Source organism: Dipodomys merriami, unplaced genomic scaffold (genome assembly GCF_024711535.1).
Source record: "Dipodomys merriami isolate MVZ:Mamm:240054 unplaced genomic scaffold, mDipMer1.0.p SCAF_1, whole genome shotgun sequence".
Classification (NCBI taxonomy): domain Eukaryota; kingdom Metazoa; phylum Chordata; class Mammalia; order Rodentia; family Heteromyidae; genus Dipodomys; species Dipodomys merriami.
This window is the reverse complement of record NW_027202270.1, coordinates 135,384,811-135,525,992: the sequence shown is the minus strand read 5'-3', so window position 1 is coordinate 135,525,992 and position 141,182 is coordinate 135,384,811. Positions and strand designations below refer to the sequence as shown.

At 48.5% G+C, this 141,182-nt stretch overlaps 2 protein-coding genes across 8 annotated transcripts; one reads left to right on the top strand and one right to left on the bottom strand.

Annotated features, from left to right (window-relative positions):
- Nucleotides 1–19,816: 19,816 nt before the first annotated feature.
- On the top strand, nucleotides 19,817–64,780 carry Plekhg3 (pleckstrin homology and RhoGEF domain containing G3). 7 transcript variants are annotated; one of them, XM_070031830.1, is made up of 19 exons: nucleotides 19,817–20,047; nucleotides 21,498–21,597; nucleotides 47,519–47,899; nucleotides 49,148–49,245; nucleotides 50,665–50,734; nucleotides 51,043–51,089; nucleotides 51,213–51,363; nucleotides 51,458–51,589; nucleotides 51,782–51,964; nucleotides 52,122–52,214; nucleotides 52,527–52,613; nucleotides 52,796–52,829; nucleotides 53,129–53,227; nucleotides 55,497–55,535; nucleotides 55,982–56,001; nucleotides 56,353–56,757; nucleotides 57,259–57,372; nucleotides 60,934–62,356; nucleotides 63,315–64,780. In XM_070031830.1, the coding sequence occupies exons 3-19, from the start codon at nucleotides 47,558–47,560 to the stop codon at nucleotides 64,040–64,042; spliced, it is 4,065 nt and encodes a 1,354-aa protein (XP_069887931.1). In that variant the 5' UTR covers nucleotides 19,817–20,047; nucleotides 21,498–21,597; nucleotides 47,519–47,557; the 3' UTR covers nucleotides 64,043–64,780. The 7 variants fall into 7 exon arrangements, with proteins under 7 accessions (XP_069887931.1, XP_069887925.1, XP_069887938.1 ...); XM_070031852.1 differs by lacking the exons at nucleotides 19,817–20,047; nucleotides 21,498–21,597 and adding exons at nucleotides 36,134–36,179; nucleotides 54,937–55,026 and having other exon boundaries at nucleotides 56,353–56,670; XM_070031824.1 differs by lacking the exon at nucleotides 21,498–21,597.
- Nucleotides 64,781–66,435: 1,655 nt separating this feature from the next.
- Nucleotides 66,436–138,858, bottom strand: Sptb (spectrin beta, erythrocytic). Its single transcript, XM_070031863.1, has 35 exons — nucleotides 138,698–138,858; nucleotides 121,728–121,879; nucleotides 120,421–120,594; nucleotides 118,305–118,396; nucleotides 117,291–117,371; nucleotides 116,869–116,984; nucleotides 116,336–116,448; nucleotides 115,105–115,292; nucleotides 113,291–113,408; nucleotides 112,499–112,657; nucleotides 111,155–111,457; nucleotides 110,458–110,608; nucleotides 108,513–109,383; nucleotides 107,331–107,468; nucleotides 101,137–101,893; nucleotides 100,572–100,774; nucleotides 100,110–100,200; nucleotides 98,671–98,817; nucleotides 97,333–97,596; nucleotides 96,792–96,998; nucleotides 96,210–96,299; nucleotides 92,276–92,554; nucleotides 91,177–91,307; nucleotides 90,101–90,305; nucleotides 89,496–89,870; nucleotides 88,065–88,309; nucleotides 86,197–86,335; nucleotides 85,763–85,847; nucleotides 85,080–85,276; nucleotides 84,765–84,814; nucleotides 84,346–84,421; nucleotides 72,795–73,057; nucleotides 70,229–70,402; nucleotides 69,481–69,523; nucleotides 66,436–69,315 (listed from the first exon to the last, which is right to left on the bottom strand). Exons 1-35 carry the CDS (start codon nucleotides 138,843–138,845, stop codon nucleotides 69,148–69,150), a joined length of 6,993 nt encoding a protein of 2,330 aa, XP_069887964.1. The 5' UTR covers nucleotides 138,846–138,858; the 3' UTR covers nucleotides 66,436–69,147.
- Nucleotides 138,859–141,182: the final 2,324 nt, after the last annotated feature.

Sequence of the window (141,182 nt, the reverse complement as noted above, 5' to 3'; positions counted from 1 at the left end):
GTGTGTGTGTGTGTTGCCTGTACTGGAGTTTAATATCAAGGCCTTGTTCCCTCACTTTCCACTCAAGGTTGGTGGTCTACCATTTGAGCTATATCTACACTTTTGGCTTTTTGGTGGTTAATTTAGAGATGAGTCTCTCAGCTTTGTCTGGCACGCTAACTTTGAACCATAATCCTCAGATCTCAGCCTCCTGAGTATAACTAGAATTACAGATGTGAGCCACCAGGACCCAGAATTGTCCTTAATCTTGACCCTGATTTTATTGTTTTAACTGTGAAGGATCTGTGAAAGTTAAGGATTTTCTGAATTGTGGTAGACTCTGAGCTTCTATATTCATCAATACCCTTAAAGGCCATGCGTACTGCAGCAGTGGCTCTATACAGAGGGAAATGTAGTATGATCACATGAAGAATAATGGTGACAAAGTCGCAGGTATATGAACATGTGTACTGGTTTTCAACTTCCAAAATCAATCTGTTGTAAAATAAAGTAGATTGAGTCAAGTGTTATCAGCTATAACAACATAAATGTTGAGATGCAACTGAAAAAAGTTTGAGGTGGACAGGCAGATAAGGGCTCAACTGAATTTCTTTTGCCTTTCAAGGAGTCTATTGAAAATGGGCCCAATCCAAGATCAAAGTGAACTGTAAGCACAGCATAACCAAACATTATAATTAGTAGACATAAGGGGATTGGGAACAAAAGTAGAAATGGGATCTAAATCTTCATTTTTCTTAGGCAGAATAGATATAGAGGCTCACAGATGCCTAACATTGGTAAATAAAGCTAACACCAAAACACAAAAACTGTCTGCAAAGAGGAAGACCCAAGTGGGGCAAAGAATTGCTGCTCCTTTCTATAATTCCTGTGGCATCATGTTTAAATTAAAGGCAGTTTTTATTTTCAGGAAACTTACAAGAAATACTTTCCCAATTTTTCATGTTCCTCTCCCTCTCTCTCTCTCTCTCTCTCTCTCTCTCTCTCTCTCTCTCTTTTGTCGGTTGTGAGGCTTGAACTCTGGGCCTGGACCCTGTTCCTGAGCTCTTCAGCTCAAGGCTAGCGCTCTACCACTTGAGCCACAGCACCACTTCCAGTTTTCTGTTGGTTTATTGGAGATGAGAGTCTCAGGGACATTCCTACCTGGGCTGGCTTTGAACTGTGATCCTCAGATCTCAGCCTCCTGAGTAGCTAGGATTACAAGTGTGAGCCACTGGCGCTCTGCAACTTGACTATTTTAACCATACTGAAATGTATAGCTCAATAGTGTCAAATTGTATAACAATCTAGAAATTTAAAAACTGAAACTCTGTACCCACTAAATGACAAATCCCAGTTCCCTCACCCCTTCTGCTCACCTCAGCTGTGGGAAACCACAACTCTATTTTCTGTACCTAAATGACGAAGTACGATACCTTCTATAGGTAAAATTTGTCTTTTGTGTCTGGTTTATTTCACATAACATAAACTTCCCAGGGCCCATCCATATTGTAGTAGTGACAGGCTTTTCTTCCTTTTAAAAGAAATAATATTCCATTGGATATATATGTATATATGTATGCATGTATACATAATATTCCTATTTGAAATCATATTATCTCTCATTGAAATGGAGAAAAGAATGGATGTTTGAACTGTTTCTACTTCTGGGCTATTGTGAATTATGTTGCAAGGCTTATGATCATGTAAGCTTTTTTTTTTTGGTGGTGATACTAGGATTTGAACTTAGTGCTTGTGAGGCCCTATTTGCTTTGGTTGTTTTTGAGATAGGGTCTTGCTTTTGGCCTAGGCTGACCTGAACTGTGATCCTCCTATTTATGCTTAGCTGAGGTATATGACGGGTGCATGCCACTGCACCTGTCTTTTAGTTGGTTGAAATGCAGATTATCCTCGAGCTGCAATCCTCTTGATCTGTGCCTCCCAAATGGCTAGGATTAGAGGCATGAACCATTGCACCAGGCTTAATTTACTTTTTAAAATGGACACTCAAGCTGGGCATGGTGATGCACACTTGTAATCTCAGCATTCAAGAGGATAAGGCAGGAAAATTGAGAGTTTAAGCCAGCCTGGGCAACATAGTGAGATTTTATTATTTTTTTAAATAATAAGAGATGAAAAGGATATCTTTCTCTTCCCTCAAAGATGTAGAAATAATACTCAGAGAATGTTCAGTGCTTATGCAACAAGTCCTTCTGGGGCTGGGACATGAATGCTAGGCCCTAACTCCTCCCTTCACTCTCCTCAAAGCATCTTGGGATGGTTGGCCCTCTAAGCTGAAGAAAACTTGAGACCCTAGCCATGGGATAGAGAGAAGGTACACAGAAAGGACCTAGGTTGGCATCACCCACTTTGTGACCTATGGGCTCCGCAGTATTTCTTACTGTCAGATTCTCTCAGCCCTGCGTGTAGCAACCCACACCTCCCAGTGTGGCTTCTGAAGACTGTGCGCATCTGGGATCCGAGTTTCATATAAATCATTATCGTACTTTCTTTCCCACAAGCTCATTTTTCTTCCCCGCCTTGGGACTCGGCTGTGACGCCGATTTGTAGGGCTCCTGCTGTGGTCTCTTCTGGCTGGTTCTTTGGATTCTCCTGCTAGAGCATATCACTTTGGAGGCTGGAGGCTATGGGTGGAGCCCAGCTTGACTCCTGCTGTCTGACTTGGATGATTTCCCACTGTGTAAGGTGACAGCTTGTTCTTGGACAGGAAATGATTCTAAGTTCCACTTTTCCTCTGATGATCTGGTAGGTATGAAGTCAACACATGTACAACTGACATCCTGTCGGGACCTGGCCATGAATGGACAGGTGAGCTGGGGTCTGCAAGCACAGCATGAGATACTTTCCATAGTATGGGAAATCTATGGGATCTGGAAGGGAGTATTCCCCATGGAGCTGTCGGAAGGCGTGGAAGTTATTTCCTTCCTTACTGGACTGTGGCTTTGTGGCCACCTGGTAGCCTCAGATGACTTTTGGAAAAGTCCTTTTTTTTTTTGTTACAGGCAGTGACTCTCAGAGTTGGGTGACAGCAGAATTCAGGCAGCTGGTGTCTATGGGTAGGAAGAAAGTTGACACAAGAGGCCTTCCTCGTTTCCATTCTGCGCCATCTGCCTTTCCTGAAGTGGACCACTGAATAGGATATACTGTTCCAGTTTATCCTCTTGTGTTTTTTTTCTTCCAAGCCCTGGAAGAATGTTCCTGGAGGCTCACTGTCTAATATCTAGTGTCTAATTGGATGCGGCTATTAACTTCAAGGAATTAAAATGAACAATTCAATCGTTAGTTGCACTGGTTATATTTTAGGTGCTCAGTAGCTACGTGTGTGTGGCTACTACCACAGAAATGCCTTTGGACATTGCTGTCCAGTGCCTCTCCCTTTTTCCTCTATGATTCTTGTCTAGAGTGACTGCAAGCTGCTACTCCCTCAGTCATGGGGTTCCAGAGCTCACTGCCAAATGGGAATTCAAAAGCAGAGAATAAACAGGTTGGAGGATGTTTTCAGTTCCCATTCAATAATTGAGTCCAGACTAGCCTTAGGCTCTGAAATCTTGTTCTTCCTGATTTTAGAGGTCACCCAATTCCCGTAAGCAAGTGCTAGCCACCAGCAGCAATCCTGCTCTGCCCATGAGCTCATTAGCAAACCCATTCTGTGAATCTTGCAGGGAGTGGGGGGGGGGGGGGGCGGGTAGGGGGTATGTGTGCCAGCCTAACCTGTATCTTAGCCTTTCCTGAGCACCATATCTCTTCAGATGCTGACCCAGGGGCCGCCTCTTCTAAAGTGCTCTGGGCAGGTAGGTGGGGTCTGGACATGGGCTCTTCTTGTAATTCAGTGTTTCCCTGATGAAAGTCTGGCCATTGGGGTTGGGAGGAAGCAGAGACCAGAGTCTATCTAGGAAGTCTATAATAGGATTAGGTTCCAGGATAATGAAGCAAAGCCTAGCCTTTATCCTCATCTTCATCCTTGAGGTTATGTTTTTCACCTGTTGGATACAGTGGATCCTTTTTGAATCCTTTGTGGCTCAAGTGATGGGATACCAATCTTGAGCAAAAAGGCCAAGGGACAGGGCCCAAGACCTGAGTTCAAGCCCCAGGACACGAGAGTAAGCTTGCCAGCAGCTGTCTTCCTTGTCTCTTATAAAAGCCAGTCTGTAAAGCAATCTCAGTAGAGTAGGAAGAGAAGAGAGAGCCCTGCAATATTCTTGGAGCCTCTCGTATTAGCTCTGCGCTAGTTCTTTGCAAACTAAGGTGACTCCAGTCATAACATACAATTGAGGTTCTTTCTGCTTCTGTTAGTTTGAGCTTACTCTCTGTCACTTGCAACCAAAAGGATTTTAGTACAAGTCATCTGGCCAAGAAACTTGGGGTCAGAGAGGAAGCCTCTGCTTGAAGACCAGTTAGCTTCTTGCCAAAACACCTGCAAAGAATGGCCAGACCGAGATAACAAGTGAACCAGACACCGATCTTTTCTTTTTTTCTTTCTGGAGATACTGGGATTTGAACTCAAAGTCTCATGCTTGCTGATAGGCTGGTGCACTAGCATAATAGTTATATCTTCAGTATTCTTGTGTGTGTGTGTGTGTGTGTGTGTGTGTGTGTGTGTGTGTGTGTGCGTGTGCGCGCGCGCATGTACATGTATGCCAGTCCTAGGGCTTGAACTCAGGGCTAGATATTGTTCCTGAGCTTTTGTACTCAAGGCTAGCATTCTACCACTTGAGCCACAGCTCCACTTCCAGCTCTTTGGTAGTTTATTGGATATAAGAGTCTCACAGGTTTTCCTGCCATGGTTGGCTTTGAACCATAATCCTCATATCTCAGCCTCCTGGGCAGTTAGCATTTTAGGTGTAAACCACTGGCACTCAGCTTTGGTTTTGCTAGTTATTTTATTTTATTTCTTGGCCGGTTGTGGGGCTTGATCACTGGGTTGGGGTGTTGTCCCTGAGTTCTTCAGCTCAAGGCAAGTGTTCTAGTACTTGAGCCACAGTGCCACTTCAGGTTTTTTGGTGGTTAATTGGAGATAAAAGCTTCCCTGACTTTCCTCCTCAGGCTGGCTTTGAACGGCGATCCTTAGATTTTAGCCTCCAGAATAGCTAGGATTACAGGTGTAAGCCACAGGTGCCCAGCTTTGCTGGCTATTTTAAAAATAAGGTTTTGTGAACTATTTCTTGATACTTGAAAAACTGGCATGGTACCTCTGAGCCATGCCTCTAGCCCTTTTCACTGGTTACTTTTTAGGATAGACTCTTGCTTCTCAACCCGGAGAACCTCAGCCACAGTCTGCCTACTTTCAGGCTTCCCAGCGTTGCTGGGATCACAGCCCTGTGCCACTGTATCAAGATTCCCAAGGATGGAAATGGGGTCGTGCTGGCTTTTCTTCCCCAAACTGGTCTGGTACCTACATCCTCCCAACTTAGCAATGAGTTGAAAAGGGACCTTATGAGATTTTCTGCCTGGGCTGCCCTCAATCTTTGATCCTCCCATTCTTAGATTATAGATGTGAGTCACTGGCACCTAAAACAATTTTTTTTTGAGACAGGCTTTCAGTACATAGCTGAGTCTGGCCTTGAGCTCACAATCTTCTTGCCTTAGACTTGTGAGTGCTAGGATTCCAGTGCTGGATGACTTCCAGTTCCAGAGACCAATCTTGATCACAGGTTTGCTTTCCTGACACTGTCTTCTGCTCTTGGTATTTCCTATCCTCTTCAGCTTCTCAGACCTTGCCCATCTCTTAAGACTGTTTAGAGCTCTCTGTCTCCTAAGCCTTCCCTGACCACCCCAGCAGTGAACTCTCCAACCTCTGCCTTCTAGTATCAGTTATAAAAAGACATCTGTCTAGAGTGTCTAGCATGTCTAGACAGCTGTCTAGAGTGGCCCTTTAAAGATTGTGCTGCTCACGGTAAAATCCACAGGGTCAATGTCAAAGACAGTGTGATGCTTTTGTGTCCCAGACAGGAATCAGTGCAATGCCTGGCATATAACACACCTTACTGAATGTTTGGGGATTAGAATCATGACGTTAAGGTAGAAAGTGGCTGGGTGTCACAGTGTACAAAAGTTTGTATGCAGCTCTCTTTAGATGAGAGACAAGCACTCCATTCAAGTGTCTGATGGCAAGGGCTGCACTCCTATAGTAAAGATGTCTGGCCTTTCACCAAAGGACTCTTTTATATCAGAAAGTGAGGATGGAGGAAGGGAAAGAACAGGAAGACAGGGAGTGGGAGGGTGGAGGGTATGTGTCTGACTCAGCTCTTTGGGGGTGGGGGCACAGGCTGGCTCTCCATGTTGGAGGAACAGGTGTCCTCAGTTCCACTCACCTTCTTCTTTCTGAATCTTTTTTTTTTTTTTTTTTTGTCAGTTGAAGGGCTTGGACTTGGGGTCTGGGCACTCTCCTTGAGCTCTTTTGCTCAAGGCTAGTGCTTTACCACTTTTAGCCACAGCGTCATTTCTGCTTTTCTGGTGGTTAATTGGAAATAAGAGTCTCATGGCCCTTGTCCATGTAATTGTAACCCCTCTGAACAGTATTTTCACAATTAAAAAAAAAAAAAAGAGTCTCATGGCCTTTTCAATTGTCCTGGGCTGGCTTTGAGCTGCAATTCTCAGATCTCAGCCTCTGAGTAGCTAGGATTACAGGCATGAGCCACCAGTGTCCAGCTTCTGGATCCATTTTAATACTACTGAAGGCATCATTTTTCACCAGACCTGAGTCTGCATGGCATCCAGCTATTCCCCAAACATCCTACCTTATCTTAAAAAAAACCCCACATTTAGCTAGGCGTTGGTGGCTCACACAGATAATCTTAGCTACTCAGGAGGCTGAAATCTGAGATCTGAAATTGTGGTTCAAAACCAGCCCGGGAGGAAACATCAGTGAGACTCTTATTTCCAGTTGAATACAAAAAAGCCAGACATAGAGCTGTGACTCAAGTGGTAGAGTGCTAGCCTGAGTGAAAAAGCTAAATGACAATGCCTAGGCTGTAAGTTCAAGCTCCAGGACCAACATATACACACACATATATACACACACACACACAGCCCAACATTTATAGGTATTAAAGCTATAATTCTAGGGGCTGGGAAAGTGGCTCAGTGATAGAATGCTTGACTTGCATGCATGAGGCCATGGGTTCCATTCCTCATTACCACATAAGCAGAAAAGGCTGGAAGTGGCACTGTGGCTCAAGTGGTAGAGCACTAGCCTTGAGCTGAAGAGCTCAGGGACAACACCCAGGCCCAGAATTCAGGCCCCCATGACAAAAAAAAAAAAAAAATCTATAATTCTAAAGCCTTTGAGTGATGAGAATGATGAGAAGACCTTTGAGATGAACACATCCCTGATGCTTTGAAAGGCAAAGCGCTATTTGAATAGATGCTTTCTGAGTCATTCAGATGGCAATAAATCTATTTCTTCTCTTCAGGCATGATAATAAATAATAGTTCAGACAATACTATTTGAAAATCCAGGTCCTCAAATGGTTCTCTCTCTCTTTGGTATTTCTTTTTTATTTTCTTTTTTTTTTTTGGGTCCAGTCATGGGGCCTGAACTCCGGGCCTGGGCGCTGTCCCTCAGCTCTTCAGCTCAAGGCTAGCGCTCTATGCTCTAACACTTGAGCCATAACGCCACTTCCGGCTTTTTTCTGCTTATGTGGTGCTGAGGAATCGAACCCAGGGCCTCATGCATGCAAGGCAAGTGCTCTACCACTGAGCCACCTTCCCAGCCCTCTTTTTGGTATTTCATTTCTCTTCCAGGACAATGCCATGACTTATCCTAAATGTACAATTCTCAGCAACCAGGAAACTCAGTAAGGGACTTCTGCATGCATGAGTAGATGGCTGTCTGGGTGGACAAATGTATAATTGCTCAATAAATAACTACCTAGATGAGCAAACAGCAACAGAAAATTATTATGCTTTTACTACAACCCAGGTACACATGAAACACTCTACTGATATGTTAGCTCATTCTTAGAGGTATATATTTCTGAAAATTACTCAAAGAAAGAATAATTCTATTAGCTGACATCTAGGGCTTCTTTTTTTTTTTTTTTTTTTTGTCAATCATGGGGCCTGAACTCTGGGCCTGGGCGCTATCCCTCAGCTCTTCAGCTCAAGGCTAGTGCTCTACCACTTGAGCTACATCACCACTTCCGGCTTTTTTTCTTTTTGTTTATGTGGTGCTGAGGAATAAAACCCAGGGCCTCATGCATGCAAGGTAAGCACTCTACCACTGAGCCACCTCCCCAGCCCTATCTAGGGCTTCTTGATGTGGATTAAAGGAGCTAGGATACTGAGGTGGGGCTTGGGACCTTCACTTAGGAGCTAAAATGAAAATAACATTATTTGCTAACTTTGAGAGCTAAGAACTGTGCTACATATCTTACAAATATTTTCTCATTTCAAACTGAGGAGCCCAGATGTTAAGAGGATTGCCTAAGAAACAGAGCTAGGTTGGGTGTGGTGGCTTGTGCCTGTAATCCCTTTTACTCTGGAGTGAGTCAGAGTCAGGAAGATTCCAGATTCAAGGCCAGCCCAAGAACTTGGTGAGATACTTGCTCAAAAATAAAATGACCTGGGTGCTGGTGGCTTATGCCTGTAATCCTAGAGACTCAAGAGACTGAGATCTGAGGTTCACAGTTTGAAGCCAGCCTTTGGCAGGAGAGCCCATTAGACTCTTACTCCATTAAACAACTAAAAGAGCTGCAAGTAAAGCTGAGGCTCAAGTGGTAGGGTACTAGCCTTGAGTCCAAAAGATCAGGGAGGCTGGGAATGTGGCTTAGTGGTAGAGTGCTTGCCTAGTATGCGTGAAGCCCTAGGTTTGATTCCTCAGTACCACATACACAGAAAAAGCCAGAAGTAGGGCTGTGGCTCAAGTGGTAGAGCTCTAGCCTTGAGCAAAAGAAGCTCAGGGACAGTGTCCAGGCCCAGAGTTCAAGCCCCAGGACTGACAAAAAAAAAAAAAAAGCTCAGGGATAGCACCCAGGCCCAGCATTCAAGCCCCAGGACCAGCAAAAAATAAAGTAAAATAAAATGATAGGGGGTTGTATCTAGCAGATATTGAATTCAACTTGAGCAACACACATATATATGTATTCATGTTTGCTGACGCCAAAGTCTGTGCTTTTTTTTTTTTTTTTTGGTCTGTCATAGGCTTGAACTCAGGGCCTGCACACTGTCCCTGAGGTTTTGTTTTGTTTTGTTTTGTCAGTCATAGGGCTTGAACTCTGGGCCTGGGTGCTGTTCCTCAGCTCTTCAGCTCAATGCTAGTACTCTATCAACTTGAGCCACAGCACCACTTCCGGTTTTCTGGTGGTTTATTGGAGATAAGAGTCTTACAGCCTTTCCTGCCTGGGTTGGCTTTGAACTGAATTCCTCAGATCTCAGCCTCTTGAGTAGCTAGGATTACAGGTGTGAGCCACCAGCGCCTGGCTAGCTTTTTTGTTCAATTCTAGTATTCTACCACTTGGAGCCACAGTGAAACCTCCAGTTTTCTGATGGTTAATTGGAGATAAGACTCTCAGGGATGGGACTGGGAAGGTAGCTCAGTGGTAGAGTGCTTGCCTTGCATGCATGAGGCCCTGGGTTCGATTCCTCAACACCACATAAGCAGAAAAAAGCTGGAAGTGGCGCTGTGGCTCAAGTGGTAGAGCACTAACCTTGAGCCGAAGAGCTGAGAGACGGCGCCCAGGCCCAGAGTTCAGGCCCCATGACCGAACCCAAAAAAAAAAAGACTCTCAGGGATTTTCCTGCCTGGGCTGGCTTTGACCCATAATCCTCAGATCTCAGCCTCCTGAGTAGCTAGGATTACAGGCAGGAGTCATAGGCACCTGGCCAAAGTCTGTGTTCTTAACCAACATACTTCCAAAGAGCTGGCTAAGCCCTGCATGCATTTCCACTGCGCCACAGAAAGGGTGGGGAGAAAAAAATGGGAAGCTGTTGTTGTCATAGGAACATCAAGGTCCTCTGTGTAGAGAAACTAGAGAAATGTCTTAGCCAAGGTGGCTGGGGCTGAGGAAGGGTCTGGAGACAATTTGGGGACCCCTGGCCCCTCCAAGTTTGTAGGAGTCTCAGCACTTGGCAGAGGGCCAAGTCCATTCAGCTTTCTTTGTAACCCTTAGCTTTACTCCCCAGAAGGGTAGCACAGAATGTTCTCTAGGTTTTAGCAACAGGACTACAAGGCAGCAGAGCTGTGATTAGGGTTTAAAAGCCTGGCTGCCAGGCACAGGCTCTTCTGCACCTTTTATAGCCATCTAGCACAAATATTTAGAGACTTTCTTGCTTTCCCCCCTCCCTCTAATCAGCTTTATGACCCAGAACACGTTCTTCCTTTTCTTTCTGTCACTCATTTACCAGTCCTTGGAACAAGCTTATTACTCACTGGCAAGTATGATAGACTTTTTGGTGATCTTTTTTTTTCAAATTTTTTAAATTTTTGTGCCAGTCCTAGGGCTGGAACTCAGGGCCTGGGAGCTGTGCCTTAGCTTCTTGGTGGTTAATTGGAGATCAGAGCTCATGGACTCTCCTGTCCTGGCTGACTTCAAACATTCATCCTCAGATCTTAGCTTCTAGAGTAGCTTAGGATTACGGGTGTGAGCCACAGGTGCCTGGCTCTTTCTGGTGAGTTTTAATGTAATGTAAACCCTATTGCTTGGGCAGAACAGAAGGAGGCATCTCTTCCCTTAGATTTAACTTGCTGTCATTGTTCTAGCTTCCTCTGCTCTGGACTGGCAGTGGGCTCTTTAGGAGTTGAGATGGGATATTTTGGTGGTAGGATGGTGTTGGTTAAGGGTAGGGGTTTAGCCTGCAGAGGAGTTTGGGTTTAGGTCTTGTCTCTATCCTTAAGGATCACATGGCTTAGGCCTGTGACTTGATATCCTGGGCCTTGATGGTTTCTTCTGTAAAGTAGGAAAGAATTATTACTTGCCTCAGAGGACTGTGGTGATGATGGAATGAGAATGCTTCTGAGGTGCTTAGTTCCTGATGCAGTATTATCCTTGAATCTCTTTAGCAGGCCTCTGACAGCTACAGGCCCAGGATTAGAGTATTTGGATCATAGAATGAAGGGTTATAAAGTCAGGATTTTCTCCCTACATAAGTTTGTAGGCAAAAGGTAATTGCTATAAGCCAGAAGAGAGATACAGGTGTTTTTTTTGTGTGTGTTAATACTGGGGCTTGAACTCAGGTAATCACACACTCTCCTTTAGTTTTTTTTTTTTTTTTTCCCCTCTATTCAATGTTGGCATTCTAGTATTTGAGCCACAAGCTCTACTTAGGGCTTTTTGCTGGTTAGTTGAAGATAAGAATCTTACGGACTTTTGTGCCAAGACTGGCTTTGAATGGAGATCCTCAGATCTCAGCATCCTGAATAGCTAGGAATAGACATGAGTCACTGGCTTAAAAAAACACTTTTTTTTTTTTTTGGTTGGCCGTGGGGCTTGGACTCTGGGCTGGGCACTGTCCCTGAGCTCTTCAGCTCAAGGTGAGCACTCTACTGCTTGAGCCACAGCACCACTTTTGGTTTCCTAGTGGTTTATTGGAGATAAGGTCTTATGGACTTTCCTGCCCTGGCTGGCTTTGAGCCACGATCCTCAGATCTCAGCCTCCTGAGTAGCTAGGATTACAGGCGTGAGCCACCAGCGCCTGGCCACATTTTTTTTTTTTTTTAAAGATGGTAGAATTCAAGAATGAGAGGAAAGAAGATTGAAGATCGAAGAAGAAAACAGCTGTTACGGAGGAGTGGCAAAGAGAGTGGTCCAAGGTGACTTTCACAAAGAACTGAGTGAAGGAATTGGAGTTTAGTTGTTGCTATTGTTTGTTTGTTTTGATATTTTTGAGACAGGGCTTTACTATGCAGCACAGTCTTTTCTTGAGCTTGAGATCTTCCTACCTCAGCCTTCAGAGTTTGCTGGGATTCCAGGAGAGCACTATCATACCCTGCTCAGAACTGGAGATTTTGATGAGAGTGCCTGGCAGGCAAGAACAGGATGGGAGCCTGTCACTGCTCAAGTGGAAGAATTAACCACTTCCATGTGCCAGTGCCTCATTTCTTCTGGAGAAGTTGTTGGTGACAGGAAACTATGGACTGGGTCCCAGATCCCCTTGACCAGCTAAAATCAATCCATATTTCCCATGCTGTCTGGCACTGAACCCAAGGAAAGGGTACGGGAGCAGCGGCTCTTGGTTCCTAGGTTCAGCTGCCCTGTCCTCTTTGGGAAGACAGAACCCAGGGCTGGGAACTCATAGGCCTTTGCCTGAGAGGAAAACAACAATTACAGTGAGGGAGACCAGCTCCATCTGCAAGCAACTGGGCAATTACCTGCTCATTAAGCTCTCATTAAATTTGTTTTCTAAGGGTTACAGTGTTGTACTTGGAAGATGTACCCTGCCCTGCTTGTCACCAAGGTGTTGAAGATGAAGCATTTCATATGAATTAAGGTGGAAGCTTCCATCTAATTAAACATAATAACCTAACTTATTCCAACATCCACAGACCTCACAGACAGAGCCCTTTTATCTTTGGAACCTGAGGGGTATTAGGAGGTTTTTTTTTGTTTTTTTGTTTTTGTTTTTTTTTGTTTTTTTGAGTCTTCTGTATTTCAGGAGAAGAAGAGGGAAAAGACAGGATGGGAAATGGATCCATCTTTTTGTTGTCGTTTCTGGTCATCGGGTTTGACTGGGTGATCTCTCTGAACTCTTTCACTCAAGGCTAGTGCTCTACCACTTTGAGCCACAGTTCCACTTCTGGTTTTAGAGATAAGAGTCTCATAAACTTTCCTGCCTGGGCTGGCTTCAAATAGTGATCCTCAAATTTGAGTCTCTTGAGTAGCTAGGATTATAGACATGAGCCACCAATGTCTGGCAGATCAATCTCTTTGTATCTGGATCACATGCTTATTAAGAAGGCAATTTTGGGGCTGGGAAGGTGGCTCAGTGGTAGAGTGCTTGCCTTGCATGCATGAGGCCCTGGGTTCAATTCCTCAGCATCACATAAGCAAAAAGAAAAAAGCCAGAAGTGGCGCTGTGGCTCAAGTGGTAGAGCGCTAGCCTTGAGCTGAAGAGCTGAGGGACAGCGCCCAGGCCCAGAGTTCAGGCCCCACGACCGGACCCCCCCCCCCCAAAAAAAAAAAGAAGGCAATTTCTAGCCTGGCACTTGTGGCTCACACTTTTAATCCTAACTATTAAGGATGCTGAGATCTGAGGATTGCAGTTTGAAGCCAGCCCAGGCAGTAAAGTCTGTGAGACCTTTTTTTTTTTTTTTTCCAATCCTGGGGCTTTAACTCAGAGCCTGGGCACTGTCCTTGAACTTCTGGCACTTGAGCCACAGTGCCACTTCTGGCTTTTTCTGTTTATGTGGTACTGAGGAATCGAACCCAGGGCTTCATGCATGCTAGGCAAGCACTCTACCACAATGCCACATTCCTAGCTCTCTGTGAAACTTTTATCTCCAATTAATCACAGAAGAAGCTGGAAGTGGTGCTGTGGTTCAAGTGGTGGAGAGCTAGCCTTGAGCAAAAGGAGCCCAGGGACAGTGCCCAGGCCCTGAGTTCAAGCCCCAGGACCATCAAAAAAGAATGTAAACTCTGGGCCAAGCATGCCAGCTATCTCGCACCTGTAATCCTCAGGAGGTAGAGATGGGAAGATCCAGGTCTGAGGCTAGCTCAGCAAAAGCTTGCTCAGCAGGCATGAGGCCCCGAGTTCAAACCTTAGGATACTCTTCACCTTCAGGGGGAATAAAATCAGCCCTGAGTCAGAAACTTCCCAGTGATTCTTATGAACACCCAGGTCAGGTCTGAAAACCTCAACCAGAGAAAGTCTGACCATAACAATACTGATCCATGAAGTTCCCAAAGAAACCAAGCCATCATTTCACCCAGTACTATCTATGCCTATCCAGTGAAATCTTTTACTTTAACACAAAGCAGATTAAAGATTGCCTGTATATATGGAGATGCAGGTAGAAAAACAGCCCAGGGCTAGCAGTCAGGGAAGGAAGGAGCAGCCAGCACGTGTATAAAGCAATCCCAGAGCACAAAAGGCTGAGGTTTTAGTGCCAACTCCCTTCTGAGCTGTTGTAAATGCTGGTGAGGCGCCTTTATCTACTGATAAGGAAGGTGAACATAAGTGATCTCCAGAAATGGTTCACACGGGGCTCCTGGGTTCTTGAAAAACCTCAAGTGATTGGCAAATGCTGTGTTGCAGACACAAACTCAAACAAATAGCTCATTTCCTCCAGGGGTGCTTTCCATGAAAGCAGCTCCAGCAGAATGTAAAGAGGGGAGAAGACCGCTTCTTCTCCACAGTGTATTCCTCTATTCTGATGTCAGATCTCTGACACTTAAGTCTGGAAAAAGCTATTAATAAACTTCGTCAAGAAGAGGACCTTCTTCCCTTAGAGGTCATGACTCTCTCAGAGTTAGTTACAAATATTCCTTTTTACTTGGGTCGTCTAGAAGCCTGGGGCTAGCTGCAAGGCTTTGTATCACTGAGCATTCATTCTAAGGCTGATTTACAGTGACTCTCTTAACTTCTTAGTATGCTCTGCTGAAATGTGAAGAATTGGGTCTAGCCCACAGAGAGTCATAAGATTCTGTCACATTCTGCTTATAGGTAACTCTGGCTTAGGTGAAAGGCTCATATGTAGTTTCTTTTCTTTTCTTCTTGGGGTTTTGGGGGTTTGAACTCAGGTTCTGGTATCTGCTAGGTAGAAAGGAAGAAAGAAAGAATAAAAGGGACAAATCAGCCAGGCATGGTGGGACACTCCTGTGGTTCTAATCCCTAACTAAGGAAGTAGAGGCAGGAGGATTACTTAAACTCAGGAATTTAGGGGGCTGGGAAGGTGGCTCAGTGGTAGAGCGCTTGCCTTGCATGCCTGAGGCCCTGGGTTCGATTCCTCAGCACCACATAAGCAAAAAGAAAAAAAGCTGGAAGTGGCGCTGTGGCTCAAGTGGTAGAGTGCTAGCCTTGAGCTGAAGAGCTGAGGGACAGCGCCCAGGCCCAGAGTTCAGGCCCCACGACCAGACCCAAAAAAAAAAAAAAAAAAAAAAAAACTCAGGAATTTAGGAACAGCCTAGGCAATGTAGTGAGATCTTGTCTCAAAAAAATGTAAATACATAAGTTAAAACTCAGAGTAACATTTATAATTTGGGCTGGCATGTAGCGTGATAAGAGTCCATGCTTAGGGAAGTGGCGCTGTAGCTCAAGTGGTAGAGCGCTCGCCTTGAGCTGAAGAGCTGAGGGACAGCGCCCAGGCCCAGAGTTCAAGCCCCATGACTGACAAAAAAAAAAAAAAAGAAAAGAGTCCATGCTTAGTATAGACTTAGCATTGCCTTGTGTAATCCTCAGTACCAGAAAAACCAATTCAATAGTTTTTAGCCCATTCAGAGTAGTGCAGCATCATAACACTTTAGAACCTTTGTATTAATGCTTTACTACAGTTCTGGACTTGTTCTCTGTTATTCCTCATTTTCTCCAACCTCCCTGAACCCTTCTCAGCTGTAAGACAATGCCAGTCTACTTTCCTTCTGTATGGAATAACTCTATACTCATGTACTCATATATTATTCTGTCCCTTATGACTGGCTTCTTTTATTTAGTACATGTTTTCAAGGTCAGCCAAGAATTGATCACTTTTTTGGGGGGCAGGGAATGTTGGTGCCAGCGTTTGTGCTCAAGGCTAGTGCTCTACCACTTGAGCCATTTCTGGTTTTGTTTTGTTTTGGTGATTAATTGGAGATGAGTCTTATGAACTTTCTTGCTTAGACTGGCTTCAAACCATAACCCTACCACCTCTTGTTTATTCATTTATCTGTTGATAGACATTTGGGTTGTTTCTTTGGGTTATTTAAATGAGTAATGCTGCTGTGAATATCAGAGTAGACAACTTTGTTGGATAAGTGGTTTCATTTTTCCTGGTGATATGAATTGTAGGGTCCTAAAACAAATCTGTTTAACTTTTTGAAAAAACTGTTCCAAAGCAGCTATCACATTTTACATTTCTAGCAGCACAAGGTTCTAACTTGTTCACATCCTTTCCAACATCATTATATGCTTTTTTTTGAAACAGAGAGTCTTACTACATAGCCCATGCTGGCTTTAAACTTGAATCCTTAGCCTCCACTTCCCCAGTAGTAGTATTATAGGTGTGCACCATCGGCCTGGCATGTTATATGTATTTGATCATAGTCACTCTACTGGAAACAATATTTCATTATGCTTCTTATTTGCATTTCCCTGATGGCTAATGAAGTTGGATATTTGTTCTTATGTTTATTGACCATATGTGTATCTTTTTAAGGGAAAATGTTAGAGCCATCACCTATTTTAATTCTAATTTGTCTTTATTATTGAGGTCTAGAAATTCTTCATCTTCATCTTCTTTACAGTAAGTTCCTCTCAGATATATCTTTTCCAGATTTATCTGTCTCCCTGCCTACCTCCATTTTTTGGATTGGCTTTTCACTCCCTCCTCTTCTCCCCCACCCCCCCATAACTGAGCCTTGAACTAAGGGCCTAGGTTCTTTTAGGTTTTTGCTCAAGGCTGCTGCTCTACCACTTGAGCCACAGAGTCACTTCCAGCTTTTTGCTGGTTAATTGGAGATGAGAATCTTATGGACTTTCTTGTCTGGGCTGGCTTTGAATAGAGATCCTCAGATCTCAGCCAACTGAATAGCTAGGATTACAGGCGTGAACCTGGTTCTTGATGTGTTTTGACACATAAAGTTTCAGTGTTTGATGGTGTCTAGATTTTTTTTTTTCTTTCTTTCTTGTTGGCTGTGGCTCATTCTCCTCCTCCCCTGCCTCCTCCCTCCCTCCCCCAGCTGTAATGCTGGGAATCAAATCCAGGGAATTGGGCATGCTATGCAAGTTCTCTACCATTGAACTACATTTCCAGCCACACTAGGAAACATTGCTAAAATTCAACTTGGAACTCTGGAGGCCATGAGACTTGAGAGATTAGGAGGGTTTTAGAGTCACTACTGAGGAGGATTTCTTCTATGTTTGGGATTTCATTCCTCCATCTCTGTCCGCCAAGCTCTGAGAGCCAGAGAACAGAGCTCCAGGAGCAAGGGCAGGGAGGGATCTTGCTGTGTTTACATCCCCTCCCTCTCCTGAGGTCTGCCACAATAGAGCAGCTGAAATGACAGTTTGGAAATGTCCTTTATTGTGAAAACTCAATGGCCTTTGTCTCTGGGATTTGAAATTTTCATGCAAGTGTTGGCAGTCAAGAGCCGAGGAGGAGGAGGGGGAGGGGAAGGGAGGAGAAGCTGCTGCTGAGCTCCACAGTGAGTCATCAGAACTTGGGGTTGTTTTGTTTTTCTCACCCATAAAATGGGGAGAACACCTTCATTTCTCCCCTCTCAGTGGGGGTGCTGTGAAGATGAATTAATCTGTATTTGTTAAGACACTTGGAGATCTTAGATTAAAGGCATCACCGAGATTCAAGGTATTATTATCATAATAAATGGTTTAATAGCAGGGTGAGGCTCCCTCAGCAAGCATTGAGAGGAAGGAGACGCAGAGCTGTGGGGTGGCTGAAGCTTGGCACCTCCATCCCAAACATCAGTTCTTATTCTTCTCTCTCTCTGTCTTGCTCTCTCTCTTTCTTTCCTTTGTCTTTCTTTGTCTCTTTGGTTTTCTTTTCTTTATTTCATCCCCCCTCTCTCTCCAACTGCAGTTTGGATTCAGGGGGACTCCACCTTTTTCAGCTGATGCTCCTCAAGCCTGCTTTTGGCTGGGTATTTTGGAGATGGAGTCTAGTGAACTCCTCTTCCTGATCTGGCCTCAAGCTGCAGTCCTCCAGTTCTCAGCCTCCCAAGTAGCTAGGATTACAGGCCTGAGCCACCAATGCCCAACCTTTACAAATAAGAATTTGTAGCTTGTCTTCAGTGTAGCTTTATTAAACACTTCCTTCAGTCTTCTGCTGTAGAAAGATTACAGTCTTATTGATATGAGATAGAAATTACAACCATTAGAAACAATCCCAGACATCATAATCAAGTACTGGATTGAATCGAAGTGTCAGAAAGAAAGCAAAGAAGGTAGTAGTTCAAAGTCCAGTTCTTCCTCTATTACGACTGCCAGGTTTACCACTCACTAGCTTTTATGACCCAGCCTCAGTTTCTACTGTTCTTGCAAAGCATTCTTGCAAAGCCCCAACACAGTAAGCACCTTAATCAATGTTAGACCCATCTAGACTTTTGTTGGTCTGTACTTTGGAAGATTATGTCATCTTCTGAGCTTCAGAATTCTCTCTGGAAAATGGGGAGGGGCTTAAAGCCTATCAGCCAGGCACTGTATGCATAAACTAAAGGACAGTTATTGTTACTGTCATTAACACCGTTAACCTGTTCTGGCCGGGGACTGGGGTGGGGGTTGGGGGGGAGCTGCATTCACAAGTTAGGCCAGGTGATTTCTGCCGGTCAGGCAAGGGTCTGTAAGATTCAGACGATCAGAGAAAAGGGCAAAACAAAGGAGGTGGAGGGGAAGCGAGAGGTTAGCATATCCCCAGGATGGCGGCCAAGGGCTGAGGCTTCTTTTTCCCCTCCAGCGGGGACATACGGTCCGGGGAGCCTTGGCGGAAGTTTATATGCGAGGAACCCTTCTGCAATCTCGGCTCTCTCGGGTGTGGCCCGGGAGCTGGAGCTCCGCTAGGCCCAGAACAGACCCTTCCTCCTTAAGGAATGCGGGTCCACACTGGGGCTGGCCAGGCCTCGAGCCTCCCCAAAGTCAGAAGCGCGGGGACAGCACCCTACCTTTCCCCAGGGTCGGGTTTCAAAGTCACCTGAAAGCCATTTCCTCTCGCCCGGCCCCGCCCCGCCACGCCCCCTTGCGTAAATCTCCGGGGACCCCCCTCCCCCCAGGGCACTGTGACCAGTGGGAGTCGTTCCTCTTGCGGGGTCCCACGCTGGGCTTTCCTCACTTTAGTGTCAGTGGGACTGGCATCCCCCCCCCATCTTTACCGCTGAATGATTATGCTTTTCTTTCTTAGATTGGTGCTTTTGCTCACAATCTGACGGCCGAGTGCATTGAATGTCCTCATTCCCCGCTCCCCCCCCCCCCCCGCCCTCCGATTCCCAGGTGTGTGCCTTTCCGCGCGTTCAAGATCACGGGCAGTGGGTGTATATGTGTGTGCGCGCGTTCTCTGCAGAACTGGGGTCCTCGATCACCACATTTCCGCGTCTTGTGTTCCCACCTACAGTTCCTCCCGGAGGCTACCCCATCCCCGCCCGCCAGGTGGTCACCTTCTCCTGTTTGGGTTTACCTCGGTAAAGGGGCCGCCCCGAGACCTGGTTTCAGGGAGGAATTCGAGACGTGCTTTTCTGACTCACGCGGGCAGAGGTGACCGGCTGCCGTGGGGGTGGATCGGGACCTCCGCCTCCAATCCCGACTCCGGACTCGCTTGACACAGCCCTCCCGCCATGGCTGGGCCTAACCCCCCTCCCACTCCAGCCCGTACCCTGGGGATGTTTGGGATGTCCACAGTCTCAGGGCCGTGACACTAGGGTGACCCCCACCACGTGTATCTAGGTAATCCGGGCAGGGCCGGCGGTCCTCCAGCCTCCCGCGCGGGTGGCAACGCTCTCCCCCGCAGGGGGCGTTAATCATTAGCCAAGGCCGAGCCTCGCTGCGCCCCCTTGGCCTTCGCAGCGCCCCGAAGGTTCGGTCCCCCACCCCACCCCCAGCCCCGCGGAGCTGCAGATCGCCGGATTCCAGCCGCCAGCGCCAGTCTCCACCCACTGGAAAAATTCCTGGTCCGCCCCTCCAGCGCTCCGGCCCTCCCTCTCTCCCTCGCCCGCTCCCTTCGGCCCGCCTCGGCTCTGGCACCGCTCGGCCCTGACTTCCCGCGGGGCGCCGGGAAGCGGCGCGCACACGGGGTCCCCGAGGACCGCGCTCGCAGCGGGCCGCGTCCCCCGCCGCCTCCCGGCCGGCAGTGGGCGGGCACAGCCGGCAGCCTCGGCCCCTTCCGAGAGCGACTTTCAAACTCGCGCCCGCGTCGCCGCGTCACCCGGCAGCTCCGCGCGCCGCGCCGGTCCGGAGTCAGCGGGGTGGCCGCCGATCGGTGAGTGACCCCCGCTTCTCCCCTCTCCCGGGACCCACGTGCGGTCGGCCAAGTGGCTGTGCCTGGAGGGACGCAGGGTCCCCGCCTTCTCGGGCCCTCCGGGGCAAGCCCCTAGGCGGGGACCGAGGACTGGGAGCCCCTGGGGAAGGCCCGTGCGGCGTCGGCTGCGGGCTGGGTGAGAGTGCGCGTCGGTCTCGGTGGAGATCTACACCGTCCCTATTGCCCCCACCCCGGAAACAGAAGGGGCGAGTGCCTGGGGTTGGTTCCGTGGAAGCTTGGTTTGAAGTCGGGGAGCCCGCTAGGCTGCGCTCCGGCGGGCGCACCGGTGCTCTGCTCCTTGCCTTCTGGCCGCGCACCGGCCTGGGGGAGCACTCCTCTTTCGTCCCGCGGCCCCGCCGCGCGCGGCCGGTTCCCGGTCAGTGCCGCACGGCGCTGGCTTCTGGGAATCTGGCTCCCCGCCTCTAGCGGCGTGGCTCGAGCGGGCGCTTGAAGCGGGGTGTCCCGGAGCTTTAGGCACCGAGCCGCTTGTTTGCCACGGACTGCCTCGACCTTGCCCGCTCCTGCCATCCACGGGATTGGTTATTTGCACCCGGTTCTCAGCCCTGTGGTGTGCGAAGCCGGGGTAAGGAGTTCAGGTTTGAGCTTTGCACCACGTTGTGTAGGTAGCTTTTACTTTTTGTGGGGGAGCAACTTTTCGGAAACAAAAGGAAAAAGGGAGACCTGTAATGGCTGGAGGCGGGTGTATGTGTGTGAGGGTTTTTGGGGGGGGTTAAGGGGGAGGTGGCAAAGGCATGGTAAGAGTTTCGTTCTGGAGGTCACTCCCTAAACTGTGGGCTGCATACTGGCCAGTCCGTTGCTCTGAGGCCCCCAGGAGGCGACCAGGACTGCATCAACTAACAGGGAACCCAGGCCTGGGGGTTCCTAGTCTCCCCAATCATGCTTTTGCACACAGCCCAGTCACATGGCGCTTGCTCAAGAAATAATAAGCAGGGAGAGTAATGACAGCCCAGAGAGGCTTGGCCTTCCCGAGGAAGAGGCTACCTTTCCAGCCTTAACATTGCGGCATTCGGGATCCCACGCCACTGAACCCCAGCTACCCAGAAAGCCTAGGGAATGAGACCCTAAAGAAAGTGAATCTTTCACGGTCATTCTTCACCTCTGGGCTCACTCTAGTTAGCTGGTGTGTCTTCCCTTTGTACACCTGCTATTAACGTGGTAGCTGCCTCTTCTGTCCCTTCCCTTCCTGAAAGGTTGGACAACAAATCCCTTGGGTTCCTGGGGATAGGGCTTGGAGCTGGTTAGCCCCAGGCCAAATCCCAGCTGCTCAGGGATTGGTTTGTTTAAGAACTGCTTTGTGGCATTTCTATTTCTTGTTATTAGAAGTGGCAGCAGGATGAATAGAAAGGGCAGTGGACTGGGAGTCCAGCCTGGATTGCTTTCTGACTTTTAGCCTGGACGTGCTACATACCATCAAAGGTGGATAGTCACCAGATTGGAAGGCTGCTCAGATTAGCCTGCTCCATTTACACTGGAAGGCAGAAGAGCCTGAGGTGAGATGATTCCAGCCTGGGTCCCTATTGGCCAAATAAGGACCAGAGCTCAGATTTCTTCACCATCTAGTCCCTGCTTTTTCCACTCTGATCTGCCTAGCCAATCTACTTACCTTTTCTGACTCTACATGAATTCCAAATGAATAAAGCAGGATTGCTTGCTTTTCTTTATAAGGTTTTTGGGAAAGTGCTCTGTAAACTTCTATACCAAGAAAACCAAATAAGTAAAGAAGAAGAAGAAGAAAAAAAGCAGCCCAGTGGGTGGAGGGGCTCTTTTCAAGAGCTTTACAACTGGATATGTCCCATGTGTGCCACTAGGAGATGGTAGACACCAGGAGCAAGGGTGGGAGTTTTCTCCTCTGGCCTGAGATATCTCAGCTCCAGAGTAAACACTGGCCTTACCAAATCCACTGCTATCCCAGAGTCAGTGTGTTTACACCAAAGCAGGCCAAAGGCCACTGCCTGAGAGATGGCCTGGACTGGAGGGGGAAAGGGTCTGTAGCAATAACATACATCTTACCTCCTCCATCCTATTCTCAGAACTTGGAGAAGAAGCTCTTGGCCCAGAGCTGGGAGGTAGCCACAAACACTGCCTCAGCCCTGGTGATAGAGAATTAATTGTGAAGCTGTTCTGTGTTGTGTTGGTGGTGGAGGGGACTCTGGTGAATGTGTGTGTGTGTGTGTGTGTGTGTGTGTGTGTGTGTGAGAGAGAGAGAGAGACCTTTGCAGCTGCAGAGCTGCCTTCAGCCCCTCCTCAGTGACTCCTCCCTCTTCCCTGTCTGCCCAGGCTGTCCCTCTGCCCATGCCACTGCCCTGCCCCGCCCCTCTGGCCAGCTGTATGTCCATAGGCCTTTGTTCCAAGGCTACAACCCTCTTTGCCCTGCTTGCCGCTCTTCTTCCCTTTTCTAGAGGCCTTAAAGCTGGGGCTGTGGCAACTGGAAATCACTACTGCCATCAACAAGGTTCTCTGGAGCCCCCTGGGGGGTGCCAGGCCCTCATTTCCTTTTGTCAGACTCGTCTCAGGGTCCAGATTCTGTCTTTTTTTTTTTTTCCCCGGTTGTGGGGCTTGAACTCTGGGCTTGGGCACTGTCGCTGCGCTCTTCAGCTCACGGCGAGTGCTCTACCGCTTGAGCCACAGTGCCACTTCTGGTTTTCTAGTGGTTTATTGGAGATAAAGAGTCTCACGGACTTTCCTGCCCAGGCTGGCTTTGAACTGTGATCCTCAGATCTCAGCCTCCTGAGTAGCTAGGATTACAGATGTGAGCTGCCAGCGCCTGGCTAGATTCTGTCTTTTTTCCTCTCCTTTGTTCTCTTTCACTTTTCTATTTCAGGACTCATTTATATATTCATTCATCCAGCAGTTATTAGCATTTTATATATGACTGCTGGGTTCTGGAGACCCAGCAGTGGACAAAATACAGCATTCCAATTATCATGTGTCTCATAGAGCAGACCTCTGATGGGGGAAGCTGATCATAAATAAGTTAGCTAATTGAAATGGTGGGCATATTAATGATAGTGGAAGACTACGGTAGGGAAAGTAGAAGCAACTTGTCTTGGAAGTGGGGGGCTGATAGTTTAGCCTGGGGTATCCAGTAAAGGTGTCCTTCAGGCAGGACTTTAGAACTGATTGTCTGCAGGGGGCTATTTTCCTTCAGCTCTGATTTGCTTTTCTTCAGCATCCCACCGTAATAACACTTAGGAACATGGTTTAGAATTGGACACAGTCAGGTTCAAATCTTTACTTGCCTTCTTACTAGCTCTTCAGCCTTGACATGTTGTTTTGAGCCTGTGTTTCATACCTGTGTAATGGAGTTAGTCACATAACTACAACATGTAGCATTGTGAACATGAACAATGAGATCATGCGTGTAGAGCTGTGCAATAAATGAGTTCTCCAACCAAATTTTGCAGGGGTTGTGTGGGTTATTTCAAACTTTTAAATTTTGAGCAGGAGCAGAAATAGGGCAATTCAAGGGCAATGAAAATAGAGAGCCGGACTGAAGCCTTTCTAGTAGTGACCCTTTTCTGTCCTACCCTGATTTATAGAAGTTTGAGGATGCGTGGGCCCAGATGGAGGCTGGCTCTTGCCGCTAGGATAGATAGCATAACCTGGGGCAGCCATGACCCTCCCTTGCTCTGGAATTCCCCCTGCTTACACTCTGCTGATGAATCACACCTTCTCCCTAGCCTCTCCTCTTGGCCTCACAACTGTGAAGGCTGTCCACTTCTCCTCAACCACTAGATCAGTTATACTGGAAAGGGAGGAGACAGAAAGGTGAGGGGAACATGAAGAGAGCCTGCAGAGTTGGCAAGAGGTTGAGGGAGGCCCAGGGGAAGCTCTGCAAAGATCCTTGATAAGGATCTTTAATAATAATAATAATAAATTGGGATTTATTATTATTATTAATATTTTATTATTTATTATTATTATTTTAATTATTATTTTGTGTCACTACTGAGCCTTGAACTCAGGAACTGGATGTTGCCCCTGAGCTATTTTGCTCAAGGCTAGTGCTCTACCATTTGAACCAGTTTCCCTTTTGGCTTTTTTTTTTTTTTTTTTTTTTTTTTTGTCGGTCGTGGGGCTTGAACTCTGGGCCTGGACGCTGTCCCTCAGCTCTTCAGCTCAAGGCGAGCGCTCTACCACTTGAGCTACAGCGCCACTTCCGGTTTTCTGGTGGTTTATTGGAGATAGGAGTCTCACAGTCTCTCCTGCCCGGGCTGGCTTTGAACCGCGATCCTCAGATCTCAGCCTCCTGAGTAGCTAGGATTACAGGCGTGAGCCACCGGCGCCCGGCTTGGCTTTTTTTTTTTTGCTGGTTAATTGGAGATAGTCTCAAGGACATTTCTGCCCCAGCCAGCTTTAAACTTCAATCCTCAGATCTCAGCTTCCTGAGTAGCAGCTAGGATTATAGGCATGAGCCACTGGTGCCTGGCAGAATTAATTTTTGAGATGGAGTCTTGCTAGCCTGCCCAGACTGGTCTCCTATTCTTGGCCTGAAGAGAGAGATAGCTCTGCCTCAGCTTTCCAAGTGCAGGTACCCACTACAGTGCCTGGCTGAGGATTTCAGCAACAGAACAACACAGTGAGAGCTCAGGGCCAGGCCTGTACGCTTCAAACTGCTTCCCATCAGCTCATCAGATGAGTCTCTTACCCTCTCTGCTGGGCCTCCAAAGGGTGTAATCTAAAATGCTGCTGTCAAAATTTGTGGTAAGTGGTTTCCTGGGGGCCCTGCCCTGGTTCAGGAAGTGAGGGATGGGCTGAAGGGGTGAGGCTCAGAGAAGTGGTCATCAGACAGGCCACTCCCCTTGGTGGCGGGCTGAACAGCCAGGCCCTCCTAGTTGATGAAGGAACTTTCTGAGCCTGCCAGTTGGGGCAAAGCTAGATAGAATCTGACCTCACAGGAAGTTGGAGAGAGAGCTCTGAACAGCCCAAGCATGTTTGTGATGTGACCTGAAGTCAGGAGAAAGAAAACTGGGCAATGTCCAACCTGTGATCAGCAAGAGGCCAGTCTGGAGATGCTGGCAGCTCCTCAGGATGTTGGCTGTCTGGAGATACAGGCTGGCCTAGCTGTGTTGGTTCTGTTGGCTTCATTTTGATTAGAAGTCTCTGAGGGCTGGCAGCCAGTGACTCACATACAATCCTAGCTACTTGGAAGGCTGAGATCTGAGGATCATGGTTTGAAGCCAGCCTGGGCAAGAACATTTGTGAAATTGTCATGTGTACAGTTGGAAAGCTTCACATATGTTGGAAAACTTCACACAACTTCCACTATACTCAACAAAGTTTTTCTGGGCACCAGTGGCTTACATCTGTAATCTAGCTACTCAGAATCTGAGGATCACAGTTTGAACCCTGGGCAAGAAAGTCTGTGAGACTCTTATCTCCAGTTAGCCAGCAAAATTCCACAAGTAGAGCTGTAGCTCAAGTGGAGTGAAAGGGCTCAGGGACAGTGTCCAGGTCCCGAGTTCAAGCCCCAGTAGCAGCACAAACATATAAAAGATGTGAGCAGAAATGGTGCTGTTTGTTCCCATACAGCATTGAGAATGATACAAAGCGTGATCTGCAGGGCATGGTGAGCCTCTGTGGGGACTCTACTCTGAGAGTAATCAGGGCTAGGTGGTCTCAGCTGCAGTGGTGGGCTCAAGTCCATCTGGGTGGGCTGTTCCCATGTGGGAGTGTGAAGAGGGAGAGAAGGCCTTGGTGCCATTCTCTTGGCTGGACTTCAGGAAGCTCAGATTTAAGCTTAGGGACCCACAGACCACTTCTCTATTTCATGCTGAGCAGATACAGCTAAACTCAGAACCTGAATAAGGTTCTAACATGGTATCTGTACATGCAGTGAGGGTCCTAGAAGTTGCTGTAATTATTGCTAGAATCTGAGTTGAGTTGGGAGGGATGTCGGAAGATTAAAGTCTTTACTGCGGTATTACAATCCCAAGAAAAGAGATGGCTTCTGCAGGCACTGGGTGCTCTGAAGAACTTATGTCCTTATTCGTGTGTGTGTGTGTGTGTGTGTGTGTGTGTGTGTGTGTGTGTGTGTGTGTGTGTGTGTGTGTGTGTGTGTGTGTGTGTGTGTGTGTGTGTGTGTGTGTGTGTGTGTGTGTGTGTGTGTGTGTGTGTGTGTGTGTGTGTGTGTACACAAGAGATTCTTGAGCACCAGGAGAAATATTATTTACTGAAAGGAGAAGGGACCAGTATTGATGCAGTCTCCATCCAACTCACTGCTGTGTCCCCAGTGCCTGTTTATCTATCTATGATAGAGAGAGGGGGAGAGAGAGTAGCAGGGAGAGAGTGTTCCAAGACTAGTTGTCAAATAAGTGAAAATGCAAATGTGTGATAAAACCTTAAAAATTAAAGAAATTTTCATACTTCTCACAAATGTTCTGTTCCTGTCTGGAAGTGGTCAGAATATAAGATTCTCATAGGTTGCCAGGGGAGTTGGTGACTCATGCCTGTAATCCTAACTACTCAGGAAGCTGAGATCTGAGGGTTGCACTTGGAAGTCAGCCTGGGCAGAAAAGTTCATGAGACTCTTATTTTCATTTAGCCAGAGAAATGCTGGAAGTCGCTCAAGTGGTATAGCTCTAGCCTTGAGCGAAAGAAGCCAAGTGAGAGCATAAGGCTCTGAGTTCAAGCCCCAGTAGGGGAGTGGGAGGATTCTCAGAGGTTAACCAGTGGCCAGCTGTACACACAGAGGGGCAGGCAGCCTTGTATTTCTTTATTTCTTTTTTTAACATGGTAGAGTTTACATTTATTTTCATTCATTCAACTATGGAATCATGAAGTCTCAATCCTTAAATCACCACAGGCGATGGTATCCTTTTTTTTTGTTCTTAATACATATTTTTTATTGTAAAGATACTGTACAGAGGGTTACAGTTACACGAGCAAGGTAATGAATCCATTTCCTATTGAGCATTGTTACCCCTCCTTTATTTTTCCCTTACCATCCCTTTCCTCCCTGCCTCCCCAACTCCCTCTCCTTCCCCTCCTCCCACCGGCAAAGTTGTAAAGTTCATTGGGTCATCCTGCATTCTGTATGTCTGTAGGCTTTAAAGTGTAAGGGAACCTGGAATCACTGGGAGCAGTCTTCCCAGGTTTGATGCAGAGTTTTCTACCCTGCAAGTTAGGCCCAGAGTGAGTGGACATGAAGATGTGCTTGTAGCTTTGGTTATATATATATCCCATAATATATACCATGATAGCCCATAACACCACTGCAGCCCTAACAGCTGAGCAGCTACCCAATAGCTTTCCTGACCTGCCTAAAGCCAAGAAGGTATCACACCAGCCAGGGACTTGGGTTCCTACGAAATTCATACCAGTGTCTTCAGATTCAGTAAACTTTTACCCATGAGCTATGCCATCCTGTTTGTGAGCGCAGTACAGATAAGAAACAGCAAATGAAAGAGAGCAAACCAAACTACAGAGAGGGAAAATGACCACAACACAGTAAGAGCTGGCAATAAGAAGAGCTTGCTGAGATTGTAGCACTAGGAAAAGCCTAGTCTTAGCAGAAGAATCAGGGCTGTTTGTTTAGGGGGAATGGCTTGGCACACCTTTGCCCTCTGGTGATCATCTTTGGAGTAATGGATGGTTAGTGGGTAATTGTAACTCTTGAGTTGTCAAGAAAAGATTAAGTTGTTTTCCCTTGGTTGTTCATAAAGTGAAGGAAGTGTCCATTTTGAAAAGATTCTCAGTCAGACTAGCTAAAAAATGTAAATTAGGTAATCATAATTCAGATCTTCTCAATAAGGCAAAAGAGATGATGCTAGCCCCCTCCACAGAGAAGGAATTGAGTCCCCACAAGTTTGGGGAACTTGCCCAGGATCACTTAGCTGTAATACTTGGCAGAGATAAGGCTTAAACTTTTCTTTCATGGTGCTGAGGATAGAACCCAGGGAATTATGCCTGTGGGGTAAACTCTCTAGCTCCGAGCTATGCCCATAGCCCTGGATTTGAACTGGAATGACTCCAAAGCATGTGCTGTTAGCTCTAGGCCAGACTGCAGTCTCTTAAAAACTGTGGCATTTTGGACAGTTCTCTGTCCACAGGGCGTGGGTCGGTTACAGTGAAGTTGAGGCCCACCTTAATTCAGTTCTACTCAAGCAGATTGCCAGTTAGCCCAAAGGATGCTTGCCTCAGTGAAGCAAGAATGCTTTCCATGCATTTCCATCATAAGTACCTACCTGAAGCCAGAAAATGACAGGGAAAGCTGCATTCTAAACTAACCCAAGCCTCTTTCCATCTGGACCTTTGTGTATGTCCTGGACAGGATGCTGCGCTGTGAAGTCTTGGTATTGGTTGGTCCCTGCTTATGGTCTCCTACCCCATCTCTCCACCATCCAGATCCAGTAAATGCTGTTTTCATACTTATTTCTCATTTATTATAGAAATAACATATTACAGATGTGATAGAAGCCTTGCTTTTATTCCTCAATCCTTCCTTCTTCCTTCTCTTCTCAGAAATAACACTTCCTGAATATGGTGTTGCTCATTTCTATGAACGTTTTTATTTTAACAACAACTTCTTCTTCTTCCTCTTCCTCTTCCTCTTCTTCTTCTTCTTCTTCTTCTTCTTCTTCTTCTTCTTCTTCTTCTTCTTCCTCTTCCTCTTCCTCTTCCTCTTCCTCTTCCTCTTCCTCTTCCTCTTCCTCTTCCTCTTCCTCTTCCTCTTCCTCTTCTTCTTCTTCTTCTTCTTCTTCTTCTTCTTCTTCTTCTTCTTCTTCTTGTTATTATTATGTAGTTGTACAAAGGGTTATAATTCCGTAAGTAAGGTTATGAGTACAATGATTCTTGGTCAGTGTTACCCATTCCTTCATTTTCCCCATTTTGTTTTGTTTATTTATTTATTTTCGTCCTGGTCCTAGGTCTTGAACTCAGGGCCTAGGTACTGTCCCTGAGCTTTTTCATCCAAGACTAGTGCTCTACCACTTGAGCCACAGCTCCACTTCTCTGTTTCTTGGTTAATGGAGATAATGGTCTCATAGACTTCCTTGTCTGGGCTGGGTTTGCTGCCATCCTCAGATCTCAGCCTCCTGAGTAGCTAGGATTACAGGCTTGAGCTACTGGCGCCTGCATCCCCCATTTTATTTTATTACTTCAAAGTAATTTATAAAACTGTTATTTTACTTTTGTCATAGATAATCATTGTGGTTGAAGATATTCTTGGATTGTGTGTGTGTCTGTGTGTTGTATCTGTGTGTGCTAGTCCCAGTCCCAGTCCCAGTCCCAGTCCCAGTCCTACTCCAGGGGCTTGAATGCAGGGTCTGGGTGCTGGCTCTGAGCTTTTGTGTTCAAGGATAGTGTTCTACCACTTGAACCTATACAGTTGCACTTCCAGCTTTTTTATGGTTAATTGAAGATAAGAGTTTTATGGACTTTACTGCTCCAGCTGGCTTCAAACCTGATCTCATGATCTCAGGCTCCTTGGGTAGCTGGGAAGGACTATAGGTGTGAGCTACTGACACCTGGCTCTTTTTTTTTTTTTTTTTTAAACACAACTCAGTGTTATTTTTCAGAATTATCCATGTTGATATATTTAAGTTTAGTCATTTTAACTGCTCTGTGGAATCTATTGTATAATTATGACATGGTTCCCTTATTGATGGGTGTGTTAGGTTGTTTCCATGTTCTCACCACTGAAGATAATGCTGTGCTGAATGGTCACATGTCAGTCTTAGTGTGTCAGCCCACAGGGGGATTATTGTATTATAAGGTGAGGTTTATCAAAATACTGCTAAACAGTGCTCTCAAATTATTTGTAACTCATTCTTACTAGAAACATGAACATGAACATATTTGGGTTTTTTTTTAATCTGGAGGATATGAAATGGTACATTAAAGTTGTTTGTAAAAATTAGCCCTTAATTTACAGATCAGGATGAGTCTTTTGCATGCCTCTTGGCTAATAATTTACTCTTGTGTTTTTGCCCTCTGTTAGGAAAAAAAAAGAGCCAGGTAACAACACCATATCCATATAGTTCAAACTATAAAAGGTAATACAGCAGCCTTCCACCTCTGTCCCCAAGCTACCAGTCCCTACTTTAACACATGTTATAAGCCTATGTACTTTTCCAGAGGCCATCCTGTGTGTGTGTGCGTGTGTGTATACCTGCACACATATGTGCATGCACCAGTCCTGGGCTTGAACTCAAGTCCTCATACTCTCAACTTTTTTTGCTCACAGTTGGTACTCTACTACCTGAGCTACACTTTCCAGTCCAGCATTTTGCTGGTTAATTGGAGTTAGTCAAATTGCACTCAGCTCTCAGTCTCCTGAGTGGCTAGGATTATAGGTGTGAACCACTGGCATCCACTTTCCAGAGGCAATTCTGTCCTTTATGCATCCTTAACTCTGGGTCATTCTTTTCTTACTCATTTCTAGGAGTTAATACATGCATACACACATACACATATATGCACATATATGTACATATATGCACATGCATATATATTTGCTAAGTAATTAACATTTACATTCCATACATTATATATCCGTGAGTTGTGTTAATTTATAAAAACTAATGTGATTTTCATAGGGAAGTTTTAATTGCTTTGTTTGATAGGATCTTGCTGTATAGTCCAGATTGGCCTCTGACTTTGATATTCCTGCCTTCCAAGTGCTAGGATTACAGGTGTGTGCTACTAGTGCCCCACTGGAAAGTTTTAATTTTAATGTTGTAGAATTACAAATTTTTTGTTTGTACTTTGTGTCTTGTTCAAGGAATCCTTTGTGGGCTAGAGATGTAGCTTAGTGGTAGAGCACTTGCCTATTATTCATGAGGCCTTGGGTTTGATCCCCCCCCCCCAGAACAATTTTTTTAAAAAGAGAGAGAAAGAAATCCTTTTCTACTCTGACATAATATACATATTGTTATAGTTTCCTTAAAATGTTATTGTATACATGTACTCTTTAAGTATATGGATATATACTATATATTTTTCTAAATATCAGTGTTTGCCTCTTACACTTAAGCCTAAATTCACCTGGAAAGTTTTTTTGTGTGTGTGCCAGTCCTGGAGCTTCAACTCTAGGCCTGGACTCTATCCCTGAGCTTTTGTTCTCAAGGCTACTACTTGAGCCACAGCCCCATTTCTAGCTTTTGGCTAGTTTACTGGAGCTAAGAGTCTCTAGGGCTTTCCTGCCTCCTGGGCTTTGAATCCTGATCTTCAGATCTCAGCTTCCTGAGTAGCTAAGATTACAGGTGTGAGCCACCAGTGCCCGGCTATTTTTTTTTCTTTTGTTCTTTATGCTTTTGGAATTATTTGCAAGAAACCATGGTTCATAGGATGATTCACTGGTTGTTTTTTTTTTTTTTCATTTTATTTTGTCAGTTGTGGGCCTTGAACTCTGGGCCTCGGCTCTGTCCGTCAGATCTTCAGCTCAAGGCAAGCGCTTTACTACTTGAGCACAGCTCCACTTCCGGTTTTCCGGTGGTTTATTGGAGATAAGAGTCTCATGGACTTTCTTGCCCGGGCTGGCTTTGAACCTCAATCGTCAGATCTCAGCCTCCTGAGTAGCTAGGATTACAGGCGTGAGCCATTGCCACCAAGTATTTCTCCACATTTTTTTTTTTTTTTTGTCAGTCATGGGGCCTGAACTCTAGGCCTGGGCCCTGTCCCTCAGCTCTTCAGCTCAAGGCTAGCGCTCTACCACTTGAGCCACAGTGCCACTTCCGGCTTTTTCTGCTTATGTGGTAGTGAGGAATGGAACCCAGGGCCTCATGCATGCAAGGCAAGCGCTCTACCACTGAGCCACCTTCCCAGCCCCTTCTCCAAGTTTTTTAGCGAAAGCCTTTTCATTTAGGTCTATTATCTATTTTGACTTTTTGTGTAAGATAAGCTAGATATCTGAATTCTTTCTTTTTCTTTTGCATGTGAATGTCCAGTTGTCACAATAACATTTGCTGAAAAGGTTATATTTTTTTCCCTAATGAATTGTCTTGGCCTCATGTTGAATGTCAGTTGACTCTAAATGCAAACTTGTATTTTTGTGCTTTCACTTCTGTTGATCTATATGTAAGTTCTTATGCTTAGTACAACACAGTCCTGATAACTGCAACTTTGTTTAAAGGTTTTGAAATTGGGGAGTGCAAGTCTTCCAACTTTGTTTTTCACTATTTTTTGGCTATTCTGTGTCTCTTCCATTCCAATTTGGAATTAACTTGTCAGTCTCTGCAAAAAGCGATCTGGGATTATGATACTAAATCTATAGAAATATGTGCCAAATATTGCCATAATTAACAATGCTAGATGTTCCAATATGGATAGAATGTGAATTGATTATCCATTTGTTTAATGTTTTAAAATTTCTTTCAACAGGGTTTTGTGGTTTCTAGTACACAAGGCTAATACTTATTTTGTTAATTATTTTAGTAGGTATTGTTTTTTTTTTCATAAAGTGGATTGTTTACTTTTGTTTCAATTGCATTTTCACATTGTTTCTTAATATATAGGAATAAAATTGATTTTGTATACTGGTCTTGTATCTTACCACATTGTTGCACTCTTATTGACTCTAATAGTGTGATAGAGGATTCTTTGGTTTTTGGTGCTGATTCTGGGGCTCAAGGCTAGCGCTTTACCACTTGAGCCACAGCTCCATTTCCTGTTTTCTGGTGGTTTATTGGAGATAAGAATCTCATGGACTTTCTTGCCTGGCTGGCTTTGAACCTTGATCCTTAGATCTCAGCCTCCTGAGTAGCTAGGATTACAGGCCTGAGCCACCAACGCCCAGCTAATCTTTTTTTTTTTGGTCATGGAGCTTGAACTCAGGGCCTGGGCACTGTCCCTAACCTTTTGTGCTTAAGGTTAGTGCTCTACCACTTCAGCCATACCTCTAGTCCCTGCTCTTGGTTAGTAATTATGAGTCTTTTGGTTTTGTCTGCCTAGATTGGCTTCAAACCTCCATCCAAAGATCTCAGCCTCTTAAGTACCTAAGATTTTATGCATGAGCCACAGGCAGTCAGCTTTTGTTGTTGTTGGTGCTGGTGGTGGCCGTGGGGCTTAGACTCAGGTGTGGGTACTATCCCTGAGCTTTTTTGCTCAAAGCGAGTGCTACCACTTTGAGCCATAGTGCTACTTCTGGTTTTCTGGTGGTTAATTGGAGATGCGGCTCACAGATTTTCCTGCCTGGGCTAACTGTAATCCTTAGATCTCAGTCTCCTGAGTAGCGAGGATTACAGGCATGAGTCACTGGAGCCTGACCAGTATTCACTTATTTTTTTTGTCGGTTGTGGGGCCTGAACTCTGGGCCTAGTGCCGGCCCTCAGCTCTTCAGCTCAAGGCTAGTGCTCTATCACTTGAGCCACAGCGCCACTTCTGGCTTTTTCTGCTTATGTGGTGCTGAGGAATGGAACCCAGGGCCTCATGCATGCAAGGCAAGCACTCTACCACTGAGCCACCTTCCCAGCCCCCAGTATTCACTTTTTAAAAGTCTTTTCAGATTTTTATTTTATTTTTATCTTTTTATTCATGCCAGTTTTTTACATCTTCTGGCCCATTGCGGTGGTTTACTCCCTCATGTGACTTTTAAACTTTATATTGAGCTCCTGACTGTTGGTTGCAAAGAGTAAGATACTTAAAAAGCAAGATGTTTTGGATGTCTTCTGCACTTACTAGTGAGGTGCCTGGGCTTAGTGTGAGTGGGTGAATGGGTAAGTGGGGTTCAGGGAAAAATTGAGTTTCCACCTGAGTTTTTGCTTGTCTGGCTGCTTTTTATCATACAGGTCTAGGATCAAAAGTCACCTCTCCAGAGACTTCCCTGGCTTTTCTTTCCAACCAAATCACACTATTTCCTTACTTTAGTTTTTCCATAACTCTTAGCACTGTGAAGAAATATACCAACATGTCAGCACTGTGAAGAAATATACCAACATGTCCACCATTTGTGGCCTTCTTTCTCTCTGTCATACAAGTTCTGAGAGAGTCAGAACTCTTGTTATTCCCTGCCATGTCTACAGCACCTGGCATATGGTTTACTCTGTCAATAAACACTAATGGGTTCACATAGTATACTTTTCAGACAGGAAGCCTCAGCCCTGAGTCTGCAGCTTTATATGGGCTGAGTACGGTTGGGCACCAAGAGGAGGTAGATAGCTTGACTTCATATCTCCAAACCTCTGCTATCCAACCTGTGTGCTTCAGCCTTCTTTGGCACCTATTTATTTACAATGATGATGATGATGATGATGATGATGATGATGATGATGATGATGATGATGATGATTACTAGTCCTGGGGCTTGAATTCAGGGTCTGGGTACTGTCCTTGAGCTTCTTTTTGCTCAAGGCTAACACTTTACCACTTGAGCCATAGTGCCACTTCTGGCTTTTTCTGTGTATGTGGTACTGAGGAATCAAACCCAGGGCTTCATGCATGCTAGGCAAGCACTCTACCACTAAGCCAGATTCCCAGCCCTATTTCTTTATTTACTTATTTATTGTCCATGTGGGGGCTTGAACTCAGAGCCTGGGCACTGTTCCTGATTTCTTTTGCTTAAGGCTAGCAATCTACCACTTTGAGCCCCAGTGCCACTTCTGGTTTTTGAGTGATTAATTGGAGATAAGAATCTCATGGGGACTTTTCTCCTTGGGCTGGCTTCAAAACACCATCCTCAGATCTCAGCCTCCTGAATAGAGCTAGGTTACAGGTGTGAGCCACTGGATGGAGCCTGGCTTTTGGCATCTATTTATACAGCTGTCAAAATTGCTAGTAGGGATTTGAATGCAAGATGACTTGGGGAGAAAAGGGCTTGAAATCCTGGATGATCTGGGCTGTAGATGGGTTCCAGTGACAGAGTTCAAGAAAAGTTCCTGGATGCTGGGTGTGCCTTTGTTCTAAGCAAAGCCTTAATTTGTAGAAGGGCAGAATGTGCCTGGTGTTGGTGGCTCATGCTTGTATTTCTACCTATTCAAGAGGCTGAGCTGAGAAGATCAAGGTTCAAAGCTAGCCCTGGCAGTTAAATCTATGAGATTGGCCAGCAAAAAGAGAAATAGAGGCATGGCTCAAGTGGTAGAGCACCAGCCTTGAGCAGAATAAGCAAGCGTGTGAGACCCTGAGTTTAAACTCTAGTGTGTATGTGTGCATGTATGTGCGTGTGTGTATGTGTGCACGCACACACATACACACACACACACACTCACATGAGTATGCATGCACACAGCAGAATGTGCCTCCCAGTGAGGGGGATTGTGGGATAGTTCCTTTCCATTCTTTCCTCGTTGGCTCCAGGTCTTGGGTTCCTTGTGGAGGTGCGTGTTGTTGCTAGTAGTAAAGAATACTTCCTGGTTTCCCACCTCCCTAGCTGGATGGACCTGGCTAAGTCAGTGTCGTGAGATTACCTAGACTGTGTCTGGTAAACCCTGACACACTTTACCTGAACTTTTTGTTGTTGTTGTTTGTTTTTGTTTTTAAATCCAGCATCCCAGGACCTTTATTTGCCTCAGTTTTTCTGATCTGTAAATTAGGGCTAATTCCAGCTGCCCATCGACCTATACCTCCCTTCCGCCTTGCTTCTGTAAAGACTGAAGGGTTAATATCACCCGGCTTTGAGGGCCTGGGTGGGGGAGGCGCCCCATAAATGGAGTATTGTTGTGCTGGTGAATGATCTAGCTTTGTTTGAGTCTTCAGTATTTGACTTCCTGCACTTAGTGTCCCAAGTACTTCTTTGCTGGAGATATTTGCAAATCAGCCATAGCTCAGCCGCATGGTGCTCACCTCCTGGGACTGTGGCCTGGGATCTCCCCTAGCAGGGACCTACCAAGCTGTGGTGGGAAGCTGTATTTCCGCGCTGGACCCCCCCAGCCATCAGGAATGAGAGAAATGCAGAAAGTATGACCCACACGCGGAACTGGTTCTGAATAGGACTTTATTGAAGAGGTTTCCCAGGAGGCGGGCACTTTAATTCCCGAGGCTGTTGGTGGCAGTTTGCTGCTCGCCCCAAGCCTGTTAACTACTGGGCTGCCGGATACATCCAGGGGAGAATGCAGCTCCCTGGCTGCTGGCTCCTCACCACCCTCTCGGTGCTCCTCTCGGTGCTCCTGTTCCCATGGGAGCCCTTTTGAGGAAAGCGGTAGGTACTCCTGGGGCCAGTGGGGTGTCCCTGGGAGTCTATCAATTTTAGGCCTCCGGAGTCTTGTCTGACAATCTCCAGAAAACTAGGCCTGCCAGGTTTGGGGTACAAAGCAGATTTCTCCCTCAGGGATTCAGAAACTGAGGGCCATACCTGGTACAGGTGTGGGAGGGTGGCTCCGTTTTACCTTGCTGACTCTTTGCAGTGGATTTGTCCATGTGGCTGTATTTTGAGATGACTACAAATGCTTTGCTAGGCAGCTGTAGAGGGTCTTCTCATGGCAAACATTCATAGTCGGTGGTTAGAGAAGGTTCTGGAGGGACTCGGAGCACAGTGTGCTTGTATGCTCAGGGTGTGTGAATGCACACATGCGCGCGCACACGCGCACACACACACCACACACCCCCCACACTACTGGAAAAAGCAGAGTTAATCTCTCCGTCCTTCCTGAAGCTTCCTTTTCCCAGAATCCACAGGGGGTGGTTGTTTTGGATCCAATCAAGTGGTGGCTGGTAGAGCAGGTGATGGATACTGGGTCACCATTTCCATAGCTCTGGGCAGCCGGTGCAAGAAACTGCGGGCAGATTGTTGCTCCCGTTTGGCTTTCTTCTTCTCCTGAATCCATGTTAGACTTTCCCAGGGTTAGTCTTTACAGTCCAGGCCGTGTCTCTTTATCTTATTTGCACCCCAGAATCTGGCATTTGGTGACAGCTGCTCAGCTGTCTAAATTCTGGTCTGTGTTCCCTTCAGCTGGGGGAGAAAGCTCTGTTCCACTGGAACTGGTTGGATGAGTTTCTTAGGCTTCCCTGGTTGGGGGATGGGCCAGGTTGGGGATGGAGGGGGCTTCTTGGCTTCTGATGGATGGGATTCCACGGGAGAAGCCCCGTGTCAAAGGCTGGCCCCCCACTGAGAACTCACACTTGTATATGAGTCTGTGAAATCTGCCTTGGATAATTTATCCCTAGCTTCTCTGTGTCGGTCCTCAGGCACTGGGTAAAAATCTAGGGGACAAGAAGGGGCTTTGTTGAAGAGGCCTGCTAGATGAAGAAAGTAGGGGTAGTTTGTCCCTTTGCCACAGTTCTCAATCACATGTACCTTCGTTTCTGGGAGTGAAGGCTCTTGCTTGAATTGGGACCGCAGCTGTGTTTTGGGGTAGCTGGTAGTTTTGCCCCAGTTCTGACATGCATGGAAAAACAAAGTGAGAGTTGGGAGAAGGCAAAATTCACTTAGGAACCCCACCCCCAGCCCAGGTAAAAGCTACTGGCCTGGGATCCCTGGAGGGAGCTAGTTCTCCTCTGGATGAAACCTAGAATCAGTTTTCTAGAGAGGTGGTCTCTTCCTGCCTTTCTTTTTTCTTTTTCTTTTTTTTTTTTATAGGCATCTCCTGTATGCATAGCTTCATGCTGTCACCTTGATTTTTCGGTCACATATTTCTCCCTTCCCTCTCTGGGTTGGAATGGGTCTCATTCTTTCTGGCTGATGTTTCCTTGAGCTTTCCCTTCCCTAGAAAATGCTCCTTCTGGGCCTCTGTATTCTTCAACATGGGCTTTATGAACACCTGAAGCCCCAGCCCCACACCTCACTTTTTTGTACTTTTTTTGGGTCAGTTGTGGGGCTTGAACTCTGGGCCTGAGCACTGTCCCTCAGCTCTTCAGCTCAAGGCTAGCACTCTACCACTTGAGCCACAGCGCCACTTCCGGCTTTTTTCTTTTTGCTTATGTGGTGCTGAGGAATCAAACCCAGGGCCTCATGCATGCAAGGCAAGTGCTCTACCACTGAGCCACCTTCCCAGCCATGTCCTTTTTTTTTTTTTTTTTAAAGGCACATTCTCACCTGGTCTCATGAACATATTTGAGTAGTTGTTCTTTCAGACCTACCTTGAATGTGTCTTAACCCAACAAGCCCTGCAGTTCCCTCCAGCCTGGCCTCTTGCTGCCTGGTGCACAGTGCTGGGTGATCAGATGTTTTGGGGATCCAGCTTTCCCAGGTGCATTTCCCTTGGCATCCAGTGCCCTCAACTGTCTTCCTCACCTGGTGGCTTTCTTGTCGCCTCCTCTTGGGTGCACATGCACTGCTGTTTGCACTATTTAGCACACTTCTATACTAGCATTTAAAGTATTATTTTGTGCCTTACAAAAATGTGTGGTGCCATACGTGTTTCTGCTTGGGCTTGCGGACCCCTATAGTTTTGTTCTTTCTGGCTCCTAGTACCGGCCATCTCACCCGGTAGAATGCTCAGGAATGTGCCTGCTTGCCATAGCAGTCAGACTGACTCATTTATACTTAGCTTTCTTATTTGACCTTCTGTTGGGTATGGGTATCAGACTGTTTTTCCCCACCAGACAAATAGCTCTGTATTTGCCTGTATAAGACCATGGTCTGACTTAGAGTCCTAGAGGATAGATTGGGTTGGGGGGAAGGGTTAGGCTGTGCTGGTCCACCAAGTTTAACTTTTTTTTTGTCCGTCCTGGGGCTTGAACTCTGGGCCTGAGCGCTGTCCCTCAGCTCTTCAGCTCAAGGCGAGCGCTCTACCATTGAGCAACAGCGCCACTTGCGGTTTTCTGGTGGTTTATGAGAGTTTCGTGGACTTTCCTGCCTGGGCTGGCTTTGAACCATGATCCTCATATCTCAGCCTCCTGAGTAGCTAGGATTACAAGTGTGAGCCACTGGTGCCAAGTTTAACTCTTTTTTTTTTTTTGTGAAATTAGTGTTTTTTAGTATTGATTTGATATGGGTTTAAAAAAGAATTGGGTACAAGTCAGAAAAATCTTTTGTCTTGGTGCTTAGGAACAAATAAGATTTATCTGTCGTCATTAACATCACACCACCATTTTTGGTGACCTTACGTACTATGTGTATTTGTTTTTTTTTTTTGGGGGGGGGGTCTGGTTGTGGGGCCTGAACTCTGGGCCTGGGCGCTGTCCCTCAGCTCTTCAGCTCAAGGCTAGCATTCTACCACTTGAGCCACAGCGCCACTTCTGGCTTTTTTCCTTTTTGCTTATGTGGTGCTGAGGAATCGAACCCAGGGCCTCATGCATGCAAGGCAAGCACTCTACCACTGAGCCACCTTCCCAGCCCCACCTACTATGTGTATTAGATGCACAAATTATGCACTGGTATTCTTTCAAGCCTGGAGATAGTTGATGGAGGTTGGCACTGTTGCTGTGGCCATTTTGCTGATGAGGAACTTGAAGCTTAGAATTTCAGGTAACATATTCAAGGCAACATATAGCCAGGAAAGCATAGGAGTTGGAATTCAGACCAGGCCTGCATGACTCAATGCCTGTATATGCATTTCATTCATTTAGCCTGCATGGATTTGCCTGGTGTGCTGGCTTGCTGGCATATTCTCTTCTTTGCTGAGAACTCAGGAGAGGCTCCTCTGTTCCCAGGTGGCTCCTACTAAGATTCTCCAATGCCTTTGTTGTATAATAAATAATACTATAGCTATGAGAGTGCGGCTCTGCCTTTCTTTTGCAGATTGGCTTCTAGCTTATAGGCCCAAAGTGGGAATGTACTCTCAAAGTGGGGATGGAGCCAATAAGAAGAGTAATTTGCAGGACTTAGTCCTAAATTTTGTACTAATCCTGTGAGCTTTGCTCCCCTCCCCCCCCCCCTGCTTATTTGTTTGTTTTCTTCCTAGTACTGGGGATAGGACTGTGGGTATTGCACATGTTAGGCAAGCACTGTACCACTGAGCCACATCCTAGCCTTCTGTGAACTTTTTGATCTAAAGATGGGAACTTTAGATCTGTTGATTATTATTATTATTATTTTTTTTTTGCAGGGGGAGGGTGTAATTTCAAGCACCATCTTTTACAGCTTTCTTTGGCTGCTTCATTTTCTGGGGACCTTGTGTCATTTCCCACCATGGTGATAAGTTTTGCTGGAAACTTTGCTGACCTACTCTGGCTCTGAGCAATGACAATTCCTAATCAGTACTGATTACTCTCATTTGGCTTTAGTATAAGTGTATATGAAACTGTGTGTGTGTGTGTGTGCGTGCGTGTGTGCGTGCGTGCGTGTGAATTGTAGGGCTTGAACTCAGGGCCTGGGTGCTATTCCTGAGTTGTTTTGCATTAGGCTTGTTGCTTGACCACTTTGAGCCACTTCTGTACAGGGTTCCACTTCTGGTTTTCTAGATGAGAGACTTATGGACTTTCCTGACAAAGATGGCTTTGAACCATGATCCTCAGATCTTAGCCAAGTAGCCAGGATTTACAGACCTGAGCTGCCAGCCCTGGGCTATGTGAAACTTCTCAGTAGACTGCTTTTCTTAGGATATTTGTAGGGAGACCTCATCATGGTACTCCCTTGTCCAGACCTGGCTACTTTCCCTTTTTTGCCCCAGTCTTTTGTGATTGATCACTTAGTATGTGGCCTGGCAAGGCAGTTGTACCCCTGCTGTAGCTCCTTTTTGGGGGCCAAGTAGGTCGGAAGTGCTGGGATAAATGATCAGTCATCGATCTTGAGTGCTCCTTGGCTCACTGGAAACTTGCTGGCAGTGACTAATATGGAGGAAGTGGCTTTGGTCTGTACTTGAATTACTATTTACCCTTCTGACTGGGAGAGTGGGGAGAGTAGTTCAAGGTATAATTCTGCAGTCTCCTCATCAGGCAGTTATTGAGCGCCTAGTGGTGACTTGCTCTCTGGGGATGAAGGCCCAGCCTGTGGGGTTTTACTGATGTCTAGAAGAAACGCTTGCATGTGTGAATGCCATGGACCATTGATGCCCAGAGGCACTGGGGTTCAAAGATGTGTATTCGTTTCCTTTTGCTGCTGTAACAAATTCCATACATTTAGAAACTTAACAGACATTCACTAAGTTCTGGAGGTCAGAAATTTGCCTGGATCAGCAGGCCTGCATTTCTTCTGGGAGTTCCAGGGTGAACTTTGTTCCCTTGCCCTGTCCAGATTCCTGAAGCCTCAGGCCCCCTTCCTCTCTCTTCAAAGGCTGATGATCTTCCCTTTTTCTTTGTTTCTTTCTGTCCCTCTATGTCAGTCATCACATCAACTTCTGACTCTGACTCCTGCTAGGTCCCTCTTAGGATTATGTTGGGAGATCCTTAATTTATCACATTCTTAAAGTCCCTTTTGGTGTCTAGGTGATGGGTTCTGAGACTCAGGACACAGATCTCCTTGTAGGGAGCATTATTAAGCTTACAATGGTTCCTATGTTGGGAGGAGTTTGAAATTGATCTAACTTTGAGCCAACTTTAGGAACATCCAAGGCCATTCCTGGTGTGAGACACAAGAGCACACAAGGTGGTCCTTCTGAACAAGGTGCCAGGGGCTTTCCTTCCTTTTTCAAGGCCAGACTGAAGGAGTTTTCTGGACTTCAGTCAGTAGGCCCAGACTTCCTCTGGAATTCAGGTGGGAGGTCTCCGTCGTCACGGCAACCACAATCCTGTTCCTTCTTGGCAGCCACAGGCCTGCCCCAGGGACCCAGCCAACTGTCCCTGGGGCCCTGCTGCGCTCAGGTGGTGGGAAAACCAATTCCCAAGGGAAAATGAGTTTGCGCCAGCTGGGCTGGGTTTGGGTGGCCCAGAAATCTTGGTCACACTGTTCACCCAGCCTCTGAGACAGAACATGTTGCTCATATTAAACACAAAGTTACTTCCCAGGGAACCTTCCCAGGTCCTGGGGCTCCCAATCTCCAGGAGAAATGGGAGGGAGTCAGAGTGAGGAATGTGTTGGGGGAAGGGACACAGAGTCAGACTGTATGTGTGTGGGGGGCGGGGTGTGAAGGGATGGAGGGGGGTGGTCCTTCCTCCCTTTCCCCTGAGACTCTCAAGGTGTGTGAAGAAAGCGTTATATGGACAGACATATGAACTGAGCTTCTGCTGGGACAATTAGGGGACAGTGGAGTGTGGGTGGGGGGTGCCAAGCCGAGGAGTTTCAGGATCTTGAGTGAGATCTCTTTCTTGGTGGTCACAGTTGCTTCTCTGTTGGTCTGGAGAAGTGGCTGCTCTGTGGCTTCCGTCTGAGGGGATTGTCAGAGTGGGCTTTGGGCCTCTGGAGACTGTCAAAGGCCTTTAGCCCCCCCTCCCCATCCCCCCATTTTGAAACTGTAGGGATGAGAGAGGCTGGAAGGCCAGTGGGAGAGAGAAGGCCACTGGAGGAGGATGGAGGATGGAGGCCGCACCACCGGCTTTGCCCCTGAGGTAAAGCCTGTGTGTACACAGTTGCTGGCTGGATTCTTCTCTCACCATAGCCCACAGTTGCCTTGAGGGGAGCCCTGTTACTTCACTTTGGGGGAACCCTGTTACTTCAAACAGGCGTGGCACTGTGGGGCTTCCACTCTTGGCTTTTGGGGTGAAGGGCAGTAGGTGGAAAGATGATGTCAGTCTTTTGGAACCAGATGTTTTCAGGGAGTCTCCAGTCTTCCCACCTACAAGAGGGCTCACCCCAAGCATGCCCCGTCCTCTCCTCTTTTCCACTCACTGTCCTAGGGGGACAACCAGAGGGAGTACGCCTGAATATTAGGGGTCCTCCAGGACCAAAGCAAGAGTTCTGGAAGGCTCCAGGTGGGTTTTCCTGTGGGATGACCTTTTCTGAAGGGAGGAGCAGGGTCCCATCGCCGGAGGGACATGAGGCTTGTGGACAAACCGGGGGCAAATGCATGTTTTGGGGGTGTCGCTTTTCTTCCCTGTGGGTCAGCTTGAGGGCGCTGTGCTGAGGCGGAGTTGGCAGAGGGGAGGGTGTGGGACTTGGCTGCGCTGGCTTCCCCGGGCCTGCTGCAGCCTGCCTGCCTCCGGCCCCTGCCCGTGGGAGGTGGGGCAGGTAACCTGGGGAGGTGTGGGGAGAGCAAGGGTGTGGATTACACTTGAATGTGGAGAAAGTTTAAAGAAGAAGAAAGAAACGGATTTTTCTTCCTTTTCCTGCCCTTGGCTCCTTAAAAAAGGTATATATCTTCACTTCTTAGACATATCAGAAAGAACGGTCTTTGGGGACATTGTCAGAGAGCTTCACAGTGTAGAACTTGAGATAGTGGTCTACCACCCTCCTCTCCCTCCACTCGTCCTTCCTTTCCTCCCTCCGTCCCTCCTTCCCTGCCTGCCTGCCTGCCTGCCTGCCTTCTTGCTATTTGTGATTCTGGGGATTAAGCACACACCAAGGAAGCTTCTCTGCCACTTGAGCATTCCTCTTAATTAATTAATTAATTTATTATTATTATTATTTTTTGTGAGACTGGGTATCACTGCTACCTTCTGCCAAGGCTGGTATCATAACTAGTGATCCTCTTGCTCCACCTGTCATGTAGCTGGGATTATAGGTATGCACCCCCTTGCCTGGGTAGAGGTATAAAGTTTTCTAGAACTCTGATTTATGGGTTCAAAACTGATTGGGTCATCGGAAGACAGAAGAGGTCTCATCTGGGGCTGTATAGGGGACCTGGAGATAAGATGGTGTAGGCTTGAGTGTTGGGCAGCTGTCCACACAATCCATTCCTTCCCTAGCAGCCTCATGCTCTTGTAGGGTATTTTTGTTCAAGGTTGCCTCTCTGCCACTTGAGGCATAATTCCACTTCCTGCTTTTTGCTGGTTAATAGCAAATAATGGCTGTTTGGAGGTAAATGTCTCATGTTTTCTGCCTGGACTGGCTTTGAATCATGATCTTCGGATCTCAGCTCCCTGAGTTGCTAGGATTACAGGTATGAGCCACCAGCGCCTGGCAGCAGCTAATATCTTCCAAGTTGAGTTTGAGCAATCAGATTGTCATCCTGGTTTGGGATTGAGTTTTGCAACATGTGTGATGCTCACTGGGTGGGAAGGAAAGCTTGTCCATGCCCAGGAAACATGTGGGTAGTATTGTGTTGTGAGAATGTGAGCTCTACACAGGGTAGGAGTTGAAATGAGTCTCTAGGAGCTGGAACACACTCAAATGGAGCAGGATGTTAGAATCTTCTCTGTCACCATCTGGTGGCCTTTTTGACAATCCACACTTGGAACCCTGCTTTGCAGTACTTGCTCCTTGTTCTTTTATCTCCCCCTGCCCTTTCCTTGGCCTCTCTTTTTTTGGGGGCCGGGAGTCCCCTTGCCCAGGAAAGAGGCTGTATGATAATGAGTGTTTCTTTTATTACCTGAGAAATTCAGTCTGATCCTGAGAATCCTTTCCTTTCTCCTTTCTGCCTCCCCATGCCTGTGACTCTTCACCTGGGATCTATGTTTTACCATGTTGTTCTGAAAGGAGAGTGAGTGGCCACAGGTCACACAGCAGGTATACAAACAGCCATCTCAGTCAGCCCTTTTCACGGTCTTGTTGGAGTCCCCAGTCTTTCAGGTCTTCCTATAACCTATGCCGAACCCAAGCCATTGAATTCAGGAGCTGTGACTAATCTTTGCTAGTGGCTCTGGCTGATGCAAAATCCATCAGGGAGGCAGTGGCCGGGAAACCATGATGTTGCCGTAGTAAGGCAGTTTTCTGTTCCAGCTCCCCACTTATTACTGCTGTGGCCCCCAGTTGTGCATCTGTAAAGTGGGGATTGTAGTAGTGTTAACAGGGTGGGTGATGTAAAGTGGGGATCGTAGTAGTGTTAACAGGGTGGGTGACTTGCCATGTATAGAGATAGCACTGAGAACCTTTGAGCAGGCAGCCAGTCTCTTTAGCCTCAGAAAGATTCAGCAGCAACTCTACTTGCAAACTGTGAGCAAGTGTTTGCAGGTGGGTAGCTGTGTTCAACCAGAGATAACGTCTCCAAGCAAAGAGGTACTTTAATTTTAGGCTTTTAATTTCTCTTTGGAGCCCCCATACAGTGGGGTCACCAAATCGTGGCTCTCAGAAGTGTAGTTTTAAGAGAATAATCTTGCTGATAGCATGCGTGGGCTAGGGTTAAGGCTGTGACGAATCCTTTGCTTTAAGGCGGTGACCTGGCTAGCTGGGAAAGCCATTTGGGATTTGGGCCTTTTCCATTTAGCCTCCCCACAGGAGCGGACTGACCTCAGGGCTAATCTGGGAAAGGTCTTAGGTCTAAGTGCCTGCCCCATTGTTCCAGCTGGGACTGTTGGGGCTGGGCTGGGGCCTGACTGTGCAACTGCTTTACAGGCCTGCAGGGCACCTCTGGAAGAGTATCACACGGGGAAGTTGGTCCAAGCTTGGGCCTTTGTGTCTTTGTGTGGGAATGCCATGGTGTCCTGCTGCTGGCATAGCTGATTCCTATAGAGGCTCTTTGGAACAGGGAGGTGGTGGCGGCCCCCACAAGCAGTGCTGCCTTTCCTGGGATCCCCTCTGAGATCCACCAACACCATCCTAAGGTACCTCTCTGAGCCCTCATCTGCCATGTGAGGGCTTATATAGACACCTTGGAGGTGACCCACGTGCCTCCCCCTCCCCCTTCCAACCAGCAGAGACAAGAGCTATCCCTGCTAGGTCAGTGGTAGCTGGCAAGTAGGTCTGGACAAAAGCATCGATTTGTTCACCATTGCTCTTCACTTGTCAAAGTCGGCCTTTATGGCCCCTGCCTGTAAGTGACTGGCAGCCCAGGGTGGATGGTCTTAAACTAGCGCAGTATCTCAGAGTGAGCACTCCAGAAGGGAAAACCTGGGAGGGTCAACTAGTGAACCATGTTCGGGAGGTTCCTAGAGGTCATGGCCAATCTGAGATTTGGCATGGAGTTGGTGGGGAGGAAATAATGCTGTGGTAGAGAGGACAATATTTGCAAAAGTCAGAGTCTAGAGAGGCTGTCTTCCAGGTGGGAGCAGAGACAAAAAAACCCCCAGGAGGCAGGTACCAAGAGCATTGGAATGATGACACTTTGAAGATAGCCTCTTCCTAGCTCAGGCCCCTGTCCCTTGGACTTGTCTGGTCAGGTAGCTTCTGAGCTATAGGCTGGGTTAGGAGACGTGGATCAGCAGAGGTGAGGGAGGTACTTTGGAGCTTTCTTTCCCCTGTGGAAATAACAGTCAAGTGAGCATTATGGAAAGTGGTGCTGGTGAGTTGTGGCTTCGGGTGTCCTGTCTTTCCCTCAAAACACAATCAGAAATTGGCTCTTGTCCACTGTCCCCTTTGAAGCTGCCCATGGGCCTACCTACGAGTTGTACTATCACTTTAGGGAATAAAGTTCACCTGAGGCTGTGTTTGCCTCACCTGGGTGCAGTTTCCTGTCCTCTGTGCTGCACTGACCCAGCCATGCTGAGGGGAGTTTGTGGAGCTCAGTGGTGGCTCAGCCCTGGGGAATTTCCTGGTTTGGTTGAGTCAGGTTCTTGCCTATACCAGGTGCTGGGTGTGAGTAGAGGAAAGGTGGTCACTCTCTCCCTCTTTCTCATCAGTATCCACAAAGTTTCAGTTGTATGCTAAAGCCACAGATGTCCTGAGAGTTTGCAGTCCTAGGCAGAAATACACCCATTCCTGTGTGTATTAACACTTTTGTCCTTATGTGTTGGCCCTGGAACAGGCCTGACAGCAGTCCTGGGCAGAGTATTATCCACTGGATTATGTGTTTCTTAATAGTGTCCCTATCTGGTGACCCTGAACAGGCCTGACAAGCAGGTACTTGGGATGTACTGCTGCCTCCTCCTCCTCCTCCTCCCCCTCCTCCTCCTCCTCCCCCTTCCCCTCCTCCCCCTCCTCCTCCTCCTCCCCCTTCCCCTCCTCCCCCTCCTCCCCCTCCTCCCCCTCCTCCCCCTCCTCCTCCTCCTCCTCCTCCTCCTCCTCCTCCCCCCTCCTCCTCCCCCTCCTCCCCCTCCTCCTCTTCTTGTTTCTTCTTGTTTCTTCCTTTTCTTCTTTTAGGGCTGTTACTGGGGTTTCAACTCAGGACTTCATGCTTGTTCAACTGGCACTTGAGCTCCATCTCCAGCCCAGCTTTTTGCTGGTTATTTTGGTGATGGTGTTTCATGGATTTTTCTATGCCAGGTAGTTTCAAACCATGATTCTCAGATCATGGTTTGATCCCGAGTAGCTAGGATTACAGGTATGAACTACTAGTTCCTGGTTTAGTTTTTTGTTTGTTTTTTTTTGGTCCGGTCGTGGGGCCTGAACTCTGAGCCTGGGCGCTGTCCCTCAGCTCTTCAGCTCAAGGCTAGCGCAATACCACTTGAGCCACAGCACCACTTCCGGCTGTTTTCTTTTTGCTTATGTGGTACTGAGGAATCGAACCCAGGGCTTCAGGCATGCAAGGCAAGTGCTCTACCACTGAGCCACCTTCCCAGCCCTAGTTTTTGTTTTTAAACTGTGGTAAAATACACCTAATGAAAAGCTTGCCATCCTGACCACGCTGAAATGTAATTCAGTGACAATAAACTGACCTCCCATGCCACCCTCCCCACTCCAGGCAACCTACTTTCTGCTTTCTGATTTCTGTGGGGACTCAAGTGGACACACGTTTATCTGTTTTGCTCCAGAATCTCCCTGAAGTGCCCCCACCAGGCAGCAATGCCAGGATGCCTGTCTCTGCCACCCTTCACCCAGACGGCAGCCAGGAGCGGCCATTGAGCCTGATGTCCACCACCTCCTCTGGCTCCTCCCGTGACAGCCACAGCACCATGGAGGAGCCCACCGGCCCCGAGGCTTCTGCCCAGAATGGGGTGGGCTCCCCATGTGGCCGTCATTCCCCCAACATCAACAACAACTCCAGCAGCTGGATGAACGGGAAGGGGTCCCTGTCCCCATTCAACAGCCGGGCAGCGGGACCTGTCCACAAGCTCAGCTATTTGGGCCGAGTGGTGCGGGAGATCGTGGAAACGGAGCGTATGTATGTGCAGGACCTGCGCAGCATCGTGGAGGTGCGTGCTGAGGCCAGGGAGGCAGTGTCATCTCCTTCTAGGGTGGTCTCCAGTGGTCCATCCCTGGGAGGAGCCCCATCGTATACTGGGATGGAAAATTTACTCCTCTAGAGCATCAGCTCTAGAGGAGGCCCCAGGCTTCTGCCGTGGGGAGACCATTCACTTCTGCTTCCTTTATGGTGTTGAGCTACAGGAGTAGCCTGCAGTGAGGGGAACTTCCTGTAAGTGCACAGGAAGTGGACACTGTGAGGGGGATCTGAGGGACCCCAGCCTAACTGGGAAGACCACTGTGGTCTGCAGAAACGGAATCTAGGCCGTCCCAGTGATCCTTGCTCTGCTGTTGCCTGGCTCTGGGGTCTGTCTTGGGCATCAAGTGATGACCTGAGCCCACCATTCTTCCTCTGCAAAGCCAAAGGCACACCTGACTCGCAGGTGTGGCATAGGGGAAGTGTTTCATACCAGTCAGGGCACAAGCACCGTTGGTGTTAATCTCTGTGGCTTCTCCTCTCGTGAGGAAATCAGTCATTGGACTTGAAGCTCTCCTAAAATGTTAACTGATAATTTTGTGGGGAGGTGTTACTAGGGTTTTGTATATGCTAGGCAAGCACTCTAACACTTGAGCCACATCACCAACCCTTTTGTCTTTATTTAATTTTTGAGACAGGGTCTTGATAGCTTTGTGTCTTACCTCCACAGACTAAACAGCTGGGATTATTAATTTGTACCACTATACCCAGCTTTTTTTTTTTTTTTTTTGAGTGCTGGTACTGGGGCTTGAACTCAGGGCCGCATACTCTTCCTTGGCTTTTTCATTCAAGTCTGGTGCTCTACCATTTGAGCCACAGCTATCCTTCTGGCTTTTTTTTGCCGGTTAATTGGAAATAACAGTCTCACAGATGTTTCTGTATAGCTGGCTTTAAACAGAAATTCTCAGCTCTCAGCCTCCTGAATAGTTAGGATCATTAGCTATGTGTGACCAATGCCTGGCATACCCACTTTTTAAAAATGCTGTGATCTTAAGAGTGTTAATTAGTGACATTTGTAAGGACCCTATTTCCAAATAAGATTACTTTTTGAGTGCCAAGTGGCCATGAATTTGGGGGTAGATATTATCCAGTCCCAGTGAGTGCTGTCTATGAAGTTGTTGATGGCTATAAAATCAGTGCAGAATTGAGGTGTGACTAAGGGAAGTAGTTGGGCAAGATGGAGCCAGAAGTGACCAGGTCCTGATTGCCTCTCTCCATGCAGGACTACCTCTTGAAGATCATTGACACCCCTGGGCTGTTGAAACCAGAGCAAGTCAGTGCCCTCTTCGGGAACATAGAGAGCATCTATGCGCTGAACAGGTATGTGAGTGGGGGTGACATCATGCTCTCAGGCAGCACCTCAGGGCCAGGGGAATGTCCCTGGACTCATGGGGCTATGACATGTGGGCCTGAGACCTGATCTCTGAGGATGGGGAATAGAGGTCCACCCCTGCACAAGGGCATAGTTAGCTCTGTGCTGCAGAGAGGATGCCAACTGGGAGAATGTGCCCTGGGCTGATGCACTTTCTAGAGATAATCTGAAGTCATGTGCTCTGGTATCCAGCAAGCTTGGACAACACCTGCTTCCACACTATTATTCTTCCTTTTGGGCGGCTATGTTGTCCTTTTCATCGCTGTTTTGCTGGTTCTGGGGCTTGGACTCAGGACCTGGGTACTGTCCCTGGCCTTCTTTGCACAAGGCTAGTTAGTGTTACACCACAGGAACCACAGCCCTGTTTCTGGCTTTTTTGGTGCTTCATTGGATATAAGAATCACACAAACTTTCTTGCCCAGGCTGGCTTTGAAATGTGAACCTCAGCTCTCAGCTTCTGAGTAACTAGGATTCTGAGTAACAGGCGTGAGCCACCAGTGCTTGGCCTGTTCTTCTCATCATCGTCCTCTACTTGCAAGTCTCATAATTCATCCTCTTTTTCCCACTGATCCCAAGGGAGATCAGGCTCCCTAGAGGTGATCTGACCTGTTAGTGGAATGCAGGACCTGGTGAGGCTGAATAAGGCCTGGTGAGGCTATCTTAGGACCAGCTAAGGGGGCTCTGTGAGGGCTTGAATCTGCTGCTGTAGGACCACAGACCCTCAGGGGAAGGGTCCTGTCACGTGCTGGGGAAATGGTGTTGATAGGCTGAGGCCCCCTTCCCCCTAGATGCCTTAAAGTGGGCGGAAGAAATTCTGCAGATGGAGAAGTCTAGGCGAGCAGGATCCAAGTATGACTTAGGAAGAGGGGTGGGGTCGGGGGGTAGGGCTGGGAAAAGCCAAGGAGCATAGGTAGAGGAGACGGGGGACTCTATTTCTGGGATTTCTTATGGTGTTTCATCTCAGATCAGGGTTCCAGGCTCACCCCTTCTCTCCATACTTCTTTCCCATCCAGAAGCCTGCTTTTTGCTAGTCCCCTCTCTCCTTCCCTCTTTAATCTCTGCTTTTATATGTTTGACTCCTTCTGCCCGCAGAGGAGCCGTGTCCCCTCCTGAGGTGCGTATTGCCGTGCCCTCTTGCTCCTTTGCTTGTTGAGCATGTGTGTATTCTGGGCTTCCTGTATGGTGGACTGGCTGTTTTCTGTGGTTAATGCCTGGGACAGGGCTTATTCAGAGGGTGGGAGCCCCAGCTGTTAGCATGACCTCAGGGCTAAATGTGAGTGTAGGTCTGAGGGGGTGGGCAGGGGGCATGTCACCGGTGAGGAGGCTGCCGAGATTGATCTCTGATGGCTGCTTTCCCTCTCACCCAGCCAACTACTAAGAGACCTGGACAGCTGCAATAGTGACCCAGTGGCTGTGGCCAGCTGCTTTGTGGAGAGGGTAAGAAGGGTTGGGTCATTACCCCTTGTCCTGCCTTGTTGGGCATTCAAAGGGATAAGCATGTCCAACCTGAGAAGAATTCTGAGTCCTGGGGGTCCCCCTTCAGAAGAAAGGCTGTGTGCTGTGCGTTGAGTAGGGTGGAGCTAGGGGCTGGGTGAATGAATTGCTCTAGACAAATGGGTACAAAGATGGCTTTGGGGGAAGGGAGGACAGAGCATATTCAGGGACCAGACACCTGTCTTTGGTCCTATCAGACTTTTATTCAAATGAGAAACTCCCTGAAGTCACTATTTTTGGTCTCTCTTTAGAGCCAAGAGTTTGATATCTACACTCAGTATTGCAACAACTACCCAAAGTGAGTAATTGGGGTGGAGAGGGGGAGGTTGAGCTACTTGATGAGTCTGGGCCCTGCCCCTTCCCCAGGCCTTCCCCAGGTGGTGACAACTTCATTACCCCACTCCCATCTCCCTATTCCCAGCTCCGTGGCCGCCCTGACGGAATGTATGCAGGACAAGCAGCAGGCCAAGTTCTTCCGGGACCGGCAGGAGCTGCTGCAGCACTCGCTGCCCTTGGGCTCCTACCTGCTGAAACCAGTCCAGCGCATCCTCAAGTATCACCTGCTGCTCCAGGTAGCCAGGGGGGGTCCTTCCCCAGGACTGGGGGATTGGGGATGTGGGGCAGAGCCCTTGAGCTGGTGTTGCCTAAATCCCGTTTCCTATATAGGAAATTGCCAAACATTTTGATGAGGAAGAGGATGGCTTTGAAGTGGTGGAAGATGCCATCGACACCATGACCTGCGTGGCGTGGTACATCAATGACATGAAGAGGAGACATGAGCATGCAGTCCGGCTCCAGGTACTCTGGGCTGGGAGGCTGGGGAGACGTAGATGGGTAGGCCCATGGGGCTTTTGGGAAAGGGACCGTGGACACTCTGCTGGGCTGAGCCAAGGAGGTGTTTGGGAGCTGTTGGAAACCTTTGGAGTCAGTCTGCATAGGCCTCCTGGATCCCACGAGGCCTAACCCTGGGCCTGGGGAACTCTATTGCAGGAGATTCAATCGCTGCTCATCAACTGGAAAGGGCCAGACCTAACCACCTATGGGGAGCTTGTCTTGGAGGGCACGTTCCGTGTGCACCGAGTGCGAAATGAGAGAACTTTCTTCCTGTTTGACAAAATACTGCTCATCACCAAGAAGCGGGGCGATCACTTTGTCTACAAGGGTCACATCCCGGTAACCAGGCCACTCCGCCTCCTTTGCTGCCTTCTCTCCTTCCTTAAAGACCTTGACCCCTCCACTTCTTGCCTGCTCATCTGGCTCCAGTGCTATCCTTCTGAGAGAGGCTTGGAGGCCCCCTTCTTCCCTGACCGCTTTGTCCTCTGCCCCACAGTGCTCCTCACTGATGCTGATCGAAAGCACCAGGGATTCCCTGTGCTTCACCGTCACCCACTACAAGCACAGCAAGCAGCAGTACAGTATCCAGGTGAGGGGCTGAGGTACAGGGGCTGGGGTCAGGGCAAGATTTCCAAGCACACCTGCATGTGATTCCTGATTCCCTAGCTGCCTTGAATCTTAGGATTTCTACCTGTAAAGCAGTGATCATCACAGGCACCTCTGAGGGTTGTAAAGAACCAAGGCAACCTTGTAGGCTCCAGCATAGCCCCTCTTTTCCATTTCTTCCTCTGGGTCCCAGTGCTAGTGACACCACACAGCTTCTGCCTATAATAATAACCCTGGGTTATTAATAATAACCTGTGATAATAACCTTGGGTCCCTTTCTCTTGGGTCTTCCCAGGCCAAGTCAGCAGAGGAGAAACGAAGCTGGACTCATCACATCAAGAGGCTCATCCTGGAGAATCACCATGCCACCATCCCTCAGAAGGTTGGTCCCCAAGGGTGCTCCTGGCTGGGGCTCTCTACCTTCTGGACACTGGCTGTGCTGGATAGTTTGTGTCAACATAAGAGATGCACAGGCCTGGGCACAGCACAGTGAGGTGTCTTGTTGAGCAGAGGAGGTGCAGCACAGAGAAAGGTGGTAACTAGGTGACTTTCTTTTCCTTCTAGGCCAAGGAAGCCATCTTGGAAATGGACTCCTATTGTAAGTTATCTCTTCCTTCCTGTTTGGTGCCTATTGATGTGAATAGCCAGGTTGGGCTGTGTCCCAGGAGAGATTTGCCTGATGCTTTCATTCCAGGAGCAGAGAGGGTAGGGGTGGGAGCCTCCTATCATACCTCCTATACACCTAGGGGCAAGGGGCAGGAACTAAGTGCCTGAAGCCCCTGGAGGGAAGAAGATGGAAGAGGCTCCTGAGGCATCTGGAGCTGGGGTGGGTGGGTGTCAGGTCTAGAATTGGGCTGATGTAGTGATAGCCCTTGATGGTCTCCTTCCTGCTTGCAGATCCCACTCGGTACCGCTGTAGCCCAGAGAGACTGAAGAAGGCTTGGTCCTCTCAGGATGAGGTGTCCACCCATGTGCGGCAGGGGCGCCGGCAATCTGGTAAAGGAAGGGTTCAGCATGGCAAAAAGGTCTTTTCACAGGATCCTGGACCGACCTGGAGACCCTCTGTAGCTTCTGGGGCTGCCACCCTCAACTCTGCAGAAACCTGGGGAAGGGCCAGTGAACATGCGCAGAGTATCCTTGCTCTGTGCGCCCCAAACTTCACCAGGCTCCCCTGGGCCTTCTTATCTGCCTTTGAAAAGGAGGGCAGTTCTCCTTTGGAGAGCTCTAAAAATGCTTGATCATTCAGGCCTTCGCGTCTCTTCTTTGCTATCTTTCCATAGAAACCTTCTTTCTCTGCTCTTTAGCCAGGAGTAAGACGTTAGGCACCGTGGATAGTCCCAGCCCAGTTCCAGAGTGATAGAACAGAAGCAGGACACAAGAAAAATGAGTTAGACCAAGTGGCACCAAATCCAGACAGGAAATATTTACTTTGGGTCTCTGGAAAAAGTTCCATTTTCCTCTCTTGGGTTTTCTTCCATTACAGGACTTGCTAATGGTCTCTTAGATTTATTGGAACAAATCGTCTCTTTAGAAAGAAAAAAACTTTGCTTTTATTTTTAGCTAACACACAGTGTATGTTTTCTGTGCTGATTTTATTCTGCTGTTCAGTCTGAGGCCTAGTGACAGATCTAGGATAAACCACAGGGACAGGGTTGCACAAGAACCATTTTAGAGTCACCTAGAGAGAAAGATTTTTTTTTTTTGGCCAGTCCTGGGCTTGAACTCTGGGCCTGGGCTCTGTCCCTGAGCTTCTTTTGCTCAAGGCTAACACTACCACTTGAGCCAAAGCACCACTTCTGGCTTTTTCTGTGGATGTGGTACTGAGGAATCGAACCCAGGGCTTCATGCATGCTAGGCAAGCACTCTACCACTAAGCCACATTCTCAGCCGAGAGAAAGATTTTTGATTAATGGTGAGTTGGGTCTTGGCTTGGATCCACAAGTGTACTGGGTTTTGATTGGCTTACAACTTACGGATGCCTTGAACCCCTGTGTGGATTGATATGTGGGTTTGATCTTCTAGAAGGCAGATCCAGGTTGTCTCTGGAAAGTTCTTGGTATTATTCTTGGGTGGATCTTGAACCTTGGGCCAAATTGGTTTGGCACCCCTCACCCCAGAACAAAAAAGCATTTAGATATTTACTTATGGATAAAGATAGAATGTATGCATGGGTGTATGTATGTATGTATGTATGTATGTATGTATGTGTGTATTTGTGTATGATGTTGGATATATCCACTGCTGAGGATCAGTTAATAAACCTTGGTAGATTTCCTATGGCACCAAGTTTATGGCCAGCCCCAAGCTGACTTAATGCTGGGCAGGCTGGAGGAAGGGGCTGTTGGGCTAAGGGACTTGGAGAGAGGACTCTTCAGCCAAGGTTCTCTTATCCCTGCCCTCAGGTCTGTCCCCATAAAGCCTAATGGTTATGTTATTTTTTTTTTTTGTCGGTCGTGGGGCTTGAACTCTGGGCCTGGGAGCTGTCCCTCAGCTCTTCAGCTCAAGGCGAGCGCTCTACCACTTGAGCTACAGCGCCACTTCCGGTTTTCTGGTGGTTTATTGGAGATAGGAGTCTCACGGTCTCTCCTGCCCGGGCAGGCTTTGAACCGCGATCCTCAGATCTCAGCCTCCTGAGTAGCTAGGACTACAGGCGTGAGCCACCAGCGCCCGGCTCCTAATGGTTATGTTTTGTGTCCCATCCCCAGAGCCTGGTCCTCGCCTGTCCAGCCGGGCAGCACTCCCCAGCAGGCAGCGAGGATTCATCCTGTCAGGCCTTAAGGGCCGTAGGAAGTCCGGTGCGACCTCTACTTCCCAGCCAGGGTGCTCAGGGGCTTGGCTGGGGCGTAGCTAATGTGCTTGTGCCTCCTTTATAAGGGAAACAGAAGGGCTTGAGGTGTGGAGACCTGGCTAGTTGGTCTGTCAGGGGAGGTGGGGGGAGGGCAGCATGGGGCCTGTCCCTTCCTGGTGGTGCCAGAACTAAAGGCCGTGGCTGAGTGCTAATACAAGGGTTGGGCAGTGTAGTGTGCTGGGTGCAGGGCTTTAAAGGAATAGGAATGGCCCAGGTCCTCTTGTGTGTTGGAAAGTGTTAAAGGGCTCAGGAACATGGGGGTGGGGGGAGCCCCCTGGAGGTCCTAGCCTTGCTGGGATCATCGCCAAGTGAACTTTGAGCTGGTGATGGGCTGGCAGTGCTGTGAGCTTGGGACCCAGCCAGGCATTGCTGTCTCTTGGCCTGTGGCTCACTCTGCCCATTTGTGTTTTTCCTCAGAACCAACCAGACACCTGCTGAGACAACTCAATGAGAAATGTAAGTATGTGAGGGGAGGGGGGGTTAGGATGGGGAGAGGGGTGTTGGGGGGATGGCAGCCATTCCCAGGGGGCTGTAGGTGGGATGGGCAGTGAAGCAGGTGACTACCCTGGTGGGTAGTTGTGAAGAGCGGTTAGATGGAACTCAGCCTCTGTTCCTCCCCATGAAGAGGGCCTCACCCCTGCTTTCTGCACAGGGGTTTGACTTGCTTACCCCGTGCCCTTACCTCGGTAACAGTGGGAGCCAGGTGATATGCACAGGCCCGTGCTGCTCTTAGTCTGGGCTACTCAGCTGTCAATCATATATTTGGAAGCCAGGATTGGGTGAGGGGGTCTGGGAGTGGGAGCCCTCAGGGCTCCCATTTCTCTAAATGAACTCTCTCCTGCTTATTGGTCTCTTTCCCTCCCCTCTCCGTCCCCTGTGTGGATTTGGTGGTGGATCAACAGCCAAAGCAGCAGGAATGAAGGTGAGGCCCAGGTGCTCATGGAAGCCAGGGAAGAGGCCCTGGTGAACGGAGGGTGGGTGGGACTGCCCGATCAGCTCATGGGGAATGCCCTCCTTCCATGTCCTGTTCTTGGAGCCCCTTTGATAGCCTGTCCAGCCTGGGATCTGCTCTCACATTTCCCTGTCTGGAGTGAGGAAAGCTTCTTCTGGGTTTGCCTTCCTGACAAAATGTCCACTTCGCACTGGACCCCCTTGGAGGCCCGTTTGGACATCTAGAGTGCTTTTCTGTGATGTCTCTGCTCCCCAGATGCCCAAAGGAGGCAGGGAGGTTACCCTCAAGGTGGGTAACCAGGGGTCCTTGTGTTCTGAACAGCATGCAGGCAGTGCCGGCGCCCTCCTGGACTTTGAGCAGGTATCCCATATGCAGAGTCTACAACCAGAGGCTGAGGGGGCTGCCCCAGAGGAGGAGGAGCAGGAGGAGGAGGAACAGGAGGAAGAGGAGCGGCAGGAGGAAGAAGAGGAGGTGGTAGAGGAAGAGGAGGAGGAAGAAGAGGAGCAGGCTTCTCCCGCCTCTCTGGAGGACCTGGCTGGGCATGAAGGCAGAGAGAAGGTGCCCCAGCCAGAGCCCCCAGGCTTGGAGGCAGAGGAGGAGGAGGAGGTGGAGGAGGAGAGTCTGGCAGTGGAGGAGCAGGTAGCCGACTTCGCCAGCTCCCTGCTGGCCGCCCTCCACTGCTGGCACTATCGGGCCAACGCTTTACTTTTCTCCCGGGGTGCTATGGTGAGGTGTCTCTTTGATCTCCCCTCCCCCTTGCATGTTCCTTAGCATGTGCATGTCCTTTCAAGAGTCCCCTCTTGTGTCCCCCCCTCCCCCAGCCCTTTGTTCTTGCATCAGCGTTTCTTAACCCTCTCTCACTTGCTGTCACGCCTGGGTGAGCCCCTGGCATGCACTCTTCCGGCACTGGGTAACCCACCAGTATACTCTGCCCCGAAGTGGGCCTAATACAGGGGTGGGAGTGGGGAATGGGAAAGCCAGCACACAGTGGGCCCTGAAGGTCAAGTCTGCTTGGCTGGGAAGGGAAGGTGGGCTGGGCTTTTCTGAAGCTGCATACCAGCCCCAGGCCTGGTTGTTCAGGTTGTTCTGGAACGGCTCATGTCCAGGCTGGTTCCCAGTGCCAGACTAGCCCCCCTCAGGGTGCAGGAGGGGCTGCTGAGTTTGGGCTGCAGGAGGGAGCAGCTGACCATTGTTTTGGAGCTGATGGCTGATCTCTTCTTGCTACAGGGGAAAGAACACAGGGAGTCTGAAGGCTCCAAGAGCAGCAAAAGGCCCAGCAACCAGTCCCCAACCAGTGCTGAGAAGAGCATGAGTTTTGAGTCGGTCTCCTCCCTTCCTGAAGTGAGTGTCAGCAGTGGATTGGAGATGTGTGCTGGCTATCCAGATCCCTAGCTCTGAAAGTGGGTTTTTCAAATGCCAGCTGTCTTGTTGGGCCTATGGAAACAGGGACTCTCTCCCCACCACTCTTGCCCCTTTAGGACACCTTTCCAGCCTAGAGCAGCTAGCCTCTGCCTGTGAGTTAGATAAAGGTGATCATCCCTTAGTTAAATGCAGTTCCAGGCCAAGGGGCACAGCCAGTGGATATGGACTGAATTTTAGGCCTCTGTGTAGGACTCAGAGCTCACACTTGCCATAGCATACCAGATGTTTAAGTTACATCGAGGCCTAAAGTATGGATATCTACACCTCTTGTTCCTTCTGTTCCTCACACCAGTTCTAGAAGGAAAAGGCTCAGAGGTCAAGTAGTGGGTGGAAGGCAACTTCTGAGGAATAGAGATGATACAGACCTGAGGCTCTGGCTTAGAGCCAGGGCTACCTCGTGCTTCTGTGGGTTGTGTGCAGCTGACTTGTTTGCTTTCCCAAAGGACAAGGTCATGAGCTAGACCCTAGGTTGGGTCATAGGACAAGACTAAGAACTTGGATGACTGTGGATAGAAATATACTATGGTGCCCTAGTCTGGTCAGGCTACTATAACAAAATACTTTAAACTGGGTGCTTCTAAACCACACAAATTGCTTGTAGTCTGGAGGCTGGGGAGTTTAAGGGTTTAAGGTCAAGGCACCAGCAGGTTTGGTATCTGATGGCAGCTCCCTTTCTGTTTTGTAAGGATCACCTTGTTGTGTGCTAATGTGATGGAAGCCTCCCTTAGCCTTTTTTTTTTTTTTTTTTTGGTCGGTCGTGGGGCTTGAACTCTGGGCCTGGGCGCTGTCCCTCAGTTCTTCAGCTCAAGGAGAGCGCTCTACCACTTGAGCTACAGCGCCACTTCCAGTTTTCTGGTGGTTTATTGGAGATAGGAGTCTCACAGTCTTTCCTGCCCAGGATGGCTTTGAACCGCAGTCCTCAGATCTCAGCCTCCTGAGTAGCTAGGATTACAGGCGAGAGCCATCAGTGCCCGGCTTTTTTTTTTTTTTTTTTTTTAAATAAGGGGATTAACCCTTTCATGAGTGTGGCACCCTTGTGACTTAGTCATTTCCAAAGGCCCCACTTCTTCATATTCTTTTTTTTGAGGTAGAGTCTCCCTGTTAGCTTAGGCTGGCCCCAAACTCACGATCCTCCCCTTGGCTTCCCCAGTGCTAAGATTGAGATTGTAGGTATGTGCTACCACTACCTTTTAATACTGTCTGTCACAGTGGGTGTTGGGTTTTAACATAAATTTGGGGCCCCATCATTTCAGACCAGATGCTAATAATAATAGAATATGAACACCCATGGATAATTTACTAGTAACCATGTTAAGAAAAAATGTTTTTAAAGACAAAGCTGGGCATGGTGGTACAAGCCTGGTAATCCCAGCGATCAGGAGGCTGAAGCGGGAGGATTGAGAGTTCAAGGACAAGCTGGAAGCCAGTGGCTCTTGCCAATAATCCCAGCTACACAGGAGGCTGAGATCTAAAGCTAAGGGACAATGCCCAGACCCTGAGCTCAGCCCCAGTACTAGTACCAAAAAAAAAAAAAAAAGAAAAAAAAAAGCGATATAAGGACACTATCTTGGCAAAGATAGTGAGACACTATCTCAAAAAACAATATAGAGGGCTGGGAAGGTGGTTCAGTGGTAGAGTGCTTGCCTTTCATGCATGAGGCCCTGGGTTCCATTCCTCAGCACCACATAAGCAGAAAAAGCCAAAAGTGGAGCTGTGGCTCAAGTGGTATAACGCTAGACTTAGCTGAAGAGCTCAGGGACGGTGCCCAGGCCCAGAGTTTAGGCCCCACGACTGGCCCCCTCACCCCCCCCCCAAAAAAAAAAACTGAAAAAAATATAGAAATAAAACTGTTAAGGGCATAACTAAAGTGGTGAAGTGTTTGCCTGGCATGCCCAAGGCCCTGGTTCAGTACCTACTACCAGAACACACACACAAGCATACAATGTGAAATTAATTTTAATATAGTTAAACCTAATAGGTTCTAAAATATTTTAACATATAATCAATATTAAAAGTTCTTGATACACTTTATCCTTTTTTTTTTTTTGGTTGTGGGGCTTGAACTCTGGGCCTGGGCGCTGTCCCTGCGCTCTTCAGCTCAAGGCGAGTATTCTACCCCTTGAGCCACAGTGCCACTTCCAGTTTTTCTAGTGGTTTATTGGAAATAAGAGTCTCACAGACTTTCTTGCCTGGGCTGGCTTTGAACCATGATCCTCAGTAGCTAGAATTACAGGTGTAAGCCACTGGTGCCCAGCTTCCTTTTTTTTTTTTTTTTTTTAATATACAAAACCTTCAAAATCTGACATTTATTTTATCTGAACCACAGGCCTTGATTTGTATTGCTCAGAAAGTTAGGGGTGGCTGGTTGCTGGCTCTTGTGTTGGGCAGTGCAGGTCTAGGTCCTGGGTCTTACACAGCAGATTTTGGACCAGAACAAGTGGGATCAGGTCTGATTCATCAGAATTTCAAAAGACTGCTCTGGAAAGCTGCTTGCTCCAGCCAGTTTCTGGTTCAAGTTACCTTTAAGGTAGTTAGGAGGGGCGGTCTTCCTTGTCTATATGTTGGGTATATGCAGCTGAGTTGGTCCCACAGGTGCTGAGGCTGGCTGGCAGGAGTTGGATTCCCTGTCGTCACCAGGCAATAACAGCACACGGTCGTGTTGTTTCTCTGGCCTGTGGCCTCCTGGGAACACGATCTCAGGGGGAGTTGGGATGTTTTCTCACATTGCTGAGGCTGGATTTGAGCGTCATAAACCTGAGAGGCTTTGCTGTCAGGTTGTGGAGTCCCAGTGTGGTTGTACTGTGGGGTACCTGTGAGAGCTGGCTCCTGGAAACCTGGGCCAGTCCCTAGCCCTGTGTTCCACCTTGTGCCTGTAGCACCCAGGCAGGCTGTCACTGAGCCGTGTCATTGTCCTTCTCTGTTCCTAGTGTTTCCCTTGGGTGTGAAGGCATGCCCCAGCCTCCTGTTACAGTGTGACAAAGGCCACAATCACATTCCTCTCTCTAAGGACTTGCTGCCCTACTTTTGAGTCTTACTCATGCTGATTGTCATCATCTTAAACTGCAGCTCTCTCCCTGGACTCTGAGCAGGCAGTGTATCCTCTTGTTCCCCAGGTATCATGACAGGGCTTTGTGTGTGTGCCAGTACTAGGGCTTGAACTAAGGGCCTAAGACGCTGTCCCTGAGCTTTTGTGCTCAAGGCTTAACACACTCTAACTTGAGCCATTGCTCCACTTCTGGCACTGTCCTTAAGCTTTTTTTTTTTCCCCCCTCAAGGCTGGTACTTTCCACTTGAACTCTACTTCCAGCTTTTTGGTGGTTAATTTGAGATACGAGTTTTTCAGACTTTCCTGCTTAGGCGGGCTTCAAACCATGTCCTCTGATCACAGCCTCTTGAGTAGTTAGGATTACAGGCGTGAGCCACTGGTGCCCAGCATGAAGGGGATTTTACCTCACACGAACTCTCTTTGCTCTGTCTCAGGTTGAGCCAGACCCTCATCCTGGGACTGAGCAGGAGGTCCAGGAGGTCTTTGCTGCCACGGAAGGTGCCAGTACCAAGGAGTTGCCTTCAGATCCAGATTCTCCGAAACACCTCGAAACACAGCTTAATGCAGGGCTGCTGAGGATGGACCACCCAGCTGACATGGTGGACTTTGTGGTGGCTGAGAGCACTGAGGACCTTAAGGCTCTAAGCAGTGAGGAGGAGGAAGAGGAGGAAATGGGAGCAACCCAGGAGCCTGAAAGTCTCCTGCCACCTTCCGTATTGGACCAGGCCAGTGTCATTGCTGAGCGGTTTGTCAACAGCTTTTCTCGGCGGAGCAGCCTGGCACTGGACGAGGGTAAGAACAGTGGCTTTGGGACACCGCGGCTGGTTAGCCGGAGCAGCAGTGTGCTCAGCCTAGAGGGCAGTGAAAAGGGCCTGGCTCGGTGGGGCAGCACCACAGACTCCCTCATCAACCATCCTACCCCAGAAGTGGACATGAGCGAGGGGGTGGCCACAGAGAGTGGCCCTTCTGTCAATGGGACAGAGCCCCCAAACACAGCCTGTGGAGTAGAGCCTGATAGATCTTCCTGCAAGAAGGAATCCGCGCTCTCCACCCGAGATAGACTATTACTGGACAAAATTAAGAGCTACTATGAAAATGCAGAGCACCATGATGCAGGCTTCAGCATCCGGCGCAGGGAGAGTCTCTCTTACATCCCCAAAGGACTGGTGAGAAGCTCAGTGTCCAGGTTCAACAGCCTTCCCAAGCCAGAACCAAAGCCAGCAGCTCCGGTGGAGTACAAGAAACAGGGTGGCTCCCGGCCAGCCTCATGGGTCCTGTTTGATCTCCCAGGACCTATCCAGGCTGACCCAGGGGACCCGGCTCCGGTCACGGATGCTGAGCTTCAGCCGTCTTCAGAAATTGTGAAGATGTGGGAGAGGATGGAGTCTTCGCAGAGGAGCCCTCGGGGGGGGCCAGGTCAGGGCCAGGCCAACGGCTTTGAGCTGCAGGAGCCACTCTTCATCCTGGAGGAGCACGAGCTGGGAGCTATCACGGAGGAGTCGGCTGCTGCCTCTCCAGAAAATGCCTCACCCACCGAGAAACACAGCCCAGCCCACCTGGCCCGGGAGCTAAAAGAGCTGGTGAAAGAGCTGAGCAGTAATGCCCAGGAAGATGTGGTCACCCCATTGCACCCCCGCATTGTGCAGCTCTCCCAGGTGATGGACAGCCATGTTAGTGAGCGGGTCAAGAATAAGGTCTACCAGCTGGCCCGCCAATACAGCCTCCGGATTAAGAACATCAAGTCGGTGACCACCAGGCCACCACTGCAGTGGGCAAAGGATGTTCCTGGAAGAGATGGGACAAGCCCCACCATCCCCTACCTGCAGGAGGAGTCTAAGGAGCCTTCACGTGGCAAAGGTGTGACGTGGGAGTGGGGAGGGACCTAGGGACATAGAAGCCAATGAGGAGCTGGACACTGGTGGGTCACACCTATCATCCTAGCTGAGATCTGAGGATCAGGGTTTACAGCCCAGCCCCGGGCAGGAAAGTCCTAAAATCCTTATCTCCAAAAAGTTGGAAGTGGAGGTATGGTTCAAGTAGTACAGCATCAGCTAAAAGCCAAGGGGGTACCCAAGGCTCTGAGTTCAAGCCCCAGAACTGGCACATATGAAGACACACAAAAGCCAGTTAAGATCCAGTGCCCCTGAGGAAGGTAGTCTCTAAAGAGATTATGCCCAAGAAAATGTTGTGAGTGTGGTGAGGTCAGGCAGTTGCTCTAATAACCCTCTGAGGTCAAACATATTCTCCTGTTTTTTGTTTTGTTTTGTTTTGTGTTTTGCCAGTCCTGGGGCTTAAACTCAGGGTCTGGGCACTGTCCCTTAGCTTTTTTGCTCAAAGCTAGTGTTCTACCACTTGAGCCATGGCTCTACTTGTAGCTTTTTTTGGTGCTTAATTGGAGATAAGAGTCTTCCAGACTTTTCTGTCCAGGCTGGCATTGAATCCTGTTTTGGGTATGGTGGCTTATACCTGGAAATCCTAGCTACTCAGGAAGCTGAGATCTGGTTAAATCCTTCTAGTACCTTTTGAGTACCCTATTCCCAGCCCTTCCTGGAGGAGCCGAGGGAGCTTAGAGGGATATAGCCAGGGACACTTCCTTTCCAGGATGAAAGGAAAACCTCATAGCTGCTGCTGACTCCTCACCCCTCCTTACAGCCTTTATTGCCCTTTGATGAAAGAGCAGCAGGGGGTAAATGGGATTTTTCTTCCATGGTACCCCCCAAAACCCCCTAACCTGCTGAGGCCCATTCCAAGCCCTCCCTTCCTGGCTCTGCCTTCCTGTGCTGGTGATTTCAGACAGCTTGATCTCTCTTCACAGGCAAGAGGAAGCCCAGGCTGTCCCTCAGCTATGAGCAGCTGGTGGCCCAGGAATACAGTCCCCCCAGGTCCTCTGCCACGGAGACATCACCACGACGCTTTTCCTTCAGCCCTTCTTCTGTCAGCCCGAGAACCACCTCACCTGGGCCCTGGCCCTCCACACGGAGCCCCCTCAGTCCCTTCGACACTGAAACCTTCAACTGGCCAGATGTTCGAGAGCTCTGCTCCAAGTACGCTTCCCACGATGAGGCTGTCCAGGCTGGGGGCAGCCGGTCTTGTGGCCCAGCAGTCAACAGGAGCCGCTCGTTACCCGAGAGCATGGTGGAGCCTCTTCTGTCAGGCAGGGTGGGCCGCTGTCGTAGCCTGAGTACTAAGAGGGGACGGGGAGGTAGAGAGAGTTCCCAGTCCCTGGTTCCTAGGTTACCCCAAAGTGTACTGAATGGAGGTGAAACCCTGTATGTCACTGCAGACCTTACCCTGGAGAACAACCATCGGGTGATTGTCATGGAGAAGGGGCCTCTTCTCAGCTCCTCTGTGGGGCTGGAGGAGGAGGGCAGTGGACAGGAACAAGCCTCCCCAGGAGCCATAGTAGAGCAGGGCCAAGATTTCCAGGAGTTTGTAGAATCCTGGCCAAAGGAAGAAGGGCCCAGGGACCCAGGAGACCCAAGCAAGCAGGGCAGAGTAAGAAACCTGAGAGAAAAATTCCAGGCCTTGAACTCTGTGGGTTGACCAACTCCTGTGGGAAGGAAGGACGTTGCTGGGATGGGGTGGAAGCTGGTATACCTCCCCCAGGTCGGGCTCACTTGAGCCCAGGCCAGGGCCTCACAAAGGCCATCCCCTCTCTTCTTGGAAGGCCATCCATCCCTCTTGTTCTTGGAAGAGGGCTGTAGCGTGTACCCATGGACTCGGCCTTCCACGCATGCTATGTGCTGGCACTGCACTTCCTTGGGGCCTGTGACAACTTTCCTCAGGCCCAGATGAACTGTTGTTTTCCGTGGAGACCTTTGCCTCCACTTCCCTTGTAAATAGGCCTTTCTGGTAAGGAACCAAATATTTAAGCTCATATCTGACCAGAGAGAGCAAGCGCTGCCCAGGCCTCCAGCACTGGCTGGCCACTCCCGGTCTAAGGACCCATGAAAGAGACCCAAGAAGTGGACTAGACAGGTTTTACTCTTAAACTGTACCGTTTCTTAGGACTCAGGTGAGAATGAGGCCAATAATTTATTGCTTTCCATCGTGTGTGTGTGTGTGTGTGTGTGTGTGTGTGTGTGTGTGTGTGTGTGTGTGTGTGTGCGCGCGCAAGTGTGTATCTTCCTATTCGTTATCCTCCCCCTCCCCTTTCTCCACCCCTTCCTCCTTCCTGTGAAGAATGTAATGGACTTAGTTCAGGTACTTTTGAAAGTTGTTGCTAATGTACACACATTTCATTATTTGTCAATGGTGCAATAACCACTGCTGACCAACTGACCTGTGTGTGGCCTCCTTACTGGGACCTGGGCAGGGTTGTTAGTGGGCCCGGGATGTCTTGGGGGAGGCAGGAACAGGGAATCCCCCCTCCCCTTCACATGCTTATTAATCATTCAGGCTTAGGAAGCAGAAGACACAAGGGTTCTTGTGGAACAGGCAAGACCCACAGAGTGATAAAGAGGAGACTTGTTCTCTGCTGTGTTTGTTTCCATGCACTTTTCTGTCCACCCACGGCTGGTGTCCTACTTGGGATTCTACTTATCAACCTTCTCCAAGGGAAGGGTCAAAATTGTGCTTTAAAAAAAATCCTAACAAACAAAGGAGGGTTGAGTGGTGGGGAGCCAGACAATCAAATATGCCCAAGTTTCCAGTGCCTTTTCCTCCCTCCCTCTCTAGTTCCCAGGAGGTATCCCAGTAGGCAGGGGCCCGGAAAGGTCCTAAAGTGTCTTGCAGCATTAGGAGAGGGAAGGGAAGAGCAAGTACATTTTTCTGGAATACATGCTCCATGACCAGTGTGTTCGCAAATAGGTGATTCCCAAGGGCCAGCAGTGCCTCTCTATTTCAAATTTGTGGGGTTTTTTTGTTTTGTTGTTTTTTGTCCCTTCTTCATGGAGGTCCACCCTTGTTTTGTCCAGTTTGTTCCGACTGGGGCCAGGGAGAAAGGGTTGTGGGTCCCCAGTGGGAGAGTGGTTCAGCAGAGTCATGGTCAGACCCCCGTGTGGGTCTTCTGACCTGGGAGGGTGGACTCAACCTGGACATGGGTCCACGGAGTCTCCCAAGGAAAGGACCAGGGAGCATAGTAGGCGGCCAGGAGCCTGTGTTTTACCAGCTGCCTGACCCTTCTGTGATCATCGTCACAGTATAAAAAAGGGAGCTGGCCCTGACTAGACCAGTCCTGGGATAGGACACTGAGAAGCCATAAGTGTAATGGACAGGTGCCACTAGCTAGCGGGATCACCCAACACTGTTACTCATCTACAGATTGAAACGTTGGATGAGTTTCTGGGTCCCAAACTCCCTGATGGACTTTTCTGAGCTGGGCCTTTGGCAATCACAGTTGACCCTTCTCCAGGTGGTCCTTCAATCTTGTCTAGGACTGCCTGAGGATCCTGCCCCAGAGCAGTGGTTCTTGCTAACGGCCCATTAGAATCACCTGTGGAGCATTGTGAAGCCCAGCAGTGCCTACATTCTGTGTACCTAGACCACACAGAACCTGTTCCGGAGATGGACCCTGGGGTCCATCTAAGCAAGCACAGGGGCTTGCTTAGAAATCACTTTGCCCTGCCACAGGCCTTCAAGCTGACGGAATGCATGAGGGTCTCCCTAAGACTCCCCAGGATACCAGCTAGAGTTTAGATTGTCCTGTCTCTCTCTCTCTTTTTTTTTGGGTCCGGTCGTGGGGCCTGAACTCTGGGCCTGGGCACTATCCTTCCGCTCTTCAGCTCAAGGCTAGCACTCTACCACTTGAGCCACAGCACCACTTCAGGCTTTTTTCTTTTTGCTTATGTGGTGCTAAGGAATCGAACCCAGGGCTTCAGGCATGCAAGGCAAGCGCTCTACCACTGAGCCACCTTCCCAGCCCTGTCCTGTCTCTTATGTAAGGCTTAGTTCAAAGGGAAAAGGAGGTTAGTCAAATAAAAATACTGAAACAAATGTGGAGCATTATTGATTTATTAGAAAAAACTAGTAAATGGGTTTTCCTCTGGTTGGTGGAAGCACATTGGAGCAGGTGGAGGACAAGGCCCAGCCGGCCCCAGGGCCAGCCCCAGATGGCATGGTCTGTGCCCAACAGGCTTGCGTTCCTCCACAGCCGCCTCCTCTCTTGAGTCCTCCCTGAGCTTGCTTGAGCCATGCGGCCCACTGGCCTCTTTTTCCTCTGGATCTCAGCCCCCTTCCTCTAAGGGAGGAAGGGAATCTAGTCTTTGCCCTCCGAAAGGCCTGAAGGGGAAGGGGAAGCCGAGCCTGTACAGGACTCCTGTTACCGGTGCTAGTGGAGGTAGGGAGAGGGTTGGACCCTCTATTCCTCCCTCAGCCCATCAGCTGAGGCCAGGGACAGAGGAGATGGGGAGAGGGAAGGAAAACTGCCTGACAATGCCCAGAAGGAGCTTCCTCTAACTGCCCTGCGGGGGAAGCCTGTTATGCTGGTGTGGACTGGGGCTCTGCCAACCCAGTTTGGGTATACTGTCATGGAAAAGACTGCAAAGTAGAAAATGTAGGGAGGAAAATAAACCTTACCAGGGCACCAGGAGTGGCACAGGGCCAGCTGCCTACCATCAGTTCAGTTGGTGGAGTGTCTCGGGACCTGGGTGACGAGGGCAGGAGGCGTGGGGAGCTGGTGGTGATGGTGGGTCACATGCAGCTGGCTCTCCTTGCCCAATCCTGGGACCTGCCATCGGGGCCCTTTGTTTCCTGGCCCTGTGGAGTTCCTGGCTGGAAATTCTTCAGATGCCACTTGGGCACACACGTGGAGGAAGGTAGACCTTTGACCTCCCAGAGATGCCCAGGGAAACACTTCAAGGGAGCTATTTGCTACCTCCACCCTTCAGCAGCAGCGAGCTGCTGTCTGCCTCAGCGGGGGGCATGACTTGAATGAGCCAAAGGCTAACTTTACTGCCAGGTAAGTGCAACCACCTCCCTGCCTTGGTTTCTCCAGATGTAGAGAGGAAGCTGGTGAGAGGTACTCACTAGCTTCTCTGTGAAAGCAGAAGGCTACAGGGGTCTAAGCGTTGAGGCCAAATGAAGACCCTGGTTACAGAGGTGGAACATCTGGTCGGAGGCTCGGGCTCCAGTGGCTAGCCTCTTCCCTCCAGTGGTTCCTGTCTGCTGGAGTTGGCTCCAAGCAACATCGTAGCGTGGGGACCACAGGATGGAACTGCTCTCTCTTGAGTTGTGTCTGCCCTCGTCAGCGCTGGGGGATGCTGGGAAGGGGCTTCTCCCTGAGCTTAGCCTGCATCAGCTCCACACAACCAAAGCTCCTTCCTACAGGGAAGGCCATAGACACTGGCTGTGAGAACCCCAATGGTCTCCCAAGGGGACAATGCCTGCTGCCTCCAATTGGACTCCTCTTTTGGGTCTAACCCCAGCTGGTGCTCTATTGCTTTCAGGTGTACAGGCCTAGTTCTATGGGACCTGTGGTCTCCTTCCTCCGGAAGTATGAGAAGGCCCTCCCCCAGGACTGAGCCCCTTCGGGTGCTTGGAGAAGGGATGGTAAATGTTTGGCAATGTCTGTGTCCATGTGACTCCCAGAACCCAAGTCCAGGCCTTCAGGAGAAGCTGATCATGGTGGGCCACACCTTCATGGCTCTGGCCCCAGCATTCATCCCAGAGGGCCAGGAGTAGTTGTATTACAGACTTCTACATGAGAGAGGCCACATTTGTCACCTCATGTGATTCTTTGCTGTGGGTCTAGTCAGTAGCGTGGATGGTACCCGCTTTAGACAAGACAATGGGCCCATGCTGGGGTACCCAGCTTGTGTCTGCCATCCGCAGGCTCCTTTAGGAGCCAGCCTCTGGCTGCTATGATGAGTTGGGGTGGGGCTCTGGCACAGCAAAGGCGGAGCCTTGGGCAGGGTCAGACCTGTCCGTTCTTCCTTGGGTCAGCCCGAAGTCCTAAACTCTTGACTTAGAATTTTCAAAGGGGAATGATTTCAGGGCTGCTGGTCTTCCCTACTCTACCTGGGCTGGGAGACAAGGGTGCTGAGGAGAGCAGAAGGCTCATTAACCAAACTGGGAAGGTGGCGGGGGGGGGGGCTCTTTTGGGGGCATGCTGGCCCTGAGGAGAGTCCTGGTTCTGAGGGAGCCCAGTGGGGAGCAGGCTGGTGGTACTCAAGGCCCCTCACTCTCCCAGTGGCCCCTGGCTGTGGTGCTGGGGCTCTGTCGCCCTCCTAAAGTCCCCTTCGGGTCAGGACAGGCATTGCCAGTGTCTCTCTTCCCTTTCCTTTTCCATGGATGGTGATTCCCAAACAGCTGTGGGTGAGGGCAGCACTTAGGGACCCCCATCAACACTTTCTGGCTTTTATGGGAGGGGTGGGGGGACGGACAGGGAGAGGAGGGCGTGCACCTGGGTGAACCGTTTCCAGCTCTGGAGGAGCTGGGAGTCCCCGGAGCCGAGCCGGCTGCACAGAGGGCAGGCAGAGGGTGTGTTGGCAGGCAGTGGGCAGCCAGGCTGGGCAAAGGCAGCTATTGCAGCACAGCATGGGGCCCCAGGGCTGGCCTGTGACATGAGCAGGCAGGCTACGGACAGCAGGTGGCAGGCGGGAGGAGGACTGGCCGCTGCAGAGGTCAAGGCCATGGCCTCCTGGTCCTTGAGCATCCTGATGCACCGCTGCACCTGCCTGGCCAGCCCCACCTAAGGTGGCCACCAGCTGCTACTTCTTTTTAGGGAAGAAGCTGAATCTCTTCTCCTTGTCCTTCTTGCCGAGGCTGGCGTCTGGGCCAGCAAGGGAGGGCAGGGGCAGGCTCTGTGCCTTGACACGGATGCTCTGGGACTCGTTGATGGCCGTGCTCATCCCCTGCAGCCAGGACAGCATCTCCTCCTGGGGGGGCAGGAGCATCAGGGAAGATTCCAGGAGCACACAGCATTCCCAGGGCAGCACCAGGAGAGAGGCTGCCCGTTCTGAGGCAGCCCTCACGGCCTATGTTGTGGGTACCCTGCCCCATCCCCTTCATAAGCCAGCTAGAACCAGGCTGCCCACACTTACCTCATCCTTGCCATGGAAGAGCCACTCACTGCCATTACTCAGCCTAGGAGGACAAAGGGATCCCTGTGATGGGGCTACCTCTGGAGCCCTTGCCCAGGACGGGGAGCAGACCCTTGAGTCTAATATCCAGAACTCTTGAAGGCAGCATGACACCTTCTAAGAGCTAAAAGTCCACAGCATAAGCCTCTTGAAAAATCAAATGACAGGCTCATCATGCCTGTGATCCTAGCTATGCTAGGAATCTGAGATCTGAGGATCTCAGATCTCAGTATCTCGGCCCAGGCAGCAAAGTCTATAAGAGTCCAATAAACTATCCAAAAGCCAAAAGTGGAACTCAAGGGGCAGAGTGCTAGCCTTGGACAAAAAATGCTCAGAGACAATGCCCAGGCCCTGAAATCAAGCTCCAAAACCAACACACATACTCCACACACAACCGGAACTAGAGCTGTGACTCAAGTAGTAGAGCACCAGCTATGAGAAAAAAAAGCTTAGGGACAGCGTGGGAGCGTGGGACAGTGCTCAGGCCGAGTTCCAGCCCAGGCACACGCACGCGTGTGCACACACACACACACACACACACACACACACACACACACACACACACAGAGCAGGGATAGAGGGGACTCCTGAGGAGCAGAGTGGGTTTGGAGCTGTTTCCTTTATAGTGAACACCAAATCAAGCCCTAGGGGGAGTGGGATACGTATTCAAAGCGTTCAAGGCCCAGGCAGGGGACAGTAGAAGGCTCACCTGAGCTTAAAGACGTGCTTCTTCTTCTTGTAATTGGCAGCAATCTCACAGATGGCATGTCTCAGGGCCAGGGGCTCCTCCCCATGGTAGGGCACCCCCAGGGCCAGGTTCTTGGCGTCCTTGTAGAAGGTCAGCTCACTATTTCTGAGCACGCAGTACAGGTTATTCCAGGACCTGAAAATAGGTGGCCCTGCAGGTCAGATCACTCATGGCTCTGACTCAGCATCTCTATGGTAAATTCCTACAGCTGTACCGGGACTCTTTATTGCATTATGCTTTCCCAAAAAGGAGGAGGGATGGGGCTGGGAATGTGGCTTAGTGGTAGAGTGCTTGCCGAGCATTCATGAAGCCCGGGTTCAATTCCACAGTACCACATACACAGAAAAAGCCCAAAGTGGCACTGTGGCTCAAGTGGTAGAGTGCTAGCCTTGAGCAAAAGAAGCTCAGTGACAGTGCCTAGGCCCTGAGTTCAAGCCCAGGACCAGCAGAAAAAAAAGCAGGGGGCAGCTGAGAATGTGACTTAGTGGTAGAATGCTTTAAGCCCTGGGTTCTATTCTTCAGTACCACATACACAGAAAAAGCCAGAAGTGGTATTGTGGCTCAAGTGGTAGAGCACTAGCCTTGAGCAAAAGAAGCTTAGGGACAGTCCTCAGGCCCAGAGTTCAAGCCCCAGGACTGGAAAAAAAAAAAAAAGGAGGGATTAAAAATCATCTGTACATAATTCTACCACTAAAAGTTAACTACTGCTTACTTTGTGTCTTTTTAGTCTTTTTTCCCCCTATTCACAAATTTACTTTATTTCCTATTCATATAGATAACTAAAATTGGATGGATTGCATATTCAACATTTATTTATTTATTTATTTATTTATTTAGAGAAGGCTCTTGCTAAATAGCTTAAATTGATCTCAAATCTTGTTTCTCCTGACTCAGGCTCCTACCTGTTAGGAATGATAAGTATTGGCCATAATGTGTTCTGTCCTAGCACTTGTTTTTTTTTCTGGTGCTAGTCCTGGAAATTGAACTCAGGACCTACACATTGTCCTTGAGCTAGCTCAAGGCTAGCATTCTACCACTTGAACCACTGTTCTGCTTCTGGCTTTTTGATGGATAATTAGAGAGAAGAGTCTTACAGACTTCCTTGCCTGAGCTGGCTTTGAATTGCAATTCTTAGATCTCAGCCTCCTGTGTCCTAACACTTTTAGCTCAGAGAGCACCCAGGCCCCGAGTTGAAGCCCTACAACCGACAGAAAGAAAGAAACAAAGAAGAAATTAAAAAATGGAAAAGAAGGAAGGAAGGAAGGCAGGAAGGAAAGCAAGTGAGCAAGCTTCAGCATCACAGGGTGGTTATGAAGACCTCCCCAGTCCTCACAGAACGGCTGGCATATGTAGTTTACTCAGTAAATGATCCTTTCCATTTTTCCTGGTGGACTCTCCATTAAGCAATAATTGACTCTTTGGTCAATTGGGTTTCCAGATTGTTCATTTTTAAAGTTCAAAATAGCTTTATTGAGTCCCTCAGGACAGCACGCTTCCAGATGCCTCTGGGAATACAGTTGTTTTCAATCTCTTGGTACCACCCTTTTTCCTTGGCACCCTGGACTTATGTTAGAAAGAAAAGCCGTCCAGGGGCTCCAGGCAGAGGCAGCCTTGGATAGACTGAACCCAAGGATGTGACTGATGATGGTCCATTTTAGGGTCACGAGGTCACCGAATAATACTACAGAAGGCATCTAAGCCAAGCCCTCACGTCATCTTCTGTTTTAGTTTATTGGTTTTGTTGAGACAAAAACCAGGCCCAGTCTGGCCTGGAACTTGTAAAGCTGATTTATTTAGCCTTCTGGGAGTTGGGATTATAGGAATGAGCTGTCACACCCAGTCTGTTTTTATTTTTGGCCATGGGGCTCTTGAACTCTGGGCCTTGAGCTCTTCAGCTTAAGGCTAGTGCTCTACCATTTGAGCCATAGCACCACTTCTTGGGAGATAAGAGTCTCACGGATTTTTCTGCCCGGGCTGGCTTTGAACCACAATCCTTAGATCTCAGCCTCCTGAGTAGCTAAGATTTCAGGTGTGAGCCACTGGTGCCTGGCTACACCCAGCTTTTATCTACCATTTTAAAGCTGAGGAAACAGAGGCCCAGATGGTTGAAAGTGGGGCTCAGTGAACCTGTTATTAGCACCACAGCTACCTGCTCCCAGCCCTGGGATAACCACATCAAAGGCCTGCTCTGTGCCTGACATGGTCATCCCTGTTTTACTCATTCCTGTTTTATTCACTTAGGATTGTTGAGTAACTTGTATGAAGTTGTAGGATTTGAACTCAGGGCCAGAATTTAGATAGGCTTTTTTTTTTTTACCCCCCACCCCCCCAGAGAGGAGGCAGTACTGAGGATTGAATCAGGTGTTCATATTTGCTAGGTGGGTGCTCTACCACACTTCCAGTGATACAGACTTGTTCTGTCATGCCAAGTGGCCCAACTCACACCCAGGTCACCAGCGTTCTGATGATCCAGTGGGCCCAGGCCCTGCCAGGGCTCCTCCTCTCCCATATCCCTTCTTCCATGTACCTGTTGGATGCCTTTTTGTTGGGGCCTTCTAGGTCATGCTTCCGGCCCAGGTAGCCCTCCATCTGCACACTGTGCCCAAGGTCCCGCTGGGCGGGGAGCGTTGTGGGCTCGTCGCCCTCACTCAGAGGTGTGTCCAGGACCTTAAAGATTGGCTCTGTGGCAGGCCTCTCGTCCTCACCAGATTTCTCCTCTGGTCCATTCTCCTGCTGTCCCAGCAAGGGTGGCGGCTGCCGGTCTCGAACCCATGGTCCTTCTTCTTCCCTCTGCTCAGGGGCACAGAGGAAGAGCATACCTTCTGGGGGTTCAGGCCAAGGGACAACTTTTCTTGGCAAAACCCCACCTGAGCCTTCTTCTCTTCTGCTATGCCTACCAGATCCACCCTGGCCCTCCCACTGCCCTGGCCTCTGCTCCTGCCTCTGTCTCGCTCGTGTTCCTGATTCTCCCTCGCAGAGGGTGACCCCTTTCTCCAACCCAACTTCTTTAGGGCTCCTGAGGGATCACCGCATCCAGGACAGGTGCTGAGGCTGCTGGCAAAAGCTCAGGCTCAGTGCCAGGCTCTAGGCCTCACTCCAGAATCTTCCACTGCGTGACACATGGGGCTCTGAAAACTGTCCACTTGAATAAAAGGTCTGCTGCTAGGATAAGGTGCAAATACCTGGCTGAGAACACTGAGCACAGACTCCTCTGCTACCTTTGAACTGTGGCAAAAACCCGAAGTCTCCAAGTCTAGAAGGCTCAGCCCCTTCTAGACATTGGTTAGGGAACACAGGCCCCACCGATCAGGTGTTGAGAATTTGCTGGATAGGGCAGTGGTTCCTGACCCTTAATGCCTTTGACAATCATCTCAGGAGCTTTCCAGAAACATTCTCAGGTCTTCTCCATCAAGATGCTAGCGGTTAACTGGCCGTGTGTGTGTGTGTGGGGGGGGGGGCAGGTCTTTCTTATTAAGCATATCGTGTTGCTAAGGGGCCAGTAAGGGTAGAGAATTGCCCACATGGGTTTCACTTCCCTGTGGAGTCCTCTGCCCTACACTAAGTGAGGGACAGCACCCCTTTTTGTGGATGCCTTCCCTCATTCTGGCTGAGTATCTTTTCTTTTTGTAAGTATAATTTTCTTGCTGTTATTATTAACACGTACAGAATGCCTCCCACTTCTTAAGTCAGGTAATGTGTACATTTCTCTTTTGGACAATGTCACCCCTTCCTTCACTTTCCCTGAGTTTTCCCCTCCCATCCCGGCCCACAAGTGATGTAGGTGATTTTCTGCAGTGTCTACCGAATAACAGGATTGCGTTTGCACCTTCTCATCAGGCCTCTCCGACCTGCCCTTGGTCTGCTCCATAGGAAGAGAGTGCAAGGCAGTTGGGGGCAGGGGTGGGGGTGGGGGTGCAGGCAGCCCACCTCCCTCCCACTGCTGGCGGAGGCAGGAATGGCTGGGGTCTCCTAGAAGTCAAATGAGGACCCAGGAAAGCAGAGTGGGTCTCGTGGCTAGCACACTGTTCCTGCTAGCCTGGCTGCTGCTTAAGACTTTAGAGCATGAGCCAGGATGGAGTCCCTCAAATGTCTGGACACCTGAAGGGTGAAGTCAGAGCTACTTCCTCCTCTCACACCCTGTGGTGGACACAGAGGCTCAGAAGAATGCTGGGAGGTGCAGGGCAGAGCCAGGAAAAGAACCTCCAAGTTCTCTGCTTCTCTGGGGGGGGGGGGGAGGATCCTTTGATTCAGGGGCTGAGTGGGAAGCAGAGGGCGGAGGCTGGGAGGATGTGGGTCCCACGCTGGACATCAGACTGACTAAAGCTTGAAGCCGAAACAAACTGGGGACGTGTAGCAGTGGAAGTGGCCAGGCTCTGGCTGAAGTGGCAATAAGGAATCCAAGGGGAGGCTCCTTAGGGAAGTTTGAAGACAATGGTTGGAAGAAAGAAGCTGGCTGTAGCTGTATCCCATCATACTAGGACTGCCCAGGAAATGGGTAGTAAGTAGGGGTTCTGGTAAGATTTCACTTAAAAAAAAAAAAGGTATCTTTACTGGAAGGAAGTGTTTGGAAACCCCTAACCTAACCTAAGGGTTTCTGTGTATAATGAGGAAAAACAATGAATGCTCAGGGAGGTTAAGAGACTTGCCCGAAGCCACACAGCTAATAGGTATAGGAGGCAGTTAGAAGCATCAACTCCAGAAATGGACAGGCCTGCATTTTGACTGCATCTTTAGGGAACTCAAATCGTCCTTTGGTAAGAGTCCTTTGAAGGTTGTGGCCATGCCACAGAATTTGTATCTTGGAGTGTCTTCAGTGAGCCAGCACTGCCCCCACGGTGCTGACCAGAAGCCTTGATCAGGAGGTCTTCTGGTCCCCAGTCTGGTCAGCCCTCTGCCTATGTAGAAAGCTCAGGAGGCAGAGCATTAGTGCAGAAGGGAAAGCTAAGGTCTTAGATCCCAGCCTCAAACCCAGCTGGGACTGCGCGTCTGTCAAGGGGTGGGTGGGCTCTGTCTGTGGGACAGGGAGAGTGCTCACTGCTCCTGAGCATGGGCCAGGACACTCCTAACCTCTAGCAGATGCACAGGAGGAAGCCTACCAGCCCTTCCCACAGCCTCATTTCCCCTGCTCTCACCCAGCCTCTACCATCCTAAGCCTGGCTTTGGAGACCTTTGTTCCAAGTTTCCTTCCTCTACTGTTATGTTCATTCCTTTCCCTTCCTTTAGGGAACTGGCCTTTGGGAATCAAGGTGGACCAGCAGGGCTGACTCCTGTGGTCCTTGCTTCCTTCAGCCTCATCCTAACAGGTGCCTGGCCCAGTTCCCCAGCAGGAACATGCAGAGGTAGTGGCAGTAGGTATGACAGTTATATGGCTAGGTTCTGAGTGGCTTTGGAACTTGAGGGTTTTCAATCTAGGCAAGTTGTGTGTATTCTGCTCTCCCACCCCACCCAAAGGCCAAGATCTGAGGAGGAGGAGCCAAGAATGAGGGCGATGGAGGTGTTTGGCTTCAGCAGGGCTTCCCTTCCTCCCTGGGCTGGGGGAGATGGGGTGGATAAAGATGGATGCAGTAGAAGGGGAAAGGGCTTTGGGACCAAGCCTTTCTTCCCTTCCTCAGCAAACAAGGGAAGTTGATAGAGGAGGAAAAAAAGGAGAAGAATTGAGAAGAGAAAAAGGAGGAGGAGGAGGATTGGAAAGAGCAGCAGGGGAAGAGAGGAGAGAGGGAGAGAAAGAGAAAGATGAGAAGGAGCAAGAGAAACAGGAGGAAGAGGAAGAAGGGGAGGAGGAGAAAAAGAAAGAGGCAGCACATTAAAGACTTTCAAAGTGACCCAGTGGCTGCAAAAGTTGCCTTAATAATGTTTCATTCCTCTTGCCCAGCCACCTTCCTCCTTGGAACTTTGCTGATTTTCATGGCCAATGTTCTCTGTGTGTGTATGTGTGTGTGTATGTGCGCGCGCAACAGAATAGGGCTTGAACTCAGGGCTGGGTACTGTCTTTAACTTTTTCAATCAAGTCTAGCACTCTACCACTTGAGCCACAGCTCCAGTTTTTTGGTGGTTAATTGGTGGCAAGAGTCTCATAGATACTTTTCTGCTCAGTCTGGCTTTGAACTTCAATCCTCGGATCTCAGCCTCCTTAGTAGAGGATTATAGCTTTGGTCAGTGTGACCCTTTGTCTATAGAATATGCGGTGCACAGGACTGAGCAATGGGGAATCTCAGCCAACAACAGGTGAGACCTTACTCGCTCCTTCCTCTGCTATTTTCGACTGGAACATTCCAAGGCTCCAGACAGAAGCAGGGTGACTGTCAGGAGTAGAAAAACCCACCATAGCAGCACAGAAACATCCTGTGGCTCTAGAAAGCTTGAGGTGGCAGGGGTGGGATGGGGTAGGGGTGGGGGTGGGGAGGGAACCTTAGGAGAAAATCACTCAGAAGGCAAAGGCAGAAATGACCAGCTAAGGCTGAGGGCCACAGGCTGCTACTTAGTGGAAGGTAATGATAATTCAGAAGTGGACTTTCACAAACAGCCCACAACTTTGAAAAGAATGCAAAGAAGATTATACCTAGACACATATACACCTAGATGGTTAAATCCTTTCTGAAGCAAAACCACCTCTTAGAAAATCTTCTCTGCAGAGGAAGTTTGCCAGACAGCGAGGAGCCAGTCAGAGGATGCTGCCACCTTGTTCTGGTGGGGGAAATTTTGCCCTTGGCCTTCTGTGTTAGAAACCTCTGTGTGTGTGTGTGTGTGTGTGTGTGTGTGTGTGTGTGTGTGTGTGTGTGTGTGTGTGTGTGTGTGGTGTGTGTGTGTGTGTGTGTGTGTGTGTGTGTGTGTGTAGATCCTTATTTTGTAATTCATAAGAGAGAAGGAATTTCCTTGGGGATTTTTTTTTTGTAGCCACACCTCTGAGAGGATGAAAATAGCCAGGAGGTAGTTATAAGGGAAGTCAGTCCCTCGGGAGAAGGCAGGGGATGGGGGAGGGAAAGAAGGCGGTGAAGCCTGATGTTGGGGCAAGAGGAGATTCTCAGCATTCGAGAGCTGGAAAAGGACTTGGTGTTCTTGACTCAGACTGTCCTATGACTGGGTTCTAGAAAAGCCCAAGGACTGGCTAGGATCACATAGACATCTCAGGTGGCCCAATTAAGCACAATGCCTGGCCCCCGCTCCCCACCAACTGCTGATGAGGGGGAGGCCTGGGACACTGTTAATTTGTTCCTGCCAATGACAACTTCCCAATTGAGCATCAGGGTGGTAGACCCCATTCCCAAAGAGAGACCTGGGGTGAGGCTGGTGGATGGTTCAAGCAGAAGGGCCAAGATTGCTCAGGACACAGTTATAAATAAGATGGGACAAGAAGGGAGAGTCCCCTGCTGTGTTTCCAGAAAGCATGCCACGGACTGCAGTGAAGAGTTGCTTTGCCTGTCAGGTGGAGGAGTCTATGAAGAGAAAGCACCAAGAATGGGGACCCTGGCCATGCCCAGAGCTGTCTGCGCAGTCAGCCCAGGTGTTGGCAGGGTCTGACCATGGGCACTGGGTAGGGGGATGATCGAGGATGACTGCTGTCCTCATACTCTAAGGTGACTGCCATATTGAGTCATTAAGATGCAGGTTCCATCTGTACCCATGAGGAGTGCTCACACAGGAAGTCACCCAGGGCAGCTGGCAACACCCAGAAGGAGGACAGTCCAACTGCTTCAAGGAAATCCTGGGATGGGCTGGGGGTGGCACAGGAGTCTCGTGGCATGGAAGTCTGGACTAACAGCATGAGGGCAAGTGATGGGAGCTGGGGCTGGAATAGGGGAGACAGAGCAAAGAGAGATGTCTGAGGAGAGGGCATGCCTGCCAGATTCTGAGACATTGTCTAGAAGAAGACAGGGGACAGGTGGCACTGGCTGCTGGCTGATGGACATTGGGGGAGAGGGAGAGAGAGAGAGGGGGAGAGAGAGAGAGAGAGAGAGAGAGAGAGAGAGAGAGAGAGAGAGAGAGAGAGAGAGAGAGAGAGAGAGAGAGAGAGAGAGAGAGAGAGAGAGAGAGAGAGAATAATTGCAAAGTCAAGGTTAGGGGGTGGGGGAGAAGCAGACAGAAATCTTGGAATCTGCCCCACAGAAGATGTTCAAAACCCAGAGAAGAAGGTGGGTAAAATGGGTACTTTTCTGTTTTTGTTTTTTCCTCTTTTTCAATTGAGTTGAAGGTAGTACCAGAACCAGCCAGCAGGTGGTGTACAGAAGCTTGCACACAGACAACTCCAGAAGCCCAAATAACCTAGGCACAGGACCATAGATGGGTTTGTAGGCTCTGAAGATGCTCAGTGAACCAAGATATACTGACAAGCAAAGAAACGGTGACAAGGTCTTCCCTCTGGAGGTGATTCTGATAAGGGAGAACTAGAAACAGACTGTTTCACTCTAACTGGGAGACAAGAGCCCAGAGCATGTGTAGAGACAGATGTCAAGAAGATGGCGGGGAGGGGTGTGGGGGGGTGGGGGGGATGTGGTCATGGTGGGCTCAGGCAGGTTGGCTTGAGAGGGCCTTGGTAATGTTAGAATTTGTATGAAGGACTTTTTTTTTTAAAGAGATGAATAGTTGAGGTGTGGATGAGGATCACTTAAGTGATCACCTGCTAAGTACCAGATGCTCCATCCAACTACATGCTCTCTCCTAAGCCTTGCAAGTAAGGCAAATGCTGTTATAGTCCTTTTTCATAAATAAGAGACCTTGGGGGGGGTCATGGGACTGAGTGCCCAAGCCACTCATGCAACAGGTCTGCCTGGACTTAGATCTGTGGTGAGGAGCAGTGCCATTACTCCATCTGATGAGATCCATTCGCTAAATAAGATCTGTAAGTCCCAATGAGATCTGTGGTCCATCTGTGAGGCAGCATGAGCCCCTGGGGCTGCACTGGCAAGGGCTAGAGGAGGGGCTTGGGCAGATTCACTGTGAGATATCCCATGTACCAGATGATGGCGGAGTGGGCAGAGCTGGCCACTCTGGTAGCCCTTGCATGTGATGTCTTGCTTTCTGTGCTCTAGGTAAGAATGGCTATCTACTGGCGTTGTCCAAGGACCGTTGTGTGTAAGAGAAGAAAAAGTTTGCTGAATTGCAAAGAGCTGAGAGATAAAGAGATGGCAACTTGGAGGGAGCAGAGATAGATGTCTCATTCAAGAAAGTAAAGGCTGGGCCGAGCAAGGGGAAGTAAGCCCAGGAGGGGCTGAGGTTAGGGCAGGTGATGAGTGGCTCCCCAAAAGGCAGGCCTTGAGCTGGAGAGATGCTCTCATGAGCAGTGAGTGGGGTGGGTCCCATAGAGCAGCCAATGCCACCCCCCCAGCTGTGCGTCCACAATGCTACCCAGGAGCTTTGGCAAGGTGACAGGGGGATGTGGAACAGAAGGCACTGGATGAGAAGAGGAGAATGAGGCTTTCTGTTGAGAGCTGTTTTTACCACACCCATCACCTTTGTGGGTTCTTGGGCTTCTGTCCTGAAGAAGCAAGCAGCTGCTTAACTTTCTCTGATCCACAGTGGCTGCACTCAAGCATTCAAAAGAAGAGAGTTAGAAGGCACCAAGTTCTCAGGTCTAAATCTACCACCCCATGCATGTTCAGGTGGCCAGCTCCAAATCCATTTCTGAGGTGCCTCCAATATTAACTGAGTCTCATCCTGAGTCTATTTGTATCTGGGATGCTCCAAAACACAGCTTGAAAGAAAGAACTTAGAAAAAAAATTGTAGCAGAGGGTTAGAGGAAGATCTGCTCCATAGCAAAGAGAGCTGGACATAGCCAGCTGTGGGCAGATGTCCAGAAAGAGAGAAAGCAGGTTTCTCCAGGGACTGGGCACACTGCCAGCCTGCAGGTAGACACACCCCTGCCATGCTGACTCAGACATCCTGGGGAGAGGCACACACCCAGGTTTGTGGGGGGTTGGGGTGGGGGAAAGCTGATGTTGCTCCAGCCTGAGTTTGCCCATTACCAACAAACATAGGATTTGCATTCGCTGCAAAATGTCTGAAAAAGCCGCTTGTGCGGGGGAAGGGAAAGAACTGGAAAGCTTGTTCAGGCAAGAAGAGACACAGCTGCTGTTCCACACCCACATCGCTTCCATCCAAGGACGTCAGAGTCTGGCCACTGGCTGCTGATTAAAGCTCTGGGCCGCTGGGGAATCTGCTGCTGGGGGAGGAGCTGCCCAGGGAGTTTGGGGCGGGTAGCATCTGGGGCCAGCCAAGCTCTGGCAGAAAGGTGGTCTTGGTTGCAAACCCAGTGTCTGTCTACACAGATGCCAGGACATGACGACTCACTTTTACAAGTAAGTCCTGGCTATTTTCCCAAAGCCACATAAACATCTGAGACTATGGCAAAGAAGACCCAGGAACCCCAACTTCCTGCATTCTGTCTGAATGAGATGTTTCCGCCACTTCCCTCCTAGCGGAAGCTGGCTGCACAGACGCCTCAGAAAGAGCCTATGTAAAAGGTGTAACTCTGAACTTTTGGATAAGAGTTTATACTGATCAAGAATGGCTCCCAGGCTACCGCTTTCCAGAGTGGCCTTTCAACCCAGGGCTGGCCCTGTTTTGGAGACTGGAATCTAGTTTAGGAGTTTGGAGGCAGATGGGGCATGTTTGTCCCCAGCAGGGAAGGAGACTCTTGCTGTCACAGTTTAGAAATACCAATCCCTTTGGGGGAAGTCTGTCCTGTCATCACAGAGGCTCTTAGGGTGAGTGACTAAAGCAGACCCAGCTTCCCACCCCAGAGCCTAGAAACAGGCACCGTGTGTAGACGTCCAGGGGGCCCTTTAGCATCCTCCTCCACCAGGAAACCCATTTCTGTCCCATCTGGAGAAAAACCTAGCTACAACTGCTATCCTGGGAGTCTGAGGCAGCCAGAACACAGAAGATGAAGGACATTCACGAGGGCTCCTTCCCGGGTAAAGGGAAGGTGCACAAGGCAGAGGGCATTGGGTGAGGGCACAGCGTCCTTCTGCATGAGCAGCTGCCTGCCCACTGCTACCGCTTCCTAAGGAGAAAGCCATCAGATCGCCTTAGGGCCGCAGAAGTCCACCCTGGCTCTTTGCCCAAACAGGGGACAAATGAATATGCCTGCTGTTCCCTTTTCTTCCCCATCCCAGCCTCAGACCACCTGACACACTCAGGTAGCTCAGAAGGAAGAACAGATCAGAGGAATGCAGGAAAAACCTCCTCCCAAAGTCTCCTTTGGCCCGCTGACACTCAGGCGTGTCCAGCCGCTGGTGGCTCATGCCTGTAATCCTACCTACTCAAGAGGCTGAGATCTGAAGATCTTGGTTCAAAACCAGCCCAGGTAGGGAAGTCTGCGAGACTATCTCCAATTAACCACCAGAAAACCAGAAGTGGCACTATGGCTCAAAGTGGAAGAGCACTAGCCTTGAGTGAACAAGCTGAGGGACAGCGCCCAGGCCCTGAGTTCAAGCCCCATGACTGACAAAAAACAAAACAAAACAAAAAAACAACCAGTCATTCTTCCTTCCTCTCCAACAGTTCTATCTTTCCTGAGTGATATCTTGTCTTCTGCCTGGCCACACATACACACATACTTACCTGTGGGAAGGAATGGTTTTTACCAGAACATGTTCTAACTTGGAAAGGTCAGAGGTGAGGGATGGCAGGGGCATTTCACAGGGATGAGAGACAACAGTGCAGTCATTGTGTGTAGACACAGGAAGGAAGGAGGGGTGGGGCCTGCCAGCTGGCCTCCCTGTGGTATGCAACCATCCAGACAGAGCAAGGGTCCATTCCCATCATCCTCCAGCAGGAAGCTACATGCACTAGTAGGTAGGGTTTATATGAAGCGACAAGGCAATGGATCTATTCTACAGGAGCCAACATCAGACGGCACAGACAGGACAGCTGGAGAACCATTGCTCACCAGGCCCATCCCAGAGAAGGCATAGCAGACAGCCATGTCTTCCTGGGACAGGCCAGGGGCTCTGGAAAGGAGTGCTAATGGGGCAGGGTGGACAGGTCAGCAGTGGCTTTGGTGGAACCTTCAAGCTGCATGAGCTCCATCTTCCTCTTGGCTATCAAGGATTGAGTGTTCGGTGTTTCATGGACCCTCATGAAAATGTAGAGGCTCTGACAGGAGAAGCAGCAGGAAATCTGTTTCCAGAAGGCTTTGGGCCTGGTGTTCATTTACTTTGCCATCAGGTTTCTTTCTGGTCCAGGTATGGGCCGGTTTCCCATCTGGCAGAGTGGCTGGCACTCTGGGCGAGGTCTCAGGTGTGTGTTCACTCCTCCCCCAGAGAGACACTCAGATTCAAGCAGGTTTTATTCCCCGCCAACCCAATGACATTGAGGTACTGGATGGAGTCGGCTCTGCTGCACACATAATTACACTTGCACAAATGTACATAACACAGACAGTGGTGGAGTGGCTCAGGTGGTCACGCAGACGGCTGCACACCGGGGACACCGAGGCATGCAAACACAGAGGGATGCAGGGAGAAGCGCAGGCCAGGCTAGGAGGCAGGCATAGCCCCAGCCCTCGTCCACAGTCGGCATCAGCCCCCAGAGTTTTCTTTCTCTAGTGGGCTGGTGCAAGGGAAAGGGGTCTGGAACGCAGGTCATCACAGACAAGGATGATGGGCATTTCAGAGGGAACCCCTGGGATAGGCTCTCCAGAAAGCTCAACAGTGCCCTCTGCTGTTCAAGATGGACTGATACATTTTGAGAAGGGGTGGCAGAAAAGGAGCTAAGTGAGGTGTGTGTGTGTGTGTGTGTGTGTGTGTGTGTGTGTGTGTGTTAGGAAGGGCTAAAATTTGAGCATAACAGGGATATTTTGCACAGAGACAGATCAATGAATGTGTATCTTTTTTTTCCCCCTGAGGTAATTCGTGTACTAGAAACTTCTATCAAGAATACTAATTTTCTTTTTTGTAGTACTGGGGCTTGAATTCAGGGCCAGAGTGTTTTCCTTTAGCATGTTTTGCTCCAAGTTGATGGATAGTTGGTAATAATGTAGTCTCACAAACGTTCCTTCCCGGGTTGGCTTCACACCCTGATCCTCAGATCTCAGCCTCCTTAGTAGTTAGGATCTTAGGCATGTACCACTAGTGCCTGGCCAAGAAGACTAATCTTTCTAAAAGTCCCCACTCAGAGGTCAGGCACACTTACCTGGACACCTGGATTGGGGGTACTTAAAGGATCTGTTCTTCTCTTGATCCCCCAGAGCCACATGCCACAGGGGAGAAGGGGTGATCCATGCAGTAGGGAAGCCATGCAAGCTTGCATGTGGAGGATTCTTGCTTTGTTTCAGTCAGCTCTGCCATAGAGTAGTTCCCCAACCCCAGTTATGTCCTGAGGGATCTGTTCCAGGCAAGTCCTGAGGCCACATGCCACAGATTTCTGGCAGCGTTTGTCCAGGCCTCTGGCTCATCTTCTTTTTCTACAAGCTGAAGCTCTGGCTCCTGACTATTACCCAAAGCCTGGAGATTCCATCCTATAGGACTCAAATCTATCTGTTCTTGCCTTAGAACCAGCTCTACATCCAAACTCTCTGGCCCACAATTAGGTGGGGAGAAAGGGGGAAAGGGTACTGTATAGGAAGGAAGAATCTGCTAGAAGGCTGGTAACGAAAATGCCTCTGGGTAGGACAAACAGGATGGAACAGTGTTGCTCATGTGTTTGCGTGTGTGCATGCGTGCGTGTGTGCTCAGGAAGGGTGTGCCATATTGAAGTTGGAGGCGGGAAAGTTGGATGGAAGGACAGGATACACACGGAATCACTTCTGTATAAAGTGCTTTTCCTGGTCTAGATGGTGATGTATTTATACAATAAAATTTATTAGACTAGATAAAACCAAACTAGCAGAGCCATGTCAGTAGGCTGGCATGTCAGTTGTTTCTGGGTTGAAAGGAGAATTACTTTAAGAATTAAGAAAACCTAAGTTGTTGTTGTTGTTGTTGTTTAAAAAAAGTAGACTAAGGTGAATGAGGCTTCTGGACGAGGGTGGGGTAGGATGAGGGTGGGGAGCAAGGCACCCCTGCTGAGCCTAGTAGGGGTAAGAGGGCTCTGGCAGCAACGACTCCCAGGAACTAGACAAACGGGACGGGAAACTGACCGGGGACGTTCTCTCGGTGGCTGCCGGGTGAACTTGGGGAGCCTCTCCAGCTGTCTCACCTTCCTCCTCTTGAGGCCTAAGGAAGATACAGTCCTCGTTTAGTGACTGGACCCCCTGAGGACGAGGCCCAGCGTTCCCAGCTGGGCCTCCTTCATCTTCTCAGAGATGCCCAGCAGGGAGACAAGCTTCTCCTGCAAGCTGAGCTGTGGGGGGCGGGAGGGGGCAGGATGAGGAGGGTGCTCAGGAGATTCCCACAGGAGAACCTAGCTACTCACCAGAGCCTAGGACTGACAGGTCAGCTGTGTCTTGTTCAAGAGCTTGGTTTCTGATGTAAAGTTGCCACTCCTCCTCCCCACCCCCCCACCCCCCCGCCAGCGTGGCTCATCTTTCTGACAGGTGCATGTACAGCTGCTACTCACCCAGGCTCCTCTGCAGGTCTCTCAGGCGTCTGGCGCTCTTTAAGCTCAAGCTGGGGGAGGAGGAAGAAGCGGAAAGGTCAGAGCAGCCTGGACCCCCACCCACAATGCCCTGCTGGCTTGGCCTTCCATGTACCATTTTGTCTTTGGTGGTCACAGGTCAGTACTTCATCTACCTGCCTTTCCTCTCCACTCACCCACAGTCGTTTACCAGTGAAGGTACTCCCTGACACCCAAGTTCTTGCCTGGGGATTCTCTCTGACCCTTAAGGCATAGTGGATGCCCCCTCCCTAGCTTTCCAGCTGTGGCCCCGCTCACCGTGGTAGGCTTCTCCAGGGCAGCAAAGCGCTCTGCCCAGCTGGCTGTGGACTTCTCAAAAGCCTCGTGCCTCTTGATCAGTTTCTCCACACTGTCCACTGTGTGTCCAAAGTCCCGGCTGGCCAGATAGGGCTCCTGGGCGATCAGCCATGCTTCCGCCACAGAGGCATCCCTCGAGAACTGACACACTTCCAGCACTGCAGGAAAACAAGCCAGAGACCCACCCACGGGGCCCGGAGGCCTATTAACACGCCACAGTCCACTTGGGCAGGAACCTGGGATAGCCACCAGACACACGTGGGAGCTGGTGGCCAGCTAGACAGGAATCTCTAAATTGCACGGACGCCTTCCTCAGGGCTGACCTCCTGCCCACGGCAGCCCCTCTTATCCCATATTGAGCAATTGTTATATTTTAAAAATGCGTTACTTGGAAGCAACTCTATTCTGACTCCCCAGCCACAGCGAGGTAGGAATACCAGCTGGGCTCAGATGGCAGGGGCAAATAGGGGAGGACAAACAGGGGCACATAATTTTCTAGGCCTCTGCCTGGACTTCCAAGGCTTCTGGCTCAGAGCTTTGCCAGTGGGTGGTGCTGAGGAGTCTTCTCCAGGCTGGTTCCCTGCTTGAGCAGGAGTCTACCTGGCTCTCCACCCTGGGTTTCCTGGGTCCTGAGCTGTACTCACACATGTGAAGCCGATCCGAACGGGCTTCCCACTTGTCATTCATCTCCTGCCTCCTGGATACCACCTGCTTCAGTTTCTCCCGGATCTGCAGGGAAGGAAGGGAGGAGAAGCTTTGGTAACCCTTCCCTCCACCCATCGCAGGGAAGCCTGCAAAGACTGCCTGTCTTGGTCACATCATCTTGTCTTCAAGTCTTGGTTCTGAGACTTTGTTAGCTGTAGGCAAGCGACTTAACCTCTTTGAGGCACCCACATGAGGCATCCGTTAGTGAGTGGGTGTCTCCTTAACACGGATTGGGCTCAGAGTGGCTTTGATCCTTGGCCTGCAGGCAGCGCTGATGCGCCATGAGTAAAAGACAGGCTCTTCTGAAGCTCCCTCCCGCCCCCTAGAAGCTGCTGGCCAGCCAGAGTGGGCACAAGAACACGAAAGGGCTCACCTCCTCTGAGGCCTGGTGTTGTCTCTGTAGCAAGGATTCCCCGAGCTCTAGGCAGGTGCTGAAGTTCTTACTCCGAGTGTTGATCTCTGCCTTGATGCCTTGGTGATACTTTAAGAGCAGTTCCACGGAGGAGACATCCCTATGGGTACAAGGACAAGGGTGGAGAGGAAGTCTAGGAGAAGAAACTTCTGGACCACCCTAGCAGAGGAAGTGGCCTCCTAGCTGCCTCTAGGAGTCTGGTCCTGCTCCCGCCTCCCTTTGGCCAGCAAGGGCATCCTCTTCCAACCCAACCCCAGCAAGAACACTGATACCCTAATATTTTCAATGGTCAGGGGTGAGTTGCAGGGAACCCAAAAGAAGCCTGGGAATATTATGCAACATTAAAAAAGAGTGAAGAGTGGGGGGGGGGGGGGAGAAGAGTGAAGAGGCTAGGTGCTGGTGGCTCACGCCTGTAATCCTAGCTACTCAGGAGACTGAGATCTGAGAATCCTAGTTTGAAGCTAGCCAGGGCAGGAAAGTCCATGAGGTGCTTTTTGTTGTTGTTTTTGTTGTTGTTGTTAGTCCTGGGGCTTGAAGACTAGGCCTGGGTGCTATCCCTTAGCTCTTCAGCTCAAGGCAAGTGCTCTACCACTTGAGCCACAGCACTACTTCCGATTTCCTTATGGAGATAAAAGGACTTTCCTGCCCTGGCTGGCTTTGAACCACAATCCTCAGATCTCAGCCTTCTCAGTAGCTAGGATTACAGGCATGAGCCTGGCCCATGAGACTTATCTTCAATAAATTACCACAAAACCACCCCCCTCTTCAAACAACAATAGCAACAAAAACTGCAAGTGGAGCTGTGGCTCAAGTGGTAGAATGCTACCCTGAACAAAAGCAGCTCAGGGATATTGCCCAAGTCCAGAGTTCAGTTCCCAGGACTAGCACGTGTGCGCACGTGCATGCACACACACACACACACACACACACACACACACATAGCAAAGTATTGATATATTACAACATGAGTGAACCTTAAAAACAGGCTGAAGTGAAAGGATCTAATCACGTAAGACAATACATTATGTGAGTCTGTTTCTATGAAACGTCTGGCCCAGGCAAATCTAGATTGACAGAAAAAAAAAAAGTAGCAGCTTCTAGGGGTGAGGGGTGAGAACACACTGAGTTACTGCTAATGGGGGTGGGTCATTTTGTGGAGATGATAACATTTTCTAACCTTAGGCTGGGGAGGTGTTCATGTAACTGGGAATGTATGAAAACCACGGAATGGTTCACTTTAAATGAAGTATAGTATATGAATTATATCTCAATAAAGATGTCACAGTCAAAAGTATGGTCATCAAGACAGGTACCATGGAGGCAGAGGGAGACACAGAGACAAGTTACCAACAGCTGCTGAACTGACAAAGCTGGAAAGAGAGGTAGATCCCAGCTGGGCTCATGAGCCTGACCTGGCCTCTAACCTGAGGTTTAGACCTTGCCTCTATAACCTGGCTCTCCTGCATGTCTGTGGGTTCCTGATTACTCTATTTTGGCAACTGTCTGAACCTTTGTGCCTTGCATACCTCATCTGCCCATTTCCCGGCAACTAGAGAAAAAAGACCAGCCCTGGATCTTCCCAGCTGTGGATGTGGGAGCATCACTGCCCCTTTTTGGAGAGCCAGAATAAATGTCTTTCTCAAACACTTAGTTGAAATGGTTGGTTCTCCCAGTAGAAGCTGAGCTACTCTGCCTCCACCTGAGCTCGCCTTGAGTCTCTGGTGCTCCTGGGGGATTGCCAACAACTCTCTATCCCTCTGAAAAGAAGCCCTGGTCTGTCAACCTCACCCAGAACAGAGCACCAACTGCCTTGAGGGTGCCCTTCTCACCTGGGCCTCTCCTGGGTCTCAATCTGCCGGATGATACTCTCCATCCAGGAGAGAAGGTCTCGGACCATGCTGAAGAAGCGGAATTTGTCTGCTGTGTCCACTAGTTGGGCCCGGCGCCCAGCACAGGCATCGAGCAGAGCCTGCCAGGCTGCAGACACTTCCTGCTCCTTGCTCTGGATGGCATCTGCCTTCTCCCCGGCATATGCTGTCTGCAGGCGGGTGGCCACATCCTGGAACTGCTGTACCTGTGGTCAAACCAAACCAGGCATGGTTCCGGGTACAGAGGCATCTTGGGTCTGGGAGCGTCTCTGTCCAGCCTCTGCCCAGAGGGTCCTGCAGGACCAGGCTCCCTGCTTGGGCACCTCTGCTTGTCTTGGTATCTGTTGGCCTTTGGTGGTGACTTGGGAGGGAGAGGGACTCAAACACCCTTTAGCCCCTGCAGAAGTAACAATGAGCCTGTGGAGTAGGTGCTGTTCTAGATATTACTAGTAACTTCTTTCTAGAAATCTATGGTAGAGGTACTATTATTCTTGCTGTTGAGATGGGGAAACCAAGGCACAGGGAAGCTAAGGGGGCCCAGGGACCTCACATTGGCCAAGGGGACAGCTGGTTGGGACCTTGCAACTCTGTCCCTCTTCTTATCCATGCTGCATGCTGCCTCTCCATGGAAGGGGCTGCCCCAGATCACATCTCAGGCGCACAAGACCTCACTGCTGAGATCTCAATGGTGACTAGTGTCTCAAGGGCTCTGGAATCCCAAACATGGCACCTACACACCAGGTCCCACCTCCAGCTGGGGGACAAAATCCTAATAAGTCTACTTTCAGGCAAACCAGGAAGCAACCTAACTCAGGGTTGAGTCCCTGAGCTCAGAGGGATGGTCTACGATTGCACTTCCACCCCACCGCTCAGTACTCCACTGGGAGCTAGCACCCCTCACCCTTGTCTTTGACGCCGAGACCTGGGGAAGCTGAGTGATCAGGGAAGGAGTCTAAGCAAAGTAGGCATGTGGGATTTACACCCAGGGCCCAAACCCTGGCTTTACTGTAGGTTCCTGATTACTTCACTTTGGCAACTGACTGGCCCTCTGTGCCTTCTTCATTTACAAAATGCAATTCTCTCTTCCCATTCAAAAGATGTTTTGGGGGATCCAAATGTACCTCATGCTAGAAAAGTGCAAGCAGAGAAATTGGACCGTAGGGCGGCATTTTATATATTGGCTTTTTGTGATGTTAGTTCAAAGAACCCTTGCTGAAGCTAGAGAATATCTGAAAACCCCGCTCCCTGCCCTGAGCTGCTAGTCCTTAAGGAAGAGAAATCTTGTGCTCATTCTAGATTGCTTTCCTTATAGGATCTAGGTGGACTTCTGCTACCCTGGGATTCCCCCAAAAGGTGGTCATGACATTGTAGGCAACAAAAGGCGGACAGCACCTGCACGCCTAGCAGGTGGAGCTCCCGCTCAAAGGCAGTGTGCACCCGGTGGAAGGACTCAGCCGTGCTGGCATCCAGACCCACGTCCTCAGGCAGCTCGCGGTGCTTCTCATCGATGAGGCCCAGGATCTCAGCCCCGGTGTAGAAATAGCGGTGCAGGTCATAGGAGGCGGCCAGCAGCTGCATGCGCGTGTCAATGAGCTCCAGAAGGTCCGCCCACATGTCATTCAGCCCGTCCTTCCACTCAGCAATGGTGGCTGCCTCACTGTGGCCGGCATCGATGAGCCGCTCAATGATGGCATTCACGTTGTCCACTCGCTCCTGCCCAATTGCCCCAGTCTCCCGGGCAAAGTCCCGGAACTTGTCCCGGAGCATCTGGACAGAAGGCAGAAATGCAGTTAGTGGGGGCCCACAGGCACGCTCCAAGCTACTGGTATTCTTGGGTGGTCCCTGTGAACCATGCACAGCAGACTCTCACACCTTCCCCAGAGAAGTCAGAGCCCACAATACTTTGGAACTGGCATGGGCTTTGCCAGGACTGGAGGGATGGTGAGCTACTCCTGCGCCATCAGAAGACCAAGAGAAGCGGTACTGTGGCTACTCACGGTGACATGGTCGAAGTCTTGTCCCATTTCTTGGGATGAGGCCACCATCTCCTTTTCTGTTATCCACTGCTCCAGGTCATCAGCCTCCCTCTTCAGCTGGAATAGATGGTACATGTTCTCCAGCTTCCGCCTACGCTCTTCTGCCATGTCCTTCAGCCCTGCATACTGCTTGTCCACTTGGCCCTGAAGTCTGATGATCTGTTCCCTGGAATTCAAACCAAGACATCCTTTAAAGATGGAGAGCAAGAACTTGAGCAGCCAGTGTGAGAAGAGCTGACTTATTTGTCCCCAGGACCCTGCTGAGGACAGGAAGGAGAGGGAAACTCAAGAGAAGCGTCAGGGGCTTTTTTGGGGTGGGGAGCAAGAGAAGGAATGAGACTTCATGGATGGCGGGATTGTTCTGGAGTTCTGTCCCAGGGTGGCATCTCCAGCAGCGTCCCTCCCTTTTGGAAATTCACAGATGTAAGTGCAAAGGGCGGCCACCACTATCCCTTCCCAAGGGCTGGTGGAGCTCAACTCTGATCTGCAGGGGGCTCCAGTACAGTGGCCCCGCTCAGCAACTTAGGGACTCAGGCCTTGTGTGCCCTGGAAGATGTAAGGGTCGCTGTTAAGGACCCAAATGATGGGTGCCCTAAAGACAGTTGAGGAAAGGGCTATGAGGAGTCTGACCAGTGGGTTCCCATTTATGAGAATCCAAGCAACTCAGGAGGCCAGATGGTTTGTATAGCTTTTCTATCTTCATAGTCACATATGGAGGGTTCTGAAGTACCTTCTGATCTACACCATTAAAAAGCTCCCGGCTCTCAGTGACTCTTAGTATCTGCTAACTCTTCAAAAGACTGGAGTTCTCAGTTCACCAGGAGGACAGTTTTTCATTCTCTGATTTTTATGCAAACCAGGCCTCAGCTGGTCTACTCTGGAATTCCTCACACACAAAACTAAGGCGTGAAATGAAATTGGCCAATCGAACAGTCCAGGGCAAAGGTGTCTCATCTTCCCTTCTTAGGGGATAAAGGCTGGTGAGACCTCTGGTCTAATGCCATGACCTGCCAAGTCATCCCAGGAGGCACACGCACCCTTCTGGGTGGCCTGCAGACAGCAGGCTCTGGGCACGGCCGGCCAAGTGCTTAATGTTCCTCCCGTACTCCTCCACCGTGCGCTGCTGCCGCAAGTGCCGCTTCAACATCACGATGGCGCCCTCTTCATCCTAGAGGGCAGTGGACGGTCAGTGCCAGAGCCCAGCCTGGTCACCCTGCCCCCCACCTTAGTGAGTTACAGACCAGCTCCTGGAGGTGCTGAGGTAGAGCCAGTGCCTCCTGTGCCTGCTACCAGATCTCACAGCCCGTGCCCTGCCCACCTTTCCCCATTCCCCTGGGTCACAATTGGTGTTGGAGATCTACCCACTTCCAACCTTCTGTCCCCATGAAAACTTCCCTTCACCTGACCTCTTATCCCACCCTACTGTACTGTTCACCAGCCAGTACCCATGTCCAAAGTATGGTAAGCTCTTGGTTAAAGCATGTCTGCATGGTAAGTGGGGTCCTGGTGCAGGCTGTGTGTGTGTGTGTGTGTTGGCTTGAGCTCAGGGCCTGGGGGCTGTCTCTTCACCTTTTCACTTAAGACTGACATGCTACCACTTGAGGCACATCTCTTCTAGCTTTTTTTTTTTTTTGGTCCAGTTGTGGGGCCTGAACTCTGGGCCTGGGCGCTGTCCCTCAGCTCTTCAGCTCAAGGCTAGCACTCTACCACTTGAGCCACAGTGCCACTTCTGGCCTTTTCTTTTTGCTTATGTGGTGCTGAGGAATCAAACCCAGGGCCTCAGGCATGCAAGGCAAGCGCTCTACCACTGAGACACCTTCCCAGTCCCCTCTTCTAGCTTTTTACTGGTTAAATGGAGGTGGAAGAGCCTCACAGACTTCCCTGCCCAGGCTGGCTTTTAATTGTAATCCTCAGATCTCAGCCTCCTGAGTAGCTAGGATTACAGGCGTGAGCTCTGTGCCTATCTTAAGGAGGTGGGAAAGGTAAGGAGGCACCATGGAGGAGCAGGGTAGTTTTTCCAGACACCTTGCCTGACTCCCTCCTCCTAGGAGACTTCCAAGGCTCACCACACATCGCCCGCCCTGGCTCTGCCTCAGCGCCTCAGCACCCCGGCTGGCAGCCCCTCCCCTAGCAGACCTTGGGGGGTTCGTCGGAGAAGACATAGAGTTCCTGCTCGCTGATCCAGGCCTCGGCCTCGCCCGCGTCCAGGTAGTACTGCTGGGCCTCGTGGGCGTCCCGCAGCTGCTGCAGCCTTCGCGCTGCTGCCTCCCGAAGTGTGTCCCAGGAGGCCCGCAGGTGCCCCACGCGCTCCTCGATGTCCTGGCACTCAATCTCTGCCGCCTCCACCAACTGCTTTCCTCGCCGTAGCACGTCCTCCACCCGTGGCGTGTGGCCCAGGATCTCGTTCTGCAGCGTCTGTGGCCAGAGGAAGGGCTCAGGGGTGGGCCTTGCTGCCTAGAGAGCGGGTCTGACACCTGCTCTGAGCACAGCAGGTGATGGCAATCAAAGCTGCCAGAGTCAGGATGCTAAGGACGCTCATGCCTCCTTCTTTGACTTGCAGGTGGCACTTGGAAATGGGCACATGGCAGGGGAGGAACTTGCTGGAAGTGAGTGGCAGAGGCTTGATCTGAGCACAGCTGTCTTTGAATCCAAAGTCTGGGGTAGGGTCTTGATTGTTCCCTTATTTTCTATGCATTGACCAAGCTTGACAGAGCAGCTCGCCCAGGTAATTGTGTTGGAGGACAGGAAAGGTATTTGCCAAGAGAGCTGATAGCTGCCACTTGTGTTGATTTTGGGGTTTGGTTCTGTCTTCCCCATTTCTATGCCTTACATCTTGTGAACTGTATATTATTTCCTGTTTTAGCCTTTGACCACCCAAAGTGGCCTTTTCTTCCCACTCTGGTGACAGGGGTCAACTTTTTCTTCAAGAAACATTCTCTCTCTCTCTCTCTCTCTCTCTCTCTCTCTCTCTCACACACACACACACACACACACACACACACACACCTGTCCTTTCTGGGCCCCAGAGGTGAAGGTGGGCTACTTCTTTTGTGGGGCCCTTGAACTCTTCCCTCCTCATTTCCTCCCTGTTGGCAAGCAGAGGCAAGGGCAGCGCACGTGGTGACTATCGGCTCTATGATACAGCAATCTGCTGGGGTGTGTTACTGCACTTCATACGTGGAATCTTCATTTTGACTACAAGTATTCAATTGTATTCACACAGCCCATGTTATTAGCTGTCCATTTTTCTCTTTACTTTCCTTGAGATGACCTCTAAATGGTACCCTAAAAAGGGCTTGGGCAGAGCACTTTTCTGTGATTTCTTCCCTGTCTTTACTCATTCAACAAACATTTATTAAGTTCTGTGTACCAGGTCCTGTTCTAGGTACTGGGAGACAACCACACAAAGATGGAGGGTGAGTGTTCCCAGCCTGAGGGAAGGAAAAGTGCAAAGGCCTTGGAGTGCATGTGAAGGCAAGAGGGAGGACCAGAAGATCTGGAAGAGAAGAGTGAAGATGGGTGATAGTGATGAGATGTGATTTAGAGGTTAGCAGGTGCCATCTCATACAAGGTGGCGATTCTAACTCTGATTGCTCAAGGAATAATCCAGAGAAGCAGGGAAAGCCAGAGTTCCACTCCTAGATAGCGCAATTCGTTGACCAACGTGGCACCTGAGCATTTCTGTGTTTAAAATTTCCCAGGTGATTTTTTTTTTCAATACTAGAGTTTAAATTCAGAGCTTTCCACTTGATACTAAGTGCTGTACCACTTGATTCATGCCTCCAGCCCCCTTTGCTTTTATTTTTCAGATAAGATCTTGGATTTTAGCCTAGGGCTAGTTTTGGCCTAAGATCTTCCTACCTCAGCCACCTATAGCTAGGACCACAGGCCTCTCTGCATGCCACCACACCTGGTTTGTTTAGATGGACTCTGTTTGCTTGGACTAGCCTTGAACTGCAATCCTCCTTTTTCTACCTCCTGAATCATTGGAATTACAGGGATGTGCTACCACACCAGGTTTTTTTTTTTTTGTTTTAAATGGGTGCATCACAGCACTCTAGTATTGCTCTAATTTCAGAAGATAGCCATTAGGGTAGTGTTCTCAGAGTGGAGGCTCCACTGTAAGATTTTGCTAGAAATGCAAATGATCAGGCTCTACCCTCAGATTCTGCTTCCTCGGATGGTGCCTGGTCAACCGTAGTTAACAAGCCCTCTGGATAAAAGCACATTGAAGTTCAAGCTGTTGCATTAAGAAGTTTTCAGGGAAGAGATGATAAAAGTGATTTTTGTTTTAACAGGGGTAGCCTAAAATAGCCTTTGCTAGGCCAGCCACACTATCCCAAGAGGTTGCTTTTTCCTTCTTGGTTAGGGGAACCTCATCCATATTTGCCTTGCTCTTGCACTAGAATAGCAACTGCTCACCAGGGGCCTTGGAATGATTGGGCACTTATATTTGAAAAATAGCTAAGACTGGTGCCAGTGTTTCACGCCTGTAATCCTAGCTACTCAGGAGGCTGAGATCTGAGGATCGTGGTTCAAAGGTAGACAGGGTAGAAAAGCCTCTGAGACTCTTATCTCCAATAAACCACTCAGAAAGCCAGAAGTGGAGCTGTGGCTCAAGTGATAGAGTGCTCACTTTGAGCTGAAAAGCTGAGGGACAGCGCCCAGGCCCAGAGGTCAGGCCCCATGACAGACAAAAAAAAGAAAAAGCTAAAGCCTTTTGTGTTGGAAAAATGGCAGCTGGCTCACTTCATAATGGAGGAAATGGAGGCCCACAGAACAGTGTCTCTCAGTGGCCTTCCTTCTTCAACAGAAGTTTGTGGAATTAACTGATCCTGATTCTTGTCTTCTAAGCTCAGGCTTTTGCAGATGGCTACTGGAGCCTCTGTAACTAGATCATGTCAACTGGACACAAAGGGTCCAAGAGAACTTGGAAGAGACGTCTTTTATTGTTTGTTTTTTTTGGTCATGGGGCTTGAACTCTGGGCCTGGGAGCTGTTCCTCAGCTCTTGAGCTCAAGGCTAGCACTCTACCATTTGAGTCACAGTGCCTCTCCTGGTTTTCTGGTGGTTTATTAGAGATAAGTCTCTCAAGGACTTTCCTGCCTGGGCTGGCTTTGAACCATTATCCTCAGATCTCAGCCTCCTGAGTAGCTAGGATTACAGGTGTGAGGCACCAGCGCCTGGCTGAGACGTCTTTGATTCTAGCTTGGGCTCTGCATGGTTTCTGGGCTCTGACAATTCTGCAAGAATGTATTCATTGCTATTATTCTGGAGGAAAAGAGTGCTGGGCACCACAATCTTCCTTCCCCAAGGAGTTGCAAGGCTAGAGTGATACTTCTCTGAGATCTAAGGACCTACGCTCACCTTGCTGATCCAGAGGCCTGACCCTGTCTAGCAGGAGCCCGGGGTTAGCTCTGGGCCAGGCATGAAACCCTTGCAGCCCCACTCAACTGGATTCCTAGAGGATTTAGGGCTTACTTTGTACCATTGATGCACAAAATATGCTCAAGTTCAGGATTCTGGCTAGGTTCATTATAAGTTCCTAATCTGGCTTAAGAGAGAGCTGGGCAGCAGATGGGTGTTTGCTTCTAGGCTTCAGAATCCATGTTCAGTAGATTTCCATAGGATTTGAGCACCACAAGTACTGTCACAGGTCCAGAGAAACAGGGCCTACATATCCTGAGGACACTGCTTATACATGCCTAACAGCCACAGAAGAAGCAAAGCAGTGTTATGGGAGAGAAACCAGGAGTTACCAGCTTCCTCTCAGTGAGGTCTCTAGGTATGGGCTATGCATGCACACGGAACCCCGGAAAAGCCTCCAGGATCCAGCACTCACTCACTCCATCCTGATGGAGTCTAAATGGTCCCGAATCCCCATGTCCCTTGATTCTCTCTGCAGTCACCAGAGCCACCCTTTCATGCAGTAAGACTTCAAATAGTTTGGGGACCCCCAGAGCCATCATAGGAGCTATAATCTGCCTCCAATAGCCTTCTACAGATCTGTGCTAGGTTAGACCCCTGGGCCAGGTAAGGGAGGTGGGCTGGTGAGGTGAAGCAGGACTCACTTGGTTCTTCTTCATGAACAGCTGCACGGTTTGTAGGTTCGTGCCATAGTCTGCTGACTGGGCCAGTGGCAACCGCTCCTCCACCCAGAGCTGCAGAGATCAGAAGGCAGGGGAGAGCAATGACAATTATAGCCACTCATTGAGGAGCATCCACAAAGAGCCAGACAGGGCACTGCTGGTAGTGTCTCCCTGGTCTCTCCCAACAGCCCATCAGGGGTATACCCCCATATTTACAGAGATTTTGTAAATATATTTTGGTAATTTTTTAAACAGAGTTTCCAAGTAACCCACTTATGTGCAAAAAAAACAAAAACAAAAACCAGTGGGAAAGCAACATGACAGAATCTTGAACCCAAGTCTGACTGACCCCAACGTCCATGCTCATTACCACCCACTCCGACAAGTGACTGACGGTTACCATTCAAAAAGCAGCAGCTTTGCTTTCCTACCAATGCAATCCCCACAGCAGCCCTATGAGATAAACGGGGTGAGATGACCAAGATTCCTCTGGATAGTAGCCAGCTGTTCTCCTGGCAGCTGGCAGCCCAGCCCCAGGGGATGGAGAGGCTGCAGCCCACGCACCGTCTCATCCTCTAAGTCCCGGCTGATCTGCAGCTTGGCTTTGGATAATTCCAGCTGCTTCTTCCTCCTTCCTAGGGGTTCCAGGAGGTCCAGAAACCTCTTCTCGATGCTCATGTCTTCATCTCCAGTCTCTTCTCCCAGGGAGGGCACCTGGGCAAACAGCGTCTCCAGCTCCTCCTTCCTCACATTCACTTGGTCCTCCACTCGCTGAGACACAATGTGGCGATGGTATCAGACCTAGCCTCAACACCTGCTGGCTGTTTCCCCTTCATCCATCCATCTCCCACCCACCCTTCAAAGCCCAGTTAGACTCAGCCTCCTCCATGAACCCGCTAGTCATCCTTCCCTCTCATATTTCTCATGCTTCCTTTAATTGGATTCGTGATCGACCCCACTGCAAAAGGGGTGGGAGATCTTTGGGCATCAGAAAAGCCAGGATAGCAGAGAGGAATGGTGGGATTGCTCCTTTAAGGTTTCAGATTTGCTTCCCGGATACCCTCTAGTCTAACATCCCGAGTCTACAACCTGCCCACCCACATGCCTTCAACTTAGCCAACATCCGGTTGACACTGGTCAGGTCCTTGCCCAGATCATCTGATCGCAGCTGGTCCTCCATGGCACCGATCCATTTGTTGAGGTCCGCGTGGGTCTGCAAGCGCAGGTCAGAGCTCCTGGCGGCTGAGAGTTGCAGGGTCTTCTCCTTGGTGGTGGCCTGGAGCTCATCCCAGAGCCGGTGTAAGTCTTCCAGCCTCTGGGATACTATGACCTTAAACTGGGGCTTCTCCTCCATCAGCTGCCTTCCTTCCTGTGGAGAGAGGAAAACACACCCTTTAGGCCCTAGTGGCTCCCAAGCAGCGCTCTCCGGGTGTCTGCCAAGGGGCTACCTGAGGAGAAGTCAGTAAGGCAAAGAATGAGCACAGAACTGGGCTGAGGCACACTGGGACCAACTCTGGTCACCTAGGGATTTGCAGAAGAGGGCAAGGCAGGGCGGGGACAGAATGCAGTATGTCAGGGGGTCAGCTGGGGCTAAAAACGTAACGGCTTCCGATCCATCTGGGAGCTAACTGCACCGTGTGAGTTCCAGAAATGATAAGCTGACCTGGGGTGATCTTTTAAGGTAGGTACTGAGGCTGTCTTACCGAGCTCTGTTTTGGGGTGTGTACAGCATAATGAGACTTGAGACCAGGAAGATATACGACTAACAGTAGCCAGTATTTACTCATCAACCGACTCACATTACTCAATTCTACCCTAAGCGCACTGTCTTCAAACATTTTAGTGTTGACAGTGCCCTGGGTAGTGCTGTTATTAACCACTGGCTCTGGAGGCCATGCCCTTAATCACTCCATAGCGTGGCCTCTTCTGAATCCCTGGCAGCCACAAGGTGGGAGAGCAAAGGGATGAGATTCCCAGATTGAACAGTTGTCCCCTTTTGACTTATGCTACTGGGCATGCCCACTGGAGGAGTCCCCTAGACTCCCATTTATGAAGTCTATGAATGACTGCTTCCCTGTTGTTTTTCCCCTGGCCTCTGGCCCTGGGCTTGATAACACTGTAGCCCTAGTAATGATAATGGAAGGCAAACAGAAATGATTGCTGTTCTAATACTGGATGCTGACATCCAAATTGGGTAGTCCTTAATGTCCTGGACTGGCCCCAGATTCAAGTGGTCTGGAAGTGGTACCAGTTCTGACCAGGTTTAATATTGTCTGCGTTGGGGGCATTGAAGGTTTACTATTTAGAAAAGGATTTTTTTTCTTCACTACCAAATTCTATGCCATCCAGCAAGCTTCAGGACAGTCTCTATGCTGTGAGTGAAGCCCCATTTACACAGCATAGCTGAGCAGAGAGCCACCCTCTACCCACTAGCTCGACTTACTGCATCAATGTTCTCAAGCCACCCTTGGTGGGAAGCCAGCTCTGACATGAATGCCTGGTGCTTCAGCCATTTGTTGTGAAGGTTGCGTGCTTCATCATAGGATGTATCTGCCGATGTCAGCAGCTTGTCATTGATCCAGAGAATGAGCTGTGGGTAGAAAGAGGTAGTTTCTGAGTATATCTCTTTGCAGGGAAGGCCTGTTGCCCATTCCTGGCTGCAGAAGGACAAGGGCAAGGGGGAGGAAGTCAGAGCACAGAAGGAAGGAATCTCCAGATCTGGGTCCAGAAGTCCCAGCATCATACAGAGCTATGGTGTGGGCATCAGTATGTCTTCCTCACTGGTGTGTGCGTGTGGTATGAGACCAGGGATGATATCCTCTCTTCCACGTTTCTAGGATTTAGGACAGGGCCCTGACATATTGTAGTGGAAGTTAACAGGATTTTTACTGGATGGATGAGCAAAACCATCCTCAGGGTGAGAAATCATGAATAAACACAGAGAAAATGTTATCTGGGGAAAAGGCAAAGGCCAGCTCATATCAGAGAATCCAATGTTTCCAGAATGCCCTGACACCATACCAAGTCTGGGTTGTGTTGAAGACAGAGGCAGATGAAAGCAAATTTGTTTGGAATGAGAGGAAAAGACTGAAAAGAGGAGAGCTGGGAAGAAGTCAGGAAAAGCCCAGTTCCAAATGGAAAGTCCTGCCAGTGGAAGGCAGGTGAAAGACCTTCCTTATAGGATGTGTCCCAAATGAGCAAGGGCCTTCTGAGCCTGCAGTTTTCCAACCAAGGAGTTCATATAAAGTGCTTCTTCCTCTCACTCCTTAAGCTTCTGATTTGTCTGTGTCCAAGTATGGCCCAACAGGTTGTTTTACCTAGGGCCAAGAGTTGTTTCACAATTTGCAAGGCACAGAGCAAAATGAAGATGTTCCCAAGTATGGCAACTGCAGGGCCTTCCACCAAGTGCAGAGCACCGTGTGGATGAATACAGACAGAGGTCATGCATCTGTGCAGCCAGGCCAACCCAGGGCCAAGGAGATTCTAATATAAAGTTCTCAGAACATCCCTTGACAAACCCTGTTCTAGACCTGGCAACTCAAATGATGACTTTTCAGATTTGGAGGGAACGCTGGGTGGAAAAGAACTGTGGAACTGGAGATTTGGAGGAGTTGGAGCAGATGGGGAGGATGACGGAAGGGGTGCCATTGATTCTGATGCATTGTGCTCAGAAACTAACCTGTTGAATTGAAACCCCTTTGTGCAACTACTTCAAGATAGTAAAAATGAATGAAGAAAGAAAGAATGAAAGAGAACAAAGTTCCTCACTTATGAATTCCCATCACTCTTGAGTGAAAATGGGTCCCCAAGGCCTCCCGCCTTCTAAGCACTCTGCTGCTAGACAGGAACCTCCTGGAAAGTGTACCTGCCCCCTGGCCTCACCTCTTTGCAGTTCTGGAGGAAGTACTGTAGCTCCAGGTTGTCTTTTAGAAGAACTGTGGCCTCCTGGGCCTTCTCATTATTCTTTCTGTGCCTGGAAAGGAAACCAAAGCTGGTCATAATAGTGCTGAACCTGCTAGGTGCCAGTGGCTCACGCTTGTAATCCTAGCTACTCAGGAGGCTGAGATCTGAGGATCACGGCTCAAAGCCAGCAGGAGTAGGAAAGTCTGTGAGATTCTTATCTCCAAAAAAACCACCAGAAAACCAGAAGGGGTGCTGTGGCTCAAGTGGTAGAGCACTTGCCTTGAACTTAAGAGCTGAGGGACAGCTCCCAGGCCCAGAATTCAAGCCCCACAATGATGACCACCGCCACCAACAATAAAAATAGTGCTGAACCTGGATCACTGCTCAGCACCTCCAACCCTTATGAGTAGGGGGCCCCAGGACTCTAAAGTTAGGGAGTACCTGTCTTCAATCAGCTGCACCTTCTCCTTGATCTTGTCTGAGTACAGGTTTCCCTCAGCTACCAGCTTGTTTCCGGAGTCCACAGGACTCAAGACCTTTTCCTGGTTGTTCTCCATAGACATTAAGAAATCCTCAAACTTCCGGATCCCAGCTTCTGCAGCTTCTAGCGAGTCTGGGGGCTCCAGGTGAGCCAGAGTGTACTCCTGTGGAAGCAGATGTAGCATGAAGACAAGACAAGCAGCTGGTTAAGGGCACTTGCCAGGCAGGAATACCACATGTTGTTAATACAGCCTACAGTGTGAACTGGCTGTACTCCCCACGCTTGGCCTCCACTCTACCCTAGGGTGTCCAAGACATTGTGTCTAAAGTTGCCAAGGGCAAAATGAACTTCCCAAACTTCTGACCACCCCAAGGACATGGTAGAGTTGGACAGATGGGAATGGAAAGGGCCCATGATGAGGAAGACAGGGGATTCCCTTCAACTAATGACAGCTCATTTGCAGACTTACCGCTTTTGCTGCAGCTGCAAGAGTGCCATGACCCACCCCTGTTTGCCTCTCCTTACCTGATTGCTGAGGATGGCTTCAGCCTGCTTAGCATCTTTCTGGAACTCCTGGAAACCGAGGCACTGGGCAAGGGAGTGGCCTCGGCTCTCCCACATCCGGCGCAGGGCATCCCAGCCAGAACCCAGGCCCTCTAGCCTCTGGCCCAGAAGCTGGTATTCTGGGTCCTTCTGGCCTTCGATCACCTTCTCTCCAGAGGCCTTGACTTTCTGGTAGCTCTCTTGGTGCCCGTCAATCTCATCCTTGATGGCTGCGTGCTGCTGCAGTTGCTGCTCGGCTTCTGGGAGTGACTCAGGCATGTCCTCAGAGGCCACAGCCTTCTGGGCCATGGACAGCCAGGCCTGGAAGTCATCCAGATCTTGCAGGAAGGCCTGCAGCTTGCTGGCTTCACCCAAGGAGAGCTCCTGGCCCTGCAGAGCGTCTTGCAGACCCTTCCACAGCTTCTCAACATCTGCCTGCCTCTGGCCAATGTCCTCCTTCTGCTCCGGGTGTGACTCCATGAGCTGCTGCGATTCACGCGCCAGGGCACCTACTCGATCCCGGATGGCAAACACATCCCGCTCTAGCCCTGACAGCTTCCGCTGGATGGCAATGACACCTGCCAGGTCCTGCCCCAAGTCCTTGGTAGACTCCACGACTCTTGTCTTATCCATGATCCACTTGCTGGTCTCCTCGCAGTCAACACAGTAGTTGTGTACTCGAAGGGCTGAGTCCACAGCCTCTCTCCGATTGGACACCACACTCTGGAATGCCTGCCACCTGCCGGGGAGGGATGTGGTCTCCAAGGGGGAAATGGATACCTTGTTCCTAAACTTTCACAGAGCCTCTGGTCCCCCAATTCCCATAACTGTCTCCCACAGATACAAAACAAAACTGTTGCTTAGTAAAATTCTTTTGTCCAGTTTTATCCAAGATACATGTGACAATCAGATCTCCCAATCAGCAGAAGGTAAGCAGTGATGTGACCCCAGTCTTCCTTAAGAGAACATGAAAACAAAGGCTCTGCATGCATCTGGATTTCAAGCAAATATGAATAGTCTTGGATTTATAAGGATTTGAGGTTTTGGGGGGCACTACTGGGGTTTGAACTCAGGGTACTGTGCTTACTAGGTAATGAATCTACCACTTACGCCACATCCCCAAATGTTTTTGTTTTTCAGATAAGGCCTTGTGCTTTTGTCTGTGCTGGTTTTGGACTATGATCCTCCTATCTGTCTCCTGGGTAGTTGGTATTACAGATGAGCATTACCATTCTGGGCATGGTTCAACTTTTCAAAGGTGCAAATGCAGTATCAGTAGAAACTGCACTTTGAATTTTGATCTTTTCCTGGCTAACATCTAAGGTAGGAAATTACCTAGGTTGTTGCTGGGAAGTGGCAGGGACTGCAGCTTTCCGTCAGCCACATGACCACAAGAGTAAACCCAACACTCTATAGTGTGCTATGTTGTTAAGACAGGATGTTCAGTAGGTCAGGTTTAATATATATATATATATATATATATATATATATATATATATATATTGTTGTTGTTGTTGTTGTTGTTGGTCATGGAGCCTGAGCTCTGGGCCTGGGTGCTGTCCCTCAGCTCTTCAGCTCAAGGCTAGCGCTCTACCACTTGAGCCACAGCATGACTTCTGGCTTTTTCTGCTTCTGTCGTGCTGAGGAATCAAACCCAGAGAGAGCCTCATGCATGTGAGGCAAGCGCTCTACCACTGAGCCACCTTCCCAGTTCTTGTTTATTTTTTTTTTTGAGCCCAAACTGGTCTTCAATTTCTGGGCTCAAGAATCAGGTAACAGAGAGATTGATGTCACCATGCCTGATCAAAAGTGAATTTTCTACTTAGGATACCATCAACCTACAATAGGCTTATCAGGATCTAAAACTTCATTATAAATCAAGGAATAACTCAGGGTTTCAGTAACAGAAATAATCAGAAATCTAACATTATTAACTTTAAGAATACTTCAGGATGTAGAGTCCCCAGATGCCCTAGATGAATTTTACAAATGCCCAAGACTACAGTCAAAGTGCTTCTGCGGCCAGACAACAAAATAATCCTCACCTTAGGCCTAAAAGAAAGAGGTCTTGTTAAAGAGATGAGAGAAAAGAAGAGGAAGAAGAGGAGAGAAGGAGGAGAGAGAAGATACTATCTGGGATGATAATTAAAGTGGGTTATAATCTAAGCCTTCAAGTATAGTGTTGCTATGAGACAGAAATACATTAAGGTCTATCAGATGTCCTAGGGACCTAGGGTTGGTCTGAAGCACACAATAAACCTCTCTGAAGGCCAGACCATCAGACATTTCCCTTAGGCTCAGATTTACCCATTCTTCATCAATATAAGCTTTAAGTCAAATGCTCATTTATTGAACACATCTCTGTTGAATAGCCACAAGGGTCTAAGGCATTATGTTGGGAGAATACAGACAAAACCAAATCTTGCCCAGTGGAGTAGATGATGTAGAGAAGATAAGCACATAGCTGGGCAATGTGGGCCATGCCTTAAAAAATTGAGACAAAAGGATCACAAGTGTGTAGCTAGGCTGGTGTATGCAGCAATATCTTGTCTCAAAAACAAAAATAAAACAAAAAACACACTCTCACATAATTCTAAGACTATGTACATACAGTTAAGACTATGTCCGAAGATTATGTCACATATAAGATACTCCTGCTATACCTTCAGTGTCTCCACTAGATAGAGCTATTTAAGGATGGGTCCCTGAGGATCTCAATTGTCTTTGTATCCTCAGCACTTAGGAATGGTGAAGGAACTACAGAGATGGCTGGGTAGAGTGCACTGTGGACAATCCGAGACTGTGAAGATCTTATACTTTGAGAATCCTGTGCTTGGCACACAGATGTTGCTCTGAGGCTGGGAAGTCAGGGTCAGGAGCTGAAGGCTTTCTGCACGTTGATCTAAAACCACACTGAGCTGACAGTGAGGTACAAATAGATCTGCTGTGACCCCTAGCTTAAGGGCCCCATGGTGATATTCCCCAAGTCTTTCCTCTGTGGTTTCACTGTAGCCCCCAAGTAGAGGCCACAGCGGGGAGGGGCATGGCCCTCCAACTCCCCACTTCTACAGGGGCTCCGTTTCCAAGCAGGGGGAAGACGGCAGTCACTCTAGTTAGCAGATAGCCTCAGGAGGCCAGGCCTGACTCTAAGCCCAAGACTTGTAGAAAAATATTGGATAGGGGCTGGGAAGGTGGCCCAGTGGTAGAGTGCTTGCCTTGCATGCATGAGGCCCTGGGTTCGATTCCTCAGCACCACATAAGCAAAAAAAAGCCGGAAGTGGCACTGTGGCTCAAGTGGTAGAGCGCTAGCCTTGAGCTGAAGAGCTGAGGGACAGCGCCCAGGCCCAGAGTTCAGGCCCCACAACCGGACCCAAAAAAAAAAAAAAAAAAAAGAAAAATATTGGATAACTGGAATGTATACGGTGAAAGGCTATCACCCACTCAACACGAGTCATCTTGAATCTGAATGACTCACATGTGCCGAGTTGGCAGACACACTGAGTTTGGTGCCCGTTAAGCATGTGTTAGGCAACCTGCCTGGCAGGACCCTGACCTGGGCCCTGGGGATATGGCAAAGGACAAAGCAATCCTCATCTTCATTCAAGATGGCAGAGGCAAATGAATGCATCTGTACTCCATTACATAGAGATAAGTGCAAAAAAAAAAGTAAAGCAAGGAAACAGGATAGAGGTTAGGAGGCTGGTGAGCAGAGGATGAGCTTCTTTCAGGAAAGAGGTCCATGAGGGCCACTCTAATGGCTACATGTGAACTCAGGCCTGGATAAAGTAAGGCAGGGAGCCAAGTGGATATCTGGGAAACGAATATTACAAACAGAGAGAACCTCAGACCCGAGTGTGCTTGGTGTACAGAGCATTGTGGGCAATACTGAGAGTCCTAGCTCTTCACATACCTATTGGAAAAGTAAGGCTGTCTTCTCATCACTCACCACATAACAAAGGGTCACACATACGACAGTGATCCCATAAGATTATTAGGGACCTATGAAATTCCTGTCACCTAGAGATGCTGCAGCCTTCAATAAGTCATAGCACAGCAGTTTATACCAATGTTTGTGGTGAGGCTGATGTAAACAAGCCTATTGTATGTCAGTTGTATAAAGTACAGTACATATAATCAGGCATATCATATAATACTTGATAATAAATGATCATATTATTGGTTTGTGTATTTATTATTTACTTACTTATTTTTTGCCAGTCATGGGGCTTGAACTCAGGGCCTGGGAGCTTCAGGTCCCTGAGCTTCTTTTGCTCAAGACTCGTGCTTTACCACTTGAGCAACAGAGCCACCTCTGGCTTTTTCTGTTTATGTGTTACTAAGAAATAGAACCCAGGGCTTCATGCATGCTAGGCAAGCATTCTACCTCTAAGCCACCTTCCAAGCCTGGTTTGTGTATTTATTACATCATGTTTCTGTACTCCTACTTATATATTGACAGTCACCAGTGGCCCACACCTGTAATTGTAGTACTTGAGGTGCTGAGCATGGGAGGATTACGGTTCAAGAAATCTCAGGTAGAAAAGTTCATGAGACTCCCTTCTCAACCCATAGCTGCACAGGGCTGTGCAAACCTGTCATGCCAGCAATGATGGGAGCCTAAAATATAGGTAGATTGAGGTTTACAAGCATGCCCTGGCAGGAAGTGAGACCCATCTCAAAAATAACCAGAACAAAGCAGGTCTGGAGGTGTGGCTCAGCCTAGTGAGCTTGAACTCCTGAGTTCAAACCCTACTGCTCCCCTCAATAAAATTTTACGGTGAAACAGTGTGTTATCTGGCAGTGACTTCTTACATTTCATGGTTAGCCTGTCTCTTGATGGCATCATTTTCCCTTGTGATTGATTTAATCTTGCAGGACTTCTCTCTGTCTCTGTCTCTGTCTCTCTCTCTCTCTCTGTGAAGATTAAACTCAGGGCCTTGTGCATGCATACTATACATCTTCTACCACTGAGCTAGAGACATGTCCTGCCTAATCTTGTGTTGCTTTGTTCACCACAGCTCTAGGAGTAGCAGCTATACCATATGCACGGACTTTCCTGCAGGGACTGGTTTTGAACCATGATCCTCAGATCTCAGCCTCCTGAGTAGCTAGGTTTACAGGCGTGAGCCACTGGCACCCGGCTGGCTGAAACTTTCTTTTGGGAAGTTTCTCTGGTTTAAATTGCTTGATTAAAATTTTTTTAAGGTTATCAGCAACTGTGTATCAATTTTTCTCTCTCATACATACACACATACTCTCTATACCTAATTAAGAGTGAAGAGGCTCCTCCTCTCTGTATAAATATCAAAACGTGGTATTACAAAGCATCTCTGGATGTTGTGACACTGGCTCCAACCTAGTGGCTCTGAAGTATCCCACGGGACTCCCCATCGACCTTAGCAGTCTACTGTACTGAGCTATTTCTTTATAGCTGAGTCTTCCCCGAGCCCACCTCTCAGACTGCCTCAGGCAGAGCAAGACTCAAGAGCAAGTGTGAGGAAGAGGCCAGAGTAACGAGTAGGTGGTGGGCATGTGGACTTGCACACGCCAGGGCCCTGTATAAAAACAGGAGTGCTCTGTCCTTAAAAATCCTCCAGGAACGAATGGGCAATTATGCCCTGCAGCGAAAGCAGCTCCTCTCTCTCTAAAGGCTCTTTAGGGCCTGTTTTTTTTTTTTTTTCCAACCATGAAGCTTGCTCAAGGCTCCCTGCTAATACTCCTCTTCATTCAAGCCAGCCTTATTATCGATGCTGCATTTTGGCACAGGCAAGAACATTCTTTTATGGACTGTACTTAAGAGCTCTCAGACAGCAATTTTCCTGTTTAGGAATGTCTGGGGAAATAAGGCATGAGGACCACATGGCCTGATCTATGGACAGACAACACTCAGAATGTCCCCCTTATCACCTGTGTATGGATCTCCTCCTCCCCAACACATCTCTCTCCCTGCTTGTTCACCCTGTGGCTCACCACATAAGAGTTTTCTCCTTCCTCCTAGAGCCCCCCTCAATCCTAGGAGTAAACTGATTAAGAAAGGAACATTGGGGGTGCAAAGGTGGTGGTACATAGTAGCTTGAAGTTAGATCATGCTCCCCTTCTTCCCCACCCCGCTCTGCCAGGAGTGTGTCAGTTACTGGGGAGGAAAGTTCCCCAGCCTAAGCCCAACCATACCCCACCTCTTGTTCAGGCGGTCCTGGTACTGTTTCACTTCCCCGCTGCGTGGGTGGCCACTCTCGACCAGGTTGTTGGCGGCAAGGTTCACCCCATCGATCTGAGCTATCAGCGTCTTCATCTCCTGGTCCAGGATGTCGAATCTGATGTGGACAAATCAGGAGCGATGAGAGGGCAGTACTCACAATGCCAGTGGCCTCATACCTCAATGCCAGTGGCCTCCATCTCCAAATGTGCAGCTCTTGGGCTCTCCCTACCTCCTGAACACATTTGTCTGCAAGTGGGGAGAGGGAGGCAGATATGCTGACACACCTTATTTTCTTACTTAGTTTAGTATTTCTTGGGACTAGTTGGGGAGGGAGCTGGTAACTTACTGGACAGGCTTCTGGCTCCACAGAACGGTGTGAGGGGAACTGTAAAGCATGTACACCAGCTTGGGTGTGCTACTGCATTATCCTGGAATCTATCTGTCACTTCTTCACAGTCCCAGCTGCTTCTTTCTCCACCCTGAGCCCACTGCCTTGACCAGTTGATCCCCTCCCCAGTCAGGTGCTCCAATCCAGACGGCTGCTGATAGGAGAAGGGTTTTGTGATTGTAAGGGCTGCTCTCAGGTAAGGACCCAGCTCCCTTCGGCATCTGTGCAGGGCCATCCTGGCACTGCTCCAGGGAGCAGCCTCTCATCCTCCTCTGTCCCTGGATTTTGTGCTTGGTTTGCTGATGCTGCACATAGCCTGAGTACACTCTCCATCCAGGGTGTGGGAATGAGAACCCTGGAAGTGAGTGGCCTTGCAGGCAAGTGGCTTCTAAACTGGCCTCTGTGGCTCCTTGGAAGTCTATGACTTAGTGACTGTGTAGAAATCTAGAGCTGGTGGGCTCCCCACATCTCAGCCCTGTCATCCAGAGCAGCCCCACTTCCCCTCTGTGTTATGTGGGGTTCCAGACAGAATTCACTTGAGCACAGGCTGCTGTAACTATGTGAATAACGGGACTAGGAAATCCTCAGTGTTCAGGTGAAGTACCGAGGGCCACAGAGCTGGAACAAAACTCAGGATGCTGGATACCTGAACTTTACAACCAAGGACATTCTGCAGCCTCTCATAGAGATCCCTGCTGGTCTAGAGGTAGCAAATAGCAAGGAGCCCTTGGGTAGGGAGTGAGCTGAGGGGCAGAGGCTGAGCACTCTGACCTGTGCTGCACGACCTCCAGGTCCTCTAGGGTGTCTGGGATTTCCATCTGGTCCAGCCACTTCTCCTTCTCACTCATCCACAGCTCGCAGGCATCTGATTCCCCGAACACCGTGTACAGGTCCAGCGCATCCTGCAGCTTCTGCCCACACAAATCTGCCTGGGTGACCACCCGCTGGTAGAGCTCCTGAAGGGCCTGCAACCGGCTGGTCACATCTGGTGAATCCCGGAATTCTTGGGGGAAGCCCTGTGCCTGCTGTTCCAAGTGCTCCATCACCCCATGGCTCTCCTCCAGCTCCTCCAGGAAGTCCTTGTGCTTCTTCCCCAGGGCCCGCGTGGCCCCTTCGTCCTGCCCTACATCGTCACCCAAGAGTAGCCGGTGTGCATCTTGTAGCCAGGCCTTCAGGTCATCTGCATCGCCCTGGAACTGGAAGAAGTTCTCTGCATCCTGGAGGTTCTTCTTACGAAAGGCAGCCAACTCCTTCAGCTGGTCCCATTGGGCTGACACCTCCTTGACTCGGGCCTGGATCTGAGGGTACCCAAACTGCTTGCGTGCAACCATGCCCTCAGCCTCCTGGAAGATCTGAGCCAGGTGGGCATCCAGCCCGCGGAGCTCATCCTCAAAGGCCTTGTGCTTGCGCTGCAAGATAAGTACGCTGGTCAGGTCCTTGCCATAGTCAAGTGAGGAGTAGATCTGCTCCTTCTCCTTGATCCAGCTTTCAGCTTCATCCATTTCCCAGAAGAACTTCCAGAGTCGCTTGGACTGCTCCAGCTGAGCCTTCCGCCCAGCTGCCATGTCGCTCAGCTCCCCGAAGCACTGTTCCAGGTGGCTGACACGGTCCTGGATGACCTGAGGATCGCAAGGCTGGTACCCTAGAGGAACAGGCAGGGGAGGATACAGAAGGGGAAGGGCTTCGTTTATGGACTATTTGGTCTAACATAGTCTCAAAGCTGCCATTTTATGAAGCCTTTGGGGTTGGATGCCAGGGTTCACAGTTACTCCGATGTTAGACCAAATTTTCCCCCCACTTCCCTCTTTACTACTGGGCATTGATCTTAGGCCTTCATCACTTGCTAAGCAAGTGCTCTCCCACTTAAGCCATGCCCTGGTGTTTTTGCTTATAGCTAGTGTTTTAGACAGGGTCTTGTACTTTTGCTAGGCCTGACCCCGCACTGTGATTCTCTTTACCTTGCATTCTGAGTAGGTGGGATTACAGGCACATGTCACCACGACAAGTCCTAGACCAGACTGATACCCATTAAACTTTAGTAACACTGGAGGTTAAAAGTTGAGTCTGTTCGCAGTAGAAACGTGCATGATTTTAGCTTGTGAAAGCTCAAATATAAATTTTAAGGAGGCAGCAAGGTTTTCTATTTAAGATCAGAAACTGAAAACGTGAGCAGTCTCAGCCATAGCTTGAGGGAGAAAAGAGAAAGAAAAATGGCAGATTTTTTTTTTTTTTTTTTTTTGTCGGTCATGGGGCTTGAACTCTGGGCCTGGGCGCTGTCCCTCAGCTCTTCAGCTCAAGGCGAGTGCTCTGCTACTTGAGCTACAGCACCACTTCCGATTTTCTGGTGGTTTATTGGAGATAGGAGTCTCCCGGTCTCTCCTGCCCGGGCTGGCTTTGAACCTTGATCCTCAGATCTCAGCCTCCTGAGTAGCTAGGATTACAGGCATGAGCCACCAGTGCCCGGCTAAATGGCAGATGTTTTATTGGTGCCTAAAACACCTTTCTGAGTGTAGATTATACCACAGTACCTGCCTGCTCACTGGAAAGCTATGGCATCACCATTACTTGATCAAAGAGGCAAAATTCTGAAGGTAGCTTTAGTGACTACCACAGAAAGCTAGAACTGGAGGGATCCCAAGAGATTTAGGGATGTCAACCCAGAGGATGGGGACCCTGGTATTAGAGAAGCCAACAGAGGAGACACGCTTGGCCTCACCTTTCCCCTCAGCAAACTGCAGGGTGGCTGCTGTGATGGACTTCACTTTGTCCCCTTGGATGGCAATGTCAGCCTCCATCAACTTGTGCTTCTGTAGCAAGTCCTCAACCTCCAACAGGTGCTTCCCAAACTCAGCAGACAAGAGGTGAGCCTGGAAAAGGACAAAGTAGAGGGAACAAGGGTAAGTGATGGGCAGAGACCCCCCCTCAAAGGGTGTGTTTGTGTCTCAGGTACAGCCAAAATAAGGCTGCCACTTGGGATGGAAGAAGCTACAGAGCAGGATTTCCTATAGGTGCTGCCTACTGGAAAGATCCATGGGGCATCCTACAGAAGCTCGAGCCTCACATTCATCTACTACCTCTGTCTACAGGCTTTGGCTCAGACACATGTCCTTTTAGAAGATCTGTCGTCATTTTCCTGTGTATCCTCAGTGGAGGACCACTGCAGGAGGAGAGAATTTTGATTTCTGTGGTTGTTCTATGCTGGGAGGTGTAAGCAGAGTTAAATTGCAATTACTGAGAATCTGATTATCCAGGCTCATGATTAACACTGTGCCTTCAGGATCCTCTAAGTTGGTGCTTGCGCAACCATGAACCCAAGATTTCTTGGCCATTGGGGATATCATGGTCCTAGGCTGGTGTCTATTAGAGCTCGTGTGAAGTGCAAGGAAGGGTATGGGGCAGGCTCCAGGGCCCACCTTGATCTCGTCCATCCAGTCGATGCTGTGCAGCATGTCCTGGAAGAGCTTCTGCAGTGCCAGGGTGGCCTCCAGTCTCTGGCGCCGGGACCGCAGCAGCTCCTGCAGGTAGCTCCACAGGCGCAGGATGTTGTCCTTCCGGGCCATGATGCGTTTCTGGTCATGGTAATTTTCCTTTTCGAGCTCCTGGGCCAGGTCCTCCAGGGCTTTCACCCGTTCCTCATAGGCAGCAGTGTCCGTCTCGATGGCCTCGTGCTTCTTCTTGGCGGCCTCCACAGCTGCCAGGTCGTATCCGAAGTTATCCTGTCCCGTGGGAGAAAACTCAGCAGCTCACTCAAACATCCCCACACTCCTCCCCAGGTGCACGCAGCGGTGGTGCCAAGCTCAGAAAGGAGCCGGTTCTGATGTTTCCTGCCTGCCTGATCTTCTCAGAGCCGGGTTTCAAAGCCTAAATGTGACACAAGAATCTCTAAAAGCAGCCCCTGTTTTATACCCCATGCCATCCTTGCAGGTGACACTATGCGTTTGTTACTGGCAGTGTCCTGTGACTGTCCAATCATCCTCCCCACACTGTTGTCCAGTTCTGGGCAGGAGGGGCTGCTTGTGCTCAGAAGCCACGCAGCTGCAGACAGATGGTTTGCCCACATGCTATCTGGGGCACACACACATTCTCCAGCGCTCTCAGAGCACTTGCTGGCCTCTTTCTGATCAGAATTTAATTTGATTTCAAACTCTTAGTTGGAGGGAACAGATAGAGAGTCAGCCTTAGGGTCCATTCCTAGTCAGTGAAATATGTCCCAGGCATGGAGGCCAGAGAGCACACAGACTGATACACACACAGGTGTACTCTGGCGTCAGCCTGTTCCTAGAGAACTGACATTTAATGTCAACCATGACCTGTTCTCTCAGAGATGCTATGGCCCAGGTAAGACAACTTTAGAGGCCTGTTCTGGACTTGGAACTTTTTCCTAAAATGGAGATTTAATGAATGTGTGTTCAGAGTGTAGCTCAGTAGAGTGCTTGCCTAGTGTGTACAATGCCATCATGACATGAGCATCTGCATGTGTGAATATGTGTGAAAGAGAAACAGAGAGAAAGAGAGAGAGGGAAGAGGGAGAAGGGAAGGGAGGGAGAGGGAGAGAGGGAGAAGAAAAGAAAAGGGGGGAGGGAAGAGAGATAATCCTCAAGAGTTTGTCTTCAGATACAAATCTAGATTCAGTCAATCATGGGAAGCTAGTCTGAGGACAAGGACAGGCTTATCCAGCTGCTGTGGGGAAGCCAGCTTCAGTTCTGTGGAGAGCTGGGGGATGAGAAGCACTTTCCCTCTCCTGCCATCCCCAGTACCTGAGTCACAAGGCGTTGGTTTTCATTGAGCCACGTCTCTCTCATGGCGGCCTTTCTGTCAAAGCGCCGTGCCAGCTGCTCCAGTTTCTCCTGCCTAATGAGCTCGCTCCTCAGGGCTAACTCCCGCTGGTACTCGGCCTCCTCCAGGCTCTCCCAGGCCTGCACAGGGCACAGGAGAATTCTTGGGGCACAGAAAAAACGTGTGTGTGTGTGTGTGTGTGTGTGTGTGTGTGTGTGTGTGTGTGTGTGTGTGTGTGTGTGTGTGTGTGTGTGTGTGTGTGTGTGTGTGTGTGTGTGTGTGTGTGTGTGTGTGTGTCTATCCATCTTTCACTTGACATTCAGTGATTTGAGGAATCAAGGCCAATGTTCTTGGGTGAGGTGGTCCTTTGCCTTCATGTCTGGAACAACCAAGCGGAGGTCACAATCTCCCCTACATCTTCCCCTACACTTGCCTCTCTGGGAACTCGTACTGATACATGGCCATCTATATTCTATTAAAGCTTCCAGATGGTATTAAGTCTCCAAGCCTCTGAAACATCATAAGATATTTCCCTTCTGTTATAATTAACTCATATTCTAGATCCAAAGACAAATTCAAGGTTCTATAGAGGACAGGCTATAAAACAAGTTCCAAAGAATAACTCAGGGTATGTCTGGAGAGAGAACTGAAGTATGGTGGGCAGAGTCTGACCTCTCAGAATCCCAAATAGCTAACACATAATAACAGGTTAATTAATAATGTGTTAATAACATTAAGAATATGGTGATGCAGAAGGGGAGCTGCTACAGTACCCGATTGATGTCAGATACTAGCTTCCCATCATGGGGCGTGTACACCTTTTGATTGTTGGCTCTCATCCGGGACTGGATAGTAAAGAGTAGAACTTCCAGATTCCCCTTTTCCTGAAATCTGTGGAGAAAGCAGAGGAAGGGAGGTTAGTGTTGAGAGGTCCACAACCTGGAAGCCCTGACATCCTGGATCTTGAAGAACAAAGCATATTTTTCTTGACAACAAAGAAAAAATGAAGAGAAGGTATACTTCTGCTTACTGGTTAACCTATTTACCATTCTCACCAACAAAGGCCTCATAATTTGTGTCTTTACAACTCAAATCAGAGAACATAGGTGTACTTATCATTTGCTTCTATAGGAGAATAGCTGACTAGAGTATTCTGGTAAGGAGTTGCAACTATCGAGTTTTGCCAATCAATACAAAGAAATCCTTCCCTCTTCTATAGGTGATGAAGGCTTCTGACTAGCTTTTCAGACAGTTTTTTATTGAGCCAGTAAAAACTTAGAAGCAGCATTATCCGCAAAAGAACATGTTGCACTGAAAGCAATTTTCATTCCAATTCTACTAAATGGACTCTCCTCCCAAGTTCTATAGGCCACATGTTTCCCAGGGGTCAGGAAAGACTGGCCTCTTGAAGGATTGTCGGTGGAAAAAGGCAAGCTCCAGGTTAGTGGGTCTGTTCATATTTCTTCATGCATTCAACATTCCATTCGCTTTTACACACTAGATGTGACAGATGGGGACTAATGATGAGCAATGTCTCCACCTGTAGCCCAGCCAGTCTCCTTGCAACACTCACAGGTACTGAAGAAGGTTGAAACCCTCAAGGTCCATCTGCTAGCTTGCATATAGTGCCTGGCAGATTCACAGGGGATGATCTCTATATTGAATTTAAAACTTTAAAAGAGGGTTAGCGTTAAGCCAGAAACTAGATACAGATTTATAGTGCATCCTAGACTCCGTGTCTTACTTTTCCACATTTGAATGCCTTGATTGGAGAGTGTGAAGGATGGATGGGTGAAAACCTCTTTCAAGAAAGCTGACTAAGCTAAAGGCAGACAAGCTAGGAAGCCTGATATGTATGTGTATGTACATGCTTGTATACGTGTGCATGTTTGTGAACGCATCCATGCATATGCTTTCATGGTTGTGTGTGCATGTGCATGAATAAACTATGTGCACACCCATGCATGTGTGGTTGTGTATGTGCATGTGTTTGTGTACAGGTGCCCATGTGTTGCATTTGTACATAATTGTGAATACATGCATGGAAGTGTATATCTGCACAACTGCATGTGATTGTGTGCATGCACATATACACATGTGTATGCATGGTTGTGTGTGAATAGCTGTACGTACACACATGTGGTGGGGTTATAGAGAGCTTGAGAAACAGGCGTAGAGCTCTTCTGGTGAGCAGTTGCAGATGAGAGAGAAAAAGATTGCAAGGCCTCACACAGAGAGCTAAAGAATCTCAAGGTCATCACCAGAAAACAACCATAGCTCAGGGAACAGACTAAGAGAGGAGATCTTCAACATGGGCTCTCCAAAGAGATTCACAATCCAGATCTCCCTACCCACTCTTCCTCGGGGGTCAAGAAAAGCACTTTCTTTGGCTCTGAGTCAGGATTTCACATCAGCAACTGTTTCCTAAAAGCTGATAGCATGAGAGTGGCCAAGAAAAGCGTGAAGCAGACGACAGCTGTGTGGCTCTGGAGCCTCAAGACTGCCTTGTGGAAACACTTCATGATGCCCAGAGTCTGGCTCTACCTCTGGGAAGTTGGCTTCTCAGCTCCTGATGAGCCCCACTTACTTAGGTGGCTTCTCCACAGTGCGGTAAGTGCTGAAGGCCTGTAGCTGCTGCTGGACACCAGTCAACGAGTTGGCAAACTTGCGGCTGTTCAGGACGCTGATGGTCTGTTCGATCCAGGTGAGTAGGTCTGAGGCTAGTCCACTGTACTTTTCAATCATCTTCTCAGTCTCTATGGCGTGGTCAATGACCTAAGGAATCACCTTATTACTCATTCTTGTCACAAGGGTAATGCCACCAATGAGGCCACCTCCAAGAGCCACAACCAAGGTGCCCCAAAGTGCGGCTCCCACCCAGCAAGCTCTGGAGTGCTCTAGGTTGAGTTTATCCTTCCAGGCCCAGACTGGTGCCCAGGTAGAAGAGGTGTACTACAGGTAGGTGAAAGCCTTCCTCTTCCTTCTTGTTTTGGGGGTAGGGCAACTGGGTCTTGCTATATGTAGCCCAGGCTTGCCAGGAACTTACGATCTTTCTGCCACAGCATCTTGAGTTCTGGGATTATAGGCATATGTCATCATGCTCAGATGAAGCCCTTCTCGTGCACTGACCCAACTAGGGTCCAGGAGTAGCCTGATGCTCCCCTAATCCCATAAAAGATTATTCTGGTGTTGGGACCACCAACATACTAGGCCCTAGAGGGGTCAGGGTTTCTTTTTAATTTTCTTCTCTTTACTGCTCTACTGGGGTTTTAACTCAGGGCTTCATGCTTGTTAGGCAGGTGTTCTACCACGTAAGCTACATATCAGGCCCTAGTTTCAACTGTTGATTAGGCATGGAGGGCAGCCAGGCCTTGTTTTTGCTAATCACAGGGCTGTTACATTCAAAGATGAATGAGGAATTGTTCCTACCCTACAAGAGATAATGGAATGAGACATGGGGCTCTATACAGAGAGCTGGGTTCCTAGTATATTGTGAGATAGAGCCATGACAAGCAAAACGAATAAGGGCCTGCAATGGTTCCCCTGGGAATGCTTGTGGGAAGCAGGACGCCAGGTAGAGGGCAGGCTTAGAGCTTTAGGCTATATAGATCCTTGCAGGACAGATATGGACCTGCTTCTTTGGAGGTAGCTCAAAGGCTGACTTTCTAGGAAGCTTTAGAAGAAATGGGGTCCAAGTATTCTGTACCCTCACTGCAGCTGGGATTCCAAGCTCTTGGGATGGACTGGGAGCCTCACAGTCCATCACAGGAATGGAAGGTAGGAAGAAGATGATACTGTGTGGATAAATAGCACGGTACCTTGCCCACACGCTTGCCCTCCACTGCCAGCACCTTCATCTTGGAGAAGTAGTGGTAAAATGCCACCACATAGGTGATGATGGACTTCTCATCAGGGTTCTCAGTGAAGACATCTGTAAGGGAAACGGTATATCCTCAGCGCCTCATCAGAAGCCAGAAAGCTTAGCTTTCCAGGGCTTAGCAGCATTTCCTCCAACCTGAAGTCCAACCACAGGCACCAAGTGACAACCAATGGGACAAGAACGGAGGAGTGAAAGGCCTACGACTTTAAACTGATGACATCCATATTAGGACCTCATTTTGCAGAAGCAGAAAGAAGAAGGCTTCAAAGTCTAAGGGACCCAGGCCAGGTGAGGTGAGGGGAATCCACTTGGAACAGAGCAGCAAGCTCATCACAGAGCTCTGGCCTGGCCCTGTCCCTCTCTGTGCTCATCGTTCACCAGGCACCTGGACAAGCCTGGAAGAACAATCCTGTTGTCCTGGACAATTCCAGGAATGTCTCCCTCTGGAGTAGCGAGGTGGGAGTGACTCACCCTCTGGGTCGAGGAGTGGGATGATGCCCAACTGGCGCTCAGCCACATCAAATGCGTGCTCTAGGTTATGCCGGGCATTGGAATCCTTCAGCTTGTCAAAGTCAATCAGGTCAGGCCTAGGGGCAAAGCTGGACTGTTAAAAGGGAGTGGCCATGGTAGCCCCACCTCTAAAGTTGCCCAGCATGCAGCAAGGACTTTAGGCAATACAGAGAAATGGACAGACAAGAGAACTGAGAGACAGGAGCAAAGAAGAGGGGATAGCTATGGGCACCATCTTGGAAGGAAGGAACAGGTGTGACTGAGCTTAAAGAAGGCAGGGCCACTGGGGGAAGTCAAGGGTAAACGGGGAAGAGACAGGAGGGGTACCATTCCCATGGTTCCCAAATACCCATCAGTTCCCAGGGTCCTCCTCTTGCTCTTACCGGTGCTTATGTATCAGGGCATTAAAGGCCAGGCCATCCTTCCAGCTGGAGGTGAAGTTGGTGACATTGACATGGGGGTAGCTGTATCCAAGACAAACATAAAGATTTAAGAAAAGATTCTTTTGAATAACCCTAGCTATTCAGGAGGCTGAGATCTGGAGGATCACAGTTTGAGGGCAGCTTGGGCAGAAACGTTTGCTAGACTCCATCTCTAATTAACCAGCATAAAGCAGGGCTGGAGGCATGGCTCAAGTGGTAGAATACCAGAATAACCAACATGAGGCCCTGAGTTCATTACCACAAAAGAAAGAGAGAGGGGAGGGGAAAGAAGTAAGAGAAAGAAAAGGAAATAAAGCTGGGCATTGATGGCTCAAGCTTATAATTCCAGCTGAGATAAGGAGGCTGAGATCTAATGATCTTAGTTCAAAGCCAGCCTGGGCAGAAAGTCTGTAAGATTCTTATCTCCAATAAACTTACCCTCCCTCAAAAAAAAAAAAAAGCCAGAAGTAGAGCTGTGGCACAAGTGCTAGAGTACTAGCTTTGAGCAGAAGAAATTCAGGGCCAGTGCCTAGGCCTGAGTTCAAGCCCCAGGACCAGCACACATGCGCACACATGTGCACACACACACACACACACACACACACACACTCAGAAATAGATCCTTTTGAGGTCACACAAGCATATGAATTGATGGTTAAGATGTCAGGAAAGAAATGGACGTGTCTCTTGAGCTGTTTCAACATAGGGGGGCATAGCTAATTAATACAAAGATGTCCCCTTAAGCTGTGGCCCATACACACACTGACAAGACCCAGTCTAGCCAGAGGCAACTTTGGAGAAGAATCCTATATTCCAGACTTCAAACAATGAGGGCAGAATAGAATTATAACCATTATGTTGACCCTGCCATAGCTGTGGATGGTGATGTCCAGAGCCCTTGGGGATGTCAGTCCCTGCAGGAAGCACGGGGCTGCTGGTGAATGTGGACACGGCAGGCTTCCCAGGCATACACACCCTGCCGTCTTCATCTGGCACCACAAGAGCAATGCATCTTTGGCTGAGCGTGTCTCACGGCCTTCTTGAGTTTGGACAACAATGTCTTGAATCTGAGAATGGCAGAAGAAGAGAGAGATGAAATAGATTTACATGTGGCTCCATGCCTTTCTGCTCTTCCTGAGAGACTCTCTTTAGGCCTCTCCACCTCCCCAATGGTCACTCATTTGCAGCCCCCAGATCATAATTCAAGGCCCTGGGTCTCAGTCAGTCAGTCCCTGCCTCAGTCAGCTAGGAAGCACAGGAATGACTTCCTCATATCAGAGGAGACAGGTAATTCTAACAAGACGCTGAGAAGTGTCCTCATGACTCTTCCGAAGGTTCAATGTTCCCCAAGGCAGTAGAATAACATGAACATCGTATGGTATTGATCTTTTAAAAATTCATGTGGTATTGCTTTTAACATTAGCATTTTGTGAAGTTTACTTGATTCTTAATTTATATTGAGAGAAGCTTAGGGAATTAAGACAGTACACTTGCCAGGCACTAGTGGCTTATGCCAGTAATCCTAGCTACTCAGGAGGCTGAGATCTGAGGATTGTAGTTCAAAGCAGCCTGGGCAGGAAAGTCCGTGAGAATCTTATCTCCAATTAACTACCATAAAGCTGGAAGTGGTGTTGTGGCTTAAGTGGTGGAGCACAGAGCACACTCTTTGAACTGAAGAGCTCAGGGACAGTGCCCAGGCCCAGAATTCAAACCTCTCAACCAAAAAAAAAAAAAAAAAAGCAAGCAAGCAAGCACACATCTAGGAGTGTCTGTCAGGATCTTCCCAAAGAGGATCAACTAAGAAGGGAAGGGAAGACTTGATTCTGAATGTGGGAAGCACCACATTCTATCATTCATTCCATCAGCCAATAGCGGCTTGTAGGCACTGGCGTTATTTTCTCTCCGCTTCTTGGCTCCTGTGACATGAGCTGCTCTGCTCTGGGATGTTCTTTCTTCCATGATGGACTGATACCTCTGAAACTCTGAGCAAAATAAACGCTTCCTCCGGTAGGCTGTTTCTGTCAGGTATTTTGTCATGGCTGTAAGAAAAGTGACTAATCTAATATGTAGTTCCTTTTTCATCCATAATTCTTCTGTATTTATTGTTTAATCTCCTGTACTCGTGAGTGAGATCAGACATCCAAGACCTGTAGAATGAGGACTTTAATCTGTGAGTTGTGTGCTGTCTTCTTCTTCTTCTTCCCTGAACTCTACTCATGGCCTTCCCTTCCCCAAGCCAAAAGGTGCAAGGGCCCTGATGTCTTTCCCCCACACTTTCTAAATATCCTTACAAGTAATCTAGACTTTGAATGTCACAAAGAGAGGGTTCTGATGGAAAAGTATAAAAGCAGATTTTTTTTTTCCTACTCGAGACTGAGATCTGAGGATCCCAGTTCAAAGCTGGCCCAGGCAGGCAAAATTGTTGAGACCCTTTTGTCTCCAATTAACCATCAAAAAGTTAGAACTGGAGGTGTGTCAAATGGCAGAGTGCTTGCCTTGAGCAAAAAAGCCAAGCAAGAGTATCAGGTCCAGGCTGGGAATATGGCTTAGTGGTAGAGTGCTTGACTAGTATGCATAAAGACCTGGGTTCGATTCCTCAGTGCCATATAAACAGAAAAAGCCAGAAGTGGCACTGTGGCTCAAGTGGTAGAGTGCTATCCTTGAGCAAAAGAAGTTCAGGGACAGTGCCCAGGCCCTAAGTTCAAGCCCCAGGACTGGCAAAAAAAAAAAAAAAGAGTATCAGGCCCTGAGTTCAAGTCCCAGTACTGACACAGATACACAAAAGCAGATTTTCTGCACTTTTTTTTTTTCAGTTTCTAAACCAAATTATTTTAAGAACCAAGAAGCTCCATGGGAGGAAGGAAGACATTAAAAAGCAAGTCTTCCAGGAGACTGCAATGTAGGTACTAATTAACTTGTATTATTTTCTCCCTCAGAAGATTATAGCTGAGAAGCTAACCTCAGCTTTGGCACTTTGGAATGACACAGAAGATCAGTTCTCCTGTCAACAATCATTGTCTCGGATGCAAGTATCCCAGAGCCTGGCTAGTTTTGAGACTCTTCTTCAGTTCCCTCTGCCCCCAGGACCCACCTGGAAGCGGAGGATAATGGTCCAGATGAGGCCCAGGACCAGGCGGTGGTTGCCATCCACGATGTCATGGGAGCCCATGTTCTCCAGGTGTACACGCTGTTCCTTGAGGAACTGTAAGGCCTTGTCCACATTCTCCAGGCAGTGGATGCGCATCTTCCCCTTGGTGGGCCTTGGCTGAGGGACAGCAGTGGCCCCCATGGGCACAGAGAGAGGGAACGGTCACCCCAGAGGTCCCTGAAGCCTGGACCAACTTGTCATCAGCCCACCCTCCATCTTGCAGGCCAAACTCCAAGTCCTGCAGTTGCTCCTGACAGCTTTCAACCCCTTCCTCTCAGCAAAGTTCAGAGGCTTATTGTCTCTGCACTCAGAGCTCTGTAACCAGGCATGGATGCCCTTTCTGATCACACCAATGGACAGTTAACTGAGCACTTACTATGTGCCAGGTGCAGTTCTAAGAACTACTTACTGCTGATCAATGATAAGAATAACCGTTAGCTTGATGATGGCTAAGGGACTCAGATCCCCTAACCAACTTCCTCTCTCAGGATGCTCAGAGACAGAACCCAGGGGACTAGGGGTGGGGAGGAATCATAATTGACGTTAAATGTACCATCAGAAGGATCCCAGGGGAAGCCTTCAAATATAATTTCAGTATAATATGAGGTTAAAAAGCAGGAATTTATTCTGGAGTTTAAAAAATGGCAACAGAACAAAGTAGTTGTTCATTCAAACCTGAAGATCTCAGAGTACTTCATTTTATATATGGAGGAAATGGAGGCCAAGAAGGTCCTGCTTTGATAGGCCCCAGGTCACAGAGAAAGCAATTAAGCCGCTCCTTCAGAGGCTACCAGACGGCCAGGTAGGTACAACAAAGAGGGAGGAGCTCTAACAGATCTCCACTTGCATGTGTGGTAAAGCACACAGAAAACTATCTTCTCTATTCTCCTTTTGGTTCCAAGATGGGTGCAAATTTCTCCAGTAATCCATATATCTTGGCTTGTGTGGGGAGCCATTACAGGCCTGTCCAGATGCCCAGATCCCAGTGAGAATGACAAAACTCTGTATGGCTTCTGCAAAAAGCATGGAGGGATGGGGAGTGGGGAGGAGCAAGAAGTTCTGGGAAGAGGTGAGGGAACCTGGTCAGCCACATAGACACTTGACTAGGAAAGTACTGGAACTTTGCAAAGGAACAGGGAGAAAACCCTGGCAGGCCTGGAGAATTAGGCCACAAAATGCCTCTACGGAAGAGGGGCTGATGGCACCAATCACCAAGCCAGGGAGGGGCACAGCACAGACCAGAGTATTACCAGCATTTCTCCAGAGAGGACCTCCAGCAGCTTGATGAGCATCCGCCCATCCCGCAGGTCCTTGTAGAGATCGCTGATGCGGCAGGACACTCGAGCCAGGTGAGAGTTCACCCACTTTGTGAAGGTCTTCTTCTGAACAACTTCCCGCTCGTCTGGTGGGGTTGGAGTGGGGTTAGGGAGATGAGCCTTGAGTGAGCTGAGCTGCCTGAGGTGGTCAGGGCTATATCCCATGGAACCAACTAAGACATTTTTCTCTAAATCCCAGGTTTACCCATGCCTGGCAGAGGAAGCTGAGGTATTCTGGGAGCATGTGGATCTCTGGCAACCTGGGGCCACACCAGAGCTCACAAACCACAGCCAGCACTCTCTATATACAGTATCAAGATGAGACTACTTGATTCACCCATGATTCCCACTGCCAGTTAGGATATTCTATATAATTATCTCACCAAATTTAGGTTCCAATGCCAGATTCACTCACTAGTCTGTCCATCTGTCCATCCATTCATCCGTCCATCCATCCAAAATTCCCTCCTCTTAGAAAGTTCTCTTAGTTTCTCAACTCTTCTCTGTTCTCTTTGCCTAACTCCTGCCTATTAAGATTCTTAGGGGAGCTTTTCCTGACGCTTCCTGGGGTGGGCCCCCATGTGTCCTCTGGCCCCTGCTTTCACTTTTCCAAGTATTAGTTGATAATTGATCTTTCCTGAAAGACTATGGCTCCCTGGGCCTAGAAAAGTCTGTCTGGTTATCCACTCCATCTCTACAGCCTGGAATGTGGCACAGAGTATTTGTTCCTCAGATGCACTGTGGGTAACTAGACAAACATCTATTCAATTCCTACAAGGTGGCAGGCCTATTCTAGGCTTGATGGTGCCATACAGTAAACTAAATTGCCTGCCTTCAAAGAGTTCCTTGAAGGTAGAGGAGAATGAAGTGTAAAAGAAGTTAGGATATGCCAAACTATGATCCACATGGGATTAAGAGCATGAAGGTTTGGACTGGGAGCTACCCGTAGAATTACATTATCTCTCACACCCAGAATGGCAGGCAAGGGCTCTTGATCTTCAGTCCTGGGAGAGATGAGAAGACACTGGCAAATCAGCAAAGACCAAGCCCCCAACCCATGATTTACCAGCTCAAGTGAAAACTTGGTGGTTCTGTACAAAGAAATGCTGGTGGTCTCTTCAGGCTAAGACTAGAGAGAAGACTTAAGACTACGATAGCACAAAGAAAAGGGAAAGAATGGCAGAGAGGAAAAAAGCAAGAGAAAAGAATAGCAAACAGAGAAGGAAAAGAAACAAAATGAAAACAACAGGAGAAGCTGGGTGCTGGTAGGTTATACCTATAATCCTAGCTACTCGGGAAGCTGAGATTTGAGGATCACACTCAAAGCCAGCCCAGGCAGGAAAGTCTCCGAGATTCTTATCTCCAATTAATCACCAGAAAATCGGAAAGTGGATCTGTGGCTCAAAGTGGCGGAGTGCTACCCTTGAGTGAAAAAGCTCAAGGACAGAGCTCAGGTCCTGAGTTCAAGCCCCATGATTATCAAAACAAAATAGCAAAAAAATAAAAGCAGGAGAGAAGGTGACATGAATGATCTGTGTGTTTGGTTTTGTGAAGTGTCTGGCAGTCAGTTTCTGGGCACTCAGGTTTAAAGACTCAAGATAGGAGCTGACCTGGTAGTGTGGCTGGGCCTGCTAGCCTACAAGATCCCCATGGAGGTCCAGTGTTTGGAGAGAAGACACAGCAAAGGGAGACACACAGTGACCCAGCCAGGAGAGAATGTCAGCTGGAAGTGGCTAGCTGTATGCTCGCTCAGCTGAGCCCAAACCATAGAAGGGTTTGGTTGGCTTTTTTTAAATGATTAAATATCTGACTTAACAGCAACAAAAAGTGGAGCTCAGCCAGTACTCCTAAGGGTATAATGTTGGCAGTTCCTGAGGCTGGCAGCATCAGGTTCCTTCTGACTTCATGGCTATTTTAGTGTTAGGAACTCAGCTTCTTTATTCATCTGTTCATTCATTCAGCAAATGTTTACTGTACAAGCCTCAGGTGCCACTGCCTGAGTGGAGGCAGAGAATCCAAGGACAAAAAAGATGGGCCTCATCCTTGAACCCATAGACTCTATTATAAATATGATTGGTGTTTGAGTCATGTGTGAACATTGTACAACAGCTACCTAGACAATATTCTAAAGAGAGAAGAAATATACCCGGTGCCAGTGGCTTATACCTATAATCCTTGCTACTCAGGAGGTTGAAATCTGAGGATTGGGATTCAAAACCAGCCCAGACAGGAATGTTCATGAGACTCTTATCTCCAAGGAACCACTGAAAGCCAGGAAGTACAGCTGTGGCTCAAGTGGTAGAGCGTTAGCCTTGAGCACAAAAGCTCAGGGACAGGGCCTAGGTCCTGAGTGCTAGCCCTCGTACCCCCTCCCTCTGACACATACAAAAAAAGAGAAGGACTACTATGGTGCATACTAATGTTAAATATATGTAAGATTTAAATGGTATTCTTCATTCATTCTGGCCAAAGTTTGACAGGGTGACCACCACCTTACTGTTTTGGCAGCAGCAAATCTAAGCGCTGTCCTGTTTTCAAGGACAAATGCAACCTAACTAAAAATCTGATAACATGTTGGACAGAAAGCAAGCACATTTCTCTGGGGTATGTTGGGGTTCAATACAACCAGCTACAGCCCCTGGGCTTCCCCTAGAAACCTGACCTGTTCTTTTTAAAAATTTTTAAAATTGATTACTTTTGTGGTTGGTCTGGGCCTGAGAGCTGTCCTTCACCCCTTCAGCTAGAGTGAGTGCTCTACCCCTTGAGCCACAGCACCATTTCCGGTTTTCTGGAGGTTTATCGGAGATAAGATGTCTCACAGACTTTCCTACCCGAGCTGGTTTTTGAATTGTGGTTGTAAGATCTCAGCCTCCTGAGTAGCTAGGATTACAGGCGTGAACCACTGACACCTGATCAGACCTGTTCTTTAAGTTGCTCATCCTTCCACCCAGATGTGGAAGATTTGACTAAGGGGATGACATTTTAGCACCTTTGGAGGTGAGCGTTCTCAAAAACTACAGTCATTTTCTCCTTTTAGTCTTCCTGTGTTTAAGAATCTGAAAATTCCACACAAATGCTAAGACCTATTTATTTGCATCTGGTAAAGAGTAAGGGTGTGCGTTAAGCAGGGAACACAGTATTTAATTCTAGGCTGCTGGACTGACATATACATATATATGCATATACATATATACATATACATATATATGCATATATATGTATATATTGGCACTGAAGTCTACTAAAACACCCTTAGATTTCCCTGGTTTTTCTACACACAAATGATACCTACTAGAGCACCGGAGCTGCAGGTTTAGAGCACAGCAGGTACCCTTCTGGCTGCCTTACCTTAAAGGCTGGGGGGAAAATTACCCAGAATCCCTATACTCTGAAACATTTCTGCAGTGTTGAGACATGGGGAAAATTCCGAGCAGCTAATGATGATCAAAAGGAGAGAAAAGGCCCAGGGGTGAGGATTAATTTCCATTAGCTTGTTTGCTCCGGCTGCTCCGCATCAAGCATGCTCAGCACATTCACTTCTGCACAGCCCAGACAGTCACTCCTCAGGAGCCTTCCAAGTGCAGGAGAGACAGGTGGCCCACAGCCAGCTGGGCTGAGAACCCTGGTGGTATGGACAGGTGGGAAGGAGGGTGGGCACCAGTACTGGTGTCTCCAGGGGACCCACTATGGGAAGGAAGCCTCAGCATGGCTGAACCCATGAAGAAAAGAATGAGTGAGCATAGACAGGCTTGTGTCTGCAGAATCAAACCAGGGCCCATTTATTCCTCTCTGCTGCTCTTCCTCTCCCTTTCCTTCTTAGGCCATGATTACCTGCATTCTCTCATGTGTTAGGCTGCTCCTAGAAAATTCATCTTCGTTCCTGATCATCTGACCCAGATTTGTCTGAGTGTCATGATGATTTTATTTTTCTCTCAAACTCCCCTTTCAAAGAGTTAGTATGAGGTATAACCATGACACCAAACACCCCTCAAATTCTCCTGCTGTGATGAATACATCATGGGAAGTGCTGGCATCCAGAAAGCATACTATTATGTGAACTATTGTTGACATTCTCACCACCACTAGTATAGGCAAGAGCAGATCTTATACCTGACCCGAGCCAGAAGGCCAAGAGACAAAACCACCATTACGGTTACCATGTCCAAAGGTCTGTGCTAGAGGCTACAAGGGCATAAGGCAGACTTACTCTCCCTGATGCCTTGGGATCTAGTTAAGGAAACAGGACATAAATTTACTCATGACTACTTTTGTGACCACACAGGAAATAAATGGCAGTTCATTTTACTAACACAAATGCTGTCACAGATAAGTGGCATATACAATCGATGGTTGTGGAGTCCAAGAAGAGAAAGGACATTTCTAATTGGAGTCATCAAGGGGGTCCTCGTGAAGAAAAGCACTTGGACAGGAAGAAGGGGAGGGGAGGCAGGGAGATATAATGAGCCTGAGCAGACAAGCATGAAAGGATAAAGCTTGTTCACGGGCTACTGAGTTGCTGCAGATTAGAAGAAGACAAGTGGAAAATAGGTTTTAAGCTGGGTGCTGGTGTCTCATGCCTCTAATCTTAGCTACTCAATTCTAAGAATCTAAGGATCCTTAGATTCCTTAGAGTTCTAAGGACCACAGTTCAAAGCCATCTTGGGCAGAAAGGCCTCATGAGACTCTTATCCCTAATTAACTACCAAAAGTCCAGAAGTACAACTCAAGTGGTAGAGCACCAGCCTTGAGTGAAAAAGTCGGGGACAGAACCTATACAGAGCTCCAGCCCTAGTACTGAAACACACACACACACACACACACACACACACACACACACACACACACACACACACACACACACACACACACACACACACACACACACACACACACACACACACACACCAGAAAATAAATGAGCGAATGAATGAAATAAAGAAAGGTAAAAAAGAAGTTTTAAACAGGGGATGGAAGGGTGGGGCCATGGCTCAAATGGGGGAGCACTTGCCTAGCTAGGGAGAGAACTTAGGATGAATCCCTAGTATAACCAAACAATCAACCCAGAATATGGAAATTCCCACAGTAAGAATCTTAGAAATTTATAGAATTAAAGGGTCTAGACTTTATCCCCAGAACTAAAAGAAAAAATTAGATTTAATGCTAGAAGCAAAAGGAACCAAGAAAGGAAACAGTGGCAGGGTTATTTGCTAAAATATTAACTTGGCAGGTCCACAATAAAAACAAGACACAGTATTTCAGGTTACATTTTCAAGGAAGTATAAAAATCTATATATAGAAAACCTTAGGGGCTGTGAGCCTATACAAAAGAAAATTTGAACAAATAGAAAGGGGTGCTGAATTATTCATTTAAAAAAGTCTCAGTATTTCTGGGTGCCAGTGGCTCATGCTTATAATCCTAGTGACTCAGGAGGCTAAGACCTGAGGATAGCAGTTCAAAGCCAGCCCAGGCAGGAAAGTCTATGAGACTCTTATCTCCAATTAACCACCAGAAAACCAGAAGTGGTACTGTGGCTCAAAGTGGTAGAGTGCTAAACTTGAGCAAAAAGAGCTTAGGAATAGCACCCAAATCCTGAGTTCAAGCTTCATGACCAATGGAAAAAAAAAAGTCTCAATATTATGAAGCCTTCAACTTATCTCAAATTAATACATAGATTTATCATTATTCAAATATATTTAAATTATCCAATGTAATATTGGGAGCAACTAGACAAATGATTCAAAATTATATTGTAAAAACAAACAAAAATAACTATGAAAATTGGTTAGAGTAAACAGTAGGAGTATAATAAAAGGCATCTAAACTTCCCACAAGTTTTTCCTTTCAAAGAACAAATAGCAAGAGTAAAATAAAAGGCACCTAAACTTCCCAGATGTTTTTCCTTTCAAAGAACAGTATACAGTGGAGCCTACAAGTAAAACTAGGTGATACTACATCTGAAACTGGAACATATTAGTGGTACAGAAATAGTCCTAAGTACATACAGGCATTTAATATCTGATTAAGGGATATTTCAAATATGAAGGGGAAAAGATAGGTTCTTCAGTAAAAGATGTTGGCGAACCAATATGGCCACTCAGGAAAAGTTAAATTTATATTTCATACTCCAGGATAAATTTCATTTGGATCAGAAATTGAAATATAGGGCTGGGAAGGTGGCTCAGTGGTAGAGTGCTTGCTTAGCATGCATGAGGTCCTGGGTTCAATTCCTCAGAACCACCTAAGCCAAAAAAAGCCAGACGTGGTGCTATGGCTCAAGTGGTACAGTGCTCGCCTTAAGGTGAAGAGCTGAGGGACAGTGCCCAGGCCCAGAGTTCAGGCCCCACGACTTGCAAAAAGAAAATAAAAGAAAAGAAATACACAAAATGAAAGCCTACAAGTATCACAATCAGTCATGGTAGAATGGCTTGTCAAAATAATGTTAATATAGAAAAGGACTTTCTAAATAAAGCCTTAAAATAAAGATTGAAAGTTTAACCATTAAAAAAACAACTGTGTGAGGAATAGAATACCATAAGCAATGGGAAACAAAGGAGGTATCTGTAACACTTCACAGGCTAGTTTACTTCCTATGTAAAGAATACTGCTGCAATTTGGATGTAGAATGCTCCCTTAATGCGTATGTATCAAGGGCTTGGTCCTCCATTTGACCCTCTAACAGGAGGGCTTCAGGACATTGAGGGACATGCCATTGAAGGGGATTATGGACCTCAGGGCTCTGTGTGTGTGTGTGTGTGTGTGTGTGTGTGTGTGTGTGTGTGTGTGTGTGTGTGTATGTGTGTTCATAAAAGGAGATGTTCGACTCTACTATTCCCTCCTCACCATGAAGTACTGCCTTATCACAGGCCCAAGGCACTGGTGTCAATCATCGTGGACTGAAACTTTATAAACTACAAGTCTGGTTACTATGGTACTAGGGTTTAAATTCATGCTTGTTAGGGACAGGGTTCTACCACTTGAGCCATGACTCCAACTCTTTTTTACTCTAGTTAATTTTCAAAAATCGGGGTCTCCCATTTTTTGCTCAGGCCATCCTAGATCATGATTCAACTACTTAAACCTCCCCTGTAGCTGGAGTGTCAAACATGCACTAACTTCTTCTTGGGCTAGCCCAGCAGCTCTGTCTTCTCAGACCCACCTCCTGATTAACTGGGATTAAAGTGTGAGCCACCATGCCTAACAACCTTTTCTCTTTATAACTTAATTGCCTCAGGTATTTGTTACAATGACAAAACACTAACATCAAAGCCTATAGATTAGTAAGGGAAATGATTTTTAAAATGTGAACCAAGAGTTAACCAAAAATTTTTCTAGTTTCTTTCATATATAAAAGTTGCCCAAACTACTCACACTAGTAACACAAATTAAAAACTCTCTTGAGCACGTGCATTCATGCATACACACAGACACACACATCTAATACATGTTCCTTAATTAGTTTGAATTAATCATACAAGACATTTGTTAGACAATTGAGATAGTATGAATATCAAGTAGGTATTAGATGTTAGGGATTTTTTAAATTAATTTGTTAGGTATAATTATGGTACTAGGTTTAAGTGTGAAATGTTCTTGTCTTTCAGATATGTACTAAAGTAATTAGAGGTAAAAACGTGATGCTTTTAGTTTAAAAATGCTTCAACCTCCCAAACAAAAAAGGAAATTCATTAGTAATTATTAAATTTGGGTGACTTTTCATTTTCCTTTGCCTCTGCTGTTTTTTTGTATGTTTGAAAAACTTTACATTAAATGTCAAAATTATGAAGCAGGGTGTGGTGAGGCATGCTTATAATCCCAGCTACTTGGAAGGTGGTGGTAGGAGGACTGCAGTCCAAAGCTAGCCTGGACAAAAGTGAGACATACTATCTTAAAAACAAACCAAAAACAAAGTCTTGGGGGTGGCTCAAGTGGTAGAGTCCTTGCCTAGCAAGCTTGAAGCCTTGAGTTCAATCACAATATTACAAAAAAAAAAAAAAATGGAAGTATGCTGAAGTACTGTGTTTCATTTATCAGATGGGAAAGATCAAAAGAAGCCTGATAAAATATGGTATTGGCAAGGATGTAGAGAACAAAGCCTATATGTTTCTGGAGAGGGTGTAACTGGGGCAACCTCTTTGAAAGGCAAGTTGGCAAGACCAATCAGAATTACAAATACACAAACTTTTGGACCCAGTAATTCCACTTCTAGGAATTTATCCTACAGATATTTGCTTATTTGCAAGACAATCTACACATAATTTTATTCTATCTATTAAAAATAGTTAAATAAAATAGTTTGTAAAGAACTTCAGTATATACTATATATACTATATAGAGGACCGGTTAAATTAAAATTATATGTCCATACAATGAAGTGCTATACAATTGACAAAAAGAATGAGGGGGCTTTTAGGTATTAATGTAAAGCAATTTGAAAGATATTTGGAGAGAAAAGCATAGCACAATGCAGTTATTAAAACAAACCTGGGAAAACCCAATACATATTATTTATTTGGGTAGATATGCATAAAATATTCATGGAAAGATACAAAAGAAATAGTTAACAGAAGTTGGGGGGAGAGCTGAGCAATCAGAAGACTGAAGTAAGAACAAAACTTTTTGCCCCAAAGAGCTTTTGAGTTTTATCTAATATGTATATGTGCATTTATAGTAAAAAGCTAAGGAAAAATGGCCAGGCCCTGAGTTCAAGCCCCAATTACCAGCACCAGAAAAAACCCAAAAAACAAAAACAAAAACTCCAACAACTAATAAAGAATAGAAATTGGGCACAGGTGGTTTATGCCTGTAATCCTAACTACTCAGAAGTCAGAGACCTGAAGATTGAAGTTGGAAGCCAGCTCAAACAGGAAAGTCTGTGAGATGCTGATCTCCAACAAACTTCCAAAAAGTTGAAAGTAGAGCTATGACTCAAGTGGTAGAGCACTAGCCTTGAGCAAAAAAGCTCAAAGATAGCACCCAAACTCTGAGTTCAAGACCCAGAACTGGTGCACGCGCACACACACACACACACACAATTGAGAATAATAACAAAAGTAGCAGATAATCATTTTATATATTAGTGTACTAATGAAGATATCAAGAACATTGTAAAGAACTAAAGGATATGATATGTTTAAGGGAAAAGAATCAGGTTACCAATGTACATGTATAAAAGATAAAATTGGGTTGTAAAGTGTAGGTGATATTTCTTTTTTTGCTTGCTTATTTATATGTTCTAAATTTCTGCTGTGAACATATATTAGTTTTAATAATAAGAAGCAACAGATTTGAAAAGAATAGGGCCTATAGTTCATAAACCCCGAGGAATCAATAAAAAGTCCAAAAGCTAGCCCTCTTGAGAAAGTTTCTATTTAACTAGCTTATAACCTGAAGTTTTGGGTAAAACTGGTTGATGAGAAAGACAAGGGGTAGGGAAGGACTGGAAGCATAGTTCATTGGTATCACATTAGCCTAGCAAGCCTGAGGCCCTAAGTTCAAACACCAATACTGTTCAAAAAAAAAAAAAAAAAGGTCTGTGTGCTAGAACCAACAACCAGTGCTCATTAAAACTCAGGTTTCCCATCTTACCTGACTCTGTTAAGGGAATAAACACATTTCACAGGGCATAGTAGGGTCATGAGACAATCTGTGTAAAGCATATGGGACACGAAGCAGCTGTGTAAAGGCCAGCTGTTGTTAGTATGTGTTTCCCACAGCCAGTGGTGGCTTGCAGAGAAAGCACCCTCACCGGAGACAGGAAGCTGTGTAGGTCCAGACAATCCCAGATGCAGCCTAGTCAAGTTTTCTGAAGAAATCTACGGATTTGCTAGAAATGATGCATTCCTTGCCTTCAAGCCAGGTCTCAAAGCTTCTTGGTGTTGCACAGATAAGCATTCATTAACACTGTCCCACGGGTGGCTTTTGAGGACTCTGAGAGCTGGAAGAACCACAAGTATCATCCAGTTCAAGCCCCTGGTGTTCAGGTGAGGAAACAGAGGCCCTGAGGTGCAGATAGGTGGCTCAGCCAGCCTCGATCGCTGACTATAACAGCAGGAAGGCAGAAGAATGCCACCACTTCCTCCCTAGCTGGGGCTACCCAGCTGGCTCCAGTGGTCATCTCTTTTCTGTGTTCTGCACAGCCTCCCCATACCTGCTCTCCCCATGGAAATCAGAGTGATCACAGAGTCCTGCAGCTAACCATGTCACTTCCCTGCTAACAGCAGTGCGTAGGTTTGGGCCTCCAGCCTTCCATGGCAGACCACCGTGCCTGTCCAGAATCCTTCCCTTTGAACTTCAACCTATTCCTCATTTGCAAAGAATTCTCTCAGCCACCTATTATGAGTTTCTTGCTATTTCCTCTGACAGGGTCCTGGAAGGTACCTTCCACTTACCCCTCCTCTCTCTACCCCTGGACCCATGCTCTGAGTCAAGCAAACCCCCATTCCTCTTTTGGATGGGGTATAAGCTATGGTTAATGTTATAGACTCGTACAACTTCCAGGACACCACCACAGCATTTCTTATGGTTTGCCATCATGCAACCATGTGTGTATACAAATATGCAGATGATTATTTGATCTGCTCTCTCACTGGACTGTAAGGTGAGAGTCCCTGGCTGATCCAGTTTCCAGTGTCCTAGGCCAAAGAGTTTGGAGGCAAACTGTTCCCAGGCACCCAGCTGCTAAGCACCTCCCTTTTATTCTCAGTGATATGGCAAAAAAAAAAAGGGAGGGGAATGAACAAAATGGAACAGATGCTCAGAAAACAACACCCTTGGCACCTTGTCAGTAGAGCAGCATGCAAGAGAACCTGAGGAGCTGGGGAGTGGGAGCAGGAACTAGTGCTCCTAGGAGGCCTGCTGTGAGCACTTGCCCTTGAGAATGAAGCAAAGGACCCACAGGAATGGCCCAAAGATGGAGGAGGCTATTAACATGGTTGCTCAGACTACACTGCACGGGGAGGAGGCAATCTTATTATTAACCCCGATGTATTAATATTTGATAAAGTATCTTCACAATGATAGATAGCAATTACCCCTAGAAGGAAGCAGCCGCTTCTGCAAAGAGGCTCAAAGAGGAAGAAGTGCTTTCACTGAGAGAGGAGAGGGGACAACCGGAGACGGTACGGTGGCCTGCATAGAGAAGCCCTGGCCTGGACCTCATGGCGCAGGAGTTGTGCTGGCTTCTCTTGCCGTTTTCCTGCACAGGTAAGGGGGACAGGTTGCGTGGCCTGTGGTGGGGTTGGGGACAATCTGTTGACCTTCGAGAGAAAATTGCTGATCCAATTTTATTTTTCCTTTGCCAATGTGTTAATATGATGGCTAATGATGGATCACACATATTTCCTTGAATAGTATCTTTTCCTAACATATAATCTCTAAATAAAATTCAACTTTATGTGTGAAATCTGAGAAGGAAAAAAATTCAAACTTCTCATCAATGACGCCATCTCTGTGTTCCCAGGTAGCTGGAGAGGTTCTCAGACGATGAAGAGCAACCACCTGCCTTGGAATCTACCAATTTAGCGAGCTGCCAAGAAGCAACAGACCCCCCCCCCCCAAGCAAATGGTAAAACCCTGCTCCTGGAGAAAATCGTTTACCCTCTGGACACAAAGCCCTTCCTAGGTCACTGGGCACAGCAGCATCCTGGGACAGGACCTTTGCTCCCCATGCCTCCCTCTCTATGGAGTCCCTGGACAGCCAAGAAAGGAGGACAGGGAGCAGCAGGGTCTGAGGGCCACCATTCTGAGGCTCTGGTGGAATGTCTGCTGGTCAACTGACTGTAACCTTGGGGCCTGGTCCAGTGGGTCAGGAAGGTGGTCAGGATTTTAAGTGGCAGCACCTACGTACCTCAGAGTACAGGGCTGCTGCCTGCAGTGCCCCTGCTGTAATGCCACATTCTTTGCCCTCATCTCACTCCCAGAAAGAAGGCTTCAAAGAAAGAATGCAGAAAGGAAGCTTGCCTCCAGTTTGAAACATCATTGGATCCCAACTTAAAGGCAAAATGGAACAGGCCGTACAACATCAAGCACTTGTTTTTGTTTTTAAAGGAGGGGCTCTGTTTAGTTTCTCTCTTAGCAACTGCTAGAACAGACAACAAAGAGGAGAAAGACTGAGACAGAACATGTCAGCCCTGTCTTCTTCACAGCCCCCCTCAGGAGGCTCTGGACTGTTCTCTGCACTGCAATCTTTGAGATGCTTCTGTACACTGAGGAGTCATAAATCACCCAGTGGGCAGCCTATGGGATGCTGGGATGCCAAGCTGTGTGTGTGTGAGTGTGTGCGCGTGTGCGTATGTGTGCACAAGGCAGGGGGAGCAGGAAGGAAGAAGACAGAGAGGGGAGGAGACTAACACACAGGGTTTCTCTTTGGAGAGAAGCTTTCTGCTGCATTCCTCGCTTCTTCCTCTCCCAGCAAAGTCACATCTGTCCTGATTGTCCCTCATTCCAGTCACTGGGGTATGGGAGGTAAGAAGGTGCAGGGTGGGTACACAGGCAGGCTGGGGCCTCTTGGGATAGAGTCAGTATAGAAGGCAGCTTCCTGGATTGTAATTCCCTGTAGCTAGTAATGCTGCATTTCTGATCCAGATGGCCACATCTTTACTAGTGGCTCATGTTACAAAGAGGAAGGAAAGGAAATGGAGTTCCACAGTGAGGTGGCTTTAGGAGACCCTGGGGATTTCCTACTAAAACATGAGGGCTAGGAGATTTTGGAGGGACAGGAATGAGGGCCATTCTGCTATTCCTTTTTTTTTTTTTCTAATTTCTTAAAGCAGGTTCCAAAAGAAAGCAGAGACAGTTATCATCAAAGCCTCTGTTCAGGAGGAACCTTAAGCTACCCGCTTCTTACCCTGGCAAGTGCTACCAGACAGAGACTTAGGGAGGCTTAGACCTTAGGGAGATAAAACCTGCTCAAGGATCCAGGAAAATATTCCTGCTGGGCCCCCAACCTCTCTTTAGCATTGTCAAGGTCAAATCCATCTTTATCTCTAAGTTCCTTTCCCTAGCAAGTCTGTCACCTTAGTCAGGTGGATTGTGCTCTTCAAATGGAAAGTCATTCATTCTAGAGAAAGGTCAGGTTTTTATATATGAGAGCAGAGCTACCATATGGCTTGTTTATTTAGGCCCAAGGAGGAAAAGCTGGGAATTGTAGGAAAGGCAAAGTAAGAGTAATTCCTTTAGGGCCGAGAAAATGTTATCTTATGAAGTAGAAAAGATAGAGTCTAGCTAAACTGATAGTCTTTGAACTACAGGTCATTGGGTAGAGAAGGATCTAGAGTGGCTGCCGGGCTAGGAGGCATGGTATGGTGATGAAGTCTGTCACCTTCTTGGTTTCTTAGGATGGTAGATTCACAGCTAATATCCTGGACTGGATGGCCTTAATGCCAAGAACACAGCTGCAAAGTATGGTACATCATTCTCATGGGGATAAGGCCTCAGGGAAAGGAGAAGGAGACAAGAGCTCTAAGCAAAAGCCTTAGCCTAATTTCCCTGGTACCTGACTTTTTCTTCTAAACGAGGCCTTTCTAGACAAGCCAAACAAAAAGTTAGCAAAACTCCATCTCAATCAACAAGCCAGGCCAACAAGCTGGCATAGTGGTTTGTACCTGTAATCTCAGCAACAAGGGAGACAGAGGTAAAGGGATTGCAGTCCAGGTCAGTCTGAACTCAAGACCTGAAAGAAATTTCCAGCCCAATCTCCTCAACCTTGTACATATTCCTACAAAACAGACTGTCGTCAGCAAATAAGAAGCAAATAAAGAGGTAGCAGGGTGCCAGTGGCTCACGCCTGCCTGTAATCCTAGCTACCTAGGAGACTGAGATCTGAGGATCAAGGTTTGAAGCTAGCAGGATGGTTTGTGAGACTCACAGCTCCTTTTCACCACTGAAAGGCCTGAAGAGAGGCGCTGTGGCTTAAGTGGTAGAGTGCTGGCCTTAGCAAAAATAGTCAGGGACATTGCCTAGGCCTGGAGTTCAAGGTTAGGAATCTCTCTGTCTCTCTCTCTGTCTCTCTCTCACTCTCACCCCCCCCCCCACACACACAGAAAAGAGAAAAATAAAAACAAAAAAAAGAGAGAGAAAAAGAAGCAGAGGGACGAATGCTTTCTGGGCCTCTTGTGAGTGGAGAGAAGTGAAGGAGCATGCTGACTCAAATGCTGACATGACGGGATCAAAGGTAGCTTCCTCTTCCTAGGGCCCCACTGGACAGGCTGGCTCCTGCTTATATATTGCTAAGGTGGCCTGAGACACAATACTGAAAAAATAATGCCAGGAAGTTAAACCTAGGGAGAGATGTCTCTTTCTCTGCATTGTCCACCCAGCAGAATGGGTCCATCTGGGTGGACCTTTGCAAAGTTTAGCTTCTAGTGAAAGTTACTCTGAGCAACCTCCCAGGAGGAAAAAGACTGTACACTGCTTATGTTGTTGATAAGAGCATTGAAAGGACCCAAAACTTCCATGTTTACTTGTAAACCAAACACTCTCAAGTATTTGAGTGCGGGTTCTCTCTCCTTGGTGAGGAACAGGTGCAAGCAGGCAGAGCCTGGATTAGGAAAGGCTCTGTTTGGGGCTGGGAATGTGGCTTAGTGGTAGAGTGCTTGCCTAGCATGCACAAAGCCTTGGGTTTGATTCCTCAGCACCACATAAACAGAAAAAACTGGAAGTGGTACTGTGGCTCAAGTGGTACAATGCTAGTCTTGAGCAAAAAGAGCTCAGGGACAGTGCTCAGGCCCTGAGTTCAGCCCCAGGACTGGCAACAAACAAACAAAAAACCCCACAAAGACTCTGGTCCATTGATCCATTAGAACTGACCATGAAGCTTCTGACATGATGCCCTCCTGTGCTTACCTCTTTAATCCCTCACCACCAGTTTCCATGAAACTTATCTGACCTGGCCACCATACCCAGAGGTCACCTGGAGAAGTTCTAGCCCTTCTGCCTGACTCAATCACACACCCCCTTCAATCCCTAGCTCAACAGTTGATTCCCCCATGAACTATTCTGATTCTTTGTGTATCTCCTTTGCTTTTCATTGCTAATTTATGTGTCTGCCCCACAGTTCTTCTCTAATTCTCCTCATGCTAATTAACTGTGGGTAGAGTTCATTTTTTCCCCTAATAGATTATAAACTCCTTAGAGACAGATGTTATACTAAATTCATCTCTGTGACTCCCCACTCCCCTCTCCTTTCATGTCTGGTTGGAGAGTAGGGGTTGGGGGGTGGCTTTAAACCTGGCAGGAATACAATAAATATTTGTTTAAGTGGAGTTTACCTTAGTGTCCTAAAAAACTAAAGCATCTGCGAAATAAATCAAAGAATATACACACAGGACAGGCTCCCTCCTTGTTTCATCCTTGGACAAATATTATGCAACATGGTACCATCACTTCCCCTGTGCCGCCAGGGCCACCTGGCCCAATCTAGTCTAGCACTGAGATGTACAGAAGATAAAACATGGCTGACAAAGTAAGGGTTTTACTTTAGTTTGATTAAAGAGGTTAGAATTACAAAGGCAAAAGCAAGGGGCTGCTAATATATTTCAAGGAAAGCAAAGGAAGAATTTCATGAAATCTGGGAAGGAGAGGAGGAAATGAAGGAAGGAGAAAGGGAATTTCTATAGAACACAAAGGGTGATGTTTGAGACCAGAGCAGATGTCCTGTCATGACAATGGGGATGAATGCTGCATTGCTTTATGAAGTGGGAAGCCCAAATACTCCGGAGGTAGTAAGTCACTGAAGTCCCAAAACGTCCAGGCCCCTGTTCATGCCTTAAGGTCAACCAGGGAGCACAGTATCTGGGAATGGAGTGGAAGACAGAACAGAGGAAGAGAATCACCATCAACTTCATACAGGGCCTTAAGAGATACCAGGAGACTCATTCCAGAAAGAACTTATGAAGAGATTTTGCTTTTCTTACAGATGGGAGCAATCAGTGATGGTGTTCGAGTCCAATCTGAGATGCTGACGTACAATAATATGAAGGAACCTCTCCCTCACCCCCCATGTAGTTCAAACTTTCTTGATTGGCCAAGGACTTAGCATCAGAATATAATTCCCCTGAATCAAGTTCCAGGGAGATAATAGTCACAGGATCAGTGTATGTGGGGTGGGGGTGGGGGGGGCCGAGGTGGGAATCTGGAAATCAGATCTCAGTCAGCAGGGGGAGGAAAAGCCATTTCTGCTAGAGATATAAGATACTCTCTTCCTTTTTTCTTTCCCTCTCCATGTGTGTGTGCACGTGCGCATGCACACACATGCACACACACACACACACACACACACACACACACACACACACACACCAAGAGATCTATTATGAATCTACTTAGTACAAATCTAATTCTAGTTTAAGGATGAGAGGTTCCATCCAGAAAATCCTTCCTGAGACAATGTGAGGAGGCTTCTATTTGTTCTCAATTTCTTCTTTTCTATTGGTACCATAGAAAAGACGATAGTAATTCTTGTCTCTAAGCCCAGGCAGGAAATCAAAGTGCATAAAAGGCTCTGGCACCTGTGCCTGTCTGCCTGGCCCTTTAGATACTCCTTTGCCCAGACTTTCTTATACTTCTGACTTTGGCCACAGGTTCCTTTGAACAGAGGCAGAAGGTAGAATCCACCTGGTACCAACTCTAACACCTCCTGCCTCACAGGGTCTCTTTGAAGGAAGTAGAGGATACCTCAAGGCAAGGCTGCTAGAGCCAGGCTCCTGGGGATGGAGGTGGTGGAAAGCCTTTATAAGCTGTGCAGACATGTCTCCATTGCTGCGGGGGCTCACCCAACACACACACACACACACACACACACACACACACACACACACACACACACACACGTCACCACAGTTATGAGGGGCATAGACCTGGGGATTGTGAGCCCACTCTTCTAACCCCCAACAGCCCCAAGCAGTACCTGCCAAGGCCTTGATCCGGGACCTCTCAAAGAGCCTGGCTGAGCTGTTGTCATTATCCAGCTCGTCGTCTGGGGCATCCCAGCGGGCATTGATCCGGCTGTATGGTGGCTGGTTGCCCACGTTTTCAAACTCTGTGGCCGATGTCATGTCAGCAGGCTCTTCTCAGCAGCTACGCCGGCCTCAGTCTTCATGGAAGAGCCCCTAGGGGACAGCAAGACAGTCAGAGGGTTAGCCGTCTACCCCTCGCACTTTTCTCGGGGAAAACTTACTCGGAGCGTCCAGCAGGAGCGGATCTTAACGGAAGTAGCCCATAGTGTCGTCTGCGGGGACATGCTTCCTACCCAGGGTCTCTGGGCTGTGTGTTATAAAATATTGCAGCAGCAGCCACAGTAACGGCAGCCGTGGCGCCGATGGAGATGGAGAGCTGCATGCCGCAAGGGTCAGGATGGCCAGCAGGTGGAGACATCAGTCGCAGTGAGCCTGCTTTCTCAACACCCAGTGCTGCCACCCTGGGAGCAGCAGCCGCAAGAAAGGCAGCAATCCTGAGAGCCAGAGGCTGGTGGGGGAACCAGCCAGGAGCCAGGACGAGCAGCCCCCGCCCTGTGGACCGAGGCCAGGAGCCAGCCTGGGGGGGGGGGGGAGACAGGGACAGGAAAAGGGAGAACCTGGAAGTCGGCTGAGTGTGACTCCAACAGGAATGACCAGGGAGAGAGGACTGTGAGCAGCAAGCTGCCACTAATGCCACTGATCCTGGGCAGCTGCCCATGCTGGAGGGGAGGGGGACATCCCTCGTCACTGAGGAGAGACTTCACAGCCAATATTTAGAAAGCCGAGCTCTTATTTGTGCCTTCTGTGAAGTGCAGGCAGGTGCTAGGACAAGGTCTCCTACTGAATCCCAGCCAGACCAAGCAGCCCAGAGAAGGCTACTGTACCATTATGGCTGTCAGTAGGAGGCACTATGGTAGAGGCTGAAGGCATCTCACTGACAAAGGAGCCATGTGTCCGGTCTCTATGCAATGAGCATGGGTATCTTCCCACTACTCACTTTCCCACTATTCATTCATTCATTCATTCACTCATTCACAATTATCTCAAATGTATACTAAGCCTCAGTGAAGTGACAGGTGCTGTGTGGACAATTGGTAAGTAGTAAGACAAGTTGGAATGGGTTCTTATGGAGCTTATAGTCTGGAGAAGCAACAGACCATTAAATGAGCAATTATGGTAAGGATATTCTATGTACCACAACTGGGATAGGATGGAGTACGGCACTAGGTACTAGGGGCTGGGGAGTGGGAAGGGAAGTTCGAGGTGGTTGCTAAATGCTTTCCAAGGAAGCCTGGAGGTCCCCATAAATGGAAAGGGCCAAGAACCCAAACAAAGAGAAAGATAAGTGTTGCATGTTCTCTCTCATATGTGGAATCTACACATTAAAAAAATAAACGAGCGACACAAGTGTTTGTGGGGGTGGGTACCAGTGTGAGCGGGGAGGATGAATATGATGAAGTATTTCACACACATGTATGAAAGTAGAATAATTGTTGTAAGAAGGGACAAGAAATAGGAATAGAGAGGATAAATTGATCAATGTAAATATCACAGTGAAACCCCTTTGTACAACTAACATATATGCTAAGGAAAATAAAGGAATCCAAAGAGAGCATAAAGAGCAGTGTGTTCTTTCTGAAGGTGAGGAAGAACCCAGCAGAATTGGGGAAGCTGAAGAATAATTGAAGAGTCTAGGAGGGCCCAAGGAGACAAGTGTAACAGGAGGCTGGAGGGGCCTAGTTGCCCCTGCATGCCCTGAGCCTTGAGGAAACGACTAAGCTCTCCTTCCTGTACCAATCACGCAGGCATCTCCCTAGAACCTTATGGGACCCTGTGACCAAGTCTGTGACAGACAACAGGGGTTCAGAACATTCACATTCAAGACAGCACAAAGGGGCTGAGGGCTGCAGACAAGGTGACAGGTAAATGACAAGTGTCAACAACTAGTGAATCACACATGTCATATTATCTCTCTCACACATACCAGTGTGTACTCACATGCTCACATCTAACATACAGACACACTTCCAGGCAGGCACACACACTCAGAAGTACAAGTAAAACTGCAGTGCTGCCACCCTGGTTTTCCAGACTCTATCACTTCACACTTTTCACACTTTGATGGATGAATCAATTGTACCACATCCCCTAGAAGTAAGGCAGGAGCCAGAATGATCCATCCTAAGTGCACATGGGAGAAAACCTAAGCGGAACACAGGATAAGGCCTCCCCAAGGTCATCTAGGAAATCACTGCTGTGGCTCACACCAAAGGCCAAAATGTAGCCCACTTTATCAGTCTGGACCAGATGGGCTTTAGGAAAAGAAACATGGTCCATGGGGACAGAGGGTCTTCCCTAGCTTCCAGGTATGGGCAAAGGGTATTCACCACTTAGGGTTAGGGAAACTACAAAGGACAGAAACTAATCACCACCTTG

Coding starts and splice junctions, on each gene's coding strand:
- Plekhg3 (XM_070031852.1), top strand. CDS start 36,156: ATGGGAGCCCTTTTGAGGAAAGCG. Junction 51,090..51,212: donor TATTGCAACAACTACCCAAA/GTGAGTAATTGG, acceptor CCCTATTCCCAG/CTCCGTGGCCGCCCTGACGG. Junction 51,965..52,121: donor TCTACAAGGGTCACATCCCG/GTAACCAGGCCA, acceptor TCTGCCCCACAG/TGCTCCTCACTGATGCTGAT.
- Sptb (XM_070031863.1), bottom strand. CDS start 138,845: ATGACATCGGCCACAGAGTTTGAAAACGTGGGCAACCAGCCACCATAC. Junction 115,293..116,335: donor AGGGCAAGCGTGTGGGCAAG/GTACCGTGCTAT, acceptor GTGATTCCTTAG/GTCATTGACCACGCCATAGA. Junction 73,058..84,345: donor CCACCGAGAGAACGTCCCCG/GTCAGTTTCCCG, acceptor GCCCCTGAGCAG/AGGGAAGAAGAAGGACCATG.